Here is a 144179-nt window from a genome sequence, read left to right on the forward strand (position 1 = left end):
AAGAAATAAGCTTGTGTCTGAAGGGAGACACAGACAGAAGAACAAGAGCAGAAAGGAGAGCAAGAAACAGAATAGACTGGCAGCATAGAATCAAGATTTTTCAGTTTAGTAAGTAAATACGTATTTCCCCCACCCACATCTGGAATAATATGAATTCTGGATTCAAAACTGCATTCTTTATTTCCTTAAGACTCCCAGTAAAGTGTCTTTTGCTCAAGGAATGCAGGATCTAGTTAGTGTCAGCTGCATGACTTCCACATGTAGTTGAGCATATTCACTTAAACCTTTTAATTGCAGGCAGTGTCTTCTCTTACTTAAACGCTTTCCATCCACTTTTCCCCTGCACATGCTTTTTTCAAACCTCTTCTTCAATCAGGAAAAAAGAGCAGCTCCAGGGAACTGGACATTCCAGATCAAACATAACTTGACTTCTCGAGCTAAAAGTTGAAGTGGGTTTAGTAAAGTGAAAGTGAAATCTGCTTTTACTTCAGGGTACAGCCCCTTATATTGCAGGTGTGTGAAGGTTTCCTATCAAACTGAATGTCGTCTCCACCCTGCAGACTGGCATACTTAACAGTCTCCAGGACAGGCAACTTTTTGCTTAAATCCACATAATATTTGTCAAGAATCAGAAAAACAAGATTGTGGTAATCAAAATCACTTAAAGTTATTTTCTATTTTATAGTTTTGTTTGTGTGTATATAAATATTTAGTAAACAGAAACCTATCTACTCACATTATAAAACATGAACTACTAGAGATATTCCATTATATCATTTATATTCTAATTACCTTACATTTTGGAAAATATAGTGATGTATACCACAGTGATGGAATTTGTGCTTCTGAGACAAAACTAAAGAAATTAATATCTTCTTTCAACCTGATGGTGGAGCAACGTAGGGAAGACTGATTTTGTTGACTAGGAAAGGATGATGTAACTCTGCTGCAGAATGAGGATTGACATAATTTCTGGTGGATTTTCTGTGTTGAAAAGTGAAAGGAAGATTAGATGAGGAAAAGCATAGATACAATTTGTAAGGCAAATGGGTAAAGCAATAAATTAGCTTTAATAAATGCTATGTTCAGGGAGCAAATATTGTAGGAGTTCAGGCTAGAGATTATACCTAACAATAACACCCAGTGAAGAGTCCAAGTTGGTCAAATATGTCATGGACCATTAAGTTAGGGCAGAAGTGCATCCAGCCATTTTTGCCAAAACCCATCAGATGCTAGATGCAAGGTTTTACAATTGTCTTTGTTGAATTTTACATAGCAAGTATCTCCTGTTCCACTTCTTAAGCCTATTGGGGTCCCCCTAAATGCCAGGCAATCTCTGCCATCACGCTATCTTGCACCTGCCTTCCCATTATCTACCACTACCTCTCTGTCTGCACAACAGTTTTTAGCTCTTCCAGTTCTCTTCCAGCTTAGGTCTGATGGGACTGCTTCTCCATCTTTCAACAACCTAGTTTAAAGCCATCCTTATAAGGGTGGCAAGCCAGTTGGCAAAGATATTATTGGCCCACTTTGTTAGGTGAATCTTCCCTCCACCCAACAGATATCATTCCTCAAAAATCCTGGAGGAACCTGGAAGTGTCTGAAATATTACACTGACATAAACAGCATTTGTTTGTCTATGCTGATCTTTAGCCCACGTCCCTCACAACAGGTCGCTATCCAGAGGGTAGCAAGTGAAGAGCTGTTGCTCTTGGTAAGCAGTTAATTTTTCAGCTGCCTTCTGCTGTTCTGTTCCCTCCTGCTGGAATGTAAATGAACTGCCTGTGATCAACAGATCATGAAAATATCCATTTATATTATGTTTTCATGTCAGATGTCAATCAAATGCAGTTTCTATTTATTAACTATATCTGATAGCATCTTCATGCACTTCTTCCTTCTATACCAGTTATTGTAGAGACCCAGACTACTTGCTTTTTGACCTTTGCATTAAATTACCTTATCCTAGGCACTCCTCTGCCTCTCATTTTCCATCATCTGTAGTACTGCAGCTCAAACCTTTCTTTGTTTCTCTGGCAAATCTATTATTACCATCAGGTCACAGCTTGTTATTCTTCTTCACTTGTCAGAAAACAAGATGCTGCAAACCAGTGACAGTAATGAAAACTTGTTTTGCATCAGTTATGTCCTCCCTTCTTATCACAACAACCCAGGCTTCCCTTACAGCTTCCATGCCCTCTCATTACAATACTTTCAACTCCCTCCCATGTCCTACACAATATCCCAATGTCTCCTCAAGGCTCCCTGCAGCATATCCCATTCCTGACTCTTTACTACCTAACTTCCCTCAGTGAGTCATGTCCCAAATACTCCGAGCTCATAGCTCCCCCGTATCTCTTGCTTGACTAAGATAAGACATACTATGTATTGATAATATGTGCCCTGACCTACAGGGTAATAAGCTGGCCAATACTCATGGACAGCAACTCTTGGAAAAACGGACACACAACACTGTTTCTTCTTTCCCTCATTTGGGAGCGAAATGGATCTTTTTTTTCTCCCAAAACACCCACTTTCGGGAAAGGTGTGGGAATATCATACCTCTGAATCCTCTAACACTCTACAGAATTTGCCTGAAATTGGTGGGTGGATTAAGAGAAGGAAAGGTAGGTGAGAGGCTAACAGGCATTGGCAGCGCAGTTGTGTAAGCAAATACAACCAGAGCTGACCCTGCTTCCTCTTTCTGCAGCGTCACTCAGCTGTCATAATGTGATTTTTTTTTCCTTTGAAGGGACAACTGTACTGCTGAGAGGTTAATCAGAAACTTTCGTTAATAAAGGCAAGGCCACAGAAAATTGATAAAGTGCTGGCTTTAACCCAAACCTAAGCAGTAATGAAAAGCAGTTTCTGCCAGGCACCAGGTCAGTGACCCCTGTGAAACTTGTGCAGTATTTCGGCAGGCAGAAAAATCACAACTTGTGACTTGATCTTTCTAGTCCTCAATCGAATGCTTCCCTCCAACACTGCTTCTGTGACTTGTAGGGACAATTCATGGGAACTGCTACCAGCTCTGGATGAGGTACTTTTGATTTCTCACTTCCTCTCATCCTGGAGGTAGTATATTCAGGCAAGTCGTGTGATCAAAGAATACATCTACAGGCATCTAGCATTTTAATGCCAGGCTAGTGGGTGCTGGTTACAGACAGTTTTAGGTCCATAAAATGCACTGCATTTTCATTTGTTAAGAGCACTATTAAATGCTATCTTAATTTAAACATTGCATTGGACTCCCCAGTCAATTTTATAAACAGAAGTCTTTTTTTCCTGAGGTTTTCTCGCTGAAGATTTCTGCAAAAAACTTAATGAATTGATTTGGAGCAGTTTCAGATCCAAATTGCTTTTTGAATTTGTATTTATAAAAAGACAATTCCAAAAACATTTTCTTCCAGTATTTGATCTATAACTCTCTAGAATCAAAGTATTATGGAAGTACTGTACTTGACAATGGAAACGGGCTAGGAAGATGTGACCACTTATGCATTTAGTCTCCTAATGATAGCTGATATTTAAATGAAATGTGAATAAAAACTGCCAGCAGCCTCATCCTAAAGCTTCTCTTGGATCTCACAGAACTTGGACTTCTGCATCCCATCCAACCTTTGGCCTCTACAGAACTATGCAAATCAAATAAAAATTCTATGTGAATGGCAAACACAGCTCAAAATGGATCAAAATAATGGTAAAAGGAGTAGCCAAATACAGGAACTGGCCTCATTTTTCAGTCTTCTTTCAACCAGCTTCTAACCTCCAGCAGACATGCTGTTTCCTCCAACCATCCTATTTTATTTATTTGCTTTTGCCATCTATGGAGAAACAGACATAAGGTTTTTTTTGTCTCAAACATTGTGACTGTTACAATGGGGAAGGTGTGATCTAAAGATGTAGAGGTGGGGCAGAACTGTTCTGACCCAACTTCCTGCTTCACCTTGACACTTGTGCTCAGGTGAAGCACAAGTGTCCCCACTCACTTCCTGTGGGAGGGCTCCAAGGGCTGGCTGTGCACGCATCAACAAAACAGGGCAAAAGATCTGGTTTACGTAAGAGGCTTGCACCAGGTTATCTATAAAAGAAAACAGGTGAGGAGGCCCTCTCACACTCTTTTTGCTCTCTTTCTCTTTCACTTTCTTTCTCATGATCCCAGCTCCAGACCCTCCAACACAGCAGTATGTAGGATCTGAAGATCTGTGATATTCTTTGTACTCTTCTTTCCCTTTTCTTTCTTTATTTCTCTCCCCCCTTGCTTTGCCTGGGCAAAACACGGCAGGCATATTCTACCTCCCATATTGAACTTTGTTGTGGGTGTAGGGAGCTCGTGGAGTTATGCTGTGACTTCTGGGCCAGCACCTTTGAGTAGTTTGTTTTGCAAGTTGAGAATGTAATGAAGTGTATGGTTTAAAATTAAGGACTTGCTAGTCATCACATTTGTGGAAATTGTAAGATTCAAGGGCCTGTTAGCCAACAACTCAAGGCTCAACAGCGGGCTGGTTGCCAAAGTTAAAAACACAGGAGTTCAGCCTGATGAGAATTTACAACTAGTATCACCCCTCTACTGATGATTCGTGACACCATCCCTACTCTATTTACAAATTAAAGTAGGAATCTTTATGTGCACACATTCCACCTGCTCCCTCAGATCTGGTTTACATGGATAAGCCAATCAGCAAAAGCACCAGGTGGCATTTTGCTTGGCTTCTCCCACCCAAAGCCCTGACAGGATTTGGCTTCATTTGGCTTCCGAGAGGCACCAAGTCTTTATTTAAGCAGGAAAAGACCATCTCCCCTTCCTTCCCTCAGGCATGCAGCCTCTCCCATACACAGCCCTTTTTATCTGTTTCTCCACCAGCTCCAGCCACTCTTATAACCCTGTGTGCATACCTTTACGTCCTTTTATCTTTCTTTGCCAGTCAGTTTTTAAGGTCTATTCGGTAACATCAGGTAAACTCAAAATTTCTATTCTTTATGTAATTTATCACCCTTGAGGCCATTCCCAACACGAGAGCTGTACAGTTGTACTGAGCCATTAGTGCCAGCGGTCAGAGCGCCGGGGCTGCGTAAAGCAGAGCGCATTGAGAGCAAGCTGTCTATCCTCCGCTGCTAAATTACTGTTAATTATCGCTTGGCCGCCCTAAGCTGCAGCCGCTTATTTTGAGGGACGCCAAACCCCGCTGGCTGCAGCGCCCCACGGGGGCGAACGCTGGGGCAGCCACCCCTCGTTAAAATACCGAGTGAAAGCGGCACTCGAACGGAGGCTCTCCGGTTGCGGGCCCCGCCGCCCTCCGTGAGGGGCGGCCCCGCCGCACGCCGCCACAGCGGAGCGCACGCCGGGGCAGCGGAGGGGCAGGGCCGTGCGGCCGCCCCATCGCCGCCGCGGAGCGTGCCGGGAGCTGTAGTTCCACGGCCTCACGGCCCTGCTCCCCCGACGCTTCCCCGAGGGGCGCGGCGGCTCCGCCAGACCCGCTCCGACCCCGCAGCTTCCCGGCGGGCAGCGCCGCTCGCCCAGGCCGGGCATGCGGCCGCTGCTGCGGCGGCTTCTCCCCGCGCTGTGCTCGGCGGCGGCCCGAGCCCTGCTCGCCCGGCGGGCCGTGCCCATGGCGCTGCGGCCGGCGGACGGAGCGGCCGGGGCCGGGGTCGATGCTCGGAGCGCGGCCGGCGCGGCCCCGGAGCCCGGTGAGAGGCGGCGGGGTGGGGGCGGAGGGCAGGCGCCGGCGAGACCCCGCGCCCGCCTCCCCCTGGGCTGCGGGCGGGCGCTGGGGCGTGCGGGGCGCGCTGGGGCGTAGGGAAAAACTTTTCAACTTAATAATTAAGTTATTAATTATGAAGTAGGGTTCTTGTTGATACAGGCAGGCGCTTCCCTGCCTGCCCCGCTCAGTCCCTAGGCTTGCCGACAGTGTATGCGTCCGACCTGACTGAACAGTAAACCTACCTTTCTTTCCCCCAAGTTTACTACTACTCTACCATTTTTTTTCCACAAGAAACTACTACTACTACTATTATTATTATTATTATTATTATTATTATTATTATTATTATTATTATTATTATTATTATTATTATTATTATTATTATTATTATTTCTTTAGCTGTGTTAACTGTAGTGCCAGCACTGGAGGTTCAAAATGCGTCGACATTAAGAATGTCTACTTCTACAGCAGCTCTCAGTTAAGCTGTCTCTAAAGGATTAATTTATTATTACAAATATGACTAGAAAGCAGCAGGTGAAAGCTCAGCAAGAGTCAAGGAGCTCCCACCCTCTTGCATCAGGCAGATAGGGGGGAATGGAATAAGGTCCCTGCTGAGAGAGGTGGAAGAATCTGCTCCTGGCATCCCTTGCCTTCCCAGGTGCCCTTACAGAATAGGTAAGAGGCCCTGGATCTTGAGGGTCAGGCAGACAACAGTGGGGAAGGTTTATCTGGAGGGTCTTCCAGACTAATGGAGTCAACCAGGTGGATCACAAATACACATATTAAGAAAAAAAGAAGGGTAGTTGTAGTGGGTGACTTGCTTCTGAGGGAAACTGAGAGCCCTGTATTGTTCAACCCCTTCCAAAGTCTGATGACTTCCTGTGGTCTAGGTGAGGGATATTACCAAGAGACTCCCTGAGCTAATTCTGCCCACTGGTTGCTACCCACTGCTGGCTGTTCAGGTTGTCAGTGACAAGGTTGATGAGAAAAGTACCAGGGTAATCAAATGGGATTTCAAGGCACTTAACCACTTAGATGCTCATGAGTGTATGGATCTGGATGGGATCTGTCCTAGGGTGATGAGGAACCGGCAGAAGAGCTCATTACATCATTGTCCATTATCCATCTATCATCAGTCATGGCTAACCAGGGAGGTCCCAGGAAATTGGAGGCTGACCAGTATGATGCCCATCTACAAGAAATGCTGGAAGGAGGATCTAGGGAACTACAGGTCTGGCAGCCTGACTGCAGTGCCCAGCAAGGTGACAGAGCAGATCATCTTAAGTGTGATCATACAGCACAGGCAGGACAGCCAAGGGATCAGACTCAGCCAGCACAAGTTTAGGAAAGGCAGATACTTCCTGACCAACCTGATCTCCTTTTATGACGAGGTGGATGAGAATACGGCTGTGGATGTTGTCTACCTGGACTTCAGCAAAGTCTTCAACACCATCTCCCATAGCACACTCCTGGCAAAGCTGTCAGCCCATGGCTTGGACAGGTGCACTCTTCTCTGGGTTAAGAACTGGCTGGGCAGGCAGGCCTAGAGAGAGGTGGTGAATGGTGCCACATCCAGCTGGCAGTTGGTCACTAGTAGTGTCCCCAAGGATCAGTGTTTGGTCCAGTACTGTACAAGATCTTCATTGATAATCTGGATGAGGGGATCAAGTCTTCCTATAGCAAATTCACAGACAAGATCAAGTTGGGTTGGAGTGTTGATCTGCAGGAGGGTAGGAAGGCTCTGCAGAAGGACCTGGACAAGCTGGATCAATGGGCTGATTTCAATGATCCGAGATTCAGCAAGACCAAGTCTGGATCCTGCACTTTGGCCACAACAATCCCCTGCAGCACTACAGGCTGGGGACAGAGTAGCTGGAAAGTGGCCCAGTGGAAAAGGACTGGGGGTACTGGTTCTGACAGTCAACGAAACATGAGCCAGCAGTTTGCCCAGGTGGCTGAGAAGGCAAATGGCATCCTGGCCTGGATCAGTGGTAGTGTGGCCAGCAGGACCAGGGCAGTGATTGTCCCAGTGTTTATGGCACTGATGAAGCATGCCTCAGCTCCTGTGTCCGATTCAGGGCCCCTCTGTTCAGGAAGGACATTGAGTTGCTGGAGCATGTCCAGAGAAGGGCAGTGGTGTTGGTGAAAGGTCTGGAGCACAAGTCTGATGAGGAGCAGCTGAGGGAGCTGGGAGTGTTTAGCCTGGAGTAGAGGCTCAGGGGGATATCTCTCTCTACAGCTACCTGGAAAGAGATTGTAGCCTCCACAGGTGGGGGTTGGTCTCTTCTCCCAGGCAACCAGCAACAGGACAAGAGGACACAGACTTAAGCTGCATCAGGGGAGGTTTATGTTGGAGATTCAGAAGAAATTCTTCATGGAAAGAGTGGTTAGATATTGGAACGGGCTGTCCAGAGAGATGTTGGATTCATGTCTCAGGTTCTGTGTAAGGAAAGACTGGACATGGCACTTATTGCCGTGGCCTTGTTGACAATGTGGTGTTCGGTCATAAGTTGGACTTAATGATCTCTGAGGTCTTTTCCAACCTAATTGATTCTGTTATAAACCTATTAAACACATTAACATAAACATAGTGAACAGGGAACAGTGCCTGAAGATCAAGTCTCACTGTAATCTGTGACACTTATATGTCAAATAATAGAACATTGTTCTGTCTGAAACAATAATCTGAATATGTAGAGAAGGCAGCTGGGATCAGAGCGCAATCAAATGTGTTTTATTGCTCCTTATTTTTGTGGTCTCTCCTTTATGAGGTTGGTGGGTCATGATTTTTTTTTTTCTGCTGGAACAGATGACAAATGTTGGTGAAGATCAGCAGTCACTTTAATACAAATAAAGGAATAATGGATACACCTACTCATATATGAAATTTGGGCAAATGTAATTAAGCATGCAATTAAGAAAAAAACACTTATAACAGCTTGATGGTCAAGGAGTTCCTACAGAAGCTGGTTTTGTACTCTAGGTTTCAGATTATCAACATTATGTCAAGAAGTTTGAAAAATCTTGTTTTCAAGTTGTATTAGTGACTAGAATGCTGATTTCTTTAATTAGTATTTTCAAAAAAGTGAGGGAGTTTTTTTGGTAGAAGCACAACCTGTAGAATTTAGACACAGTGCCTGCTCAGTTCAGTTTATTGAAGGTGCATTGTTAATTTAGCTGTGCCTTTACTATTGTGAACAGACTGCATTTTGCCAAGCAGCACAAGTATGTTGCTTTTTGAGCAGACAGAGCAAAGAAAACCTGTAATCTGCAATATACACCCCTCAAATTTATGTGAGTCCTTGTTCTGTAGCTGGTGCTACCTTCACAAACCCCTTTTGCTCTCAGCTGATGATTCCGCACTGCTGAATTTTGAAGTTTTATGCCGCAGTCTGACCTACTTGTTTGTCAGTTTCATGGACCTCTGTCTTGTCCTTCACTTTGAGATCTCTTTGGATACAGGGTTGTTTTCTGTATGCTCATGGATACCAGAAACAATCTGGTTTGTGTGAGCTTTCATCTAAATGTTAAGTAATAATTTTATTATTGCTTTAGCATCTGTTTGTTATGCATAGTTCTTTAGTGTCTGTGAGGGAACAAGTAACAAATCTAAATACTTTGTTTCCTTTGAATAGCCTGTAGGGGATAAAGTTAGGTGTCAGACTACAACCGCAGAGTGATTTATGCTTCCCTACTTTAGCCGGGAGTGAATTAGCATTTAATCAGGTTGTTCTTTTATTTATCTTCCCTAGCATAAAGTGGTATGTATGAGAAACATTCCACAGGGTGATAATCACCCACACTGGGTCTGTTATATCGATTTTATACATGCATAGCCTTGAGTGCCTTGAGAACATAGCGTACACTTTTGCTGCTGAATTTTCCTCTTAGACCAGATTTGGGCCATCCACACTGGTCCTGAGAAGAGCTTTGAAAGTTGTTGTCTGTAGTAATGAGCTGTCCTGGGATAAACTGCAATTTTAACACATGGCTCCTTCCACTACAGTAATTCCATTGTGGAGTTGTCCCAAAAGAGTCTTACTGGGTGCCTGATTACATGCCCATTTTTGCTGCTAGAGAAGATTTTGCTTATTCTTTTTTTTTTTTTTTTTTTAAAGGTATGACTTAAAATGCCAATATTAGAGTTTACTGGTGCAGAAGCGTGAAGTAGACATAACGAAATGACTCATGCTCAGTTAGTACTCTTGGGAAAAAGACTTTTTCAAAAACTTGTTAGTGGACATTATTCTGTCCTTTCTAACTTAAAATATTCTGTGATTGTGATATTATTCTGAGGTAGAGCATCATGTATACCTTTGTACATGCAGGATGTGTTTTCATTTACATTGACTTTCTTCCTTAGCTTAAATACTAAAAGTCAGTTTTTACAAGGAGAAATTCAGATCATTGCTGTCTAAAACATGCTATACTGAGTGGGAGATGCAGGAATAGAGTGATCATCTCATTCCTGAATGACAGAGTCAGCTGAGAACGCTTTGTTATATGTGGAATGATAGGATTCCCTTCCTGCTTCTTCATGCCTCATTTTCAGTGTGTTTACAGTGGAATTAATTTGCCAATGTTTGTCTGCACTGTATTTCATATGCCATTGCTGTTATCTAAAATGAACTTTATGTGATGTCTGAAGGGTATTAGTTTTTATGCTCAGTTATAACTATTTTTTTGCTGTAATTTCATTTACTTGGAACCAAACAAGACCCTAGGTTATTAAAATATAGAAAACAGAACTCTATTTTTTGCTATTTCACATAAAATGTTACAGTATTTTTACTGATCTGTTGACAAAGAAGAAGAACAGGATCCTTGCAGGGTTATATGTCAATATGTATTTGCTGATAATTAATGAAATGTTTACTTGTTATGCTGCTTATGTATAATGTCTCTTAGCTGTTTATATAAAAAACTAAGACCCAATGTGTTATTTTAAATATATTACAGATGGGCTGGAAAATATACAGCAGAAGAAAATCTTTAAAGAGAATAAGGAAAAAACACAACAGAGTGAAGAGCCATGTGCTGCTGATTCAGTAGATTCTCTAATGGCAGAAATGCCATTTGTGGACACAGATATTGAAGATGAACATGCTAGTAAGTACATTAAACAGAAGAAATGTGAAAGCATAGACACATCATGCACTCAGTTCTTGGTCCTACCTGTTGGCAAGGATACAGGGCCAGTCTCCCTGCGAACAGGTTACAGTCCAGAGCTTCTCTTTTTGCTATTCAGTCCTGCAGTACTTGAGCATATTAAGAGTTCACTCTTTTGTTATCCTGTGGAGCAATGAGTCACAGAATAAAGTGTCAATTCGCATTACTGTATGTGAGCTTCTCGGGTGATGGGTTTTGTGAGCTTTCAATATGTGTATTCCCAGTATTAGGCTAGAAGTACTCTTCTGATTGGACAGTGGATGTCTGCAGCCTGGTCAGCTTGTGGGTGTGTATCAGGCCATGAGGTGGGAGAGAGTCTGTAAAGGCTCAAGGAAATGAGCTGAGAGAAACACAATTATGTGTGAAGAAAGAACTGAGGATGCGCACATTACTTTCACTATATCAGAAGGTGTCTCTGGGAAAGGAGGAGGTAGATAGCAAATCTGGCTGGGATGATATTTTCTTCTGGGCTGGGTTTAGTTCATGTGCTATTGGTTGGTTAGTCTTAGTCTACTGCAACTTTTAGCTTTAATAATCCTTTTATATTTCCAAATACAGAATGCATGGGATTTTTGAAGTTTAATATTGGCCCTTCTGCTCTACAGTCATGTCCATGTTCAAATATGGACAATTTGCAGGCCTGTTGTTCTGCTGCATACGTTGGCTAAGAGAGGCTCAGTGGTTTGGAAGCCATGTGTCTGTCTGTGTTAGCAGCTTATAAACGTGGCTTAGAGGTGTAGGGTGATAGTTCAGGTGTGGTACTTCACTTGTATGGCTGCATTAATTCAAGTCAGACTTGGATTCCAGTCAGACGGTTCAGAGCAGGTGAGTGGGAAGACATGGTCTAGTCAGTTGACTCAAGTCCAGCTCCTGTTGGTGTGATATTAAGAGTGTCTTTGTTTAAATGTCTGTGTGCTGAAAGTGATTTTGTTCTTTTTCTCTTCAGTGCGTGCAACTTCTGAACTAAGTACTAAGAAGAAAAGAAAGCGGACTATTGGAAGAGAAAGTGAAGAAGGCATTGAGAGAAAGAAGAAAAAGAACAAACAGTATCAGCCAAATTATTTCATTTCTCTTCCAATTACTAATCCAAAGGTGATATTCTTTATTATACTAATTTGGTATAACCAGAATTACTTCAAAAGCTGCATGTGTTTATAAGAACAGTGTTTGATATTGTGCAAAAAAAATTTTTTTCAGGTAGTTTTAAAGAAACATTAGCAGTCTATTCATTAAGTAATGCTATGTTATGTAACATTTTTGTGAATAAAATTGCTTTCCTTAAAAAGACTGGAGGAAAAAACTTACATTTTTACTCAGTTTATCAGTCTTATGGATTTCAGTGAAGCTGGCTGAAATTTCCCCTCTGCAGGGTTCAGTATTGCCTATTTTGTTGTTCATGTAGAATAAGGAATAGAGACATTCCTATTTAATTTAATGGGAAAAATTCTAGCAATATTTTTAGATTTCTTTATAGATAAAAATTTATACTTGGATCTGTTACTGTTTTAACTTGGCTAAGTTTCTAGTTTAGCATTTTCCACTAAAATGGTTAATCTTATTTAAAATTCAAACAACTGTTGTTTTAGTGAGATTTTGTTTACATAAATTCAGAAAATGCAAAGAGCTCTTTAAGAAAATGTATTTCCTTGCGGTTACACGAGTTGTCTCATTTAGCCAATAAATGAAAGTGATTTCTTACATGCTGCAGGTTTTCTTTGGTATATCTTTGATATCTTTTGTGTCTGAAACAAAGAAAGTAGGTGCCTTATGTTTTGATATCTTTTGTGTCTGAAACAAAGAAAGTAGGTGCCTTATGTTTAAAAAGTTGAACCCAGCAGTTTAACAGCATTTGCAAACTTAGTTTGTGGGGTTTTTTTAATATCAGAAACTATCTTGGATGAATTTTAACTCATATTAAAACTCATTAACTCATTTTGATGTAAATATATTTGTATTATCAGTTCTCTGAAAAAGTAAAAGAAGATTAAGAAAATACAAAATGAGACTGAAATAGGTTTGAGAATGACACTGCAGTCTTTGATTCTTCAAAACATAATATGTGAAGAAGAGATTTTAAAGGCTGGTTTTATAAGATCCAGGATAACCTGTTACAAATATTTAGGATATCTTTTGTGACATCCTATTTTAAAATATCTTTTCTTCCAGATCTGCTTAATAGGTTCCATGATTTAACAAGTGCAAGAATTATGTAGGGGTTAAATAACCTGGTAATTGAGAATTCCTGCTGAGGATTGTAACTGTGCCTAAGGGTTGGTTAGGAAGATCTTAACTATCCTTGGTTTTTTATATGTCATTATTTAATCGTATCATTTTTATATGTCATTATTTAGTCATATCATTTACAGAGGTAAAGAAACAACTCTTTACATTTAATCTCAGAGCATTTGAGAACCCCAGGACTCTGCTAGAAAGTTTTGTCTGTACTTGCCTTAAGAGGTAGAGTTGTTCTGAAAGTAGAAAATACACTGTGGAATTTTTATAGGCAATATTAGCCAAAATTTAGACATCTGCTTTCTTGATAGCCAGAGTGAATCTGGTAATTGCTGGTAGTATTTCAGTTGGTAATGAGAGACCTTTATTTTTTGAAGGGCTTGTTTTATTCCATTGAAGTATTTTTAGCATAAGTGTTGTTTATTTGTGTTTTATGAAGTAATTTAAGCTTTACCCAGAGGAAATTTTGTAATAAAGGATACCTCTGAAACATTTAATCAGCTGTTCCTCTTGGAAAATTAAAAATTTCCTTGATTTTAACTGTTTTGAATCTTTAGAAATGAAAAGTGTTCTTCCATTAATTTTGAATTTATATTGAACTTTGCATTATTACTTGTGTAAAAATAGTTAAATAGATTATGATCATTGTATCTTTTTCTATTTGTTTGGGGTTTTTTTTTTAAGTTATGACTTACATGATGTGCTATCACTTGGAAGGTTAGCCTTTAAGGGTTCTCCAGTCTTGACTATAGTTACTATTGATCTGTTAAATCTTTAAAGCTTTATATTAACTTACTAGTAGTGTCCTTGTAATAAGCAAAACAGTGTTACTATTACTCCTCAGAATAATGTACTTCAAGTAATGGAGAGGAGATCTTGAAATGAGTAGTTGAGGCCTTTTTTTTAACTTTAAAAAAAAAATAGAGGAAGGAATTGTTAAGAGTGATCTGCCTTAGAAAAGGTTTTGGATTAAGTTAGGACATCTCAAGTAAAAATAAATATTTATGCAGTGGTTCAAAGCCTGTTATATAGCACTGGGAGAGTCCTAGTTTGCGTCATTAGAATAGTACACTCAAGTGTTAATTGCACCTTAGATTTATTGGAGAAAACAGAACAAATATGGAATTGTGATATGCATTGTGATGGCACACCTATTTACCAGCTGTTGTGTTAGATTTTGATTGCATAACTTCAGAGAAAACCTCTGAAAAACAAGTTTCTAAAATTCAGAAAAACTTACTTGAAAACTTATTTTTTTCTTTCCTAATAATGTTGATTCTGTAGAGCATTGTCATTCAGCCAGAGAGAGAGGAGGATGTGCTCAGCCTTCTTTTTATTTTACCTGTATCCAAAGGGCAGGATTTTTCATACTTTCTTGATGGATTCAGCAATAACTTTTCTCTGGAACTGATAACTGGCTGTCTTTGGACTTAATCTTGTTCCAAAGCCATATTAGTTGTTAGCTTTTTAGCTTGGTTTCCTAATAGAATTTATACAGCTATGAGCCTGTCCATTTGGGTTTTTTGGGTTTTCAACCTATTGTCCAGTTTTGGACAAAAAATTTGACATCTCAAAGGTATTAATTTCCTACAGTTTTTGTGTCATTGGTGCTTCCATAAAAGAATGAGCCTTGAAAGAACATGCTTTTGTAGCAGTACTACTGAAGGGAGCTATAGGGGTATGGGGATGTGGGATATTGGCTGCTAAACTAAATGCTGAGTAATATTGATCTCTTTCAGAGCTAGAATGCTTTTACCTGCTGTGAAAACACAGTTCCGCGTCTGTCTTCTGTACTCTGAAGGGCTTGTACATTTATATTTTTTCTTTTGCCAGCTCACAGGTGCAAATTAAATTTAGAAGCAATAGTTGAAAATTGAATAAAATTGTAATTAGTATGACACATTTAATTTTTGACTTTTGTTTCTTTTTTTTTCTTTCGCTTATAAACTTCAATAATTATTCAGTCAATCCATTGTAATTAGCAGGGATCACATTTACCAGTTCTTTGCTTAAATATGGATTAAATTCCTCCTGTATCTGAAACAATGAAACTGTTATTTATCCAGGATAAGATCACTTCTGACATATGAAGGAAGATGATCTTATTGCAACATGATTTTTGATAAAATGTTGGTGGAATTTTCTTCATATGTCCTACAATACTTAAGACACTTGTGGTTTTGTAAATGCCCTATCTCCTTTTCTGGCAAGTAGCTTTTACCTTCCATCCTTCTCCCTACCCTTGCTAGCATCAGTTCATTTGAGTTATGATTTAGTTTTATTTATATGACACTAGTAGATAACTATGGCCCATTAGGTAAAACTTCTGCATGGCAAAACTCATCTGAAGAAATTCAGTCAGAAAAATACTGAACACTCCCATTAGATTGTCTTTTTTTTCCCCAGGAAACTTATATGTTCCTTATGATTAACAGAGCTGCAAAAATATATCAGTGCTTTTTTTATACCTAAGAGCTACTTGTGCTTATTTTATAAAAGTCAAGTCTGTACATTACATTGTGAAGTGTTCACTACTGAATTTCAAATAAATAAACAACAAAAAAAGTGAGATTGGCATTTTCAACATGCTTCTTTTAGATTTTATACACCAAAGATGATTTGTCTATAATGTCTTTGTTCACTGTACTTTAGGAAGTAATTCATTTTGTCAGATGGCCAGGTTTATTTGACTTGATCTAATTTTTTCTAACATACTCAAGAATTGTTGCAGATCTTTGGTGTTTTGTTTTTTAAATTGCTACAATACAACAAGCATAATGTCAAGCACAGTAAACATTTTGGATTCAATTTATAGAACATGTATAACCATATAAATAATTTTAAATTAAAAAATGTATTTCCAATGTTTTTAAAGAGGACGGATGAAGTTAGAACTCTATACCTGTTGCAAGGAAATTTTTCTAAATACATTGGAAGGGAGTATATACATTATATCTGTCTATTGGACAATATAATCAGAATTGCAAATCAGATATCTCTACAAATTATATACTGAATGTTCTGGTTTTGTATGTGCCCAGTCCTGCAAAGATCAGGTTTTCTTCAGTCACTTACCTGCGCATAGCAAGATAGACATTTAGCAGAGTGGGCAGAGCAATCCCTTGAAGAAGCTCTTTGTTGGTATTACTGGCAGTGTAAAATGGATGATCTTAACCTGCTTCAGGAGTTTATGATGCTTATGGAAGGAAACTCCTATTAAGATGTGATGGGGAGTGTCCAGTGATTTATTAATCACTCTATTTGTACCCAGTTTGGCTTCACTCGGGTCACTTAGCACAGCTTTGTCAGCGGATAAAACTTTCTTCTGCTAGAATGGTTTTAACATAAATGTTTGTTTTTAGTTTGAGTGCTTTCTTGTTCACTTGCATGATGGGATACAGTAATTGTTGTAGTGGCTAACTGTTGTTTCTGTGTCTTTCTTCCCAGATTACTGGCAGTATTCAGGCTGTCCAAGATGCAATAATACAAAAGGATCAAAGGTTTTCCAAAGCAATGGTTCGCTCTGGCTCATTGCATGTCACCATGTTAGTGATGCATCTATCCAGTGAAGAAGAAATTAGCACGTAGGTATTTAGTGTAAATTAAGTATATACTAGTATTTTTGATTAATTAAGTATATACTAGTATTAAGTGTTCATAAAGAGACTAGCAGGGTTAATGACACTTTTTTGTGCCATACACAGCCCTAATTTACTAAGGTTATTGAACATTTAATTAATGTTGTTTTTAAAATGCTAGTCTTAATATTAGCCATTTTCATTACTTATATACAAAGTATGTATTTTTCCATTGAGTTTTTCCTACTGTGTGCTGAACTTGCACACATAGATCTCATGTTTGCTTAAGTAATTCTTTTACAATAATGTTTTGGTATAGGGGACAGGGGAATTAAAAAACTGTTGAAGTGCAGATTGATCATAAGAAAATGAAAATCCAAGGTAGCATGTAGGAACCATTCGGTAGTCAAGGGCATGCTTCTAAAATGCAGAAGTATTTTGGTTGAAAGCATTTGACACACCTAAAAATAATGAATGATCAGTATATCTAAATCAGTGGCCTTGTTTTTACGTGCTCATTTTCTTTGAATGCTATATCCTTGAGATCTCTATACTGCTACCTGTCTTCTACTGTGAAGATGCAAATTTGTCAGCAGCAATGGTCTGATCTAAGGGGAGGGAAACAGCCAGGACCTGACAATAAAAAGTCAAGCAAAGAATACTAGATCTGGTAGATTCCCTCCCCTCTCCATGTGCCTGGTTAATGAGTAAACTGTGATAGCACCTGAAAATTGGTGAGAACAACCACCAGCTGTTTATGTGAGATTTTTTTAAAGGGTTTGAAGCAAACTTTCAAAAAAAGGAGCATGGGATAGTACTTCAGAGAACATGTGTCTCTTTGTGAGTATTTTTTAAGAGTCCAAAACTGTATACCAAAACAAATATTCTCCAATTCAGGATATTCTGCAACTCTGTGAGCCCCTTCTCAGCTTTCACTGTCTGAATGCCACCAAAGCACTGACTTACAGAGTTCTTCTCTGCCTCTCCCAGCAGAACTCTACAGTCCAGGCACCCAGAACTGTCCTCTAGTCAGCAGCAGCTTCCTCAGAGATTCACCCCTTTCCTGCCCAGATGCCTCCTATAGGTTTCTAGCTCAGCTATCCTCAGGTATTCTAGATTGCATGTTCTTTTTAATGAGATTAAAAAAAAAAAAATTCATAACTAATGTTTTTTGTTTAATCTTCTGGGAGATCTGCTGGGAGTAAATTGCTGAATTTGCCTTCTTCTTGCTTCACCAATTTTTGATACCAGGTTAATGGAAAGAAATGAAGATCCAGGCTGGCAAACAAACCTGTGTGTAATGTAGGGGGAGAGTAATCTCTCAAACAAAGTGCAGCTAGTCAACTGGGCATCTGAGAGTTCACAGATCCTTAGGTTTGGATCCATTGAGTTACTTAGATATCTACAGTTTTTCAACTGTGTTTGCACAATAGTGCCTCTGTCTATACAGAAATGAAATGTGTTGAATGCTATTTGAAGTCAAATGCGTGATAAGAATGTGCTAAACATAACATTCAATTCAGCACAAAGCCCTTTGTATGGTATTTTAGTACATACAGTTTTCACCCTGAAAATGGAAGATCTGTATTCTAGACTGCTCTTTCTAAGGGAATCCAGACCTGCAATTCCCATGTGAGTTTCCTAAGTGATTGACTGTGGTCTAGCCTTCATGAATACACTATACATCTCTTTTTGTAGGACTGTATGAAATCAAAGAATGTGAAATTTTGAAACTAGAAAGAAAGCAAGCAATCAAGACTCATGACAGCACTCCCTTCAAGCCAGGGAGTTGAACTGTGCATAGTCGTGGGATCAGGTGCTAGAAATCAGGATGCCTGCCTTTGCAGTAAATGCCTAATTATGAGATTATAGTGTCAAGGTTTTCTTGCTCATTTTTTGTCAAAGACTCGGTGAATGTCACCTTTGCATTACAAGTAACAGGAATGGCAGAATTGAGTTTGGCTATTTTTGTGAGATTGCTTTTTCTGGCAAGTCATCAAAATTAAAACTCAGAAATTTCTAAAAAGAAACTTGGTGAATTTTAAGTGCTACAATATTTACATTACAACAATATAGGAAAAAAACAGGCAGTGCTTCTATAATTCTAGCTTGTGTTCACTTAGATTATGCTGTTTAATTATTTTTTTATTTCCTTTTTTGACTTTAGATCAAAGTGCTTGTAAACTTTTTGGGTATCTCTGTGGATTAGTTGCACTGAGTGTAATTACTAGCTGGCATTGTAACTACTATTTCGTATGGAATAACAAGAAAATAGCACTGTTGTGTTTTTAGCTGTTGATTCAGCGGAAATGTTTGTCCTTATGCATTATTCTCACGAAGCAATTGTTAGATGTAATGAAGTGGTGGATAGAATGCAAAAGGTAAGATAGCTAGAGTGAGATGACAGCTATTTTTCTACATATTTTAGTGTTTGCAAGATTATAAATAAAAGGGAAAGTAGAACTAGATCTTCAATGCCACAGTGCTAAACTGAAAGCACACTGCACTGTGTGGATTGACCTTTCATGGAACTCATTGGGTAGACTTGGGCTGGCCAGTGGGTTCTGCAGCAGACTCTGCAACAGTATGGAAATATAAATCTTTGTTCAGCTGAGGAACAGAGTTTTCCATGGACTTTCTGTGGACTAGTTCTCACATGTAAAAAATCCAGAGAAGGATTTTAGATACATTCATGAATCAATACTTAAAAGCCCTCTTCAAGCTTTAACTTAATTTGACTCAGTGTATTTGAAATATCTCTACTTGTTTTGGACCAATTTTTAGGTTCATGTTGGTAAATAAATCTCTGCCTGCTTACATGTGAAGTAATCTGACAGGTAGAACCAGTATTAGATGGTGTTTTTGAAAGATCTTGAAGTACAGCACATAAGGAAGACACAGGAACAGGCTTGTCTAACAGTGATAAGAGGGTAGGTAAGTGACAGAGACTACACTTACAGTAAAATATCTTTTACAAGGAACAAGTAATGCCATTGGTGTTTAAAATTGTTATAAAGGAGCTAAAGTACTTCTAGCTTATAGATTAAAGCCCTCTAAAAAGACTACAGGAGGGTTCTGTCAATGAAGGATATTCTGTCATGTAATCAACCTTCATGTGTTTCTTGACTTGCCCTAGGTACCAGTTAATGCACATTTCACATCAAGAGTCCACCTTGTTAAACACAATGAGAATGTGTAGAGATTCATGGAATTGTACAGGCTTCAATGAAATAATTTTACCTACTGTAGAAATCGGTGGTTGCTTTCATCCAGCTAGGACAGAAAAAGTAAACATACCTCTTTTGAGCATTTTTAACCTATTACTGCCATCTAGCGTTTATAAAGTCTGCATTGACTCAGGGAAAAGATTAAATTCAGGTTAATTGAATAGAATGAAAACTGTGAGATATGAGAAATCTTTTAGAAAACACTCAAATGTTTGTGGTTTTTGTTTAGAATTTAAATCACTTTTAGTGCAGGTCAAAACAATTATTTCATGTAATTGTACATGCACTTGATGTGGCTAATTAAGATGATTATTAAAAGGTTTCTACCCTGTTATTGCAGTTATAGTGTGCACATCTCTTAGCTCTTACAGAAAGTAAATGTAAATTGAGAATATGCTTCTTTTAATAACAGTTCTCCATGAGCTTAATTGTAATTTCCATAAATTTTATCATTATATATGTAATGTCACATCTGTTTATAATTTAACTAACACTGTTGTAACTTTGGCTGAAGAAGAATCTTAGTTCAACTGACATATCAGGACATGAAAAAAATTAATTTAAGAATGGAAAACTAAATGCTTCTAAGTAATAATCTTTTTTTAATGGGATTCACAAAGTAATAGGGACACTGTCATGTTAGTATCTGGATACCTTGAGGACTGAGATAAACTCTTTTGAGGAATTACACTCACTGCTAGCTAAGTCTGCTTTTACTATTTTTTTGGTTTTACAGCACAGTGTATGAACCACTTTACCTTTATAAAAAGGTGGTAGTAATAATAACAACAACTGTATTGATAGGAATTAGTGCAAATTACTGCAGTAGATAATAAATTGGTACTAAAAAAATCTTTGTTACATTTATTGTTATAATGATTAATAGCAATATTAACAGCAGAAATAAATTTGACATTGGTCTTTTCTTTCCTCTCAACAGAGCAGCTGGTGCTCTTTCAGACAGCAAGGTTTTTGTAGATGATCTCCTGAAAGGAAAACGAGTGGATTTGTCTTTTCAAGGAATTGATCACTTCAGAAATCAAGTTGGATTTGTGAATTTGGCAGAAAATGATCATACAGCACTACTTAAGGAAATAGCAGGTACAACTTGTCAATCTAGTTTAAGTGTTTAAAGACTTCTCAACAACCTAAATGAGAATGGAGCACAAAGATAAGTTTGTGCTAATTTAGTCAATATTAATTTACCTTTAACAACTGTAAATGCTACATAATTAATTTCCTAGCCTACTTTGCATATTTCAAAATGATGTTAATGAATTACAGACAGTACTGTTCTCTGATAACTTTTTATTTAGTATATGTGAAAAACAGTGTAAATTTGTAAATGGGATGTAAAGACTTCATGCTACCTTGTTTTGGTCCCATTTTTATCTGCCTATGAGTCTATACTTAAACTATGTTGTTTACAGATATTTAATAAAAATTCTCAAAGAACAGTACTGTCTGTAATTCATTCGTGTCCTTTAAAACTATCCCAGCAATTCCAACTATTCCTTGGAAAGATTCTTTTAAAGAGTTTTTCAGTATTGATGAATTATCTTTTGTGTTCTGAGGAATGTGAGGTCACACCATTTTTTAATAGAGCAATAACCTATTTTGCAGAGTAGCAAGGACTGCTGCTGTCATACTACCTCTTTGCAGTCCACTACAGAGGGAAAAATTGAAAAAGCCTTTATTAATACAGTGTTTTCTCTAGCAATTCATTAATTTCATTTCTGAAGTGCAGCTGGTTTGACCTCTTACAAAGACCTCAGTATAATTTATCAAGGAATCACTGTTTTGCTACTTCAAGATTATGGATGGCTTCTGCTATGTTCTAAGGTGAATTTTGATTTCATGTTGTTATTTTTTGTTGTACATGAATGAAGGAGAAATATTGAAAACATAGTCAATAGAAAATAGATGAAGTTAAATTAGCTCCAAATGGTAGGAAACCATTTAGTTCCATAAATTATATAGAGAAATTGTTTGATACTAATATCTGAATGTGGTCATTGCATGTCTGCTAATACCAGTGTAGATGTAGGCTTGCCAGAGATGGAAGTCTAGGAAAAGCAGAGCTAATGTGAATCTTCTGTTTGTTCTGATTTCCTAGTTACTTCCCAAAAATACACTAAAAGATTTATTTAATCATCATTCAATTATCCAGGAATAGTGCTAAACAGTTCTGGCAGAGGTTTGAGGAGTATTTTAATAGCTCTTTGTCAGTCTTTTTAGAAATTGTGCATCTACAATTACAGGGCATTTTGAAAAACTTTCTTTTTTCTGCTTTGCTGCACCACAGAATATTTGAAGGACTGTTGAGGTTTAGTCCCAGCTGGCAGCTCAGTCCCACAGCCACTTGCTCACTCTTCCCCAGCCATTTGGGGGAGAGAGTCAGAAGAGAAAAAGTGAGAAAACTTGTGGGTTGACATAAAGACTGTTTAATAGGGAAAGTGAATACCATGCACTCAAGCAGAGCAAAACAAGGAATTCATTCACCATTTCCCATGGGCAGGCACATACTCAGCCCCTCAGTGATTCAGCAGGGCTCCATCACTAAGAGTGACTTGGAAAGACAAATGCCATCCTCCTTCATTCTTCTTTCCCCAGCACTATATATGCTGAGGGTGATACCATACAGAATGGAATATCTCAGTTGGGGTCAGCTGTCCCAGCTGTGTCCCCTCCCAGCTCCTTGTGCACCTCCAGCCTGCTTGGTGGAGAGGTGGGCTGAGAAACAGGAAAGGTCTTGGCTCTGTACAAGTGCTGCTCAGTAGTAACCAAGACATCCCTGAACTAACAAACCTCTGTTCAGCATAAATCAAAAAAATAACCCTGTACTAGGTACTATGAAGAAAAGTACCCAGCCAAAACCAGTGCAAATACTAAGTGAATTTGGAAAAAGTAATGAAGTGCTTAATTTTTATTTTGATAACTACATTGTTAGTGGTACTTGAAGCTGATAAAAGTGAATAAGTGAATCCTGGTTTTTACCTATAGGATTTGCAGATGTTGATTTTTTTGATTAATGATGCTTGTTATGGTCTGACCATGAGAGGGAGCTTGTATTTCACAAATAGAAAAATTACTCTTCTGTTTATACATAAAAATATTTCATTTGCTTTGGTCCTCTGTTTTTAAGATGTTGATTTTTTTGTCTTAAATATTTTAATTCAGTTAGGAGTACACTGTAGTACAACAGTCAGGCTGACATGCAGTACAACTGACTTAGTAGTTTTCTTTATATTTATTTGTGTATAAATGGCATTTAGTCTAATCTAATTTGAATTTATTTTCTATCAGTTCACACTAGAGAGTGAGAGAAATGGAAAGCAAGTCATACTGTCCATCTTCTTCTCTAGATGCATTACAGCTTTACTTGAGCATAAACTTACATTGCCACCATACCAAAGCAATCTGACCCCTTGTGCAGCCACATGAAGAATTCAGCTGTCAAAAAATAAACATTTTTACCTTTGCCAGCTAATTTTTAGTTTATTTAGCTTGCCCATGAAGTTTACTGTATAGCTACATAACTGTTGGCAGAAAAGATAGGAGCAGCAGCAGGCATGGGGCTGGAAAGGAACAGTCTGTTCTGACAAGGATGATAGTTTAAAGCTCATCAAGGATGAGCTTCTTTAAAAATCATGAATCCACCCATTTAGCATCCATTTGAGGGTGAATTGCATTGCCCTCCCTTCAGGCAGCCCAGGGAAATAGTTTAATTCAGTTAATTTAGTTCGCTTTAGTTACAGACGGCTGAAGCTATGATAAATGAATTTTGCTATTTGTCAGTTGTTCTTAGGTCATTTCACATGATGAAAAAGTTGGGAACTCAAAGGTATTGTAATTTTCCATTAGAACAACTGACAGTATAAAAATTGCTGTTTAGTTAAGAGGGACTGGAAGCATTCTCTGAAATGATGAAATGATTCTCTGAAATCATACTGAAAACGAGGACAGCAAGTGCTTTTAGATTTTAATCGACATTCTTTTTCATATTGTGCTGCCTAACACTGAATTACAATAGCTCTGATAAATGGCTCACTAAAATGAAGCAACATGCTTACTGTGGTTTAAAAGAAGGTACTATCACTCCCTTCTTTTTGCGGTCCTAACAAACTTATAGGAAGTATTAGAATGGCTTGAAGCCAGTATAAGAGGAAAATTTTATTAGGAAGTTCTACTAATGTTTCTTTTTCAGTTTAGGACTTTAACCTTCACATTGTCACTGTCTTGTAAGGCTTAACTTATGTACTGACATTGCTAGGCCCAGCTGCTCCATGGATCCTACTTTATGAACGAGCTCATCTTACTTATTGTGTATGTGTGTGGTGATGGAGAGAAACAGAACAAACCATGCCTACTCCTGATGAGTGCTTGAAATAACAGTATAGCTTGCTGATACATGGTAGTGGTCTGGTACAGTGACAGCTCACTTTAGAAAAGTCAAACTAATACACAACCAAGGAGCAGTGGGGGAACTGCTGCGAAACTGGCTTGACTCTGGCTTACCCTTTGGCCCATCTCTTAAAAAACCCTAAGAATTTAATAATTTTAGCAGGGCTTAACATGATAGTTCTAAGGGTAAGTTATCTATGCTCAGCTTTTCTTCATTTCCAAGTGTAAAGTAAAAAAAAAATTCAATAAAAAGACAGAATATTGTTTCTAAGTTATAAACCTTTTAATTGAAGAAACATAGTTTTGAGACAAGCAGAAATTAATAGTCCGGAAGTAAACATACATATGTAGCAGGTTTCTGTATGTAATGAAGTCTTCAGAAAGAAGCTGGCCATTTGTATTATAGAATATGGCTCAATAAGCAATTTTACTATGAATTGTTCTGTAGTGATCTAGCTGTTGGATTTTTGAGCTCTTCCCATGTAAAGTGGTTCTGAGTAAGCTTCATATATTACATTTCCATTCTAATTATGGGGAAAGAGTTGTCTAATGGATTCAGCTGCATCCAGTGTAAGAGGCAGATGACATTCAGTAATTTTGACATTATAAAAATGAGGTACAAAATGATATTACAGAGTACTTCAAACTGCATGAAAGGCAATCTAAAAGCTGTCCAAAAATTTGTTCCAGGAAGTCATTGAGCTTGTAAAAATAGCTTTAACATTCCTAGGGTATACTTTGAAGCTGCAAACATCAGTCAGCCTGAGGCTAATAATGGAAAACATAGATTTTGTTTGATTTTTCAGTCTAAGTAGTAATGCCAATGTCTGGAGGAAAGATGGAGGATACTAATTTGTCAAGACGCCTGGGCATTGTCTGTCTATTTTTCTCATTACTGGCCTCTAATTTCTTTGAGTTTAGGTAATCTCCATCATAAACTTTAACTTTTGTGTATTTGCCAGCCAACAAATCCTCTTTTATGCTGTCTCACAAGCCTAGAACTTTCTCTTGCCCACAGCATCCATGTGTCCTTTCCAGTTTCTGTTAAATCCCTTGTTGTAGCCATTTCTTCAAAGAGCTTCATGGATATTAATAGCATTACGTTATCTTGTAACTTCCCTGTACTCTCAGGAAAACATTTCTCTTTATTTCTTTTTTTCCCCTCCACTTAGTCAGATTTCATTCTATTTTTCATTATTTTTGAAGAAGGAAACATTGTATTAATTATGTTCATAAGTTACCTTAACCAGTAAAATGTCACACTTCATGTACATGTTAAATTCTACAAAACTGGGGCTATCTGTATTCCCAGCAAGCCCAGTGTCTTGAGCCTGTGATGTTCAATATGTCTGTGCCATGACAAAGCTGAGTGAGAAGTCTGATGCCCCTGAGAAAATATGTAGATACACACCTACACACACATAAATCTGTTACATTAAAACTGCAGTCTCTCTCTCTTCTTCCCTTTCTCTTCTAACCCAGGTTTTCATTGTTTTTTCTTGATTGGAATTGCCAGGTATGAAAGAGGATTTTGGAAAGATAAATTGAACAGATATGGAACAAATCTATTTTGCACAAAACAAAGATAGGCGGGCTGGTGGTTCTGTTCAGCAGGGTAAAGTTCAGGTCCCCAGCTGTCCCATCCAATTCTCACACAGTCACAGCACTGTGTGATTGGTCTGCCCTGCTGAAATCCCTGGGTTCACAGACCCATGATCAGAGGTACATTGGCAAACCTCTGCTCTGATACTAAGCTCTTCCCAGAGTTAGGAGAGGACACCTGGAGAGGTGCAAATCTTCATCAGCACAGATCCTAATTGCAGAGTGTCAGATAAGACTGCATGGCCTAAGATGTGATGGCAGAAACAAAGTGGAGTTTTCAGAGAGGAAAAAAGGACTGCTGTGCACAAGACTGAGTCAGAACACCACATGGTAATGTAAACCTGGATCTGATAAGATTTATCCTTTGCTGGAACTTCAACGTCAATGGGTCCCCAAATTGTGCTTTTCAGAGAATAGATACAGGAGCCAAAAAGTTCAGTGGGAATTCAGTGTAAATTTAGAAACGTGTCCCACAGACAAAATTTAAAATAATACGAGTAGGTCAGCTGTACTGGTGATGTTTGCTTCCCAATGTGATGCTGTTTCTTCCACGTGTCAGAAAAAGGACTGTTGAACTATCAAGCAAAAAAATAATATATTTAAATGAACATACATAGTTATGTAAACGGCTGATTAAATTTATGTGATAGGATTGATAATTTTTTCCCCTATTTTGATTTTAGTTTGATTGTATGAGTGAGCTAGATGTACACCGAGTGAAAAATTGGAAGTCGTACTTGCAAAGAAATAAGAAGCTTAAGGTTTTGCAGTTTTTTTGTTTTTCAGCAATAGAAATACTCTATTTGCCAGTATTATTTTTACCACAGGTTTTTTCAATTTTATCTAAACCTTTTTTCAAGCAGAATTTTTTCATGTTGAAAGTATTTAATCTAAATAAAACCATGGAACATAATTCAAAAGTTGCACTGACATTTATTTCCAAGACATTAAACATTACATTGGGCAAATGAGTTGAAAAATAGTAAACTAGGTCAGTATTGTCGAGTTGTTTTGGCCTGGACTGTAAACAGATAAAAGTAGGAAAAAGTACATTAAAAGTAAGAAATTAGCTCAGAAGGCAACAGTAAAGTTTTAAAACCCAAGCAAAAATCATCAGCACACGTAGTATGTTCTCTAATGCTGGCATGTAAATCCAGTGTCAAAACTTAGAGCTTTCACTTCCAAATTTCCTTTGGTCTGAGTGGGACACAAATAGAGATTATAGAATTACCACAGAATACTGGGTTTGAATTGAGAATTCTGTTACATACTCAGAATTTTCCTGAAGTTTCCCACACTTCTAGTGAGAGTGCCTCCTGAACAGTGCTAATGTTGAGTTTCTATTTTGATAGCAAAATCAGACAGCATGAACAGCTTTCTAATTGCCATTATTTAACTAACTGCAGATATTTCACATGAAATATTATATCCATTTTCACATGAAGGAATATATACCTCTGAAGAAATAATATGTACCTTTGAAATTAAGTAGAGATCTCCCTACGCTTTAGTACTCATCATTTTGTTTATTTCACGTGAAGGACCCATGACTAAAATTACATTTGAAAGCACATTTTAAGCATTATATTATGTAATATCTTTGTATTTATGCAATTTTCTCCTCCTGTCAGAGACTATGAAAAAGATATTTCAAGAAAAGGGGATCATGACAGGAGAAGAAAGAGCTTTTAAACCACATCTGACCTTCATGAAGTTGTCAAAATCAACAGAGCTGCGTAAGCAGGTGAGCTCACATTTCACATAACTCAGCAGCAATCTAGAAAGTTTAATTTGGAGATGAACAGTGTTGTTTATGCTGTAGCATCATATTTGCCACTTTGTAACCAGCTGATGAGGTAAGACTTTAATGCTTGGTTTTTAAAGAAATAATTAATGTATCTGCTGTATGAACAGTCCTGTACTGTAATTTTTCACTCTTGATATTCTTGGTGCAGTAATATCATGGTCTGTTTTCTGTTGGGAAATTAGGCAAGACCAAAGGATAAAAGTACTTGTTCAGAGTTGCAGAACTCCCATTAGGGGGTAGGTTTTATGCATGCAGTTTGTTTGCTGAGTTTTGTTAATGTTTAGGAGAAAATGAGCAAATAAACAGTAGAATTTCTGTTTGGATTATGCATAGTAGGCAGTTAGTTCCCTACTGGATGTGCTTTGGTGAATTTCAGAATAATGAGGCAAAAATATATTAATAAATGTATATAATATTATTTAGTATATCTTTTATATTTTCTCTTGTAGGCAGTTATTTCCTGTCTGTTTATTTGGGTTTTTTGACAAAATACACAAATACATGAAAATAGGATTTAACAACTGTGATTAAAATATATAGAAACAATACTAGTGTACCTTTTTTAAATTTCATACTAATTTCACTGTAGTACTGCATTATTTAAGACAAGGTATATGTCCATACATGTTTTTACTGTCATTGTGTAGAATGTTTTATGTGATTCTTTGACTAGGAAAATAATTTTCAGAAAAAATATTTTAAATAAGAATTAAAGTACATAAAACTAATCTTTTAAGTTGATTTTTCCTTAATAGTGAGTTAAAGTTAATAATTAAACTTTAAAGTTTAATTAGAAATATCTCTAAAAATGCTGAAGGTATATGTTTTAATTAAGTAGTATTTTGAAATCAGTAGAAAGAAGGAGTGAGATTTGAGATACATCAAGAAAATTTGAGGGTATGTGTACTTGCTCTAAAATAGAAATAAATACTTAGCCACAGCATGCAGGTGGTATATGATAGATATTAAATTTTTTAAAATCTACAGATCTTCTAGAATATCAGCTGTTCAGTGATCTAACTGATTAAAACATCTGAGACAATCAGGGTGGGATTTTTGCTATTCTGTATTTTTACTGGTTTTTTGGCTGGCTGGTTGTTTCATTTACATTTATCTACCTTCCATGAAATATTAGCCAGGAAACATCTTTTCTGTGTTCTGATATTCACTGCTGCTGACAGAACCAGGTCAATGTCATTCCAAATCATCTTCCTGAGCCCTCCATAATGCTGGATAATGCATATGATCTACTGCACAGAAAGATACTATGTATTAAAAATCTGTACATTTTTCTCTGTCAATTCAGTGTGAGGCAGAAACATCAGTATTTAGTTTAATTTTTTTATTTCATTGTGTTCCTGCAGTTAGTTAGATAGTTTCATGCATTTACAGAAAACAGTAAATAAAAATATGTATCATAAAAGGAATAATTATTTGGCAGTACATTTTAATATGATGCCTAATTGCATTTTCAAATCTTACAACAATATGAAAAGCAAGAAAAGGGAAGTGGATGAAGGTTAAATGAGCAAGCTTATAAAAGAGCAAATAGTACTGAAGTGGTTGAGTATAGTTCTAAGCCATAGCTTTATATAACTATATTAATTTACTTTTAAAATGTAAGCTTCCTTATTTGAAACAATATTCTATTAAGTCACCCTCCTCTCAATGACATCTAAATTCCACCAAAGTTATATTTTGGGAAAAAAAAGCTGGTTTTTAAGCCTTAATATAACTGCAGTCATTTTGAAATGTATATATCTGTAGAGATTTTAACTTTTCCAAAGTTAAAAATTATATTTACAAAGCAAAGAGTTTGAGAATTCAGAACTAGTAAAGATCTCAAGAAATCAGGTTTTCACTTTGAAGGCACATCATTATGCTAACAATGGTAAATCTAAAAAACTTGGAAACAGATATTAATAAAGGATAGAAGTGTGAAATAAAGTGGATTAGAAAAGAGCTAGGTGGTTTACTGTACCCCCTTCAGCTCCTCAAATTCAAGGACTTATTTACCTACTGAGAAGTGGGACTAACTCATTCTTCATGCTTAGCTGGACATTTCTCAGATTAGATGTGCCACTGAATGCTTCCCCAAAAACAGGCGGTATAGTGTGCTCCTAGATGTCCTTGTGGAAGGAGACAGAGAGATATACTTTACTTGCTCATGTTCAGCTATTTCTAGTATTATTTGAATGAGAAGAATCCTGGGTTAGTATCATTATCTTCTATGCGAAAAACCTAATGCAGCACAATAAAAGAAGCAACTGGAGTTTTGCATTTGAAAATAATGTTTCTGTTCCTGCTTCCCTCACTCACCTCCTAATTTGCCACCAGTCAGTTACAGGCCCTGTGTTTTCCATTTGTCCAGATTCCTATTTATTTCAGGGTGTGTTGTGAGGCACTTCATAAATGCTGTATGACATTTGAAGGTCCTTTGATACCTAGTACTGCCTGAATGGCAAATGCTGTGAAATGAATTTCATAAGTAGAAGATGACTGACAGCTAAATTGCTCTGATGGATCTGCTTAATTAGTGCAGAGTATATCCCTAGCCTAGACAGTGGTTGACAACAAAAAATGCCAAAATTCTAAATCATTAATCTTTTGTATATTATATTCTTTTGTATGGTGTATCTTTAAGATGCTGTATGTATAGTTAGTAAAAGAGAATATATCATTGAGAAAAATATTTGTATTTGCAACACTTCTGAGTATTGTTCAAGGCCTGATTCACTGTTGCCATTCACTTCAATGGTAACATCACGATACCAGATATTATGCAGACAGCAATTATTATGATTGCACTGAAAATAGCATTAAATGCACAATTCTGTAATTTATTATTGTATTTTTTAATGTAAAGTACATTAAACTTCTGTCGCTTTCCAGTTTCATACAGAAATAGCATAAGGTACTTATTTGGTAATAGTTTTCTTTACCATCAAGGAGGAAATTCCACACTGAATCAAACCCAAAGCAGTGTCTCCAATTTCAGATCTTTTTGATGTACACTGATGTTTATCTTTTTGCTATCTTCAGCCAGATATGCCAGATAACATGTTCAATACTGATAATTATGAAGGGATTTAATTTTTTAAATGTAAGTTTTCTCTCAGTTTATGTGACATTAATATTCTTGGCTTCTTGAAATTACATATAGATGAGAGATGTAGTATGTCTTTTCTTTGCCATAATATAAGTGGTTAAAACAAGTTTTGGCAGACAATAAACTATCTAATGTCTCCTCTGTCTTATTTACATGAGCAATCTCAGGCACTTGCCTGGCTGCAGGAAAGGTTATTGCTTTGATAGTGTTTAAATATGGCTCTTGCATCATTACTTTGTTAATGAATTTTTCTTGCATATGCATACATAAAATACTGTGTTCAGTAAAGATCCTCTACATGACAAGAGAAATGAAGGGGAATCCTCCCTTTGTGGTATTAATCCTCAAATGTTAGTAACTGTAAATAGAATAGAAAATGTAAATTTTTCTCTTAATCTCCTAGATTTGTAATTTTGCCTTTATATCCATGTTGCATAGACACATAGTATGCATGATACAACTGTATCATGCAGAACCTTAAAGAACAGTTCTCAGTAAAACTAAGGTACTTCTTTCCATTTATCAGTCCCCACTGAATCTGACCACCAGCATTCTTTTTATAACTAACTCCTGGGATCTCTGGCATTTGGACAGAAAAGCTGGTATAAGAAAAGCCACAGAGCCATTAAATCCCTCTGCATTGCCACTTAAGCTAGCCTCTATGTCAGTGGTTTGTATTGGGACAACTGTTAATTGTTGCTATAAGAGTCTGAGTCACATATTTATTTGGAATCTTTTATGCTGATCCTAAAATGGCTGAAACCATCACTTGGGCAGAATATGAAACAATAAACATGTTCCTTCAATAGTCTTCTAAGACCAGTAGAAATGTGTTGTGATTTTTCTGCAGTATATTTTTTTAATCTGAGGTTCCAGCAACAGGGACAGAAAATGCACAAACAGAGTGACCCAACAGTTGGAAGAGGTTCTTAAAATTCTTCCTCTTCCTCAATATGATGCACCATATTGCAGGGATATGTAAGTACTTGTTTAAACAAGAAGATGAAGGAAGGACATAACTACAGACAGTTTGTTACAAGCTAAATGTCCTGTGAGGTGTCATGTCATAGTGATCATTCTTTAAAGTACCAGTCTCTCCATGGTAGATATGATGCAGTCTATGTATTTATACATACCCTTTCTACAGGACTGAGGCTGCAGAAGGCAACACCTCTTTAGACATGAACTCTTCCAAGTCCACTTGGGGATCGTCAAGGTCTATGCAAAGAAATTTTTCCACCACAGACTTGCATTTTTCCATCTTATCACATTTTGAAGGATGATCAAGACGTTTGATAGGTTTTCCGTTGCGAATCAGTTCTGATACTTCCACTCCTCTTTCAATAATTTTGGCTGGCATTCCTGCTAATGCAGCAATGTTGGCAGCATGACTAATGGTGGACATGCCCTGTTTGATCTGGTAGAAAAATATCAACTCCTCTCCATCCTGATGGGTCTCCATGGTCAGGTACTCCAGAAGAGGTGTGTCAGGCAGGAGTTCTAGCTGCATTAAACTGTGAAAATTAGTGGAGACAAAGACTTGTGGACACTGTGTTCCCTGTCTGATCCAGTACCTCAGGACAGCAGCCAGAAGGGACAGGCCATCCAGTGTGTTGGTGCCTTTACCAAACTCATCAATAAGTACCAGGGACCTCTCTGTGGCATTGTTTACAGCCTTGGCAACTTGGTTAAGATCAATCATGAACGTGGAGAGCCCTACAGAAACTGATTCCCTACTGTGGATTCTTGTGTAAATCCCATCAATTACTCCAATCTCTGCCTCTGCTGCAGGGACGTAACTGCCAATTAGAGCCGTGAACACTATAAGACCTACTTGCTTTAAATAAACACTCTTTCCAGAAGAGTTGGGCCCTGTGATGATCTTTATTCGTCTGGTAGCCTCGCCGCTGTCCACAGGATTGGCCACGAAAGTCCTTGCACATAGTTCCATGAGTGGATGTCTTCCGTCCTTGATGCGGAAGCCGTGGCGGTGAGTAAAGCGTGGTCTGCAGTAGGCGTTCTCCCGGGCTGTCGCTGCCAAGGCTAGCAGCACATCCAGGTGCGCCGTGTACTCAATCACGCTGTTAAGTACTTCAGACTTCTCCAAGATCCTTGTCTGCAGCTGGTGCATGATGAGTGTTTCCTGGTCTCTGATCTCACAGTGCAAGTCACCTAGCAGGCTGTCTAGCTCCTTGGTCCGGGCACTTCTGTAGTGCAGTTTATCCTCTGACAAGAACATGAAGTCCAAGCCTTCAATTTCAAAGTCAGTCTTATCCACCATATTTGGTAGGCGTGGAATGGAGAGAAGGAACCCAATCAAAGGAATGTAGATTACAGAACAGGAGGGAATATGATTGTCCAAAGTCTCCAGTTCTTTTCGTGCCACTTCTGTAAGGAAGTCTGACAGTCCCATCAGCTTTCGTTTCTTCTCATCAATTGTGGCATCTACATTTGGTCTAACAGTGAAGCGGTTCTCTGAGAGGCTGCCTTCAAAGTCTACCACTTTGCTGATCAGGTTAGCAATGTAGTGCAGATCATCAGTGAAGACACGTGAAATAGTCTGAAAAAGTTCAATAGTGTTGGGCAGAGAACGGCACGTGTCTCTAAGGCACACTGCATTGTACGCTGTCTTATACAGTGCTTGCCAGTCACTAACTTTTGTGTTGGAAAGGGTCATTCTCTTTAAAATAAGAGGCACATTTTTAATATTCTTGAGGCAGTTTTGAAGAGTGAGGACTGTTTCATGGTTCTGAGCTAGCAGGAAGAAGTTGATTACATCCAGCCGTTTGTTCAGCTCTGTCACGTTCCGGGTAGGTCGTGTGAGCCACAACCTCAGCAGTTTTTCTCCCCATTTGCATCTGCAACGGTTTAAAATTCCAAATAAGCTAAATCCTTCTTTTAGTCCACTGGATAGCTTGTACACAGAAGGATGGATATCACTTTTAAATATCTGAAGGACACAGTAAGTGTCTTGGTCCATATTCACAGTATCTGACAGCACAAATTTTTTAAAGGCCAAAATAGGAACTGCTATACTGCTGTCTTCAAGTTCAACTCCAACCCTTCTTCTGTCTAGAAACTTAAGGAGGCCCCCTAAGGCTTGTATCATGAGTGGACTCTCAAAAGGGATGATTGAGGACAAATAGAGAATTTTCTCTGTGGCAGTCATATGAGATGGGATAAATGGAAATTGCCTAGACAGGATCCGTTGCTTGCTGACTTCTAGACCAAAATCTGTGTTGGGAAACAGTACAATTTCTGGTTTTCCTATGTCTTTATCACCAGCAGTAGCTGTTAGGTTGGTCAGGAATTTGGCAATATTCTGGTCCTGTTTTGCACTGGTCACTATGCATTGAGGGTTAAGTTCCCCAATCACTTTTTGCAGTAGCTTGAGGTCTTCGTTATCAGGTATGTCAGGCATGAAGTAGACTGAGCAATCTTCTGTATCATAGTAAGTAATTGCCAGATGCCCTGCACACCACAGAACAGACATATGTGTCTCCGAGCTCTCTTGCTCCTCTTGCTCAGGCCCAAGCGCTGGTGGCAAGGCACAGCTTGCGGCTGATGAGGCACTCATCTGTTGGCAAGAGGTATTTTTATTCACAACTCATCCAAAACGTCTTGAGAAGTAACTTTAATTGACAACAGGAAGTTAACAGAAAGTCACTCTTCCAACCCTGGAGAATCTAAGATGCTACCAGGAATTAACTATAAATGTTCAAGTGACACAGCCAGTAACTACTGCCACTATTGGCTTCCAAGGAAGGAGTAACAGAGCTAACTACCAGCATTAGTTTTACACTTTTTCTTTGTATGCGTTTTTTTGTTTTAAAGTCTATGTAGACCCAAGTACCCATAAATACAGTAACATGCACGGACATGTATATCCATGCACAAAATCATCCTCCCTCAGAGGTTCATGGCACGCATCTGTGGTGACCACGGCTTCTCTCAGCAGCGCAGCCTCATAGCCTGGCCATCATTTCAGAGTCGCAGCCCTATATTTATGCTGCAGCATCACACAGCATCAGTTTCTACAGAAGCACATAAGGGATGGGACATACCAATCCCTGTCAGCACCTCACTTCCAATCCTCTCCCATGTCTTTGCTCCCTTACCTTCCTCAGCACAGACGGGCAGCTCGTCTCAGCTCCTGTGCTACCCTACAGCCCAAAGGCGTTGTGCTGTCCCCTTTCCCGTCCTCTCCGGGCAGGAGCTCCGCGCTCCTTCGGGAGGGCCCGTCAGGGGGCCTGGCCTGGACCCGCCTCTGCAGCCGGGCCGCGCCCACAGCGGCCCTGTTGCGGCCCTGTCCCGGCCCGGTTGCGGCCCTGTCACGGCCCTGTCCCGGCCGGCGGCTCGGCCGCGCCGCGGGGTACGGCCCTCGGGCGCCGGCAGCCCCGCCTGGAGGGAGCGCCCAGTGGTGCACTGGCTTGTGGGCTCTAGCGCACGGAGCCCGGAGCTGCTTGCGTCTCTGCTACCTGCGCTGTCACCACTGGAGCCTTCCTGCCCCTGGTCCCAAGGCTGACTGTGGCAGTGGCTACGGAGACTGGATGGGGTTCCACTGCTGGGATAGCTGGCTGCACTTTCCCAGAGACACGGGCAGAAAAACCAGACTTAGCAGAGATGCCAAAGGCATTCTCCCTGGTGCTCTGGCAGTCCTGCAAGAGCTCCTCGAGCCGTGCCTCTCCCGGCCTGTGTTACTCGGCCGTGTCCTTTACAGGCATCATCCATTACAGTGCTTCCTCGAGAGGCAGATGTCTTCCTCCTCCCCTTCCAGCACCGAATGTTTCAAAGTGTCTTTTCGAGTACTCTTGTTTCTCACCCTCCCCCATTATAGCTTAACTTATTATCAGCATCTGTACTATTCCCATGTGGTAACAACTTTTCTCCTGCATCTCTACTGCTCCAGACCCTTTCAGTTAAGAAATGAGCCATGACCTTCCCATGCTCCTGCATTGCTGCATCCTTTCACATCTCACTGCAAGCTGCACTCCAGAAATTGTTCTAGTTACTAAAAATATCATCGTTTTCCCATGGCTGCTTTTTCAAATATCTTTCAGTAGTGCATCACAAGCATGATTCAATTCCTGAGCATTGAGCATTTGATTCACACCTTAGCAACCTGTCTTTAACAAGCAACATCCCAATCTCTTATAATTGTGGGGTTTTTTTTTAATTGGAGCATGAAGTTGTGATTTTTATCTTTTCTTCATTTCATTCCAGAAGAACTCAAGGCTTCACATTTTCACAAGTGTTCTCCTGGCTGAAAAGGTCTTTTTTTCCTACTAATTGATGTCTAACTATATTTCCTAGAACTGTTTTCAGCCAAAAATCAAGGAATGATGATTTAATGTCAGAATAACTTTAGTGCATAAGGACTAGTTAGCCATAGAATATAAAATGTTAAGTAATTACTGTGAGATTTAGACTGAAATTTCCATTTCTTGAAATGAAAAGCATCCACCACTAGATGTCATAATTTCAGTGAGTAAGGAAATGAAAAGACATTTGACCTTCTCTAAAGTAGACTTTACTTTTCACACTGATGAGCTGTCAAGAAACCACAGGCAAACCAGGACGTTGCAGCCGTTGGGGATGTAAAGCCGAGGGTCCAGGATGTTGGCAGGTTGACTGTGCAAATGCATGGGGGGTCTGCAGGGGGAGAGGTTGGGGAAAAACATAAAAGAGGAGTGGATGGTGCAGGCTGCAAAAGGGGCCAGTCCTGTTTAAAATGAGGCTGGTGGGCTGTCCAGCTGATTGCCAGGGGCAAATGTCTGTATCCTCCCCAAACTGTGTGTGTGGGCATGCAGGTGTTCACTGCCAAACCTCAAGCTGGGCCAGCAGCAAGTGGGAGACCTGTGGGCAATCTGGGCAGGGGTGCTGGGGAAACACAGGGGCCATGACGGTTCTTCAGGAATGCACAAATGGGAACACAGAGAGAAAGTCATCTGCATCCTGCACTGCTGACCTTCTGGCCCTGCCAGGAGCAACCTGCACTTGTGTCTCCTGTGAGCCCCACGTGCAGGTGTTGGTGAAAGCAGTGGCATCCATGTAGCCAGCCATGTCCATGTCCTTTGAGCATGGGTATGTGTCTCTAGGAGGTGAAAGCAGCAGGTAAATCCATCAAAGACTGAGTCTCCCACACTCTGGACCGAAGTCCAGCAGCCAGGTGGTAGGGAGCACACCAGTAGGGGCTGGAGCTGCTAGAGGCTCCTAATATTCCTTAGCATAGAATAATGATATTTAAATAGCAAACAGCATTATTGGGAGGTAGATTGAAGGAGGAAATACTGAATTTCTACAGAGATCATACATTTTTATTGACAATGCAATGGGATGAGAACCCGATAACTCTTAAAATAACTACTAAACTTTTATGTTCCGCTTCATATGCAAAATGACATGCATAATGATTCCAATATTATAAATCCCAGTAAGTTTTTAGATTTACTGAGATAAAAAAGTCTAGTTCTAGTGCAATACAACCATTTTTTCCTGTGGGCTGATTTTAATGACTCTGAAAACTACCCTTGATGACCATTTGAGATTCTTCCTTGTAGCAGCATGCCCAGTGATGACAGCAAGAATAATTTCCAGTTGCACATTCCATGAACACTGTTGCAAACCATCGGAAGTTAAAGCAGTTGTAGCATTGTGTATGTCTATTTGTTTCCTACAGGACTGAAAAGGAAATGGCAGAAAGAAGGACCAATGACACTTTTATTTTAATATTAACTTCTGCAGTAAATAGTGCTTCCCTAAAATGGAAGATTTGGCATGTGATTATTTTTCTGTTCTTTTTGCATCTTGAAGTACTTTTCCATACTAGCTGTACTTATGGTTAAAATGAAAACTATAGGAATTAAATATGAAAATTCAGTCTCCAAGTAGAATGCCTAACTGAATTTTATGTTGTTTTTTAAAGGTGAAAATAATTGACTCTAGTCTGTATGAAGATTTCAAAAACCATTATTTTGGAGATGAGATCCTGCACCGCTTTGATCTTTGCTCCATGTTGAAAAAGAAGCAGCCGAATGGTTACTACTACTGTGAGTCCTCCATTGTTTTTGGTAAGTACATCATAATTTTCTTCTGGTCAGTTGCGTCTCTGAGTTATATGTGCAAAAAGCCATTTTTTCTGGAGTGTGTGTTAGGCAATTCTTGTAAGATCCATGGAGTCTGACAGAAGTCTCTCCCTCAGCCTTGGCTCTGCAGGAACTCTGTGCAGTGGTTCTCACTGACAGCTAAAGTTTATGTTCAATTATCCATCTCCAGATCCCTGTTCCATTTCTCATCCTAAAATGAGTGTTTAAGGTAAGTGAGATGTATCACTCCCCAGAGCTGCTCATCTCTCTGTTGACTTTAAAGACAGGCTGTGTGACTAAGTCAGATTAGACACAGTACTTATAGACGATTAAAGCTAAGTGAAATTTCTCTGGTATGGCAGAGAGGTGACCTTACTTGGACTGCATTCATGTACAGAGAGAATTGCAGTGATACCACTTTGATTTGATAATAAGTCTTCAGAATACCGTTAAACTTTAAACATTGTACTGACACCTTGCTAGATTATTGCAATGCCGGAAGTCAGACTTGTATCATCCTGCTTTGTCTGAACAGAAATACCACTGTTAAAAGTTACTGCTGGTTTCAGGACTACATGTAGGGCTTTGGTGACAATTTGGTTTTTCTCTTGTGGAGACTTCTTTGTGCTGCAGTATTGCTGCTGGAAGTGCTTACCAGTCGTGAGGATTGTTCTGAGGACTTTTAATTAAATACTTAAACGTGCCAGACACCTCACAAATTCTAGTTGTTGTTAATGTTTTGTTTGTGCTTAGGGTCACCTTTTTTTAGCTTAGCTAAATTGTTGCCAAAAAAATCAAAAGCAGTACAGAGGAAAAAAGTATAGGATATGGCAAAACTGGATTGCAGACTGATCTGGATTGCAAAATCTAGATCAGTCAAAATCAAAATGAGATACATTTATACATATTTATTTATCTATAGATTTGTCTTATCATGTTTATTACCTTGTGTAATGTACGTCTCATAGTTATGTTTATCTTTGTGTATGTAACTATATATATAATGTCTTCTGTATGTGTTTGTGCATTAAAATATTATTTATATGCATCCAAATGATTGAGAAAGAGAAATTACAGGATCATTTAACATAGTATAAAATTTTTGATTTGGGTGAAATTGAGGCTCCACTATTTACAAATATTCTTCAGACTATTCTGGAATATGATTAAGGAATTTGGTATATAACTCATTACAAAAAAAGAATCTGCTTAGTAGTATATTTGGTAGATTTTTTTTTCCCAAACATTTGTTTAAATCTGTCTTTTTGAACTTGTCTTGTTACTGACATCTCAGATTGCTAAAATGAGACAGTCTTTCAGCGGCATTTTGAATGTGGGTCCCATTAAATGGTTTACAACAGCAGTCAATCAACCAGTATTCAAAGCAAGAATCAGATGCTTGTTTGGCTTTAACTCAATCCCAGTATGGCCATGCGTAAAGAATTTATGTATCATTTTCACAGTCCAAACAGAACTCTGCTTTGAATTATTTTTACATGAGCACTACATCTGACTTTCTCTAGCAATAGACAGAATGGACGTTCTTCAGTAATATTAGATTAAGAAAGAGCACTGTTATTATCCCCATTTTTCCCAGTTCTATATGGATTTAGATGCATCTTGGTGAAATATGTGCATTTAATTTCTTGGGTTTGCACATGTTAATATATATGTATTTAAAGCCAACAGGTGAAGGAAAACACTATATTGGAATGTAGTTTAAATTACTCATTTTTTAATTTCAAAGAAGAAGAAATTTTATTTTAATGAATTTAGAAAAATTCCTTTTGTTGTGTTTAAAAATGTGATTTGGATGGGGATTTTAGCAATTATAGGTAGCTAGGACATTAAAATAAGGGAGGTAATGTAGTTCTATTAATACATCAAAATAGTGAATTTTGAAAACTTCTTAATACGACAAAACACTATATCCAGGTCTAGTTCTTCCTACATGTACACGTACTTATCTTTTCCTTGAAGTGCACAGAAATTACAGAAATAGAATTTACTTATTACCTAGAGTTTGGTCATGGTTGAGTGTTTTGCATTTAATAAGATGAAAAGACCTGAAAGAGGGTCAGAATTAATGTCAGAAATCCATTCACAATGGAGATTTGCTTACTACCATGTCCTGGCAGCCAGGATGGCCAAGCGTGTCCTGGGGTGCATCAGGCACAGCACTGCAGCTGGGCTAGGGAGGGGATTGTCCCGCTCTGCTCTGCACTGGGGCAGGCTCACTTCGTGTGCTGGGGGCAGTTTTGGGTGCCACAATGTGAGAAAGACATTAAAGTATTAGAGTGTCCAAAGGAGGGCAACAAAGAGGGTGAAGGGCCTTGAGGCACAGCCATGTGAGGAGCAGCTCCGGTCCCTTTGTCTATTCAGCCTGGAGAAGAGGAGACTGAGGGGAGACCACACTGCAGTTACAATTTCCTTATGAGGGGAACCAGAGGGGCAGGTACTGGTCTCTTCTCTCTGGTGACCAGGGACAGGACTTGAGGAAAAGGCAAAATGCTAAGGTCAGGGAGGTTGGGTACCAGGAAAAGGTTCTTCACCCCGAGGGTGGTTGGGCACCTGAATAGGCTCCCAAGGGAAGTGGTCACAGCCTGACAGAGTTCAAGAAGCATTTGGACAGTGCTCTTAGGTGCATTGTGTTACTCTTGGGCTGTTCTATGCAGGGCCAGGAGTTGTACTTGATGGTCCCAATGGGTCCCTTCCAACTCAGTGTATTCTATGATTCTTTGGCTAATAAGGGTCACAACACATATCAGCTGCACATTTATTTAAAAGTGTGTTTAAAAATAGGGGACCCAAAAGAGATTGATATGAATAAAAGGCAGAAGTACAATACTTACTGAACTACATCAGTATACACTGCAGGTAATCAGGCTTGGACAGGGTGTTACAGAGCAGCATCCACTAACTTTAGCACAGCCTACATCTGCACCAGAAGCTTTCTCTATCTGTGTGCTAGCCCCACAGGGTATGTGTTCAGGAATTAAAAATTGATGTGATAGTGATGAATTGATGTGATAGTGATTAAAAATTGATGTGATAGTGTGAATATTGAGGCTTAATCTTCAAAGTAGAGTTCAGTTTGCTGTTTAAAGCAAACAAAACAGCAAAGCAACAAAGTGTCCTTCTTTGGACCACCCACCTCAAGGCATCTGTTTTATGGCACCTCAAATCCCAAAGAAGGTGAGTGGCTTTCAATCCGACAAGTGAATGCTGGAATAAGTTGGGCTTTTCAATATATTGTCCTTCACCTGAATGATTGGTCAGTTTTTGATATTGTGGTAAAGATGTTCACCAGATCCTCTCACTGTCAGAAAGAGCATTATGTAAATCTTATGTCAAATATACCTTTAGCATTAAGTATCTCAAATATTTTCAGGATCCATTAACAAAGATTTTTGTAGACTTGTTTCAAAGAAAATTGGTTTGTAATTTTATAGTGTGAAATGATGCACATTATGAAATACACATTAAAGAAAGTTACCACATGCCAACCTGTTTTCTGTGATGTGTCTTCTGAGTGGCTTGTAAGAAGTTTATACATCAGATTTCCCCCATACTATCTCTGAGGTAGAGGAACTTCAAGAAGTCTGTAGCTGGGTGGAGACCAGCCAGCAGGTTACTGTTACTTTCTGCACAGCCAAAATTCATATTTCTGGAATGTGGACCAACCTGGAGGTTAAAGTACTCTTACAGTCCCCCTTAATCCTTTCAATCTAGCAGTAGCAATATGGAAAATAAAATATCAGACTACAAACATCTGGTTTATCTGCATAAAAGCATAATCATATGGTAAAAGGTAATGCTTCTTTCTGCTCAAGTAATACCTGAAAGAGATGCCTTTTTAAGTAGCAGAACACTAGTGGATCAAGTTGTTTTTCAGTGGATCTATGTACAACTTTGGTATCCAGTCTGACCTTGTCACCAAGGTTATTCTGCAGACTCTCTGAGATGGGAGACACCTGCAGGAATTCGCTCTTCCGATCCTAAATGGAGTGTCTAAGGCAAGATCTAAACAAGGTCTATGATAGCCAAGCTGTGAGCATAATATGGATACACTGCTTGAGCAGTTGTTAATATTTTTTAATTAGACTCATTGCTAATTCCATATATGTGTATATAAAAAGATACAAGTTTTCAACTAAATAGCAAAAATTGCGTTATATTTGCAATCTTTAAATTTCTGAGGAAGATCAATAATGTGCACAGAACATGTTACAAAAAAAATTAATTTTGCTGATTGCTGGTGTTAGGCTATTTAAACCATTTAAGTAACATTTTTGTTCATTTAATAAACCTGATTAGTCATTCATGGTGCAGTTTATGCTTCCACATTACATTGTACAATGCTAGCCAGGCAGCTGCTCAACACCCATGTCTCAAAGATTAAGATACTTCTGATAATAAGTTTCATATGAGCCCTCCAGACTGAAAACGAGTTTGTCAGCAATAGTTTGGGAATACCTACAGGGAAGAAAGAATTACAGAAGAAAGAACAGAAGAAAGACTCATCTGTACCTGAAACAGAAAATAGATATGATAATGTCACTCTATGATCTCTGAATAATACTGAGAAGAAACAGAAGACTGAAAATAAAGGAATTGGAAACCAATTGATAGTTGGATAGATTGTCAACATCCCTCAGTCTGCTCTCGATAAAAATGCACTTACAGTGTCAAGTAAAATATACAGTAGCATTTCACCTTCATCATCAAGGATAAAGACGTTTCAAATAGAGTATGCAGTATGAAGTTTGGGCAGTTTGTCTGAAAGCTTTTTATAGCGTCACTATCTTAAGTGAAAGAAAGATTTCCCTTTGTCTCCTATAGATGCTCTCCTGCTTCTCTGTTTACTGATGGTTTTACCTCAATGTTGTTGATTTTATTTGTATGGTAATTGACCATTTTCTACATTGGGAGCAGCAATGGAAAGCAGGTAAAGGCTGCTTCAATTGTCCAGATTCTACACTCAGCAAGATCACACATATTATGTGTTGCTTTCTTTTCACCTTCCCTCTTAATTGCATGACACTGAATCCCTTTTTGTAAAATAATGATACATTCTTTAGTTGTACCTGTTATTTGCCCGTCTTTCCTCTTTGTAATTTCAAAATACCCTTAGGCTTGTTTCTTTTACTACTTAATTTTCTTTTCTTGATAGTCTATTTGTAGCCTAGCTTCTACTTTCTCCACCCTATTAGGTTTTGAGTAACTGTTTTTGTATTAGTTTTGTAATACCAGTTACGACCTAAAAGCTGTGTGGATACTTACTGTGTCTGGATAAGGAGAAGCTAATTAAGAGGAAGGTAACCAATATGGTTTGAAAATTGAAGCTTTCATTCAGAATAATATTTAATTGTTCTGAGGCAAATTCTAATATTTGAGCTTTAATGTTGGCAAATGTATGGCAGACTCCTCATGAGACAGTGACAGGGAGCTTCAAAGACAGGAACATGATGCTTAGATCAATCATTCATCTCCTAGTACTGAAAACAAGCAAAAAAACTTCTCATAACTTTCTGTAATAATGAGATTTATTTTTTGTATTTGATTATGAGATTTACTTTATTGTACAGGATCGTTTTTGCTATACTCTTTTTAAAAATATCATAATGCAATTCTGTTCAAAAGACTATTTTCCTTTGTTTTTCAACAAAAGAGTATTTGAAGTAGTGATGTGTTTTTATGCCAGAGCTGTTATCAGTAGTTGAAAATAAGTCAAAATAAGTTTTTCCAAAATGGTTTTCAAAAATATGTGCAAACAATGGGATTAGAATGATGAAGTAAATCTAACAGGAGAGCACAAAGTCTTACTTGACGTCAGTAAGATTGTGATTCATAGCTGAAAATGTAGTTGAGTATATGAAAAAGGCAGAATTGATTTTTCACAACAAAACATAGTGTGCTATAAAAAATAATAACATCCAGCAGGTTTTCAGTGTTTTAAGTATTTATGCTTTAAAGATACTTTCCTCAGCAGACTTTGGTGTTCAAACAACAAATTTATTTCTAAATTTAATATATTAAAAATACTTTGAAAATGCATAAAACATTGATTTCAGTATACCTTAATTGCAAAAAAGTAAACAGACCACTTAGGTGGTGCAGAGTAAATGAAATAGGTAATATTTTTTATTGAACGGATCAGTAAATATATAAAATTCTTTCATTGAATGGATCAGTAGAAGATAATTAATTTATATTCTTAAAATATTGCTAGCTAAAAAGGTGCTTTTGTTGATGCAGATTATTTGTATAGTGTTGACATCAAATAAAAGGTATGCTTGATTTACCATAATCAAATTATGCTCTTTCTGCAATTTCTGTGTTTTTTTCAGTAGTTTGAAGTACCTTGAATGAAAGGACAGCCAGTTTTCCACTGTTTAAATGTCACCATTTTTTAGTTGCTTCTGGTTAGTGTAGAACTCTTATCCAGTGTGCAGCATGGTTCCACAGTCTGTAGGCTTCCTACCTAATCCTTATGAGGTATTCTAAAATAAGATATGGTTGCAGATCAGAGGTCTGTACCTCAGGGATTATGACAAATGCTGACATAAAAATTCAGGTGTTGGGGAAAAGGGCTTGTTTTGAGTTATACCACAAGTTGAATTTCTCTTTCATAACAGTACTCAGCAATTTATCAAAACAGATATTTCTAGGATAGAAACAATTGTTTTCTTATTCTGACTGTGCATAAAATATTTTTGAGGCCCCTAGTATTTGTAAACATAGATTCTTTTAGTGAAAATAATTTCAAGATAAATTGTGACAGATTTTAAAGATGCATTGTTAACTTTGCTTGTAGTGTCATTTCTTGTTTCCAACAAAGTCACAATGTACTGTTTCTCATGGATGCAGTAGAAAGATTACATCAACCACAAGCTAAAACATGACATCATTGTTTTAACAGTAGCCTGCCAAGTTACTTGGTTTTAATCTGTTCTTAAACACAGCAGAGAGTGTTGTCACAGTACTTACTGAATACATAGTGTGTGATCTCCTGTTTTTTCATTGTAGATAAGCTATTTAGGATCTGTATTAATATTTGATGACAGCTAAGAGACCTGAACCTCCTCTCTGTTTATAGGACAGTTAGGCAGATATGTTGGGTACAAAAGGTTGAAGATGTCACTCAAATAGTAAAGACCTTTCTGGGAGGGTACAACATGCAATTCACAAACTTGTTGCTCTATTACATACGTGAAGAGTTTTCATTTCTTAGTGAAGTATATCTGAGTCTGCGTGTGGGCCTTTTTGTCAGCCCTCCAGCCAGGGACAGTCCAGCATTGCACATAATCCCCCTGCCCCACATGTACCAGAGGATGTGAGGTTTTTACACTGCCTTTCGTGCTAGTGGCAGTTCCTTACCTGTTCCATTGCAGGACTCACTGTGCTAGCCACCCATGGCATAAGCTACGTGGTATTACTCCCGTGTTTGATGTACCTCACTCACTTGTGCTGTGGAAGTGACAGGGAGAACTTGAGATCACGTGGAGATGACTGGTAAATGCAGCTGTTTTTCTGCTTCTCAAGTGTGGGTGCCACCACTAGGCTGATGCTATAATCTTTAGCTATGTACTAATTTCTGTACCAGCATCAGCAGCTCAGGAGGCCAAAGCTGTGGTACCCAGGCATATATTGAACATGCAAACGTACTCATACTTACCAGACATACTTACAGACATCTGAAGGTAGGCTTCCAATATTTGAACTTTCTAAACATGAGTGCTGTTTATTTTCTGAGACAGTGTGGCTGCCAGAGTGCTGAGCTTGACAGTTTCAGTTGGCAGCACAGATTTCTATTCTCCTGGATTTGGATCAGCTATTGGTACAGCAAGGATGTCCTCCCTAGACTGCATGGTTTTACTTGAGGTAAATAGTTTACTTTCTGAAGTTCCAAGACATTACAGTTGACCCATACTTTTAAAAACCTCTGCTGTTACTTCATGTTTTGCAAAGAGCAGGTTTGACTTACAGAATTCTGAGTAGCCATCCATAGCCTAGGGATTACACCAGAAAGTAATTGCTGACTGAAGACTGTTTGTAAAACCTTTTGGCTTTTAAATCATTTATTTAGAGAAGCAGTGAAAATGTCACAAGTGAATTTTAATACCTAGGCTGCCATAGTTTTTTTTTCTTTTAATGTTTAAGATGTTTTGAATCAGAAACCTTAGATACTGAACTTTATTGTTTTAATCAAGAGAACAAACAAAAGCCTTTTTTACACATATAAATGCTCCTAATTAAATGCTTTTGGAAAGTGGGTCACGCTGAACAGGAACAAAGCAGTCTCTTATTCCAAAATAAGAGTGTTCACATATGGAATTATTCAGGAACAGCTCTTAGTACTTTAAAATTCCCAGGCAATGCTAATCTGTCTTATCTTTCAAATGCAGGCAAGCTCTATAGTTTTCCTTCTCCATTCCTATCATATTGCAGACTCAAAACATACTGGATGTTAAAATTTTTCATCACTTGATTAGGTTGTTACACCATGTCTGGAAGAAGGGCAGATTTGTTAGTGTATCTTTAATATTAGAAATGTTATTTTCACATGAAAGCAACTAAAAGCAATCATTATTTTGCGTGGGATGTACTCTTTCAGATGATTATGTTGAATTCTTTATGAACTTTATTATTGTTAAATTCAGCTTTCTATACATTGTAGTTTCCTTTCCCGAGGTATACAATATCTCAAATACCATATCATCCCCAATCCAGATCATAGTTACACTATTTCCTTTTTCCAGTTGTCTTGCAGATGACTAGGCAGAGCTGCTCTTTTTAATTTTTTTTATTCCCAGAAATATGCAGAATATCTGGTTTAACTTTATTCATAATTCATTACTTGGACTGGTTTGAATGTACATAGTTGTTGTCTCTAGTCTTGGGATAGCTTTTCCTAATTTCTGAGAATACAAAACACATGAAGGTATGCTGTGTCTCCAAATGGAGTTTGAAATATTATAGTAAAACTCTTTCTATATAGGCATAAACCCCTATGCATTTCAGAGCAAACTAAAATCTATAATTTGAAATACAGATGTGTAAACCCTAATGCCCTAGTTATTTGAGAACTATGGCAAATATTTCCCAGATAAAGAGTCATCTGTATTTTTACTTCTTCTTTGTATCATAAGCAGGTGCCTTTTATTGGCTTATCATACCAACCTGAACAATGTTGTTGTGTTAATTCAGGTTCTTATGAGGAACAAGGACTAAAGTTTTAATGATTTAGTTATTTCTTACTGTTCTTTCTGCATGTTCAGTCTTAAACTCTCCACTTACTTTCAGTCCTTTTCTTCACTTCTTTATCAGTTTGGAACTTGAGTAGTACAGGGCCAGTGGTGGTGAGGGTCACCTAATGAGATTCTAAGGAAAAGAAAATTATCTTGGGAGAATATTGGTTTATGCTAGTAGATTTTAAAGGTGAGAATTATAAAGTAGAATGCAATAGCTTAGTATGAATTTTTTTTGATTGTTTGGACTATTTAGCGTTCCTTTGTTTAGAGGAGGGATCTTGTCTAAATGAGTTGTGCTGCGCAAGTATATGGAATTAGTCAGCTGCATATACCTGATAAGCTTCTCTTCTGTACCAGTAGCTATTCTGACTGTTGAATTTTTATTTGAATATTTTTGTCTTTATGGTTTATTTAATATATTGGAAGAATCTGTAAGGGTTTGTGTTTTGTCACGTGTATACATTTTTTCAATGTAAATTTACATTTGTGCAAATTCAATTGTAATGGTCTGCAGTTATATTAATAACTTTGCACTAGTAGGGTAAATACAATAAGAAATCTGTAGATCTTCAGACTCTCTTTTAAGGGCTGTTTCCCCAAACAAATTTTGATCCTCAGTGCTGGTGCACACTCTCTTGCGCTGTGAAATGCAACACGTACTGAATGTATGCTATCTGCTGGCTAAAAAGTGCATTTCATTATGTTGAAAAGTCCTTCTGTTTCATATTAGAGGAGGGGATTGTTACATGTCATTGTGTATAAATGAATTTTAGAAATCAAAAAAAGGTTTTAGATTAATGTCTTTTGTAGGAATTTGGCCCCAGAATGAGATGCCTCCATTTCCAGTTGTGTGGAGTCCAGTATCTCAGAATAGAGTCAAGAAAGGCTGAACTGAATCCTGCATTGAACAAGGCAGGCATCAACACCTCTTTGTCTAACTTTAATTTTTGAGTTAGGCATCTCACCCAACTGGGATCCAAAACTTCTGCTTATGATACATTGGTACTTAAATTGGGTTTCACAATTTGTTTTAAAGAGGAAATACTTTTTACATACATTGTTTGCTGGCAAATGCAACTGGACATTGGGACTTTTTCTTCTCTTAGCTTGAGGAAATTCAAGCCTCCAAAGACTAGCAAAGCCACAAATGGCAGCTTAGCATGGAAGCTTAATGATGCACCAGCCTTCTTCAAGGAGCAGCAGAGAATTCAGAAGAATGAACCCCACCACTGCCCCAAATCAGACTCTGTAATCCTGTGATTATTTCCTGGAGTGTCTAGTCTTATGGAGGTCACAAGTACGATACTAAAATGCTCACTGAACTCTTAATCTTGTGACTGATTTAGAAAAGGGAGTGTCCAGTTTTGGGATCCTAAGCCCAGGCTGTTCAATCTGAGCCAGTTCTGAACATGACTATTTCTGCTACTGGGCAACAGGAGAATATGTAGGGTTTATTCAGTTTCTGGATGCAGATGCTAAATGCTCAGTTTGATGCTTGTCTTTTTTGGTTTTTGTTAGAAACAAATTATCAAATTATAGGATTCATACATACATACGTACATACATACATACATACATACATACGTACATATTGTATTTATGTCCCCGTTTGTGTGTCTGCATGTTTGCATATAGTACACATGCATGCATGTTTACAGTAAGATGATGTAAAACACTGCTTTTAAGCAGCTCTTTTATTGCTGAAATCCTTGCAATCAGTTCAGCCCCAGCAGTGAGTGATGCTCGCACAGCAGAAAAGCATTGAATACATGTGGGTTTGGACAGCCTTTGTCTATGGGGCTTGTAGGGTACCTTGGCATATATCCTAGCTGCTTCCAGTTGCACAGTAGATAGAACATGTACTATTGTTAGTACATGTCTCATTGAAATGTTCCTTTTCTTTGGAGCCAGCTCAGAGAATCTCATACATGAATGTCTATTTAAAGGAGCATCTTTTTGAGTGTTGCATGTTGTTGTCTTTTGTATGTGAGCTTATTTTTCTCTGCTAGCTTTTGAATTCTTATGTAAAAGGTTCCTCAGCACTTAAAAAATTAATGTTTAACATCATAATCAAAATATGTAGAAAAATCCTATTTTGTAAATTAGTATAAAATAGCAATTTTAAAATCAGAATAGAAACTGGCAGTATTACCAGTGATTTCTCCTCTCTCCAAAAATATTTATCATTGCTAAGGATAAAAACAATGTCTCTTTCCCTTCTTAAGGAGTTGTACAGTACACAGAAATTTTATGGAAATAATCAGAATGAGAACAAACAAAAGAAACTGGTTTACTTCATATAATGCCTGCTTACACAAGTAAATTTTGTAAAGAAATACTTTTCAATACATTGAGGTAAAGAGAAAGAATTTGTTATTTCACTTATTTGCTATTGTATCCTCTTGTTCACAGAGCAAATGCAGAATCACATTCCCTTTTTTATGACCTTTATAAATACCACTGTGTCCTTGGAGTATAGAAATATGCGGGAATACCCACTCAGTTAATTACATTTTACTCAGTTAATATAATAAGTATTTCAGTCTCCCAATTCTTAAATTCCTTTTTAAGAATGAAAATGTTTTCTTAAAATGGCACAGTTTTTGCCCAAATAGATAATAGGTGTTCAATATGAAACTAAAATTCCAGAACACACTTCCTTCATATTTATAAATCTTAAATACTGAGATTAGAAGGCAATAAATGTGTTTCTAGATGAAGATACAAGAAGGTCTTTGAGCTGTAGTCCTAACTGGCTTATTTTTGAGAACCTTCAGTAAATCGCTTCTAGCTGTTAGATCACTTTAGACTCCATAGTTTTCTAGACTTTGAGATTATGCACTTTCAGAGTTACAAATCTTATATTACGTAGATATCACTTTTATATCTTTTTATAGAGATGTGATAGAAAATCACAATGCATAATCTTTGCTTCACTTGTTCTTACTTTACCTTTTACTTCTTCCAAATATGCATAACATTCAGATTAATTGTTGTCAGTAATCTTATGTGACCTTCAAAGAAACGTATCAACTTATTTAAAAATGCATATCTTTTAATTTTAAATCTGTAAGCATATTCTGTTAATGTCCAAGTCTCCTGGGTAAGTCCTATAATTACATCTACATTATTTTAGTGAGCTCCAATATTTTATCTCATCTGTAATTAGAGGCCAGTTAAAAACTGGCAGAGCTATTTGTTTAAATCAAAATTAGGATGCAGTTGATCTGTAGCAGAAGAATGGCTGGGTTCTAGATTAAGTGTCTGTTAACTTTGGGACAGGACTTGATTTTTTTGTTACTTAGGGGGTTTAGAGAAGAATGTATGAAAGGAATAACAAGAATCTGTGTATGAGTAACCAAAGTGAGTTCACAGTCATCTGAGAAAGCAAAAGCTGGCTGGCATTCCCAGTTCTCCTCTTTTTTTCCATTTAGAATGAGTTTTCTGCTTTGGTCTCAAGAAAATCTTGGTGCAGAATAGCATAAGAAATTAGTCAGTGTTACTGCCTGTCCTGATCCTTTAGCAGAGTCTATTTGGCACTTCTCTTTGTGATGATAAATCTGGGAGATTCATACATAGGCAGTCATGGCAGTGTAATGCCTTTTAGTTAAAATTACACCAGCAGTTACCCAGCTTTCAACCCGTTGGTGTGTTTGTGATGTGTTGGTAGACCATATGCTAAGGGGTCAACTGGAAGTGATAAATGCGGATTATTCACTACACGAACTACAAAGATATATTAATAATAAATGCATTTTTGTGCCTGTTTTTGAGATGAACATTACAAATTCCATGGTCTTTTCCCCTTTCCTTTCATAGTGTAAATTTAAACAGTGATAAGAAAAATGCAAAAGGAAAGAAACAGCTTTTTAAAATTACAGTCAGTAAATGATTGCTGAACTAAATGTTCACAATATTCAAGAATATGTGAGCTAGATCCTGAAATATTTTCCAATTTCCAATTTTTGTCTTTTTAGGAAGGAGTGAGGGCAAAGTTTTCCTAAAATAAGTATTATTTTAACTGGTATACTCAGAAGAGAGCGTAACTGTTCAGTACATTTGTTGTTTGCAAAAGATTGTTCTTTGTTTATCAGTTTTAGCTGAACATAGATTTGAGCTTCAGCTAGCATGTATTGCTTTAAGTAGCATTGTGCATGTCAGATGAAAGCCATGGTGCTGCATATTAACCATATAAAACAATTCAAGCAAGAGGGTGGCCTGAAGGATCCGTACTTGGTTTCTATTTGAAACTCAAGGTAGTGAGCTCTTTGCTGAGGTGAATGGGTTTAGATAGCCCAAAAAGATGATATTCCTGAGGAATCTCACAGATGTGTGGTGTAAGTGTGGGATGGGAATATTTTGCCTGCTGCCAGTGGCCAAAACACGAGCAGTGGGGGAGAATTAATGGCTTAGCAGACTAAGTTGCTTTCTCATCTCATTGGCATGGAGGAAACTAGAATTCTCTGGGCATTGACTTTGGCCTGACTCCTTGCCTATTTTGTGTGTACATGCCAGTCAATCTCTTAAAACTGAGGATTGGTTAGGACTGAACATAATCACTGGTCAGAGCATTCTTCTTCCTCCTTGCTCCTTTTACAGACTTTTCCACTGTGGCTGATCTTTTTGAAGGACTGTTGGCTGTGGAAGAAAAGGCTGTATTTAAGAATTTATTCAAATCTAGAAATTCATTTTCTGAAAGGTTTTGAGGTAAAATATGTGATTTCAAAGGAAATAATTTATCCTTTTCTTTCAGAATATTTATTTTCTTTATAATCTGACCAAAGAGTGGGTTAAGTTTACTAATGCAAACGGCAGCACATAAACAGATTTAAGTGAACCATATTAAGGTGCAGTCTAGCTGATGACATCAAAACCTTCCTTATTAATTGTGGGTTTTAAATGCAAGTTGTACATGGCTTCCTTTAGTGACTTGATGCTACTTTCCTTTCCCACCCCTATCAGTCATTACAAGCCTTTGATACAGCCTCAAAAACATAGCTGTGGCACACAGTAACCAGTATTGGTCCCTACATTTCTCTTCTTTAATTCTAAGTACTTGTTTGCACAGTACCAAATACCTCATTTTCACTGGTATTCAGGAATAATATGACAAAAGGTTGAAGAATTACATAAAATACAGGGTATTTGTTCTCACTAGAAAGTCAGGGAAAAAACCTTTTAACTTCTGATTTCCAGAATTTCAAATAGTGTAGGGCATCTGTCTATTCAATGTTTAATTTTTCCTCAGACTGTAGAAATACATATTTAAGGAGCTTTCTGTGGTTGTACCATCAAGTACTTTTAAAATAAATGATGACTTTTACAGAAAGGGCCACCTTAAATATTAATTCTGTCTTGACTTGCATTCTTGCCAGAAGTTGTAACACACAGGGGAAAAGGAACTTTGTAATTTCTCAGAAAATTAACAAATGGGCACTGGAGTACCAGATGTAGGAGATCAGGGAAAAGCTGCAATACTGAGGGGTGTTGCAACAGGAGTGAGAAGGGGACTGCAATAAAGACCTCCCTGTGCAACCTTATGTCAGCAAAATTTTGGGCACATTCAGTGAGTTATGCATTTAAGTATTCCAAACCTGAGAAGAATTTCAGTAAAGAATGGTAATGAAGAGCAATGCATCAGCAATAACATACTGATGAGGGTCAGTGGCAGTTGCAGCTTGGATACACAGAACTGTGGTACAGTGTCAGTGCATTTCACTGACTTTCATGACAGTCTTTGATGGGAAAGAATATTAGTAGTCACAATTAATTGTAATTTATTTTTTTCCTTTTGAAAAAAAGTGTACTCTATTTACTTGTTCTTAGTGGAGAACTCATTTCAGGTTTTTTAACAAGAATTGTTCTTCTAGTCTATGCTCACTCAGCATTTCAGAAAGAAAATTTTAACATAATGTGATCAAAAATATATTCTCATTGCAAAAAATATCTCACTGTGCTGTGTGCATAAATGTAAAAGTTTGTCATGTTTGAATGAAGAGCAAAGGAAGGATGTACAAGAGTAGATCCCCAACTTCTTTTTCTTGGTAGCAGGGTTTCCCAGTTCTTCAAAATAATAATTTAGAAACACTACATGTAATCAGGAAAATAAAATATTCAAAACATCATTTGGAGAAAAAACGAAAGTCCTCTTAAAACAAGGCAAACTGCATAGTGGTAGTTTGTTGGAAATGAAGATTTAGCAATGCAGATGTCAGAACATAGTTGCTACTGCCACACTTTACTCTTGTTTCATTTTTATACACATAGGAAAACCACCTATCATTATTTTGCTATAGTAAATAATTTGAAAGTGTAAGGAATCTTTTATATTCTCCTTAAAACTTCTTTGGTGCTCTCACAGTCAGGCTGACTCTCAGTAAACCATCATTGGACAATTAGAGCTGTCTGTAGCTACTGACTGCTCTGTAGAATTGAGAGACAGCATACTAGGAACAGAACTCTTTTCAAGCCTTATTGTCTCAGCTGCTCAGTTTCCTTATTTGTGTGTAAGTACCAAAATTTTCCCTTGACTTTTATTACAGTTTTTTGCACACATGGCATTTAATAATTCGTATTAAGATAAGAGAATCAGGATTTTAAAGGGCGTTTCCCTTATGAACGCTCAGTTCATTCCAATAATGAATTGCCCTTCAGTTTCTGGTCCTCATGTTTGTATATATTCTTTAATCTTTCTTTTCCACAAAAACTGCAGGAACTACCTGAATATTGAATGAAATGAACGCTTAGGAGGTCTCAGAGGATTAGGCTTGTAAACTGAGCCTTGGCAAGACCCTGAAGTGTGAGGAGGACCTTGCCCTGGTTTTTCACATCGCCATTGTCATGGGACTTGTCTTTGTATGTCAAAGGGGATGCATTCTTGTACTGGCAAGCCAGTATGAAAGTCCCTCTCACACACATCCTCTTAGTGAGGCCAAATCACTTCAGGAATAGATAGGCTACCTTGGGATGCATACACTATAGGTGGTCACATCCACTCTGCAAAGAAGGGGGCCATGACATGTTTGTGGTTTGCACCCAGAAGTGCTGTATGGCTTATTCTAAACGTGGCTCTGAATGCATTCCTGAGGGTAACAACTTGTACAGTTTGCAGATTTGGTCTTGAGCCTTACCCTCAGGTTGCACTTAAAATAGAAGGCAGGCTCATTGGTGGCTGGCATCCCAGCCTTTCCTGAAAGGTACAGTGTGTTCCAGAAATGGAACTCACAGGAATAGTGATTTGCAGTGAGTAGGAGCAAGATTCTCGCTCTAGAAGGCAGTGTTGTAAAACACATATTAGTGGGGAGAGTTCCCTGGAGGATTTTAATGTGGTTTGAAAAAGCATAGCTAGAATATGCACTCCTGTTTTATAATGCAAATGCCAACTCATTAGCTCTTTTTTTTGCCTTTTTTTTTTTTTTTTTTGTATAATGCATATTTCTAGGAATATTCTTAAACTATTGAAAGAAAATAAATTGCATTAAATTTAATTTAGGCTCATCATTTAGCTTTTTCTCCAGAAACAGAACTGGAAGTGTTTTCAGAAAGACACAAGTGAAAAATTGTTAAAATTATACAATGCATTACAAACCAAGTATCAGAAAGAAGTGGGAGCATAGTCTGCACTGTCAAACACAGTAGGAAAATGTTTGCATATTGGCAAGTCCAATAGATAATTTATTTATCCATGTTTTATCTTCTAAATGGGGATTGTAATTCTGATTTGGTAGGTGCTCCCAAAACAAAACTTACAGTGATATACTGTCTTCTGCACTCTGTGTGTGTGTGTGTATGTGTGTTTTTATACATAAGCTTGGGAACAGCTTAGGTTCTGAGTGCAGAAATACTTTTAAATTGAAATGCAGATCAGCTTTTCCTCCTCACCCACTTTTTACATAATTTGCACCACAAGCATCATCTAAAAAAAGCTAGGTTCCTTCTGATCAGCTGAACAGTATTCAGGAGCATTAAGAAGGCTGAAATTGCCTCTGCTTAAAATGAATACATCTTAGTTTCTCTTAGTCTTTATCTGCTGTAAGGAGAGAGACTTCCCAAGATTCAAAACCATAATTTCTACTCAGGGAGGCTGATAGTTCTGTTTGCTGTTTTTGTTTTAACCACTTTTTTTGGCTAATCTGAACAGCTATCCTCGATAAAGGATGGTAACTTGCCATTCCTTACCTGGCAAAATTTTATCCCTCCGTTTCAATCTCCAGGTGTCCTTCAGTTTCTCTGCCTCCCAACAAAATATATACCAGTATCTTTTGGGGCCTGTTCATTTTCAAAAATGCTTTGGATGTTTAAGCCTCATGTGGCTAGAGTTATTATAGTTCTATATCCAGTCACATGTGCCTGATACAGCTGAAAGCTTTGCTGCTCTGCTGTAACTTCCATCAAAATTGTACTTTGTATAGCTCACCAAAATAGCAAGAGGTGTCCAAACAGAACAAATGGCAGGCCTTGATCTAGCAAAGCACTGAAAATGTGATCGGATCCACTTTTGTTACTGAATTTCATATTTAAAATATTTAGATGGACCCTCTCCAGCTCTGGAGGTTTCAATGGACTCGATGGTCCCTACCCTCATCCTGGAAGTTAGAATGCATTTAGAATGATGGGACCAGTGTTAAAAAGCCAGGGCCCTCCTTGAATCCTCTGTTTCTTCCTTGTACCCACATTCATGCTTTTGTATTTTGTTAATTTTGGCTTAAAGATGGTTTATTGATGGATGAAAGCGGTCTATCACTGATTGTGACTATTCCGGAATTGCTTAATAGATTATTATCATCCTGGCATCCATGGATTGCCAGGACTACTTAGAAAGTGATCAGTAAGAACTGTGATAATTGCATGTTTTAACAGAGGGATTCTTGGGTTTAAGAGGACTTTGTGCTTCTTAATACTGCTTGGTTAAACATACTTGTGGAAAGATGAGAGCACCAGGAGCTCTGTATCATTTAAGTACTACATAGATGTGATATGTGTGTATAGAAGGAGATTATGCTTACATAAAACTGAAAAATATATGTTAATGTTTGTTTTATTACTTGAACATTTTTGATTGTTTGGGTTTTTTCTCTTTTTAAAGTTTTTTTGGTTGAGAATATTTGGAGGGTTTGCCTAAAATGTTGTCTGTCTTCTTGTTTTGATCCTGACCTGAATGGAAGATACTGCTCACTCTTAGAAATACTTTCTCCATGCTTAGATGACTGTCTTCACTTATGCCCTCTAGTATTCATGTTCAATTCATTTATGTTGTAGAATATGGGTCATGTTCTTTTCTTTTTGCTCTGGGTTAGGCTGACAGCATCTCCTCAAGTGAGGCAACTACACAGCTCAAAGGAATTTCATTGAATGCAGAATGTAAAAATTGTTACAGTTACTTAAAAAACTTCTATACTGTCCTGATTTTTTATTTCTGCTACTGGAAGATAATAATTCCTTAAAAAAGTAGGTGATCTAGTTATTGTTAATAACAGAGTAGTAATGGAAAAGAATAAAAATTACCACCTACCAGCCTTATACACTTAGTTTTTTAATATTACATAGCTTAAAGACAATTCTAATTTTATGAAAAACCATGCTTTGCAAATATGCTAAATATATTACACTTGTTCTTCTGAGATAAGCTGACTTATCTCAGTAAGAAATAAGAAATATTCATAGGATTTTCCTGTCTGAGATTCTTACTTTGGGAAAACAAACATAATTTCTAGAATCAAATAGTAGTTTGAATGTGAAGTAGTAGACATTTTTGTGAAGAACTTCTGCCACTGGTTAAATTTTTTGCTTTATGGAAAGCATGTAATATGAACTAGTGCATTTAAAAAGTGCAAATTAATGGTAGCAGAATTCATACCTTCACCTGTGTGGTAATTGGATTCTTTTCTCACATGTAAGTATTAGTCTTTATAATGGAAACAAGAATAATGAAAAAGTTATCTGAACCTTATATTTTATTTCATCAATGTGATAAGGAGAAACTTGCATGCTTTAGCATCCTTCATATTAATATCAAATGTTAAGAACCATTGCTGTCACAGGCTATCTGTAATGGTGCTCAAGTGTCAGTGACTGCAGGCATCACCAAAGGAGATATTAGGTGCAAGATTAGGGCTTTAAATGGAAAGTAATTGTGAATTTGGTGTCTTCTGATTTATTTTTACTTTCTGAGTGTAGAAAAAATTAATTTCAAAAGCAAATTGACTGCAGTCATGAAAGGCTGGTTTTTCAAGTGCACATGGATGATCTCTCAATGAAACACTGTGGTTTTCCTGGATCTCCTGGACAGGAAATTGTGTTGTGGTTTAACCCCAGCCAGCAACTAAGTACCACACAGCTGCTCACTCACTCCCCATCCACCCCCACCTATGGTGAGATAGGGAGAAGAAGCAGGAAAAAAATTAAAAGCTGTGGGTTGAGATAGCAACAGTTTAGTAACGGAAATAAAGTCATTGTTGAAGATGATGATAATAACAAATAATAATAATAAACAAAAGGACAATGATAAAACCCACTGACAAATGGGTTGTCAGCCTGTCCCCAAGCAGCAATTGGTGCCTCCCCGCCAACTCTCCCTGCTTCAGGTATAGGGCACAACATTCTACAGTCTGCAGTATATCTTTGGCCAGTTTGAGTCAGCTGTCCTAGCTGCACTCCCTCCCAGCTTCTTGTGTACCTGATCGCTGGTAGAGCATAGGAAACTGAAAAGTCCTTAACTTAGAGTGAACACTGCTCAGAAACAACTAAAACATCAATGTGTTACCAGCACTGTTCTTATCCTAAATCCAAAACACAGCACTTTACCAGCTCCAGGGAAGAAAATGGAATTCTATTCCAGGACAGCGTGCAGACTTTCTAGTCTGTAATCCCATAATTTTTCACCTGCATTCCTTCATTATTAGCCAAGTGATAGAAGATTTGTGGGATCAAGTTTTGTTTATGTGTATGTATGTGTGCTATCTGCCCATTACAACATTAACTTTAAAAGTTGTTGGCAAATTTCTGGTAAACCAATCAGATGAAGAAATCTTGAAGTATTAAATAATCTACGTGTTGGCAGAAATACACATCCAGAGAGAAGAGAGATATATTTTATTAATTCCCACAATGAAGCAAAAATTGCAGTATGAGCTTGAGTTTTAAGAGCCACAGGGCATCAGGGAATTTTGTCATTATGAATGGCTGACCATGGGTCAGGCTTCAATACAAGTTTATTGGACACCAGAGAGCTACTTCTCAGCCACATGTCATGTACATTCCCCGTTGTTTAACAGAACAGCTTGTGCTGACAGCTAATTGCAGCAAAAGCTGGGATATTCACATAGATTTACCCGGCAAAGATGCTTTGATAGCCAAAAGCGTAATCACCCCAATAATGTTTGATTCCTTTAAATTAAAGGAACCATGGGACAAAATAAGTAGAAAGCTAAGTGGGTTTGGTTCTGGTGAGTGGAAGAATACTTAAACAAAATGTATGTCTTTTCATTTGTTCTTACTGACTGACATACTTTGGCAGAATAAACTCAGTTTGCCAAAGCTGTACAGGCTGTGCTCATTTACTGTCCTTTCTCACGGTGTATGCCAAACTTTCACTCTTAGGGGTTTTATCATTTATTTACTTTCAAGTTAATAATGACTGTGTTGAGTAGTGTCAGGACTAATACTAATCCTTGTAGGACTGCTTTGATTATTTTTTATCTTTAATCACTAACTGATTGCATCTTGTTAGCATTTTGTTACCTTAGAAAATACAAGGTTTAATACATCCACCAGGTGACCTTCATCACCCACACTTGCAGTACACACCATGTTGAGACAGGAGGACTAGGAACCTGGAGTGAAGGTGGTCGGCTCTATTCCTTCTGAAGTCGGCGGCAAATCCCCGCCACACCCAGAGCCATGATCCCCGTTTATTTCTCAGCATCTCATGCTAGGGCTGCTGTGCCAGCTCCTCCAGCTGCTCGAACAGCTTGCTTCCTTCCTTCTGTAATCTTGTAACTTCTTTTTTCCTTCTGAGGGGAAAGAAGGAGAGCCCATATATTAACTAAAAATACTAATATATGTAGACATAATACGTCCTTAACTATATTTTCTCCCGTTTCTCAGCACTCGGCTGTGGGGCGGAGGGGAGCAGTGGTGGCAGGGGCACTCAGCCCCACCGGCCGGTGCCCTATTTAAGGCGGCCAGACGGCTGCCTGTATTTTCCAGCGCCCATCCCTCCCGTAACGTCAGGACGGGAAAGGGAAGATCTGTCTTTAAGCAAATTGGATGTCAGGAAGACAGGTGCAGGATGGCAGTGATCCCCAGCCCCGCGGGCTGTGGCTGTGGCTGGGGCTGGGATTTGGGCTGGGGCTGGGGCTGGGCGGGGGCTGGCGGTGCCGTGCCGGGGGCGGGGCGGGGCCGCCGCTCGGTCCCCGTCTCCCGGTCGCTTCCAGGGAGGAATAAGCAGTTTCTGCGCGGACCGCCGCCCGACTTGCAGGTTTTGCTTAAGGTGCAAGCAGAGAGGACGAGGGAGAGGCTGAGGCGGCCGGTGCCATGGGCCAGCTCTGCTGCTTTCCCTTCTCCAGAGGGGAGGAGAAGATCAGTAAGTGCGCGGCGCTGGCTGCCGCTGCCGCGGGGAGGGAGCTGCGGGAGCATTCCTGCGGGGTTTTTCCTGCTGGAAAATTAACTGATTGCTTTTTAGAGAAGGGGTTGAGAAAAATGAAGCAATATTTTCACCAAGCAGATGAATATTTCTTTCTAACAGTGATAAGGGATCGGGTCTAATTTTGTTTATGAGCATTCTGTCAGTCCATTTCTGCAAGCAAATGTAGCCGAAGTGAGTATTTTGATTTTGCTTTTTGGCAAGTGCGGTTTAGAGTGAGGAATGAGAAGGTTTGGACGTTGTAAGCATGTGCATGTTGATGGTAAAGCTCATTAGCGACAGGGAGATTTTGTTGATGTCAATGTTGGCAGATGACAAAGGATTTCCATTTGGGTGTTGGTTGGATGTGTAGTTTTAAGATGACCAAGTAAAGGAACAGTCACACTTTATGTATGGATCTGGTAGTGTCTCGTTTTGCTTTCAGTTGAGTAAATACAAGTTGAATCAGAAGGAGCAGTTCTGATCTCTTCATCCTTTGGTGTACTGAGTCAAGCTATCTAATTTGACTGGAATGTTGTTTCTGTTGAATTCTGTGCTGAAAATGATGTTTGTCCTAAATTTGGTTACACAATAAAATATTTACTCTTGACTTCTCAGTGAAATACTTTCAACCTTTCTTCTAGAAGATGCAGCCAAATTTCTGTCACATTGTGTCTGAAATCAGTTTTAACTAAATTCACATAGTTCATTAGCTGTAGGCTAGAAAATCCAATTTTCTAATCTGGTTTCTATTCCATTCTTGTTTCTCAGGAAGCTGTCTAGGCATAAATAAAGTGGGAGTTTATACCATCAATTAAACAATAAATGTGTCTACCATTAGTGCAAGAATCTAGAAAACAGATAGAAGATGAGTTGGCAGTTATTTTAAAATGTTTTTCCTTCCCAGGTCATGGTATGAGGGTAAATGTTACAAATTTTGCACTGGGGAAATGACTAGGAACATTTTATACTTTGAAACTATTTTTTCATCTAGCCAGTACAGAATGTCTGTATATGGAGAGCAAGTAAGTAGCACATCTCACTTCTAATATATGATTTGCTGAAGACAGACAACAAATTCAAATTGAGTTTTTAAAATTGTTCTGTTGACAGAAAGCAAGAGAAAGAGAAAAGCACCATATTCTGCATCCTGCTTCTCTCAGTCCCTCACTTCACTGCCTTTTAACTTTTCTTCTGACATCACCTGTCATACACCAGCTTTCTTTGTATGTGCTCTTGTGAGTGACCAGCACATACACTGAATATAACATTTAGAACAGCATGACCTCAAACTATATGTAATCAAAAAAATCATTCAGGAGATGTCATTATGTATGTGCAAAGTCACAAAGGGTTTTGAAAGATGTCTGCTTTTGGCATGTAGCAACTGAAAGGTGTGGCATAACCCCTTGAGAATGTGGGAAGGAAGAAATGGATAGTTTTAGGATGAGGGGAATCTGAAGCAAGGAGATCTGGCTATGGATGAGGTAAGGAGGTGGTGTCTAAAATGAGGAGAAAAAAGTAGACGTGGCACTATTTTACCAGTGTTCATGGGGGAGTAACATGACTGAGCGATCTTAAAAAGGGAAAGAGAGAGGAAGTATAGGATGAGCATGGTGAATGTGATTGGTTTTTCCCTTCATTCAGCACTGACTGAAGAAAACAGGGAGAAGGGAAATTGCTTTCCTTTCATCTGGCCTCCCTCTCTTCTGCCACATCTGTTTCTCCCTCTGTGTGCTGGGAGGAAGCACTGCTGGGCATCTAGCTTGGACCCAGCCAGAGAGGCAGTTTGAAGCTGGCCACAAAGAACAAGCAGAAGGGAATGTGTCTCACATCCGTTTTTCCTCTTCTTATATTATCATAGTGACCTCTAAACTAATTGTGTTTAGAAATTAACCTAGGCTTTTTATTACTAAGTTATCTTGGTTAGGAAACATGCAGGTGCAAATCACAATCGTGTGGCTATGGTACATGAGAAACAAAAAGAACATTATAAAGGTGCAAGCATGTGCAGTAAACAGCAGCTTACCGTGCTACTTGACTCATTTCTGTTGCAGTGAAAATGAAAATGTATGAACTTCATTATGGTTTTCCTATAAGTTTTGTTTTAGCTGAGGTGCCTCAAGTGAACTCACAGAGTTATTGAATTGCTGAAGGTTTGTTCCTTATGCAGTAAGGAATTTTTTTCATTTCATGTAAAGCATAATTTCAAAAAGTGTTGTAATTGTATTGTCTGGTACTGTTGCATTATACATCTGTGTGTTGAGTGAGGTGAAAGCTCAGTGCTTTTGTGGTGTGCTTTTTAAAATTTGAGTTTGGATCTATTTCACAGCAAGTGTGAATTGAATTTAGCTTCAACTCAATCTACATTGTTAAAAAAAATTAACCTATTTTACCTTAGAAATTAATAGGTGCTTATGACTGAGACACACCAAAGTGCTGACAAGCGGAAGCTGAGTTGCTTTATTAAGTTTTAACAGCCACTTGCTTACATCTTGTATCCACACACAGTTAGGTATTTCACATCTCTTTCTATTGTCTTCAAATTTCAGTATAGCCATGTAAAACACTTAGCCAAGTTTTATGGTTATGCTAAGATCGTAAGAGTGGTTGTCTGGACCAGATTTAGGATCTGTCTTCCTAACACATGCCTAACATATGTTAAAGCCATTAAAAAAAGGCATGTGTGTAAGAAGGTGTTTCCTCAAAACTAAGTTGTAATGCTACAGCAGTTCAAGATTTAAGGACTTTGTGAAGTGGGGTGGCATCCTTGATAATCATGAGTCTTTAATTATTTTTTTCCAGTCTCCTCTTGAATCCATAAAAAATTTTAATGTCTGTACTATCTTCTGGCAAGAGGCTTTATGGCTTAAATATGGTTTCTGTAAAGAATCTTACTAGTCATGCCTACAAATGCAATTTAATTTACTGAATATTATCTTAGTAAACAGTTTTACTGCTACACTTGGTAGAAATCAATTCCCAGATCTGGGTAGATCTAGGGTATTCTGCAATGAAGGAAAGGAAAAAAGTATCTCTTCTTGCCACTGATTGTGGGATAGACACAAGTAAAGCGTGAGTCGAAACTGTTAAAACTTAGACATGTAGGACCTTCACAGCCTGTTCTTTCTGTTGTCTTAGTGAATGGTCATGTAACCACTGTAAGGCTGAGAAAGCTTTCTACAAGGATAGAGACATTCAATTCAGCATGTTAAGTTCCAGTGAAGTTGGTTCGCTATGTTCATGGAGGAACTTTTCAAAGAGTATATATTTCAAATAAAGATAAGTGTTTAGTCTAACAATTAATTCTTTATATTTCTGAGGTCATGAAGGAACTGCCTGCATGATAACCCTGTAGTTAGACCTTGTATTGATTTGCTTATGTCAGTGCTCAATAAGTGCTTTTTCATTTTGGAAATGGTCTCAAATGTTTTTTAACTGCTTTTTGCAATCATCTAATCATAAGTTCATTTCTGGTCTAAAGTTGTTTGTTTTAACTTCACAGCATGACACTTTTTAATCTGACATAAAAGAAAGCACTTTACAAAATAAGCTTTGTTATATGTCATTATAGCTGTATATGTGGTAGCCCATTTGCTGCTTGATGGGAAACCAAGGAACAGAGACCAGAATTTTGGCCAGAAATTGTTTAAAACGGCTGCTAAATATTGAATGCATACAAAATTCCCATATTATACAATTACTGATGTGAAATAAGGCAGGTCATAAAATCAAAATAGAATATTAAACTTATTTACATTCTAAAAAATGTGATTCTCAATTTCAAAGGGCAGAGGATAGCAGTGTGAGCACTTTTGCATGTTTTTATTTAATGAGATTTAACAATTTGTTGTTTGATAGGTATTATAAACAGAACGAGAGCAGCCTTGATGAGAAGGACTTGGGGATGCTGGTGGGTGAGAGGCTGGACATGACCCAGCAATCTGCACTTACAGCCCAGAAATCCAGTTGTATCCTGGGCTGCATCCAAAGCAGTGTGGCCAGCAGGGCCAGGGAAGGGATTCTGTCCCTCTGCTCTGGTGAGACCCCACCTGGAGAGCTGCATCCAGCTCTGCAGTCCCAGCACAGGGAAGGACATGGACCTGCTGGAATGAGTCCAGAGGAGGACTCCAAGATGATGAGAGGGATAGAATACAGGTCCTATGAGGAAAGGCTGAGAGAATGGGGTTTCGGCGTGGAGAAGATATATCTTTTGGTGTGAACTTATTGCAGCCTTCTGGTACCTGAAGGGGCCTGAAAGAAAGATGTAGAGAAACCTTTTACAAGAACATGTAATGCTAGAACTAGAGTGAATGGCTTCATCTGAAAAAGCATAGGTTTAGATCAGTTATTAAGAAGAAATTCTTTATTGTGATGGTGGTGGGGCATTGGCACACGTTGCCCAGAGTAACTGTGGATGCTCCTTCCCTGGAAATGTTCAAGGCCAGTTCAGATGGGGCTTTAAGCAACCTGGTCTAATGAAAGGTGTCCCTGTCCATGGCAGGAACTAGATGATCTTTAAGACCCCTTCCAAGCTAAACCATTCTATGATTTTATTATTATATTTTAATATTCAGAATGCATATTGAACATAGAGTGGGTAAAGAGTTGTGAAAATGAGTAAATAAACACAGGGCCTGGGGCTGTGTAGCTTGTACAGAGGAACCAAGCAAGCTGGCAAGTTCCAACGTAAAGCCAGGCCAGCAATATGCAGTCCAGATCTTTTGGGCCTGACCAAAAGTTACTCAGCTGTATCAAATTAGATATTGGTTTTTGAGGGTAAAGCAAAGTTCAGTGAACAGAATGCAACTACTTTATTGAAGTCTTAAATTGATTTTGAAAATTCTCGAAGTTGCATTTGCAAATCAATGACTTGGTCAAATTTGCAGTTTGGTGCAAGTTATTATGATTTGTTTTGCGTTTACGTAGCTGTAGGACAAAAGTTGCATTGTCTGGCTTTCTGTCATGAGAGACAGGACAGGTTTGCCTACCACAAATAGTAAGTCAATCCCCGTTGTTAAGCAGACCTTGTACATTTGCCAGGTTGTCCAATACTGATTGGTCCCTGCAGGTTGTGTCCTTCTCACTTCTGTTTTGTGAGGTTTTAACTCTTGCTTGCTCGTAGTGATACCTGCTGTGGTACTATAAAGACACTATTCTTTTCCCTTCTTCTTCCCAAAGTGTGAAAACGCACTCATCAGCTGAGGTTGGTGAGTCCTATTTATACTCATTCTCCAGCGCTTATATTCTGTCTTGCCAATCTCCCTGTGTGATGTTGTTTCTTCACTCCTACACATGCATTCACACAAGGTACACACAAAGGGATGCATGATGTGGATTAAACACCAAACAATTTGAAGGAAAGGTGCATTCCTCAAAATGACATTTTGAATAACAACTAGGTGGTGTTTGTCTTTTTCCTTCATAGAACTTCACAGTGCCTGTGATTAGATTGCTAACATTGTTTCCATTCTCTATGGGAAGAAAAGAAAGAAAATATAACAGTTTAAACCAAAATGAAGTATTCAATACTTATGGTGTCAAAGTTGAAAGTAACACAAGTCTTCATCCTCCTGTAACCAACATTAGGTTTGATGACCAAGGCAGTAAACCCAACCAGGGCCTGAAGACTGTCATTAATGCCAGTAGAATCATGAGTATCTTACATGTATGTCCATTCTTGGGTCTGACAGTGGCTGTCAAAAATAATCCCTCAGTAATGCAGCTAGATAGCTGAGAGTACACTTATTATCTTCACACTAGTGAAGATAAAGAAAGATTTTTTTTTTTAATCCAGGAGAGAAAATAAGGTGTTAAATTCACTTTCACTGCAAAGAGGCACCAAGGGGGTGGATGATAGAAGGACAGGCTCTTAAATCAGAGGAATGATATTTAAGAAAGCCATCAGAAGTGGATGACTTTTTGTGGCTTCAAGAATGAAGAATCTAAGTCACCTTGAAGGAAAGAGGATAAAAATACTGGTGACTGTGCAATTGGGAAGTTTTAAAAATTGTGTTGGATGTTTCCATATGTCTTAGGCAATCCTCTTTGAAATGTCTCAACATATTTGGGGTTCTTGGTTGGGTTTTTTTTAATTAATAACTGCATTTAGAAAATAGTCCTACATTATATGAACACATATTGCTGAATTTCCTTCTGCATCTGAGTTATAGTAATTTTAGGTGGCATTTGACTTTAACTGAAAAGTGAAATTTAATTTTTTTCGCCCTTTGTCTTTGATACAAACATATGTAAGCCCAAATTTAAATCCTACCAGCATATATGGACTGTGGAAAGACATTAAGTTATTGAATTTAATTTTTATACCAGTTTTTATTAGGGTATAAGGAATTTTGAAAGATAGAATTGTGGGGTTTTTTTTCAAATAGGCTATGTTTTACTATTTCACAAGTATGCAGCAGACTGTCTTGCTCTATAATCTATCACACTGCAAAAGTTGGGCTCCCTTCCATCTTCCTGACGGGATATTTTGTATAAAATAAATCGCAACTAGAAAATCTGGAGATGGGTCAAGTCAAATGTGATTGCCTTGTGATTAGGTTATGTTACTGATGGTGGGAAAAAGCAGAAGTGTTTATTACATAATTTATTTAGGGATATGACAACTGCTTCTTTTCCTGAAAGGAACCATGAGCAAAGTCAGGGAGTTCTGTGGTTCGTAAGCAAAAAATCTCGAGGTTAATTTGTAGCTGTTCTAAAATACTGAACATTGTAAATTCTGCTAAAAGTCTAATCCTTGTATAATCTACACTTTTGTATGAAATGTGCTCGTATCTAGGGCTGAAAGCCTTATTTGGAGTACTATTGGCCACAGTGATCCATAACTGCACTATGCTGAGAAACTTCAAGGAAAGTCTTAACTAAACCTGTTTGTATTAAAGGACTTGAAGAATAACTCATGAGAAAGTAGGAAGAGGTTTTGTTTCATTTCAGCTGTAGCAAGCAGAAGACCAGGATTAGCTAGATGGGATAGGTGCCAACGCTTCTCTTGATCCCAGTAAGAGATAAAAAATTTAAAAAAAAAGTTGGAGAGTTCAGAAGACTGTGATGAGAGATTTTGAAATGGAGATGGGGTCACTAAAATTGGCTCCATGTTGATGGAGTTGGAACTTTAATGAACATTAATGATCACTTTTCATAAAAAGTGTGTCAGCAGAGAACCAGTCTCCAGTGAATTGTGACTGTGTAGCAAGATGAGAACTGCCTGGGCAACTGCGCAGCCATTCTCATTATAATACACTGCTTCCTGTCTACTACTGATGCCAGTGGGAGAAAATGTCTGGTCAAGATCTTCTTTCAGCTTCCATCTAGGATGTTTTTGTAGGCACTTAGCCATTGTGTGTTGCATCTAGACTGTCCCTTAGCTTAAGTGTACAAGGGCTATCTTACCTTCAGCTTAATTGCCAAACCATCACTCTGCATAGGTGGAAAAAATAAGTACCTTTTTGGCTATCAGGTGTCGCATCATATTGTGCAGAAGTATTTACATAGATTCCTCCTATGTTATTGAAATTATATTTATTTTTTACATTGAGGCCAAGTGCTCTGTTTTCCATTCACATGCTACTATTAGTGTACTGTCAATACATCTGGAACTGTATTAGGTCCCAAGCATATTGGGAGGGAGTATCTTTTATATCAGTTAAATGACTGGCAGAGGAAGATAGACGTAACATAGCTGGTTTTTGCTTTCACCCTCACTATAATCTCAGTCCTCCTTACTCTGATGGGGAAGTTGTGTGATCTTTGGATAAGACTACCAAGGTGAAAACTGCCCACACTTTTTATAACCCTGCCTGTATTTTGTGGGAGGTTGCTACAAGCTGCCATCTTTCATAGTGAGTTCAAGCAAGAAATATGTGATCACATGCAATCCTGGTTAATCTGGCTTCTTATAGATAGATGTTGATAGAAACAAAGGTAAGCAAAACAGTAATGGCTCGATGACCATAAAACCCTATCCTCTTCTAAATTAAAAAGTACTGACAGAAGAAGTTACAGACCCCATGGAATCATTGCTGCCACCATCTGTTTGTGTGCACTGTGTGCTGGTGGTCTGTGCTGTGTAGACTGATCCATAGCAGAGCAGGTTTTTTGTGAGCACTCTTTAAATAAAGGCAAAAACACCCCAGTGAGGTTAAGCGCTTCTCCATCATTAGCTGACTAACCTGGGTAATTTTGTTTTAAATGAATTAAGGAATTCTCACAAACCCTGGAGTAGCTAATGGTAAGGGTCACATAGCCACAGCTTACAGTAGCCACAGTAGCTTCTTCCATTGTGTCACTGGATCTAGTGAAGAATAATACACAAGAGAAATACACAGGCTCATTTTTGCAAAGTGCTGAGCAGCTTTGATACCTTGTGAACATGTGCACACATGGAGGTGCTCCCTACTGCTAGCATGCTATGCTGGAGTGGCAAGGAGCTGAAGTTTCTGATGCATGTGGAAAGAACTAGCAGAGTGAGAAGAAGAGGTGATTGAAGAGCTGATTATGACGTCTTTTCTCAAACAGAGTATACTGCTCCCTTGGTGTAGTGAAAGAGTTTTTGCTGTGTTTAAAGTAATAAGTTCTGCCTCTGTGCAGATTGATCCATTGGTACATGTGGATCAAACATTTAATCATGCAGATGTCAGATGGGTCAGCCTTTCTGCTAAGTGTAGCAGTCTCAGGATAGTGAAATGGTGTCTCTCTTCCTACCCTGGACTCAGATGGAGAAAACAAGGAAGCCCTGCCTGGTTGTACCTGAGTCCTTTTCAGAAACTGCAGCAAAAACAGTTGGAAGGGCAAAGCTCTGAGAGCTGGACTCTGTATCTCCCTTCTGCCACCCCTCCCAGTTGTATTGCCTGGTATGGCTGCTGCTCTGCAGGGTAAAGTCCTGTACTTCTTATTGGTTGGCCAACTTCCAAGGTCCTGTAGCATTTATCATGCTTGTATTTCACAGGAAGGTTATCTTCATATTTGTGTGCTTTCCTATCCTCTTCTGATCTGCAAAGCTATAATTCAGAAATGAGTTTATTGACAGATACATGATTGTTAGTTAATGCCGGTCAGATCATATTAAGAGGCATGAAAGAAAATTTAAAAACTGATGCAAGTTTTTTCTGCTGTGAAGGGCATTGTATGAGCCATCTGTGGATTTTTTAGGTCATCACTGTTTAGTCCTGTTAGTACTGCAGTGGATAACTCTGTTATGGGACTTTTCATTAAGTGAAGATGAGAAACAACATTAAAACTGTTTTGTTTAAAGCTGAAGGCTTCTTTGCTGATATGGGAAGCGAGCCTGTGATCCCAGTGAGTCCATACAAAGGTCACCACTGCTGGAACAAGTCAGCACGCTTGTCAGGCTGACAGAGGCTGCTGCTTGAGGGGATTGTGGTTGCGTTATTAGTTATACTATGGTTATGCAGTTTTCTGAGTGGAAATAAAACACAGTAAGAGGTGATGATGAGTACCATGCAGTTTTGCTGCTATTGTATATATGGTACTGTAAAGGAAAGAAATAATCCTCTGTCAAGCAAAGAGACCTTCCTTAAAATGTTTATTTTACTGCACATTGATGCAATTAATTATTTCAGTGATTTGTTTTCTTGATTTTGCTCTCTATTTTAAAAATTATGGCCAAATAACATTTTAGTACACTTGACTACAAGGTCAGACAGTCTATGTAGAGAAGTCATGCACTGGAAAGTTGCTTATGTGGAGAAGTTTCTAACCATGACATTAGCCAGACATTTTGTTCATTGTTTCTGGAAAGTATTTCATTCAAAAAAACACATTAATAAAACCAGCAGATTCCAAAGAAACAGTAGTATTTTCTTAAACTTCTTACTGAACACACTGATGCTACATCATTTAAATTGATTGACAAAATTTTGGGGAGGTAAAAGGCTTCAATAGATGCAGAATTGAGTCCTGTATTTCTTAGGTTATATAGATATCAGTTAAATTCCATCCACCATAGGTAATTTCCTTGCCTTGTAAGAGGGGGAAAAAGGCACGAAAATATATCTGAACACTCCACTGGCAGTCGGAAAAAAGAAGCTTTATGATGATCTGGAATATGAGCAAATTCTGCTGCAATCACACTCAGCCCTGAGCATTACTGTGGGCCACCAGCTGCAGTGGCAGATTACAGCTGAAAGTTGCATTTGAAATTCCAAACTGTGCTGCTTCTTGGTTCAAAAAGCCAAACAGACCAAAGAGTAGTGAATGCAATTTCTCATGGGGCTAAATCTTTCAAATGCAATTAGTTTGTTTTGTAAATCTCCAGCATAAAGTTAGACAAAAAGCTTGAATAGAAATGGATAACTCTTTTAAAATATACTCTAATGATTAATTGCTTTTAATCTTTTATAAATGGGTAATAACTGACAGTTAACTATTGTCTATCAATTTGCAATATAACAAATAAGAATACATGTTGCTTTTGCCCAGAAAATTTATTTTTGCATAATAAAAATAACTACACAGGTAATTTTCCTGGTAGTGGTAAAATCTCAGAAAAATTTCTGATGTCCAGTAACAGAATTGTTAATTTTAATATTTTTTATATTAATTTAAAATAATTTCAATAATAATACACCATTTGGTACTGCAGTGCTTGAAAGCTGTCTAAAAGGATGCTTCAGTTGGAATATTCAATTAGAAACAAGCTAACAGTGTTTAAGGATTTCTGCTAAACATGTAAGTAAAACCATGAAAGTGAAACATCAACTGGGGCATGAATCAAGCGGTACTGAAAATGTCAAGTGAAACCCTTAGCAGCAGTAAGCAGGAATAGTGCTGATTTATACCAACCAAGGACCTGGCCTGCCAAGTGTCGTGGCTGTGACAGCCCACTGGCAGCCCCTGGAGTCCAGAGCTGCAGAGAGATGGACGAGAGTATCAGCCAGCCCATTTAAAAGCAGACCTTCTATAAATAATATCAGAAAGATTGGTTCAGATGGCAAGCCAGCAAATTGCCAGCTCCATCTGGAATCCTCTTTCTAAGTACGTAGCAAGGGAAGGATCCTGGGTAAAATGCTGTTTGTGCAGCCCTGGGCATTAAAAATCAGACTGGTAGTCTGCTCTCTTGGCTCTTGCAGGAGATTTCCAACACGATTTCTTTAAGAGAGAGTGAGCCTGGAAAGAATTTAAGATCACTTTTAAATTGCATTTACACTAGTTTTTCCAAGCAATGTGTCTGCTGCCATCCCATATTCTTTTTGGGTTTAAAAGGGAAAATAAAGGCCAAAAGACGTACATAAGCGTGTTGTGGGTGAATTGAAGAGTGTAATTTCCCTGATGGTCCTGTATGCAGATGTTCAACTCAAGAAGAGAAAGTGTAATGGGTTTCTCATACTTCTATAAGTATGCAGGTTAAACATTATTGCTCATTAGTGGAAAATATGTTTTGTATCTACCCCATATAGACCTAGATGTGAGATATTCAGTCTTTTAAGCTGTTAAAATGATTTAAAGATTATCCTAGTAACACCATTGCTACATCAAAAGTAAGACCGGGTCCTCAGAGGAGCTCTGTTTGCTTTACTCTAGATATATTTGAATAAGCAAAGGCTACAGCATTATGTTTTTATTGATTTTCAGAGGGTAAATTACAGGTCATTACTATCAGATAATATTAAAGCTGCCCTGTATTCCCAGTGAACAATATCCAAATACCTTATTCTGCATTATGGAAGTACTGTTTCTCTCGTTCATTATTGCATGCTCCTGTCTCAGTTTACTGAGATTTGTGTGTGTACTCTGGCACAGTGCCTCTGTCTATTCACTGTACAAATTGTGCCACTCTTTACACACCAAACAGTAGAAGGAGCTGCATGGTTTTCTGAAGTGCTGAAAGGCTTGCCCTGAAAAGTAAAAAGCATTGGAAGGTCTAAATGTTTAGATTTATGAATTTTGCTTTTCCATTTCCTTACTTCTGCAGGTTAAATCAGAACTACAGCAGTCAGATTTCATTGTAGTAAAAGAGGAAATGGAAATTTTGTTGTTCCCAGAGCTTTACTGGAGTCAGGAACCAAATCCTGTCCTCTGGCATACATGTTACTCTAGCTACTACTGCATTACTCTCTGAAACTGTTCTTAGTTCATACTTCTGTTTTCATTTGTGCTGGGCTGCTTTGGAGTTACGATTCAAAACTTCTGCCAGGAGAAATCCACAAAAGTAACTGTTCCACGAATGCAGAATTTGGCTCAATGTACTTCCCAGCTTTGCTACCTACAGACACAGCCCAGCTCTATGACTGCTCTGGGTGCCTTGGACTCCAGTGCACTGCATGCCAGGGTGTCTGGGGCTGCACCTGGACACTGGGACTGCCTTGCCCATGCCACTACCCTGGCATAGTTCTGGGCCTGGCAAACATGCTGCAAAAACTCCTGGTTAGGAGTTAACACCAACCCAAGTCCTTTCCCAGCAGGCAGTTTGGATACAGCCACAGCATTTCAGAGGCCTACAGAGCTGGATGGAATGGACCTGAGATACTCTGTGCTAATTGGCCTTAGAGCCAACAAGTACTGGCATTTTAGAGCTCACCTGTGTAAACATATGCAGGTGCCTCTGCATGAAACACCAGGTTTCAGAGATGCTTTTCATGGTCCTGTGAGAACAGGTGTTTGTCTAATGTCAACAGTAAACCCAAGCTGAATTTTCCTTCTCTGTTCAAAAGTCATCCACAAGCAAATCCATATTACAGCCAAATAGAAAGTACAACATGCTAAAGATGAAATATCATTCTCTGTTAGTATATATGAACAGCTATCCCTTCAATTTAGAAACTCATTTGCCTCCACCTATTGTCTTGCTATATGACAAGTCCTACTGTAACCTAATCCCTGTGAGCTTAGAGTGGAGCCACTTACAATGTAGAAATTGTAGCATATGGATAAAACACGTATTCTACAGAAATAGAATAGCCACACTTGAGAGTGGGAAAGTGTTTGTTACACAACCAAAATGTGGTAGTTGTCTACTTCTTCCTTAGCTGATATTTTAAATGTACTTTTTTTCCCTTTGTACTGTCTGATTTGTGATGCTTAATGCTAGGTAATGGAAGACTTTGTTAATGGAGAGTGGTATTCCTGGAAGCAGGCAGGCATGTTCTAACCACAATTCCAGAAACCATTTAAAAATGAATTTTTTTTTAAAAATTACAAAATTGGTCTGCATAGCCTCCATTAAAAAATGCCATATAATTAAGAAAGAGAAAATGAGGGGGTTTTTTTTCATTAAAGGTCTCTAGAAACTAGAATATGGACTAATATGGACTAATAATCAGTCTCGATTTTGACATTTCTGTACTGACCTGGAATAATCAGGAAGCTGTACTTTGTCCTCTTTCAAAAAGGGGTGAAAACAGATTTCATCTGTGGAAAGGTTCAGTTCTGGGAAGGAAAAAACAATCCCCAAAATCTACCTCTTATCCCCTCCAGCAAGGTTGTGTGCCACCAGACCTATAACCTTTTAGCAGAAATGGCATGCAAGCAGTTGTAGCTAAATCTGTCCTGGGAAGATCTGAGTAACTTTTGTCCTAGAAGCTCAAGAAGCTCCATGAGGAGCAGGGGAAATAGATGTTTGGAGGAAGTACTGTGTTTCCAAAAGAATATAATGCTCAAAATGTGAAGTAGGAGCCCAGGCTGTGCTTCAGAAAATGCCTGGGAAGTTGCGGAGCTACATCTTGGGTAGCTCTGAGAGCAGGAGCTAGCTAATTTTGAAAAAAAAAAGCTATAAAGCCAGAAGGCAGGAGGAGGAACTGGTTAACATGATTAAGCAACTGTTAGGATAGCATGGGATTACTTCTATTGCATCATGTGAAATAAGAACAAGAGAGAACATTTTGTATATATTTCAGGGAAAGCTTCCTGTTAGTGACAGATGCTGGGCTTTAGAGAGCCTACATTTTGCAATGTTGTGACCAAGATTTGGAGGTTAAGGCAGACAAACAAAGAAGGCAAGGCAAACAACAGGTCCTTGGTCAAGTGAGGGGTTATGCTTTAGATTACATTGGTCTGTTGTTATTTGTGAAATTATTATAAGCAAGGTGGAAAATAAGATAACTTGAAAAGTATCATAGCAAGGCGTACTGATGCCTTGTTCAGCAGCTGATTACTGATGGTTTAATAATGTTTTATGCCAAATCGTTTTGCCATTCCTAAAACTTGAAACTCCTGTTTCCGTAAGCGTTGAGAAGCTGGAGAACTGACTGAAGAGATTGGGATACAGAGAAATTTGAGGTATATGGTTGTATATGCTGTGTAAGTTAGCATGATGTCCCTGCCAATGGCAGAAGGCTTAGAACTAGATCTTTTAAGGTCTCTTCCAGCCCTAATCATTCTATAATTCTGTGGAGCATGAGGGTGGAAATTGTCTTAAAAATGAGCTAGGTGCAGGCTGCCCTTGAGCCTTAAGTAGCTAGAAATACACGGTACCAGTGACCAATTTGGCACTGCCAAACTTGTACAATAGTCAGTACTTGTAGACTTGAAGTTCTGATGTTAGCATACACAGCCAAACTTTTGTCATGTTCTTGTCTGACATTCCTTTTGTCAGGACCCTGCCCGAATGGTTGTCCTAAACTGGTGCAGGGAAAATTCACTTCTTACTAGGTATTCCGTCTGGATCCCCATCCCCAAATCTCAGAATACACCATTAACTTTATCTTTTCTACTGATGGCTTAATCCCTTTGAATATCTGCCAATCTCAGGTGAATTTGATCTGGGCATCTGCTAAGTTTCCTGTGAGTTATAATCCTCAGGCATGGATAATTCAATTCACTCACTAGAGACTCACTATCATTTTGCTAAGAGGCAAATTGTCTTACCCTGTGGTCTAGTTTTGTGATATTCTGTTTCACATCCTAGCAATAATTTTTAAATGATATTTTATTCAATCTTTCATTTTACTACAAAGCAAAAGGATTTAACAAAAACATATGACAGCCATGTTTTCTGTATCACTTACTGTGGCTGAGTACAGTCAGCAAATATACTTTTTTTTCTGTCTTAAAAATCCATTACCATCTAGTATAGCCTAATGCAGTCAAAAAGGTTTTCCTTTCTTTCTCTCTCACATCCTCTTTTGCTTTTCACATACACCTCATTAATACAATGTGAGAGGTTTTCCAGCACAATATGATGAGTTTAGTCTTGCAGTTCTACAAACTGTAACCTGTGATGAGGTGAGTTCTAGGGATTGAACCCCCTTCTAAATACGGAGTTTGCCTTTCTCTGTTAAAATGAAATTTGCTGTAGTGTTTTTGTGATTTGAAGCACAGTTGATCCTCTGATTTAATGACATAAATGTTAATGTATGTTAACCCCCTACCTGTGTGCCCTTACTCATACACTGCTTGTGTGTTCTCTGCTACAATTGATCTGAAACATTTGGAAGAAGGGCCATGTGTAATACAGCCCAGATCTTGGGGGTCACTGCTTGTAATGCTTGCTTCAGCACAAGTGAATAATAAGTCTATTCTAAAAGAAATGCATCATTTTACTTTGAAAGATCTATTTTATTCCCTTTGCATTTTTTTAACCATAACCTTTAAAGAAGATATAAAATTAGAAAATAGTACAGGATTAGACTTTAAATAAAAACATTATATGTGTTACAGTCTGTCCAAGTTTAATCTTCTCCATCAGCAGCAGAATGTGTGGATGCTTGTGGTGCTGCACCCAGGCTGTGAGGACAGGCCAGTTCTCAAAAGCTCTTGGTTACTGCTTCTGGTGCCCCACACAGTAACCTTCAGTGTATAGCTACACCTGCATTCTTGGAGTTGAAACCACATTGCATCATGCTGAGCAACTGTTGTATATGCTTTCCTGTCTCAGGAAACCTCAAAATCATGAATGACATAATCTGCTCTTGAGGAGAACCATTGCCCATCTTTCCTTCTCCTCATCCTTAACAAACGTCTCTTGGCCCCTCTAGCCAGATATAAAAATGGGAGAACTTTTCTGTATGGAAAACACAAAGGCTGAGCAAACTAAAGTACCAGCTTTTCACCACACAGTTGGGTCTGAATAGAATGAAAATAAATGCAAAAACTGGTTATGGCGTGAATATCCACCCTTTATTCTTTTACTCTTGAATTGAGGAAAGGCTGAGAACTGAATACTGCTTTAAAATAAGAGGACAAAGAAAAATATATGAAACTCCAAATAAGAACTGTTTAGCCTGACAGAAATAAAGGCCCAAAAGACCAGCTGGCGTGAATGAGCTGTTTTCTACTGATGTTATGAGACAGATTTGGAATTATTGGGATGCTAAAGAGGAAGGTGTGGAACTCTGTATACTATGTATGTAGAGATAAAATTTGCAAATGGAAAAAGGAATGTAAAGAGATGAGAACTATCAGTTTTAAGGCATGGTAATGAGCAATCCATTATGGTACAGAGTAAATTGGTAAAAATTGAGATGATTCGTTCAGTTTTTGGCATAGCAGACGTATTTTTCTGGATTGATTTCACTGAAGTGTTGCTAGAACAGTCTTTGACTCACTGAGTTTGAGGAAGTAGAAATATGGGGGAAGAAAGGGAGGGGGAGTTATTATTTTCCTAGAATGCAGTGTTAGAGCTGTAGGGATTTACTCTCATCAAAGTGTTGTATTAGGTAGGGAAGTGGGATTTTTAAGGAGTTTTGTGTTGTTTCAGAAAGAAAATGCTTTTATAATGTTTGATATTTAACATCGGAAGGATATGGAAGTAAGGTCCAGTGGTTTAATAACAGTAATTAGGACTCAGTTATTCTTGATTTTAATGGTGAAACAGACTCAAAAATAATATTAATTTTGATTATTAGGTGCTTGTTCAGTAAATGAGGTTATTTGCTCTATTCATAAAGAACATAGGATGGGAAAAAAATTAGTACTCTCATATTCTTTCAATTTTTTCTTGCCCTAGATTATAAAGTCTGTTTTTTCTTGCGAAGGATTGATTGCATTAAATTTAGTTCTATGGCATGGTAATGTTTCAGGATTTTTTTCACCCACAGATTTTGTTCTGCCGTCCTCTAGCAACAGTTTTTAAATTTCTGTGAATTAGATTAAGTGAGCTTTAATCATACCTTCAGCATTCTTAACTCTTTATCTACAGATATTCTGATTTCATGTCTGAGGTCATCAAAACTCCCATGATACGGAGCAATTTATTATGACTAAGCACATGCCTGCATTTGTTGCTTATCTTTTCTTTGGAATATTTTTCTTTAGAAATCAAGAGTAACTTTTTTCAAGGCCATGTGGTGAAAGGACAATGGGTTTAAACTGAAAGAGGGTGATAATTCCAGAGAAGTTGTGGATGCCCAGTCACTGGCAGTGTTCAATGCCAAGTTGGATGGGGCTCTGAGCAACCTGGTCTAGTGAAACCCCCATCGCAGCAGGGGTAGGACTTGATGAGTTTTAAAGTTCCTTCCAAACCAAATCATTCTGTGATTCCATGTTCTTGCAAGTGGGTATTTTAGGGCTTTTAGAGAGCAATAGAAGTTGAGGAACAGCTTGTCCTGAAGAAGATCCCAAACAGTGGTTTTATGGGTTCAAGGCCAGAGCATTTAAAGAGAGTCCTAAACTTCTATGTACTAGTACTCTCCAAGTATCAAAAGTCAGCTTCATGTTTACAAACTTTTGTGGGATAGAGCAGCGAACATTTCTACAGCTACATCTTACAATATCAGTTTAAAAACTGATAGCAAATTCCAGCTCTTCCATTTGAAGTGGAAGTTAGGTGGCCAAAAAAAAGAGAGGGAAGAAGGAACAAAACTAAATACATTATTTAAGGCAAAATCTATGATAGATAAAGGGGATTGAGATAGGAAAGGTTATGATAAGTACTTAATGTTAGGGGGTGTTTTTAAATGAAATTCAAATTGATTTGAGGGTGTCTTGTTAGTTTTCCCAAAGCTGTTAGCAAATTTGGTCAGATTCTGTAGACTTGATCCATGAGAGACAGCAACAATCCTACTCATATGTTTGAAAGCACATATTTTCATAGTTTGCTTATGGAGTGGGTTCAGTTCCTTCAAGAGGAGGATTCTGGAGGAAAAGGATTAGACCCATCTATTTGGACTGCCTTTGCATGCAGTTTTGCTACCAGTTCAAACCTATTTAAGATGCTCATACTGAGAGAGGGGATTCTAACCTTCTTCCATTAGATTCAGAATCTAATTAAGCTTGGTTACAGAGATGTTAAAAGCACCTTGCAGATAACCTTTTTTTTTCATTATAATGATACAGCATTTAAAATTATTAATTGAAATTATTATGGTTTTTTATGGACACTGTTGGACATACTCTTGAATTGCAATTACATCTCTTTTTTTTTCAAGATTTCATCTTCCTTTTGCAGTTCAAACAGTATGCAGCTGTGTTTGACAACTCATGCTTCTGCAACTTAAATAATTAAGTGAAAATGGATGTTGATTAAAATTTGACTTTTCTGTCCATAACTTACAAGTACATTCATAATTGCTTTCCCCAGGGAAAGAGATGTACTGTGTGAGAGACTGTGATAACATGAGTTTGTATGGAGCCTTTTTCTGAGCTCAGGAGGAACAACAACGCAGGTTCAGCTTGTTAAGATTCACTTATTAACACTCGTTTAACAATCTGTCTTAGGCCAAAAAAGATTGCTTTTTTTAGTATACTTGACAGCAGCATGGAAAAGTCACAGCCAAAATAGCATCCCTTTGGAAGCTGTATAGTAAAAAATGAATCCTAAAGATATGACCCTGAAGTTCCCATGACTATGGGAAGGATAAGGAAACAGTAACAAGAAGTGAATCTTTATTAAATGACTTGCCTTGGCACGCTGGTGAGTAAACGTTTGATTTTCATGTCTGACAGGTCCATAAGCAGTGACTTTAAGGTTTTGCCAAAATATTTGGACTGTGACAGTTGAAATCTTTGTAGATACCTTTTTCATTATCAGCTGTGTTTTTGGGCCTATACCTCCCTCAGCTTGGTGACTTAGCAGGGTCTAGGTCTTTGTGCCTTCAAAACCATCCAGCTCTGTCTGTGGTCTCTGGTGACCGAGGTTGATGGGGCAGCAGCCTGTGTGTCACCCGTAGTGTGTTACATTCTCAGTATTATTTCTGGAGGACCACTGAAGGCAAGGCACTGACGTCTCTGTCGTGTTCCAGAGTTCAGCTTTTCCCTGGGAAAACCGGGAAGCCTGATCTCTCTCTCTCTTTCTTAGGCTCTGAAAACAGCAGGAGGCTTCCCCATTGGCACCATCCTAGAGGGCAGAGCAACTCTTCTGCTCTCCTTGATCAGCCTGCTGACCCAAGCTGCTCTTCCTGAGAGCTGCTGGCACTGGGCAGCACTGTGGATGATGAAGGAGAGTGAATAATGTTGCCTGGATGTTTGCTATCACAATCTGCCTCAACCCTTTGGTTCTCCCATTGCCATCTTGCACAGTGAATATTACTGTGGCTATGTAAAACCACTTCTGTAACTTGGCCTGTAAATTAGTTCAATTTAAGCATTAAACTGCATTAAAGGAGCTGGGGAATTTCTCTGTCAACAGGTCTCTTTTAATAGAAAAATAAGCCCAAGATATTTAACAGAACTCCCTGTATGCCAGGACTAGAATAACTTTTTAAATTTTGTTTGTTCTGGAGGCTCTTGCCTGTGGCATCACATCCCTTAGTGCTTGCAGTGGGATGAGTAGGTTTAGCAGATCATATCCTCTTTCTTCATTTAGAGGTGGTCAGAAAATTTATATCAGAGCTTCACAAGGGTTTGTGTGAAACCAAACAAACTTTTGCCATGTTTGCCAAGTCTGCAGCTCAGAGGGACCTGCAGGTATTCCTGTTGTCATTACTGAATCTGGCAAGAGCACCACTTTCCCTGAATAGCTGCAACACCCTTAATTTCCTCTTTAGTAGAAATTCCTACTTCATCAGGTTTGTTCCATGGTGTGCCAAATTAAATTTAAAAAACCTTTCCAGCCAACTAGAAACCACGTATTCAGCATGAAGGACAGATTGGTATTGCTTTGTAAGACAGTCCTGTAATTATAGAGCAGTATATGTAAACCTAAAGAAGTTTGTTAGATGTCCCACATCAGGTGGGAACATCCACCAAGAGAAATGTCATCACCCTCATGTCATAATGAGATTATCATTTCACCTTCCTCCCAGTGCCTTATTTGTGTTGATTTCTTAAGTGACCACTTAAGAGACTTTTCATGCAAGTCCTTCTTAATTAACAAGGAAATGTTCAGAGTTGTGACTTTCCTGTCTCTGCTTACTGTGTTGATTAGATATGGGCACGTGCTCATATTTGTGTTCGTGGAGTTTGTAAAAACTGTGTTAGAAATGATTATTATGATAGCCCAAAAGGTAGATAGAGGCATGTCTGTTACCACAGCCCTCCCCAGGTCCCAGAGCAGAACCTCTGCCACCAAATTTTTCAGCAGGTCTCAGTCATCTAATCAAAATACTAAAGGTCTCTTTTATAATGTTCCCCATGTTATCATTGTTTTGTTGCCAAGAAAGGTTGTTGGAAGGAAGAACAAAGCCCAGCGTGTTGAGGCCACAAGGGAAGGATTGCAGAACATTATCTTGGAGCATAGCTGGTAAAAGGATGTAAAACTGGCTTTTCCTATAAAAGGGATCCCCTGTTGCTTCCTTCAATTAAATCTGTTACAGAAAAATCACAATCCATGGGCTAATCATGTGAACAATAGAGAGATTCAAACTGTCCTGCCTCTCTCCAAATCTGAGATACCTACATGCACTCTAAACAGGCTGTGTCAGAGCCGTGAAAATGCTGTACCAGGACCATGATATCTGATTTGTTCCAATACAGTGTTTCAAAATTCAGCTCACAATCTTGTAATGTGTAGGGGGGCGTAGACTTGGAGAGTAAACCTAGTCCAGTAGAAAGATACAGCAGTGAATTTGAATCCAGATTTGGCTGTGGTTGCAGGCATCTGGTTCATGTCCATAACTGCTAGCAGTAGGATGTAGGATCATAAAGCCTCTTTTGAATAAGTCTGTGGAGCTGATAGTTCCCTTTGTAAAAAATTATGGTCATTTCAGGAGAAGTGGTATGCTTCAGTTTTAGTAATAAAAAAAGCTGCTCAGCATGAATGCATTGAGGTACGTTCACAGAGTATGAATTGGTTTTCATATTTTGAAAATTATAGAAGAGAATTTTGGGATAAACAAAATGAAAGGTTTTTTCATTTTTATTGTGAACAACATTGAGGAGAAGACTGGAATTTTTTTATTCACAGGCACGGAAATAAAGTAGTGTCACAATATTGATGCAAATACAGTGCTATGGTATATCTGTTCCCTTTTCAGAACAGATATTACAAGCACTGCAAGTGTGAATTTTTAAACCTCCCTTTTGAATTTAAAACATTCATATCTGCAATGGTTTCTACAGATATTCCAATAATTCAAATAATGTTAGTGCACTCAAAGAAGCATTTGCCTGCTGCAAAGGAATTGTATTCATCAAAGAAGCAGGCGAGCAGCAGCTGCAGCATGAGAGAAGAGATGTAAACAGGATAGATGTGTGTTACATTATCAAGTAGATATAGATGCTCAACACTTGTTTTTATTACATGACCTGTTTAATTTTATCAACAGTCATGAATAGGAGCGATACAATGGTACCCAGCTACCTGCCAGCCAACCCTGGCATTGCAGACACTCCCACTACTGCTATTTTGGGAGTATGAGAATAGAAACAGAGCATCAGGGAATCATGTAAGTCCATGTGCCTGTTCACCAAGGTGGCTGCGTGGATAAATCCAAGCACAATCTTCATGCAAGGATGTGGATGCATTTGCATTCACATGTCAGTCAGATGTCTTTCCAGTGGGAGTGCAGAGCTCTCTTAGGAGGTGCTACAGTCTTCTCCCCAGACTTTTGATGAGCCTTGAATATCTCAAAATATTAAAAATAAACAAACAAAAACCCACAAACCCATTCTTCTGTAGCTATATAAACTGCACTAATAAAAATACAGTTTTATAAAAATCTGACATTTTTCATGCATGAGAAAGTACTTATAAGTGAGCTACCTGCTTATTCTGAAATAATAAACACAATAGTAGCTGTATGGATTTTATACATATATCTGTAAATGAGAACTGTTCTGCAGAAAGTATTCATGGGAGAAGAGCTCTGGCCTTTTTCAGAGCATAATACATGATGTACTACAACTGAAATTACACTGTGAGTAAATATAATCAGTACTGTTGTGTGGTATCTGGAGGCCTCTGTGACTGATTAGTCATATTCTGCATATTAAGCACTGCGGGGTCAAGTGTGAGAGTGGCTGAGCACCATATTTCCCATTGATTTTTTTTTGAGTTGCATGGATAGATCACTAGCCCTGTGGGAGTAACGATTTCTGTGACCCATGAGCAACTCTGAAAATCAAGAAACTCTGCAACTGGAAACCAGTTTACTTTAAATAATCATTAAGTATTTTTTTTCTAGTGACTAAATAGACCAGGGCAACCAACACATTTTTGAGCATCTTTACTAGAAGCAAAGGAAATCAGTAATCTAAGGGCTTCGTTCAAAGGAGTGTGTGGGATCAATTCAGAAAAGCTGTGAGGAGATGCTGCTCATAAATACCTTGGGTGCCCTCAGAGAGAAGAGTGTGAATTAAGTCCCTCCTTCCTGTAAGTTAGACCCAGGATTTAGAGATAGCAATATGGTAAGCAGTGAGTCAGAGAATGTGGAGTATGTAGCTGTTTGGTTTTGGGAATAGTGCCTCTGCCTCTGTTGCACGGTAGCCTGAAATATTTCTCCTTGGAAATGATAATTCTGTTTTTAATGTTTTCTTATATTTACATTCTTATAATACATTCTTATGATGTATTCTTATATTTGGTTTTAACCAAAACTATCCCCCTAGATATTCTTTTTAATATCTTTAGAATATTTATCTATGCTTTCTCCAAAATGTAAAGAAATGCTTTACCAAGATGTAGTCTGATGATTCTTCAGGGGGAGAGCTCAGTCCTTCCTTGCCCATACTAACAGTGCTGTGGAGGCCCAGAACTGGAAGAGCTACTGTTCCAGTGCAGAATGTTCAGATTAACAGCTAATAGAAGCCCTGCCTCTGAATATGAAGAGTTTTGTTTGCTTCTCTCGCTCCTCCTTGAATCCCCTTATGAATTATGCTTTATCAGTGAAATCACTCCAAGGTTGTGCAGTACACTAGGAAGACTAATAAAAGTCTTTCATAACTGTTATCTAAATGTTCTGGAAAACTTTAATAAATTTACATGTATGAAAAATGACAAATTTAGGTAATTGAACAGTACAAAGCTTTGTGCTGAGAGCATACAATAATATCTCTTTCACCAGATGCATGTGACAAAGCAGCCTCTTATTACTGGTCACAGAATGCAAATGCCTGAAGAGGACATGAAATGTATGACCTTTAAATACAGATGGAGGGAAACAGTTATTTACCTAGTGCAGGGGACTGTGAAATAGCAAATGGCATGACCAATGAGAATTGGACAATAAAATTTGCTTTTCCTACAACAAATTCTTCATGAAAGGAGGATTCTGCAGTAGGGTTTATAGTTTATTAGGAAAATGTGTCATGGAAAAGCACCATTTCAAATTACAGGTAATGATGTATGAGAATCCTCACTATGCATATAGTTGTTTGTTGCATATGTTATTCATATGAAGTTTTAGCAAAACAGGGAAATTTCAGCTTCTTGTTTTTATCAGCAGATATTTAAGAATGGACTGCTAGAACTTGCAATCTTTTGATGTTAGAGCTTTAAGACAGGAGACAGAAGAGAGGCAGGGAGGGACTATATGTTTTTTATTAGTTTTATGCTTTGTTTAGAAAAATACTTGTAACCTGTGTTTTGAGTGTTTTACTAATTTTTCCTGTGAGAAACTCCTGAATTATTAGAAATTAATAAATAGATTTAGATTTATTAAGCAAAACCACAAAACGGTGGCACCTAAATTTAGGAATGCTGCTAAAGTGTAAATATGCCTCACGCTATATATGACCCTAAGATTGGCTCAGTTGGTCAGAGCATAGGGCTGACAATGCCAAGGTTGTGAGTTTGATTCCCTTAAGGGCCATTTACTTAAGAGTTGGATTTGATGGTCCTTATGGGCCCCTTCCAACTCAGAATATTCTGTGATCTTTGCTTTGATCTCAGTGGTGATCATTGGCCAGAAAAAAATGAAATTTGCACACTTACTCTTCCATGCTGAATGAGGGCTTATAACATTAGCCGCTGGCATTTGCTGCAGTTTTATAAGAAACATGAGCAGTGAAATATCTTTGATCTAATGCATGTACACATCTTTATGGAGCACTTTAGTTTGGAGCTTGAGGGGGGGAAAAATTACTTTTTACAATCAGGAAGAGGCTAATAACTTAGAATCCAGCTCAAGTCAGAAGCTTCTGATACAATCACAGCTACTGTCTTTGCATGGCAATGAATTCCTTCTCTTGTCTGTTGTGATGCATAGGTGAAAAGCAAGCAGCAGAGCCAGACGATGCAGAGCTGGTGAGCCTCAGCAAAAGGCTGGTGGAGAACGCAGTGCTGAAGGCTGTGCAGCAGTATTTAGAAGAAACACAAAACAAAAGCAGGCAGACTGATGGGAGCCCTGCAAAAACTGAGGAAGCAGCGAGCGGCAGCAAGAATGAGAGCGACAATGATAACAGCAAGTGAGCGCTGTGCAAAAAGCCTGGGAGCAAACATCCCACCAAGAATAACTACAAAAACATGTTCCGCTCCCTGCTGAAATTTGCAAAGTGGTGCTGGGTGTCAGGCACTCTGCTTTGTGAGTCTCTTATCAAAAGTTTGTTCTGAATTGAAGGACACTGTCTACTGGTTTAATATGTGCTTGCACTGCTGAAAATCTGCTGAATGCTGGGAGGGATGGACGGTGGAAAAAAGACAAGAGTGGTGAAGCCGGCAGCTCCAGTCTTCACTTGCTTTTGATACCAAGAGTCCCTTTCTGGTTTTTGAGGAGAAACTGAACATTTTGCATTTGTCATTTGGATTGTCGTGGATGACTGTGGATGAAGCCTTGCCAAAAGTGGAAGCGATGCCCTGCGCCCGAGGGTTTGGCAGCGCTGCAGGGCTGCTTGCTCCATGTGAGAGCACGTGCTGTTTCCTAGTCAACAGCAGTCAATACCAAGCTAAAAATTACCACTGCAGATACTCATCGCAGATACTATTACACAGTATGTAATAAGGCAGGAGTTTCCCTTAAATGTGATGCTGTACTGTTCTTTACATTTTGGTAGCATTTGTTGATGTAAATTATATTTTTTGATGAAATACCTTTTTATAAAAAATGAGTATGGGTGAAACACTGAGCACTTACTACTGTCCAAACCAGATATGATCTCTTTATCTCTGAACATTAATGATTCTAAATCACATTAGTTGTTATAAAATGTATTATATTGTTGTTTTCCTCTAGGAAAGAGCCATGAAGCAGACTTAGTAAAGGAAGCTTTACGCAGAGAAGCGCAGGCCCTGTTACCCAGGCTGAATCAGATAAAGGAGCTGTTAACGAGTCCTGAGATCCGCACAAAAATTAGCAAAGAACTCTTTGAAGACAGGCACAACTCTAACAGTAAATGGAAAAGTTGTATTGACTTGGAGTCTCCAAATGCATGACTGTAAATTGCCGTTGTGGAAAATCTCACCAGGTTGTTTAAAAACAAAATGTTGTGGCAAGAAATTTTTTAGGTTGGCTTGTTTGGGTTTTTTTAAAGTGAAAATGTGAATGGGTATAAATGTCTCATGAGGAATCATGCTGAAATACTTGTACAGAAGGGTTGTATTTCATAATAATGAAGTATAGCCACTTCTCAACATTGCATTGAAACCTGTTTGAATGTGCAGGTATATGTCATGACTCCAAAGTAGAAAATACTGGTTTCAAATAGATCTGAGCAAACACTGTGCCCTTCCTTTATCATTGTAAATAACTCAGTTTTTTTCTCATATACTCCTACCCTAACAATGATGTACAAGTACTAAAAAACTGGTGGTTTTAAATACTTCAAAATGTATATTTGGGGAAAAAATTCCTCTTTTAATTATCTGCCTTTTGTATATGTACTGGCATTTTGGGTTAGCATTGTATGTTTTTTATTGTTTTTTTAAACAGCACTTGAATACTTGTATAGATGCTGACATTTAGTTCCTGCTGATGTTTACACTAAAGCAAGAATGTTTTAAATTTCAGTATGAAATTCAGGCTCCACTGATCTCAATGGCATACTGTTGTTGGCTTTAATGGAGTCAGGATGCTGCAATTAAGATTTCTTGTGCAAATAATAATATTACTTGGGATAATATTTGCCTTTTTACTTTTGTAGAACGGTGTTTTTGTCTTTTGTTTTTGATGTTCCTCCATCTCTACTTTCTGCTGCCTGAGGTGGAGTGTCAGTTTGCTTCATTGTTCCCTCCACACACCTGCAAGATTCACTGAAGATTTGGATGATGGACAACAATGCAGGAGTAGGTCCAATATTTGCAATTTTTATAAACATTGTCATAAAAGCTATATAATATGTTGTGATTGGTATCAGAATTGTACTGTTAGAACAGCTGTGTGCATGTTCTTCATTTGTCTCAAGCACTGTTCATTTATCTCACATCAGAGCTTTTTTTTCCTCATTTGATATGTAACAGTATATTCTGAAACCCATCTTTTACATGCCATGTTCACAATAAAATATTTTTCCTTTGCACTCTGTACGTTTTCACCTGTTTTCAAATCGACTTGAATAGAATTAAGTGCTTGCAAATAAGAGTTACAGGAGAGAAACAGTGCTCCAGTGAATCACACCATTAAATTAACTACAGGGTGTTGTGCCAACATGCTGCTCTGGCATTTGGCTGCTGAAATCATGCAGATAAACTAGGCCCAAGTCATTATTGTTTTCAAGGAAAAGTCTTATAAATTCTTGGCCAGGTTTAGAAATAAATATTGGTTACAACTTCCTAGAGGTCCACTCTTGAAGTGCAAGTTAAAGGAGTAGTGTCAAAATACTCTAGAATGATAGATTAAAAAAAAAAAAAACTTAATCTGAAATCATTCCTGGAGATCATTGGGAGGGAGCTTTTATAGGCTGTCAAGCAATTTAAATGCTACTTGCACATAAGAACACAAAACCAGACACTCAGCTGTGAAAACAGGAAAACAATTTATTGTATTATATCTGAATCATGGATTGTCATCTCCCATTCCTCTATACAAGTCATTTCCATGATTAAGGGCCTTTTTATATAATTCAGCTTGTAACAGTCATTGTTCTCATGTTTCAAGTAAAACTGTGGAAATTAATCACTGCATTTATGTCCAGGCACTTTGATAGGTGACCTCATTATTTGAGATCCTGCTCATTCAGTTCTCGATGGATGGCATCGAGAATAGCAGCTCTGAAAAATGTTTGGGGGGGTTGAGGTCCTGAGCATAGGCATTATCTGAGATGTACTGGAGTGCGTCTGTCATAAAGGGGAGGTTCTACTGGATCAGGAACTGTGGGATAGGGGACACTCCAGAGCCTCTTAAAAGACTCTGGATATGTGTGTTTAAGCAAACCAAACCCATCTTGAGTTTTGAGAAAGGAAAATCAACAGGGCTTTTGTTTCTGAATCATTCATGTTCTCTTAAAATAGCCTTTACTTCTGGTTTTGACAAGAACAACTGTTAATTTACTCAAAAAATAGGGGGGGAAAACCCTTGCATCAGGATTCATTTTCTTACCCTTCTTCCTTTCTCAAAGTCACTGGCAGTGAAGCCTGGCTGCCAAACTGAAGGATAAATCTCTTGTGTGGAACTGTGAGATGAGCACTGAAGAATGAAGATACATAAAGACTGAACCTAATATAGGCAGGTGTGAAGCTCATAGCTGCACCCACCAGAACAAATATGTTGCCTTCCTCACACTTACAAACCATTTTGAGACAACAATTCTGTTTCTTAAATAAGCTCTTCTGAGGAATGTCTTAAGGTAGTGATGCACAGGTTATTCTAGGAAAGTGTTGGCATTTCAAAGCAGATGGTGCAAGTTTGTCCATGTTTTGTTTTCAGTTCTACCTTCCAGTTTGCTCATACTCAAAGAGTATTTCTACACTGCTGGTTGTAGAGCTATCTGTGACAGATTTAAAAGCAGTAGGTCAGCTTCCAGGACTGATCTAGCTGGAACTGCCCATGACTTACTGAGAAATATCTTGACATCTAGGCTTGGTCCAAGCATAGACCAAAAAAATTGTGGAAGGCATGCATTAGATATCTGAGCAACCCATGCCATAAATTCCCTACACTGTTGGGCTGTGCATGAGAGCTGTTTAAGAGTTGACAGAGTAACTAGAGAGACAGTAAATCCATGTAAGTCCTGACTAACAGACACCAATTCTCTGATGAAGGAAGGGAGACTGTTGTGGAAACCCATGAAACCATGTCTCCAAGCACAGGTGCATGTGGCATAAGGATGCTCAGTCTGGTAGCTGAGGGGTAATGCACCAGCTGAATGTGCATCAAGGCCTTTGTGAGAACAAAGCTAAACGGTGTTTCTGAGCTGACTTAAGGTGACCTAAAGCTGAAGTGGATTGGAGCTTAAGGTCAGATTTGAATGCTGTATCCAGATATACAGGTTTTGGGACCCATGCTGGATAATGCCCTATGTCTATTGATGTCCTACTGAATTGTTTGGTAAAATACTATTTCTTGGCAAGGTTATACAGTCTGTAAGTTAGGATTCAAGAGGCTTCATATTACATATTTATAGAAGTTTCTGATTATAACTATGCACACTTCTGTGTGCTATTTTAGCCTAAAGACCATGTGAGCGTGTCATGGATCAGAGTGTGAGCCATGCTTCATTCTGGTGACAAGAATGATACTGTTTCATTTTTATGTCAGTCTAGACATGACTCACATATTCTTGTTAGAATTCTGACTTTTTAAGTCTTGAGAGATATCCTACGTATTTATGTAGTCAGCAAGCAGGAAAATTAGAAGAGCAGGGCCGCTGCCCTCAGTGGAACTTTTAAGTTGAAATTTAGTAAAAACACACATTTAATTTTTTCCAATTATGTCCAAGAATATGCTTGTGGAATGAAGTGTAAATTGAAACTTTTTCACTGCAGATTAAATACTACCTGTAGAGCTGGCTGCAGCCTAGTGGAAGGCAGTAAGAAATCTGTTTGTCTCAGGTGGAGCCTGGTAGCCAAACACCTGAGACAAACTGTTTTTAGCCTTAGACTTGGTTTTGCACAATCTTTTTCAAAACAATATTTTATCAGTGAACACCCTGGGCCACGGTTCAGCTATTAGTGGTATATTGTCTTGATCTGAAAAAAATGAGGGGCTGAACTGCTACTGTGGCTTTCAGCTGTTTCCATCCCTTTGAAGGAGGGGAGAAATTGTTTTGAAATCCCAAGGAGATTGGTGTCTTTGCAGAGACACCTCTGGTCTCACTCAACAGGCCAGAGGTCGAAGGAGGGCTTACATGACTGTTCACTGAAGTCTTCATCTAGCAGTGACTACTGTCTGATCCAGCCCAAAACCGCTGGACAACAGCAGCTCCCAGAAATGACATGGTGAGTGGGTCAACTGCATGACTAGTGAGCTGCTAGATAAAGTAAGTGGTGTTTTAGATTCATGAAAATTGTGTCAAGTCATGGTCATGTAATAATTTAATTTGTGAAAACCTTTTTGAATTTTGATTCTTCTGTAAGTGTTCACGTAGTGACGGGGTAATCCCTGAGACTGATGAAGGTGCACATGCTTTCAAAGAGCTCTTTAGTGCTGTACCATAATCTTCTATAGAAATGCTGTGCACTTTTTTTTTTTCACTTGAAGTTTTTCCTGGCCTGGTTTCAGAGGCAAGGAGTCACACTATTCTTATGGGAATGGAAAGTGTTTGAACCATGGAAGTAGGAGCACGTTAATGCTGACATGTGTTTTACTCTGCTGTTCCTTTGATCAATAGTTTCTGTATAAGCAACTTCTTAGCATGCACTCATCTTCTCATTTATATGCTCCTCATGTTAAGCCTTTATAATGAGAACATTTGTACTGAATGAAAATCAGTCCCAAGAGACGACTGGGCTGAGGAATAAAACACACTCATAGTGGAGGAATAATTAGAACAGTACAAGGGAAAACAAAAAGTGATATGCCTGCCATTCCTGGCATAGCAAAAAGGGCACTCTGGCATTGATAAGCAAATAATTCTGCAGCAAGAGACTGGAGTTTGACTGCTGGTTTGTGGTCTCTGGTCCCTCTGCTGTTTATGTTCTTTGTTTAGTGACTCTTGGATGAAAAATGCATTAGCAGAGACTGGGATGTGGAACTGCTTCTTCAAGGAACTCTTCTCATTGCTGGAAAATAAAGCCCCTTTTTTCTCGTGGTGATTAAGGATTAAACCAATCCAAAATGCAGAATTATGGTAGTTAAGAGGAGATAATTAAAAAATTACACATGGGGATTTCAGTAGACGCTTATCTGAAATAAAAGCTGGTTCTCTTTCATATAAGAAAGGCAGAGATGATTTGAGGTCAAGATTGACTCTAGAGATTCTAGTGGGAATTTTTAGCAATTTGAATTAAAACTCAGAGAAAACATTGCATTTCCAGAATACATTTTACTTTAATTATTTTTTTCCATTTCTTAGCCATAGCGAGAACTTCAGGCTCTGAAACACTCAGAGGATAAGAAGAAAACATGCTGATATGATTTAACTTTGGTCATAACTCAGAAAAACAAAACATAACAGAAAAACAAAACAAAGAAGAAATACCAGCAACTAATGATAAAATTCAAAGGTAGCTGCCAGTGTGAAAAAAAAAAATAGTAAATCCAAATGTTTAGAAGAATAGAGGATGAAATGAGGCAAAACAATAGGGTTCTCTGCATCTGGTCAGTCAAATAATGAACACTTGTGTTTGTCACTCTGCTGTGCTGTACAGGCAAATGTCCCCTTTCCCAGTCCCATTTTCCAACCAGATACATCCAAGGAAGAGGGCTGAATGAGCATGTGGTCAATCTAGCAGAGTGCTGAAGTGAAGGGTTACAAGAAATATTGCAGGATAGAGGCTAAGTCAAGGTAAAGTCAAGGCAGAGTTCAGGGAGATGATCTCTAGAGGAGCAGGAAGAGCAAAGGAACAAAGTGTGCATTTGAAGCTCCATTTATCACAGTGTAGGTCCTCTGAACCTTCATCACTTTCAGAAGTTACCCCTTGTCACTATGGGAAAACTTACAGAAGAATCAAAATTAATTTGTGAAAATTAATTTTCACAAATTAAACTATTACATGACCATAATTTGGAACAATTTTCATGAAGCTAAAACACCCCTTACTTTATCCAACTTCCGTCAAAGTGGAATAAGTAGTCAAATCCTTAAATGTCCAGAGAGCTACAGGAAATTAATTGCAAATGATCTTAAATTCTGAGGCCAGCAGAGCAGAGTGGGCAACAAACCTCCCTCCTCCAGAAACAAATGGATGACTGAATGTTTGCAAATGGCTTGAGGTGATGGCTGCAACATCAAGCCTTGTTCTGGCTAAGTACAGGAAATTTCAATACAACCATCAGCAAACTTATTTAGGTTAATTAACAAAAAGGATCCACAGCCAAACCAGGCTGACTCATCAAGTAAATATGATAACATGATAAATTAAAACCTTCTTTACCATTGTTCTCTAAAATTAGATGTATCACTGGACTGGGATGGATGCTGTTGTTTGTAGAATGATTGTTAACTAAGGGAATATGTGGAGAATGGCAAAAGCAACATCCTAAATTAACAATTCTGCAGAGGTAAGGAAGGTGTTTCAAAAGTGAAGGTGCAAAAAGGAAAAAACAGAAAAACCTTACTTTTTATTAAGTCCAGATATTCTTAATTTCATCCATCCATCCATCCCAGTAAAACTTCAAGTGCAGGGACAAGTCTCACCTGTATAGTTCCATTGCACTTAAAGTAAGTGTTAATCAAGGAAACATAACTGAAACTGCTTTTAGTGGTAGATGTAGAAAACTTAGAAAAATAGATTCAGTGTTCATTGAGCTAACATTGTCAGTGACCTGCCTGTTACGTATTTATTCTACAATTTTCCATGTAGACATGGTAATACTTTTTCTAGAGATACAGGAAGGGCACCAAAAGACAGAGAACACCCACCTGATTTTTTATCTTAAGATTATAAAAAAGGAAATGAAGTAATGCATTTTTTGAGAGACTGGAAATTCACTTTCTTAGTTGTATACTAGACAGTTTTTGTACTTTCAGTGTATAAGGAAGTACTACTTTGAAAATAACATGGACAAAACACATTATGGAACATCACTGGATTAAGTGATGGATTTAGTTACAGAAAAGATGAGTACGGAGAAGCCACAGATCAATTTGTCTTGTCTTGTTGCCATCCTGTAACCTCAGACTCTTGGAAGACCACTTTTCATCTCTCATAACTGCAGAGATGCTCCTTCATGGTTACTTACTAAATCTCTGGGTTCTTTACTGCTGTAGTGTTTCTGGATCATCCACATGAATTAATAATTTATATACATTCATAATTTACACTGGTGAGTGTGATGGAGTAGCAGAGGCTGGAGGCCATGGGATCAAAGGGAAGGGATCTTATCTGCAGTCAGTGAAGTCATCAGGGTCACGAAGAGAGGCTAAAAGGCTGTGTGTGGGGAGCCTGGCCTCTGGGCAGGGCAGTGTGCTGCACCAAACTGGGGCAGCAAGCCTACACCACCAGCACACAAAACCTGGGCTGGGAAAGTGAACATGATCAGGTCTTGGCTCAAAATGTGTTATGGCCTCTCTTTCAGCTCTGTTTGTTTGGGCATCTTTAACCAGCCATAAAGAGACTCCACAAACTGGACATGCACAACTCTAAAGCATAAAATGACTGTTTATTACCTAACACATTAAAAAATGGGGTTTTACAAACTACTAATCTAAGCTTTAATATGCTTCCCACCCAAAAATCTCTCTGCTGGTTGGGTGGCCATGAGTTAGGAGGAGAGAACTCAGTCTCCAGAGCGCCCTGGACCAAAGTCTCCGTGGTGCTGAGCCACCTGCCACCCCCTCCAGCAGTGCTGGTGCACCAGCTGTGTGAGCCAGCGACTCCTGCATTGCTGACCTCCTGCCACCCCATCTCACGTCCTTCATCCAGCCTCTTCAGAGCTGCACAGGGCAGCTGTCAACATGAGACCTTGTTCCCAGGCTGGGAGAGACACAATGTGCCCAGCAGCCTCACCACATCCACATCTGTCATGTGGGCTGTGCTCCACACCAGCAGACATTTCCATCCAAATACTGCATTAGCTTATGCATGGGTGGATTAATGTTACTATTGGTATTCCAGACTGGTCCTTGCAGGAATTAGATAAGGAGGTTTCAGAGAAGTGTTAGCTAACATTTGTTAATCATTATTCTTGAATGTAATCTCAGAGCCCTTGGCTCTGCCAAAATATTGGAATTTTCCTCACACTGTCTCCTTCCCTCACTCCAGAGAAATCCAAGAGAAGCTTGCTTTAGCCACAGCTGGCCCCAGAGGATTAGTCACAGAGGCACAGGAAGCCTAGGGACAAAATCAAATGGAACCTTGCGGCAATGGACTCTGAACACACAGATAAAATCTTCATATTGCATGTCGTCTTCTCCTTCCTCTGGTTTACTTGGAAGTCATTTGGTGGGGGCTGTGCCACTTGGGAATGCTCAGTTCAGCTGTTTGTGAAATTCACCCTTCACTCACCATGTTTTTTAGATTTGAAGGTTTGTGTGAGACCCGTTTAAAAATAAACACAAGCCCAACATAGACCTAGCACAGTCTGGTGTGAACATGTTGCAGCACCTGTGTTAAACTCTCCTGATATTAAAGAAACTTCATAATCCTTTTAACACTTAGCCTGGAAATCACACAAATATATTAAGAAGCTTTCCAAAGAAATTAGAGTGGATTTAGCCACTGTCTCAAAGTTTTATTAATTGTACAAGCAGACACACCGGGCTATGCACAAAGCACTTGCATGCACTTTGTTCTGCTGCTGCAGAAGTCAATGTCATGTAAGTTACATGACAAGAAGAGTTTTGCCCATTCATGTGAACACCATCAGGCTCTTTATTGGAGAGAAATAGAGGCTCAGAGTGGCAGCACACCCAGGAGCTGAGCAAACCTGGGCTAGGAAACACCAGATCTAGAGAATCTGATTTCAAACCAAAGTAATCGTCATGAGGGTCTTTAATCACCCAGATTTCTCCATTGAAAGGACAGAGAAAGAAGTAGAATCCCAAAACTGAACCAGTAAATATTTATTAGGCTGTTGTTTATAGAGTGGGCTGCTGGCATGATGTCTAAAATAGCCCTGTTTTTAATCAGACTACTTTAGAGTGTGTTTAAAAATGGAAAATACCCTTGCTACCCAAGTGAGGTAAATTTCCTTAGAAGTCTCTGGAAAAATATAACCAGGGTATCGCATTTGCATTAACAGAAATAAAAGTATACTAAGGCCAATACCGAATAGCTTTAGAAACCTTGTTCTGAGCCTCTGGGATAAACACTGTTAAATAATGGCAAAATAAACCTGCAAGCATATTTATAAATTCATTACACAAGTCACAGTGTTGCTTTTTATGGGACCAAAAATCATACGAAAAATTATGCAAGGATATTCAGCCAAGTTTTTTGTGTCACAAAAACATTAGAGAAACTCAACATCTTTTTTCTGTTTTTGACTTTTTCCCTTATGGGCCCCCTCCAGCTCAGAATATTCTGTGGTTCCAGAACCAAATGAGAATAGGAAACCTGTCTCCTGCCTTAACAGGTAGTACACATGGCTGTAGTTTACAGGCATTAACATATCACTTTAAACCAAAAATTTCTCCCCCTGCTTTACTCATGAAACTGTAAGAACTGAGCACAAAGAGCCATGTTCCTGCTTGTAGGAGCAGTGGCTGCTTCAGCTGAGTGTTTCTTTCCCTGGCACATCCTCCCAGTTTCCAGCAATCAACCCTTAAGGGACTTTGTGAGTGGGAAGTTGCATCTGGAGCTGGAAGCTGTGATTACTAGCCTAATTAGCAAAAATGAAAATCATTTCCAAAGAACAGAGAAGAGACCCAAGATGATAATAAAAGACAGTTGAAGTTGTAAGTGAACTAATGAGCAAAAGAAAAACTCAGTCCTAATTCACAACAATTCTTTGAGTGCTATTTGGTATAGTCCCAGCTCTCACAGAAGCAGAGCTGGGCTGCAAAATGTGGAGTGGCTTGGGTTGCTCTTATGCCCTGCTAGGCCATGAATCTGTACCCACAATGTGCACAGGAGATGGCCAGGCTCATACTACACTGTGTTCTTAGCATCCTGTAGCAAGCCTTCCCCAAAGCTCTTTGATACTCAAACTGACAGCTGTCCTTGTATTGCTGTGCCAAATCCGAAATGTTTGGCTGCCAAGGTCAGGGAGATGTTCCCAGAAACGGGTTGGTGGGCAGCTCTGTCTCTCTTTTTTGAGGCAGGACATGGCAAAACCTCATCCCTTGGGACGATTTGCCTCCAGCTGAGGCATCATGGCCTCCAACTGAAGAACAGCCATGTGCCTGTGCCTGGCATAGATGTGGTTCCTTGGGCAAGATCACCTCTTCACAGGCAGGCAGCCTGGGTAATTTACACCATCCCAGGGCAGATGTATTTCAACTAGACCAGAGAGTCAAATGCAATACTTTGGACCAAACAGATGCATGATAGATTGTGATTGCAGAAAGCAAAGAGTTATTTTGAAAGAAAACCTTTTTAGTGTGCTATTAGATCAGGACGAAACATTGCCTGGATAATAATTAGAATTGAAATTACACTTTTTTTTTTTCCACTTTGGGCTTTGGGAGTGAAGTAGCACTGCCAGAGATAGGAGAAAGTCTGGTTCTTTTTAGTGCACCAAAGCTGCTAACTGGAGAGAATGCATCATTCATATTGCTTTTCTGTTATGCTCCTTTCCTAATTATCTTCTATTAAATTATGGTCCTTCTTGAAGACATGCCAGCAGATTGGGTCTGTGTTATTACTCACTGCTTCAACAGCCTGGATCCTTTCAAAATATTGTAAGGTACATTAGAGGAAGCTGGCAGGGCACAAACAGAAGAAGGGTTTAGAATACAGTAGATAATCAACCTGTGGAACCTACTGCAGAAGGATCTTGTTGGTGGAAAATCTTTAAATGACTTGGGGGATGAATGACTGGATGACAGGAAATCCACTGTGGGTTGATACTAAAACCACAGCCACTTTAGGAAAGCCCCAGCTGTAAAGCTCTGTCTTTTAAAGTATGAAATTTTATAAATGCTTTATTTGGCCAGTTTGCAAAATATGTGACCTTTGTTATCCTTACTCCTTGGGCTTTGGAAAATTGCTGTACTATTCATTTGATCACATACAGGAAAACCATTGTTATCAAGCTGAGATTGGATTACCAACAAAAACACAATCATAGGCTTGGTAAATTCACAAGAGCCTACTGAGGGTGATAATATGTGCAGATTGCTCTTTTAAAGCCCAAGGGGATTTTCATGCTTCAACAGTATCCTTCCCACCCCTGGCACAGGGAATTATTCTCATCCCTTGCACTTTAGCTGAATTTAGAACTCCTTACTAACACAGAAAACCCATTGCTATTTCTCTTCTATTTGAGTGTGTTTTCTTCTCATATGGGAACCATTTTATATTTCTGTATTTTTATCCTTGCTGGCCATTTTTACACCTCTCGTGCCCTTCTGGACTGTTGTGACCGAAGACAACGTTATCGTTCCAGAGTCACATGTAGTCTGGCGTGATGATGTTTTCTTTTATATTTTCTATTTCTTTCCTAATAATTCATAACATTCAGTTTAGCTTTTTGATCATTGCCCTGAACTAAGATGAAATTTTCAGAGAAATACTCACACTGATTGCAAGATCTTTCCCCTGGGTAGCAATAGCTCATCGACAGACCATTATTGTGAATGTGTAATTACGGTAGGGTTTGTGTTGATTTGTATTTATCAATATTGAATTTATTCAGCCATTGCATTATTTATTGATATTCCCACAAAGTATATTTACAGGTCTTGGTGGACTTAGCTTTGACTACTATGATCAATTCAATATTATCAGCAAAAAGTCTCCTAAGTCTTCACGTTATTTTCATGATCACTTACAAACATCTCGGAATTCTACATTTCCTATTACTCTACTAATTTTATAACCATAATTGCTTAATTTCTTTAATGCACTTTGAGAAGAGACATTGTTAAAATGATTTGATGATTAGCTCATCCTTCATTGTATGTTTGTTAGTATCTTCAAATAGCTCCAACAGCTTTTGCTCTAAAAGCCATGTTGATTCATTCCATATATGACATATTTATCTATTTTCTGATGTTTTCCCATTAATCTGCTCAGTGTATAAGGCACATTTTTCTGCTTGTAAATCTCAAAATTTCCCCGGTGTTTCATTAAATATTGATGCCACATTTACCAATTTCAAGTCCTTGGTATCTGAACTAATTTTAAGCAGTGGTGTACAGTGTGGTCATTTCTAACCACCCTGGAACTGAGTCATGCAGAAATTACTCATGTTCTGGTAGCCAGACTTCACCATGTCTGTTGTGCTGCATTGCTTCATTTTGGAGGAAGAGCAGTGCAGACTTAGCACCTCATCCACCTGCAGATGAGCAGCACCTTTCATTTGTATCTATTGCTTTCAATTCCACGACTTTTGGATTTGCCATACTACTTATAATGTCATGGCAGGAAGTAGTAAGAACAAACACCTGCTGCCAGTGACCTTAGTGGATTGTAGAGTGCCCTTTCAGCTGGAAGATTTTAGTGGTTCCTGTGCCAAAAAGTACTGTGAAAACTGTGCTAGGTCCTTTATCAATACAAGTGTAACGGATCTGGCATGGATAAGGTATATTCCCAAATGAGAAGCTCAAAGAGTTGAGTTCATGTGCAACTGCCTGCTTCTCAATTCAACAGTCACCAGAAGGAACTTGGACCATACAAAGCCTTGCAACCAAAGAGAAAAAGGGTCCTTCTGCTCTTTCAGATGAACAATTTGGCTAATGAATGCTCCCAAGAATGGGCTCACCTCAGGGGAGAAAACAGGGATCCCAGAGGAGGTAGAATTGCATGGCTCTCTCTTTCATACTTCTGCCAAGGCTCGTGCAGGAGAAATTACAGCACAAACCCATACAGCTGTTCATCGTCAGAAGGTGGTGAGGGGAGAACTTCCAAGCATTACAGCAGTTCTTTGCTGGATTTAGATTTGATCAATTTGAGGGGTAGGAAATAAGGTTCTCAGAGAGAAATGATTTCACAAAAAGAAAAACCCTGCATGCTGAAGGTAATAATATTTTATACAAAAAAAATTTTTTCTGGCCTTCAAAAAGAAAGATGCTTTCAATTTCCTGTAATGCTAAAACCATTTTGCACCATCTGGACTTATGTTCCAGTATTGAAGCAGGAAATTTTTTCATTCCTGTGTAACCTTCATATTTTAGTAGCAGTGATCTCTAAAACTCAGAGTAATGATATTTTATAAAATAGACTAATTATCAAGCATCAAATACCAGATTGATTTTCTCTTCAGAAGTACCATTTCTTTAATGTACAAGTTATTTTGTCCTTCAAGGAGTCTGTTACAGCACTTTCCCTTCTGCTGTTGTTGGAATCAGAACCCTGTTCCACCCATGGCTTGAGCCCAAACCTGCTAAGTGTACTGGCAATGCTGCCTGTGATTTTAGCACTGTGGAAAGCAGACTTGAAAGACTCAAGGTCCCATCAGCCTTCTGAGGGATGTGGCAAGAGTAACAGATGCAAGAATCCAATTTAAGTCTTCGTTTTGAAATGTGGAACTCAGCACTAGGGAAGATCTTTGGAATATACTAATGTAGTTTTATTTTACCTGAAAATTTTCCAAAATGACAAACAGATGTATCCAGGCAAAAAAATTCTTGTATATTTAGACACAGTCCACAGCACAAAACTCATTTACAAGAGTATAAATGCTTGAACTTCTGTTCACAGAATCTGTCATCTTAATATTTAAAGTAAATTCAGAGCAAATGCAACAGTCTCATGCCTGCAGTTATCTCAACTGCCAGGAGTAAGTAATCCTGGCAAATCCACTTAGAGATATCAGCAGGTGTTTAGATACACAACTGAAAAAGCACCTTAACCTTGTCCCTTGGTTAGAACAAAGTTTTCCTTGTGATTATATGGATTTCCTGCTTCCGTTTGGACTGAAACTACTTTGGGAACAATTTAACTCAACTATGCAGCAGTTTCAGTTGTAGCAGCACCTGTGAAACAGAGACCAAAACATGAAAAAGAGAAAAATTAGCAAGTCCTAAAAATCCCATAATATTTGTTTGGCATTAGTTGTTATTTTGAAATTAAAATCTGAAGCAGAAACCTTCCTTTAAGGAGAAGGTGCTCATACCTTTCTTTTCTTGGAAAAGATTTTTCTTCCCTCAGAAAAATGCTGAAAACACCAAGAAACAAACACGCAATCCCTGTAAGTTTTTCCATCTGGGCAGCTTTGTTCCGCTAAAATATTCTTAATCTCCTAAGCGTGATCTGATGCCACTTCTTTGCAGGCTGCCTGAGTCCTCTTCTGACCTTGTAAATTGGGTTTATATGTATACTCATCTGCAGCTGCCCTGCAGTTTGCAATGCCCAAGGCAATCCAATTGTTTGGTACTTTCATTAGTCCCCTATTGATCAGTTCCTCTTCCTCCCTGCTGTGCACAGAAAGGCACATTTCCTGTTGCTATTGCTGTTTAACAAAACCCCCTTAGTGTTTTTTGGCATTTTGATGGCATTTGATGCTAATCTTACCTGATTGTTCTTAAAGCAGCATTTTAATTTAATATTTTATTTAAAGCAAACTCTGAAGAACTTTATCTGGCCCTGGAAGTTCTACTCTGAATGCTCAGTCAATCACTTCTTCTCCCTCCCAGCATCTGTAAAACTGAGTACTGGGCTGACAAGTGGGAGGCTTTCCTCACCAAGCTGAAGGCATTCCTGGCAAACACTGCAGCACGCCCTCTAAGGCTGCTGTCCAGCATGTGCTGGGAAGCACAGCACCCTCACACACTGTGGGTGTCAGCAGGGGACACCCCTAATGACACTGGGGCCTCTGAGCTCTCGCAGAAGAGTCTGCCATTGCCAGGAGACCTCGCCAGAGTCGAGTGAGACAGCAGCCATGGCAAAACCCTGACCTGCCTTGTTCTGGTCAGGGGTGTTACACCAGATCACTATGCTGTATTAATTTAAAACAAGCTTTCTTTCATGCTGTAAAGCCACAGCTCTCCCATCCCATTTCTCCAGCTGGTGCCTTCTGTCCTAGGACATTTGCTGACCCATGGGAAGAGGGATCCTCTGGCTCACACCCTCTGGAGGCAGCTGGGATTGCCATGGGGGGATGCCTCTACCTTGTGTTTGGCTCCCTTCTGTGGTTATCACAGAGGAGGACTTTCTGTTTTCAGTTTTCAAATTAAAAATCTCATTCCCTTCAATATTTTTTATTACATCAATTTTGTTTTGTTTTATTGGGATTTTGAACTTTTGAAACAGCTTGGAGACCTATAAGTCTAGGAGAACGTGTTGTTTAAACACTCACTAGCAAAGAGGAAAAAATAAAAAACTCCTTTCACTTTTTTTTTTTACAGTAAATCCTAACAAATTCATGCCATGTCTTTTAAATGTGTTATTTTTAAATTTTTTAATTCATGCTTGCATTCAAGGGTCTTTAGGTGAGTTACTGGAGCAGTGACCAGCTGTGAGAGGGGCGCTAAACCTTAGGGACAGAGGAGTTTGCTAGTCAAGAAAAGCCACACTAAATTTCCATGTCCGTGTGTTTTCATGTTCCCCAGCCCACACAGAACAGGACTAAAGTCATTGGAAGTGGCAGCATGCCACTTCATCAGTGCTGAATCCTTCTGCCAGAATGACTCAGCCATGTGATGTGTAAGTAAAAATAGGAATAAAGCATGGGCATTGACTTATGGTATGAAAGATCAGATATTGAAAGTTAAATAGTTACATACTTTCCTCTAATCGGAAAAATAATAGGACAGACGTGAAAAAGCTCTGATAGTGAAGTTCTCCATTGCAAAGGCCTTTCTTGATGCTACTGGAGAATGTCAGCTGAATTTCTGGCTCAATCTCCAGCAGGAAATCCTCCTGCCAAAGTCCCATGGTCCAGCATGGAACCCCCAATGTCATGTAACATATCCCTGAGGGTAAAGGTCAATATTGCAAACTGTCAATCTTTTTTTTTGTTTCTGGCTGTTGCCCACCGCTTCCCAGAACTTCACTTTTGTCCATGAAGTTTGTTTCCATGGACTTCTTTTTCCTCAGCCCCACCACCTGCTGTGGGGTTCAGGCAGAGCTGTGAGCACACTCAGGGGCCCCAGGCTCCCTCCTGCCACAGAAAAAACCCTCTCCCTGCTGCCATCAGTGGCAAAGCCTGGGACAAAATGTGTGGCACAAGCTACAGCGTCCTGCTGCATCTCAGACAGTGATGAGGCCTGAGCACTTAGTGGGGAAAAGGAAGAGTAGTTACCAGAGCAAGGTTAGAAACAGTGAAAGCCTCAGGAAAGGGACCCCAGCACCTGCCCCTTTTGGCTCAGCTTTGCCCCAGTGGCACAGGAGAGCATCCTGGGGTGCTTGGGGCAGGTTCTTACCCTGAACCCAGCTCTGATGGACATCTCCCTTCCCTGCCCACACACAGGAGTTTTTACCACCATGTTGGGAGGGCAGCAGGCTTCCCAGTCGGCTTCCTGGAGGGAGGAGACCCTTCCCCCTGGCTGGGACACCCCATTTCGATCCAGACTTGGCCAGAAATGGCTTAATGTGGTGCAAAGCTCTTCCCTGTGGCAGCAAAGTCACTGAGCTCATCTTGGGACAAGTTCTTCATCTTCCTTCAGGGAGGCTGAGTGTCTCATGAGCCCCAGCAATTCCTGAGCTGGCTGAGGGCCCTCCAGCCCTGCCCCATGCTGCAGACTCACCACCTCTCTGCAGAGCCCCTTTATGCCATCTGTCATTTAAAATGACATTCCAGTAGTGCCCGAGAACCCAAGCACTCGGGGGTGTCTGGGGCCCTGGGGCTTGTTCTCAGGCATACCTAAAGGCATTCAGATGATGGCAGCAGAAAGAACAGGGCACAGCCACACAGTCCTCTGCGTTTTAAAACAAATACAATTCTCTCTACTCTAGCTTGCACAAATGAGGAAGTTTTAATTTCATCCCGAGAAAAAACAGCGTGATCCTTGCTGCTTTGAGAGCTCAGGTTTCTGCAGAACAAACCCTTTCCTTCAGCTGCCCTGCCCAGAGCTGCCCTGCTCAGGGCTCCTCGGCTTTCTTTTGTCCTCACTTCACTCTACAAAACAAGTGTTCAAATCCCCTGTGGATGAGGGCTGGCCAAGGCAGCGTGGCTCCTGGGTGGGCATTTACCTGGTGCCAGGCAAGGGTTCAGGGTTTCATGGTTGGTTTGGGAAGGAGCAAACTGAGCAGAAAAAATCCCCACAGCTCATGTGGCATGTGATGAACCCCTGGGCTCTGGGGTGAAGAGCCACTGGACACCCAGGAGGTACAGATTGTGCAAGTTGTGCTTTCCCACTCCCATCCGGTGCACACGGCTGCCTGTCGGAAGTGGGATGACAAAACCAGAGCTAAACAGGCAAAGAACCCAAACCACCACACTTTGAAGAGCCAGAGCTAAAAGGCAGCTTGGAAATGAAGTGTTTTCACACAGGCTGAAACAACAGTGACAGCACAATGCTGCAGTTACTGCATGCAAGCACTGGCTTTGCAGGGGTGCTGAACTGAGGCAGACCAGCTTGCACACACGTAGTGGATGGATAAAAAGGACACTTACAGAAGCCATTCCCAACAAATTGCAGCAGATTTAAAACCTGCTGCAAGAGATCAAAGCCAGCGAGTATTATGTGCTGGAGAGAAGAGCAAAGAATCATAGGCATTGTCTGGGCTTCAGATTCACTGCATTAAATTAAACCCTGGACAATGACAGAAAATGGATCATAACCAAGTGAAAACAAACCCAGAATACTCAGTGCATTCAGCCCTACCTCACTGGCATGCTGGAAGGATCACCCAGACAAAACCAGTTCAGTTTCACACGGACAGCCGGGGTAATGAATCTGTAGGTGACAGGAGTACCAGGATGTCCATGCCCTGCCCTTGGGTGCACAGCCCCTGAAAAAAGGGAAATTGTGTATCTGAAGCAGGCTGCAGATCACCAAAATAGCACCCACAAAGACATCTCAAGGCTTTTACATTTAAGCCACCACCTGGACTAAAGATATGCTGCAAGGCAGCAGATCAGATTTTAGGGAGCAGTGATTTTCCTCTCTCCAGAGAGTGAAGGGGTCTTGCCTGTGCCCAGTAGCGTGGTGTGCCCAGGCTGCTGTCACTGGCTCTGTCTCCCTGCCCCATGCAGTCACACTCATTTTGCACAGCCAGCATGCACTGTGGGTTCCTGCCCTGTTTTCCTACAAAGGCTTCAGCTTTCTCTGGAAAACAAGAGATTTCTTCATTTCTGTAAGCAGCTTGTCCCACTAAGTGCTCTTGGAGGTAAGAATATGATCCTAATTGCTGATTGGATTTCTCTGGATTTGCATTCCAGGAAGGTTTTTTTCCCCTCTGATAGCTTAAGGAAGCTTTTTATATCTTTTATTTTCCACTTGGAAAGATACATTCATGCTGCAATCATGCCACTATTAGTACCACAGTTATCACCTGGTAACTGAAATGAACTGAACAAATGCTATCAGAAGTGATTCTCCATTTTTATTTTTAATTATTACTTTTCCTAGGATTTGTGGCAGGCTGCTCTATATATATTGCATTATTCACAATGATATTATTTTTAAAACTATTGGCACTATATTATCACTGTTCCACAGCATCTGAAACTTCTCTTAATACAGAAACGCCTTCTCAACAAACTCTTTTGGGATGTGGATTATACCTACTGCTTTTAATTTATTCCCTGAATTTTCTTAACTTCCTTAGGAGTTACTAGTGACATCCTAATAGGCTACAGGCAGCTTGAAATATTTCCAAGTATAGAACAAAACATGGAATAAGCATGCAGAATTTTTAAATTATTCACAGAAATAAAACAGTTAATTAGTTGTCAATGGGATTCACCCATCTGCACCCATTTTTTTAGTAAGTCCCTCTGGTTTTTGGTATGAGGTGGAAACATCAACAACAGGCAAATTTTAAGATCACTCATGTTATTGCGTGCCATCCGTGGCATTTGTGTCACTTCAAACAGCACAGCCAGTGCAGGGTAGACCAAGCAGAAGTGATGCTACTGCTATTTATCATCCATTTCCTTTTAAAGCAAAAGATTATTTATAGCTAATGGATATCCCCCACAAGAGCACGCAGGGAGGTGTGTGCTTACAGACACAGACCACTTTGAGGACTTCAGCCTAACTGAACGTGGGGCAGGTCCAGCACAGCACATAAACAAATTTCATCTTACTGCTCATTTGTTCAGTCTCAGAGATGGTTTGTGTCCTACCAGCCTAGAACACGCACATAAGATAAATATTCATCCATTAACACAAACCCTCAGTATACTGCCTCAGTTTTGTTTCAGTCTCTGCTCCAGACTGATGTTGAGGGGGCTTTTGCTTTAATGCAGAGATCTAAACCAGAATGTGTTGTTTCATCATTCATTAATTCAGCTTATTTATTTGATAATAAGAAATTGGATCCAAATGTGAGGACTGATAAAATGAAGAGATCCTACTGGCAGTAAAAGTCCATCAGGCTTTTTACAACTCAATTGATACATTTTGAGGACAAATTTCCTCATAACTTCAAAGGAGAAACAGATCTTTGAACATGCACATATCTGTTACACCAAACCATTGCCTCAGGCATTGGAAGAAAAATATTGCAAGCATGATTAAGTTACAGGGACACTGCGTAAATGTATTCCTTTGGATTTGTTTCCCCCATCTATTTTACATATTAGAAAATCTATGCAAGGCTTGCCCAATGATCACACAACTGAGCAGCACATGCAACTGTCTTAAAGAGCGTATATTCAGGAAGGGAAGCATTTTCAGTTGTTATGAGTAAAACACAATCTAAAGACACAGCAGTCATATTTTTGCAAATATTCACTTACATGTTTCTATCCTGAACGTGAAAGGAAAATGCATTTCGCCAGGAACACCCCCAACTCTTTTTGTGAGCAGCTGACACCAAGGGCAGAGAAAATGTTTGGAACTTCCTCAGAGAAATCCTGCTATTGAAGATCTCCAACCATGTTGTCCATTCTTCCAGGTAAATAGTTTTTGTGCCTCTGAAAAATGTGTAAGGTTCAAAGGCTGGAGAAGAGGCATGCCAGAGTCCCTGTATCCAGCAGGTAGAGCAGAGATGCCTGCTGTCCTGGTAAGTGAAGGGGGGGTGCCAGGAATAGGAACAAAAAGCCAGATCCAGCATCCCCATTAGAAACTAGGAGTGGGGGAAAAAGAGATGCAGAAACCTCTGATGGTTCATTAGTCTACTCCCACAGCATGATTAGACCAGTTGGGTCAGTTTTCTAATGGCTCCATATGATTGAATTAGTCAAGGATGGGTCAGATTATTCCTGCCTTACTGCCATCATTACAGCACCATAAACATATCAATTAAAGGAGTTTGCTCTGACAGAATTCCTGCTGTTACTAATTCAGTGGCTCCTATTGCAAAGAAAACCATCTTGGCGGTAGCCCTAAGGAGGCTGTGGCAGCTGAGTGTGTTGGAATGTCTCAGCTTGGGAGCCAAGGAACATCTCTTTTTCCTGAGAAGAGTACACATGACTGGCTGTGACATAAAGCAAGCAGTGATATGGGGCCAAGACCCCAGGTTTGAGTAGCAAAGCTTTCATCTACCCAAGTAAGATAATTCATTTGTGCTTGCTGTTGAAAGTTTGGGGGCACTGCCCACCACCATGGGCTTGTTACCCCAGTTAAGTCAGTCCCAATACCATGTCACCCTCCCAGCTATGAAATAACTCTTTCTCCCTGGACACTCTGGGAATGTGTTGCAAAGATGCAGTCATACCGCAACCACAGTATGCACTGGGCTTTTGAGATGTAAACACAAAGACCATTGGTCTTCTCACCAAATACTTTGCAGAACAAAAAATTAAATGTTAAGACTGAAAAAGTCTTACCCATACTTCCTCAAAGCAGTAACAAGAACAATGGTGTGGGATAGCATTGCAGTTGAGACATCCATGATACAAAGAGCACCAGCATACAATTTTAGAAAGCTTCAACCCATACAGAGTAACACCATACCTCATCAAAGGGCTTCACATGTCTGCCCATACAGAGCACCACCACATCACCTCAGAAAGCTACAAGCATCTGCACTTTTCTGGTCTTTAGCCCAACCTTTTATCCCCCTCATGCTCATGCATTGCACCTGTGTGCCCTCTGTTCCCTTTGGTGGTTGGTCAGCACACCTGGGCACTCCATGGCTCATTGCTTTCAATGCTGCTCCCCTGCTTTTCACAGCTGTAGCCCATTGGGGAAGAGGCTCGGCTGCAGCCCCACTCCCAGTTAGCACAAACTGAGTGCCTGCAGGACAGCAGTATTAGTACAAAAATAATGTATGAAGAAATCCTTATCTGAGTAATTGCCGGTGAGCTAACAGCTCACTGATCACAGAATCATGGAATTGCTAAGTTTGGAAAGGACCTCTAAAATTATCAAATCCAAGCATTAACCCAGCACTGCCAAGTCGACCACTGAATCATGTCCCCAAGTGCCACATCTAAATGTCTTTTAAATATCTCTGGGGATGGTGACTCAACCACTTCCCTGGTTAGTCTTTCCAATGCCAGACCTCCCTTTCACTGAAGAAATTTTGCCTAATGTCCAGTCTAAACATTCCCTGCACAACCTGGGGCCATTTCCATGTTGTCCTGTCACTTGTTACCAATTAAGGTTTCCAAAAACTGGAGGACATTTCCACATACTACTTTCTGAAGACTTCCAGTTAAAATTCAGATCTGTGCTCTGACCTGGGGATTATGAGATCCTAAAGCTTTCCCGCCAGTCACCCATATTCATATATCAGGAATATTTTGTTATGTAGATTAGTTATGATTTTGCAAAACCAAATGGTGTGTGGGACTCTTAAGTTCTGAATATGCCATTTATTTGCATGAAATACATACCTCTTCCAAAGCACACTGGTTTTCTCACAGACCCTGCAGAATGGGTGGATCTTTCTTTCTAATGCCTGAAGACTGTTAAATTCACAGAGCAATACTCAGATGGCATTTATTAGCATTACAGCCTGATTGCTTAAGCAAAAAATGTGGAAAGAGCCCTTTTATGAGAGGCTGGCTGCTGTAGCCAGGGGGGTCTGGCCCTGCTATCACAGACCGACTCCAGCTGATGCCTTGCCAGTTCATTGATGCAGCACAAGAAAGCACTGCCACACAGCTCTGTCCATCTGGGTTGAGATTGTCACTACTTGTCCATCTTGGCTACAAGGGTGGTCACATTTATCACTCAACAGTGCTCATATCCATCATATTGTCCTTCTTTTCAAAGCTCCCTCTGTGTTTGTTCATTCTCCCTGTGCCCAGAACCAGCCTGCTTTTATATGAGATATTTCTGTGACCTTTGTTCAGTGCACTCTGCCAAGGCGCTGCTGGAACGTGAACCCGAGGTTGTGTTTCCCAGGACAGCCCTGTCTGGCTGTGTCACCCCTGTTCCTCTGCAGGCCTGGGGCTCTCAGCTGCACCAGCCCCTGTGCCACTCCATCACTTCATCCCCCACATGGCCCCTGGTGGCACGAGGGAAGCCCGAGCTGCAGCATTGCTTTTTCTTTAGCACTGGCTGTGGTGGGGACCAGCAGCAGCTGCCCAGCACTCACAGTGCCTTACTGCTGGGTAGGGCAACCTTTGCTGCCCTTTGACAGCAGAAATGCCCAAGAGAGAAGAGCATGTACTAGGCAGGAGTTCAGAACATCCAGGTATGCTGGAAGAGGACACTGACAGCAGGAGTAGCAGGGAAGGAATCACAACTGTGACTGAGACAGAAAAAGGATCTTCTTACTTATGGGAAGAAAGCCATTTCTTCACAAACTGCAGGTCTCCAGGGCACCATAGGAAAATGAACATACAAAAAACCAACCAAACCAAACCAAAAACAAACAACCAAACAATCCCCCAAAAAACCTCAACACCCCCCCCCCCCCCCGCAAAAACCCTAATTCATATACATGAAGGTCTATTCCCTTTCAGAAAAAGGGCAATATCTCTATTCAGGCTTCTCCAGCTTTGTTACCTGGTTCATTTCTACTTGATTCTGAATCAGGATTAGTCATATTCAGCAGATTACTCTTGCCTTTATCATGACCCCAAAAGAAAAATATATGGCTCAAAAGATTTTTTCAGCAAATGAAAAGTATTGAATTAAGCAGATTGAGTCTCTCACCACCTCTCTCTAATCATGGTGCTGCTTCTGCATCTGCTGTGTAGGTTTAGCTGGAAGTGTTTTCTAGAGACAGAAAGACAATTAGACAAGTACCTGTGAAGAATGCTGCTGTTGGTTGTTTTTGGGTTTTTTTGATCTGTATTAGATGGAGAACACGGCCAACAAGCTATGGAAAAAAAATATGGAATTTTAGAATTCTTTAGGTCGGAAAAGTCCTTTAAGATTATCAAGTCCAGCTGTTAACCCAGCACTGCCAAGCCCAACACTGAACCGTGTTCCTATGTGCCACAGCTACACATCTTTTAAATACTTCCAAGACTGGTGACTCAACCCTTCCCTGGCTAGCCTGTCCCAGTGCTTGACAACCATTTTAGTGGTGATATTTCTGTAATACCCAATCCACAGTTCCCCAGCACAGCTTGAGGCCATTTCTTCTGATACCATCACCGGTTTTTTGGGGGGAAAAAAGGCAGACCCCCACCTGGATACAACCTCCTTTCATGTAGTTGTAGAGAGTGATATAGTCTCCCATCAGTCTCCTTATCATTAATCCCAACAACCCCAACTCTCTCAGAAGCTCTTCAGACTTGTGCTCCAGACCCTTCTTCAGAACCAGGGTGAACTTTACTTTTCCCCTGCTGCTAACTGGGAGTGTGACATGGAGCAAAGTGCTACTGGGCTTTCTCTTCTTTCCCATATGGCACTGAAAATATCAAAAAGCATCCACTTACTCCAGACATCCCTCACCACTGAAGTGGGATCAGGTGGTGGGAGCCACTGATTTCTTTTATGTCTTGCTTGCTCTCCTTTGGAAACATAAAATTTCATTTTCACTTGAAGATGCATCTCATTGCTTTCACCAGTGACACCAGACCTTTCTTTCCCTCTTTCCATGTCTCTGCAATTTCACAGCAAACAGCTGAGGAAAAAAATGTCTGAATGGCTCTTGGTTCATGGGCAGGCCCTGCTGTGCTGGAGTGGCAGTGCCACAAAAGGGCTAATTGCAGACAGGACCCCTGCTGAGTTACATATGCTGAACACGGGGCTAATTCCTTGTGCCTTTCCCTCAGACTCCCTTGCTGTAGTGCTTGCCTCGTCTATTCCAGCAGTGCTAACAGAGATTTTTGTGAAGGGACAGATGGGGTGGGGGCAAGGGTCTGACTCTGCCCAAACCTTGTAGTGAAGGTTTCCCTTCTCTGAAGTACTTTCCCTCTGCTTGCTCAGGTCAGGCTGCTTGGCTGGACAACCTGCCTTTTGGCTAAATACCACATTTTAAATACAAGATCCCCAAATCTGCAGATCAAGGGTATCCTGAATTCTCAATAGACCTTCCCACATAGAAAGTAATTTGAATTTCAATCAGGGTATAAAATGTAGTGTATACTCAACAAAGCAACTGAAGGCAGGCTGAGAAAACATAAATGAGCTTCATTTTAGTTGCTTTCAAGTTCCTTCTGTATAATCTTTTCAGTTCTTATTTACTGTAATCAACATCCATCTCACGGCAATTTGTAGGCAATTGTGCTCTACAGTTTGTTCAACATTCAGAGAAAAACTGCATGTCTCTGAAACCTGAGGTAAACTCCACAAATACTTAGAACTCTGGATAGAAGATGAAAAGGCCTCATAACAGGACACATTGTTCTGCTCCAGAAAAAGTTATTGGGAAGATCAAAGCAGTACCAGTGGCTCCAAGCAGTTTTTTTACATCAAGATTATTCCAAAGACAAAAAATTTCAAAACAGATTCAGTCATTCAACCATTGTGAGCTGTGGCAGGCTAAGTCACCTGGATTCAGCACCTCCCATTGGAGAGGTTTTCTACTGAGCCTCTTCCCCTTGCCCTTCTCAGAGCCTCGGGGTGGGTGATGGAGAAACACATTCTGCTGAGTGAGTGCAGGTGTGGTGTGGGCAGAGCAGGTAGCACAGGTGAACTGGTGAATTGGGTCTCCTGATGAACTGAAGCAACACAAGAATTTTGACCAATTTGCTCAGCTGTAAATGCAGTGCAAAGTGCATCTCTTGGCATCACTGTTCCTGTCCACACTGCTTTCGCTTCTCATGCAGCCTCCTTCATGCAAAGCCAGGTTTTATTGTAGGAGAAATAGCAGAGGTGGAAAATGCCTGGTGTTTAATGCTCTGTTATTTCGACTTAGTGATTGCCGTTTCAGTTCTTGAATGAGCTCTTATTGCTGCCAATACCAGGTGAGAAAGGCATTCGTTTGAGCTCTGCCGGGCTGAGATCAATAAACTCCCCCACATCCTTACACTTCTCCCTGATCACAGTTGAATAGCTCATTAGCCTTGTTCCAGCTGTTATCCTGCACAGCGCTTTTTAAACTGATACGGTCCTTCCTTGTAACACTAACGATGTGTTTATGTTGGTGAGGCATCGGGCACAATTATAGGTCCTGCCTCAGTCGTGAGCAATAATGAATGTACCAAAGGTCAGTGTGGCCTCCAGGCTCCGTGGGGCTGTAAGTAGCAAGCTCGGTATGAAAAAGCTATTGCAGTTATACAGGGATAACCTGATCCTCTCAGGTAAATCCAGTGAGATGCTATCCCGGGGAGAAAATGGAGCAGCCAGTGTGAAACTGCAATTTATAGGGACTGAACAGCATGTGCACACCTTAAGCAGTGTCTGCAATTCAAGAAGGGCATTTTCCCTGCGGGTCTTGGCATTACGGAACATTTTCAGGCACCGAACTGGTTTGGTATCTTGAGACAGGCTATGATCTAATTGTTCTCTGCCTCCATGTAAAAAGTACTTACTTTCTATGCATAGTTTTTTTTCCCAGAGCATAGGATAACTTTGAATTTATGATGTGATCAGGGAAAACACTTTTTGTGGTAAGCCTGAAGTGTGACAGATCTAATTTTGAATAAACCATTCTTATCAGATGGATCAGCTATTGCCTCTGCCCTGGGCTGACAACCAGGTCCTTTTGCTTTGCAGCCAATAATGTTTTAAATCTTCTCTAACACCCCGAATGCCTAGATCCTTGCATAAACAAACCCACAAAGCTAGTTTGTGAGAAGTCAAATTCTCCATGGAGGTCTAAACACTCTGCAGCTGAGAGACACATATGAAAGCTGCTTTGGAATAGCTAAACCCATTTAAATCCATTTAAAAGCCTCGCAATTAAATTTGCATGCAGCCAGCTACTGCTCTGTCTCTCCTGAGTCACAGTGGGCTTAGCAGGCTGGAGAAAAGCAGGGCCACTTTTTTACCAGCACAATCCCAGATGGTTTTCTTCCCCACTTTTACCCAGATGAGCTATGGGAAAAAGGCACCGTTGCCAAAGTGCCTTGGTGGAAAGATGATGGGGATAATTCAAAGCAAGCAAAGTACAAACAGACCCAAATAAAGTGATGTGAGCTCAGTTACCTCTCCCTGAAAGGATGAACCACTGAGCAGGGGATGTCAAGGACCAGGTGTGCCTCCCTGGTGAGGCACAGGGGTGGATGGGAGCAGCATGTCCATTGAGGGGTTGCAGGATGCCATAGAGCTGCTGGGTGCCTGGCACTTCAGGCTGATGGAGTGAGAGTGTTTCTGGGGTAGAGTCAGCAAAAACAAATGGAGAAGGCAGCAGATAGTACCAACGAACAGAGTGTTGCTGGTGAGCAAAGCTGCTGGTTTGGGGACAGAAGAGGCTGTATGTTAACTGGACTCCCAAACACCTCCAGCGATCACTGCCTCTCATCAAAAAGCTGCTGATGGCAGAGTGTTAATTGGCAGCTCTTTGTCTTAGGAGACAGAGAGGAAATATTATCTTTGCCATGCAGATTTAGGGTCCCACCTGTCCTTGGGTGCAAATAGTCCTTATTGAAACAGATGGCTGCTGTGGATTGATAAACTGCCAAGGGCTTGTCTGCCTGTGTTAGAAAAAGAACATCTTCCTGCAGCCACGCAGAAATCCTGGGGTTGGTTAAACAGGCATTTCTGTCTGCTTTCAGATATGGGCCAGCGCCATGTGTGACGGCAGCTGTGTGTTCCCAAAACATTTCCGTGCAATTAGGTTGCAAGGAGACAAAAGCAGCCAGCCAGACTGGCTTCTCCCTTACTCTGCTCCAGCCTCAGGGACTTTTCCTGACACCAGCCTCAGCAGAGATATTGCCTGTGAGGCTTTCAACGTTTCCTAACCCAACCTTACTTTCTAACTCCTGGAGCAAGGAAAGCATCCATGTCCCTGTATCTCTCACCCTTTTCCTGCTAGCTTCCACAGGAAGTTGATCAGGAGGTCACTGAGCGTGTTCTTGTGATTTTTTTTTCCCCTAGTTATTATGAACCTATTCTTAGCAGGTTATTCTGGGTTTCATTCAGAAAGGAGAAAGCAAGACAAGACACTGTTTCAGTCTGAAAAAACACAATAAGGAAAGCATGAGTGACAGTTTGCATCCTGAAAACCCTGTGAATTAAAAAAGTTGTTTTTACAAGATCAAAATGTAACAAGGCATCTTTTTGAGAAACAAGACTAACCCCACCTTGACCTATTCTTTATGTGTCAGAAAGAATTTTATGCTTTTATCCAAGGACATCAAAGTGCTCCTGTGCTCCATACTATACTCTGTATTCCTTCAGTCTCCCAAATGCCTTTTGTCCCCCTGCATTGCAAGTCCTGCTGCTCCAAGATGAGCAGCTGAATATGTGCTTTGCTGCTGAACATGTGCTTTGCTAGATGTGAGCCTATATTATTATCATATTGAAAGATATGTGCCTCTCTTTCAGTAATCTAGATCAATGACTATTAATCCTTCAGCTGTTCAGAAATACTGTCAGAACAAGCAGTTTTAGCAGCAGAGAGCAAAGAAGGTGTGTGCTTGCATGCGTTTTTGCTATGTTGCTCCTTCAAATTTTCCAGGCATGAAATCATTACATGTCTAATTAAGTGGCAATTACAAAGGCAACACTCTATATTAGTCCCTTTGGCACAAGGGATCTCTCTAGATGTTTTTGATCTCACCTTTCACAGATTCCACTGAAATCCAGGGTGAATTTCTGAAGTTTTTTTTGCCAAACTTCAAAGGAATCAGAGTCACCTCCAGCGGCGCGATGGCGGGGATGAATTCTCCAGGCTGGGATGAATTCTCCAGGCCAGTGCTGGAGAGGCTGAGTGTTTAACTGGCTGGTAGTAGTGGTAGTGACACAGCCACTGCAGATTCAATTTGTGGAATATATTACAATGGCAGCGTGAAAAAATTACTGTTAGGTTTTGCAAATTGATTCACTAGAGCTTTAAACTAGGATAGGGAGGGGCCAATTTACACTTCAAAACCCAAACGGTGCCCTCGGATATATTTGCCAAGCTCCATCAGAAATTAATAAGGACCGTGAAATCAAAGAAGAGACATTTTAGCTTAACTATTTAGTTGGCTAATCCATTTGACTGTGGCTGTTTTACATCTTCCACAACCCAGTTTTTCAACTGCGTTTCTGAATGTTCAAGCTGAGGCATCTCAAGTAGACAAGGCTGTTTGAAGGCTTGTTCAAAAGAACTCTTCTAAAATAATAGATATCAACAAATTAGATAGTCCTCAAATCTCCACGTTCTTCAAGAAGAGGGTCTATGTGTCCAAAACCTCATTTCTTTCCCAGCTAAGCTACTTCATCCAGTAAAATGGTCAAGTCTACCTACAAACCTTGCCTCTTCAGCATGCCTAAGAGTCATGCCACTCTTTGAAACATTCCTGATTGAAAGTCTCCAGTTTTCTGTGGAGTGAGGTTTTTCCTCTGTGTTTTCCTACCCCCACCTTTTTAAAATCAGTATTTTGACTGAAAACAGCAAAATCTTCATTGTTAATAGACTGGCAAGATTTTTTAACGTAAATACAATTCTAAAATAAGCTTAATATTTTAATTCATCTTCTCATACCACTAAAAAGAGCAGTGGAAAAGGATGAGTGAAGTATTTCTTTTTCATGTAAACCTATTCCATACAAGGAAGTGACTTAGAGCTGGTCTCAGATAATTCAACTCCTTTGTTTTTGTGGCAGGTTGTGCCTAGCTGTGAAACAGACAGAAATTAATTTCCAGTGAAGGATTTTCTAAAGTGTCATAAAGTGACATAAAGTGAGAGTGCAGGAAGGTGTCAGGGCATAAACACAGTGTTACCTTCCTCTACCCCGCCTTGCTCTAAAAACAGGTACGTGCAACACTGCCACAAGCACCGTAGTGGTTTCTCTAATGCTTGGAGGGCCTAACTGAGGCAGAATAAAGAGCAGGATCTCAGTTCCCATTCATTTATTTTTTTTTTAAATCTGACCAAATCTTTTTTAAAGCAACTTTTGGTTTTGCTGTTGTTTTCTTTTAGATATTTTTACTGTGCTGATAATGCACCACTTATTCCTCCCCTTCCCCTTTGCCTTTCTCTGCCTTGGTATTTGGGAGTTTAAGAAGCTGCTGCTGCCACAGATCTTTCAATGCAAAAGATGCAAAATTAGTCTGAGGGCCTTCCACATGGCGTAGGAAAGCAGGAAGAGACAAGCGTGGCATTCAAAGCTACAGCTGGAACGGTATGAATAGTTCTATACTATAACTATAATGCACTTCTACAGCGCTTGAATGCTCGAGCCAGGATGCTTCTGGCTGCCACAGCTTCCCATCAGTGTTTCTGGAAGCTGAGCTGTCCCTGCTGCCTTTTGGCTTCTCGTTCCTTTTACATGCAAGGGCCACACTGTCACTGTTCACCTGTGTCCTCTCACACTGCAGCCCTCTCTGCTTGGACACTGTGATGCTGAGGATCAGAGGAGGATTTTGAGTACAGCTCTAACTGATTTTGCTTTGCATTTTAAAGCTTAAGACAAATGACTGTGATTGCAATTCTGAGGTTAGAATTTTGGAGGGGAGGAGGCATTCTTGGTGCCAGAAGAGAGAAATAAAATAAAACGATTTCAGCTTCTCCACTTCTAAAGAAACTCCAATCATTTGATGTATTCCCGGGCAGGAGAAAAAAAAAACAATAAAGAAAGAGATGAGATTTCTGGATATTAAACTTTTTTCAACCTGAATACTTTAATACCATGAACCAAACAGGAGAGGAAGTGTGGGGGTTTTTTTGTTGTTTTAAGGCAGGGCAGGCATGACTTTCTCTTGTTGACATGAGAAATCACCAGAGAGATGTACTATACTAAAGCTGATGTGCAAATGTCTTAGGTGGAAAAAATATTTCTCTCATATACAAAGATATTTGATAACAGCTTATCTGAGTTTCAGAAGCAGCAGTAGACCCTGTTCTAGGTCTTTGTTAGCCAGGGCCTGTTCCTACATGTCAGTGCCCAAAGTCAGTGTCCAGCAGTGCAGCTTGCCAGCTTAGCCCATACCCATGCAATTGACTCGCAGTGATTTTATTGCTAAACCAATATAAATTTTTAACTCCACAAAGACCCCAAGGCTAAAGGTACATAGATATACTAAAAGAGGAGGAGCAGAAGGAGATGGAAGATTTAAGGTTTATAATACAACCTTTGACACTTAACAACAAAGCACTTCAGGAGTCCCCTGGAGCTTTATGCCACTGGACTGTAGCCAAGCTGTGAACTGTCCTTAGCAGTACAGCAGGAAAACATGACTTTTTTGTTGAAACAAGTGAAAAAGTTTAGGCAGTTCACATCTATTGATTAATTAGACTCAGCAAAGCTTTTGCTTTCTCTCTAAGAAAAGATTTCCAGCAAATTCAAATGCTAGGACCACTCATTTGCTAATGTCTTGCTAAAATACTAATTTGCATTTACTTAATCTAATGTAATAGTACCCTGTCCTGGATCTCAGTGAAGAGCCATGAAATATGTGCACAGATCAATGTGAAGAAAAGCTTATTCTCTCAGTCAATGATACTGTACAGGATACATCTTATTAAAGTGCTGCACTGAGAAGCTGCAGTTTTTATGGTGCTGCTAATTGACCTCTCCTTTCTGGAAGTAGGAGCACTGTCACCTTTCGGGGTTCACATCAGTATTTATTACCACAGAAGCCATAACAATGTCTCCTTACAAATATTTTGAGTACCTTTGACTGCTAGCTACTTATTTTCCTGAGTTACTGGGTTATAAAAAAATTTAAGGTGGAAGGAGTCCCTGGGGCAGCATGACTTAGATCATGTTGTCCAGAGCCTCCTCTAGTCTATTTGTGAATATCTTCAAGGATGAGGAGTCCAAAACACTTCTCATCAGCAGGTTCATTGACATTTGACAGCTGTAGGAAATAAATCTATTGTTGCTGCAAAATATTTGCTTCCTGAATAGAGTGGGAATAGATATGAGGAATCCCACTGAGCTTTAATAATCCCATGGTTCTGAAAAGCCACCTGGATCTGGTGATTAAAATACTGATGAGCTTGGTGAATTAATGCAGTAATGGTACAGCATTGCCTTGCAACATTTAGCTTGACTGCTGTGTCTGGTGCATTTACAGCGGGCTAATCTCCAGATTTACAAATGAAACTGAATTCCCCGGGGCACTGTGTGTGATTTTTCGGTTTTGTAATGAGAGATGTTGAATTGATGACAACCATCAGCTGTACCTATAGGCTGGGGAGGCCACAATGCTTTTATTTATTCTCCAGGTGTGACCAGCTTGCACCCAGCGTGGCCAGCAGGGTCCTTGTTAACCAAAATCACTCAGTGTCTGTTATAAACTCAACAGTGGAAGAAGTTTCATTACATTCAGAACGAGTCCACAGCGCTCTGAAGCCTGTGTTGGTGTATCTGCTGCCACAAAGCTGAGTTCCTGGGGGAGAGCTGGACCTCTTCCAAGAAAGGCTTCAATAACATGGGAAATGGAAGGCAGGATGAGAACTGCAACAATTGAGAGCAGACTGCAGAAGATGGATCATCAGACAGTATAAATTCTGCTGGCACCATGGATGGTAATGACTCATCAGGCCCTTTTCTTCCTCCAGGCCCAGTTTGAGTAGAATATTGATTGCTTTACAGTAAGTTCTTTTTTGCTGCAGCTAGATTCAAACACAAAGCTGCATGATAGCAGAATTGGAAGTAGAATTAGAAGTTTTCTAGGAAAAAAACCCAACATATTTTACTTAGGCTCCAATTCCATACAGTTAGCCCTTAAACTGCTCTGTTTTTAAAGCATAGGCAAGGGCAAAGAAGAGAAAAGAAACCCCCAAAAGTGATCAGAAAAACCACTGAAATTTCTGGTACTTCTGTCTGCATGTGTTGTCACAACAATAAACCAAAACCCCATTATTTAAAAGCTCCAGGGATAGAGCTGTAACTGGAGGAGCAGGACTGCAGAACTGGCATTGTGTCACGCACGTCAGATGGTTGAAAATGCATCAGGCTGAGTGTCTGGCAGCACGTGGCAGCTGTCAAAACCAGGGCAATGTTTGTGTGTCTACAAGCTGTCTTCTCCATTTGCCTTTTTGACTCCTGGAGGGGTGAGCAGAAACTGGAATTCAAAGCAGGGGACTCGAGGCAATGCCTCTGATTCCTCCATTTCCCCACCCTAATGTGCAGGTAGTGCTGTAAGAGCTGAAGCACATGAAGTATTTATTTGTGCATTTCTGGATGTAAAGTGCCACTGAGAACACATCTCTTGACAGCATTCACAGTCAGTGTTCATCCTTTTTTTCTGATGACAGGACTCTGCATAGTGGAAATAGTCCCAAAACATAACTGAGAGCAAAACAGACTCTACTGTGTACTACCTGTACTGCCTGCTGGTCCAGGAATATTCTGTGCACCTGAGAAATGCTACACCATCAGTTTGTTATTTCTGTTTCCTCCCTCCTGAATTTTCAGTGGACTTGGGGCAATTCAGGTCATGCAAACAAGAAGTTATGCTTTGCATCAGGAATTTCTGAACCTCAACTTCCAACAGAACACATGGGTAAGCTAATAAAAAATGGAAATAAAAGGTTTTAGAGAGGTCAATAAGGTGCTTTTATGCAGGAAGTAGTAAAATTTTAACCGTAATTATTTTTTCACCTTGAATTATTAACATATGCCATAAAAATGTTATAAACAGAGAACAAACAGGACATTCTGTTAGAATTTTAGAGTTTGATATTTTCACCTCTTTAATGATACAGCCATTAAGAAAGGGGTATCCATAAAAGCTGTTAAACATAAGGAATGTTACCCTCTTATGGCTACTTTAAAATCCAAAGAGATCAAATCTTGCCTGTTCTTTATGTAATAATGACAAACTTTATCATTTTACCATTATGACCAAGAAATTAAGCTGTCTGCTTAGGAAAGTAGTCAGACAAACTGGAGTGTTACCTGTGTCTTGTACTGAAGCTACTCTTCTGAGATAATGAATGAATATAGCTCTGCCAAAGACAAACATTTTTCTTTTTACAAATTTAACTCCGGTCATAAATACTTCTCAAAAAGAAAAAATGAAACCTTTCCTGGAAAATAGTTTCAAGGCATATTTTCTGAACCTTAACATCAACAGCAGCAGTCTTGCTTTGCCTTGTTAATTTCTAATAGGCTGAGCAACACAGCCATTAGCTTTGCCTTGGTACAAAAGCTGTTTTAAAGAGGTCATTGAGAGGACTTAGTTGTTCTGCAATGTTTCCAGTTTTGCCTGACTCCAGGGAAAAATGTTAATAACTCCAACACTAACCTGGAATAAATAAGGAGGGAACTAGTTCTTGCTCCAGCAGACAAAGGATTCTGATTCCCACAAGTAGAATGGGGAATCTTCCCCTGGCCAGCCCTACCCAGGAGGAATCTACCTTCCCAGGCATGCAGGCTTCTAGCTTCCAGTTAGAAGAAATCCTAACCTGGCCTGAGTAACACACTGAGGAAGGGTAAGAAAGGAAAAGAACAAAGCCCTGACTAATGCTTTCAGCTCCTTTCCTTCTCTAGACTGCAATTTCTATAAATGCCAACAATGACTTTCATTCCTGAGGCTATTGATTTCCCAGCACCCTGCCCTTAAATCCATCCAGGCAGAGAATTACACATGAGAAAAGATGGGCTGTAATTGAAGGCAGCCACTTTCATAACCTCTCAGCTGCTACAGACCAGAGCAAACAGTCTCAGTTGGTTATTGGATTTCAGAGGATATCAGCAGCTATGAGCATTGCAGGTGTGGATATTTGGTGAGGCCATTAGTCCTCTTTCCTCATGGGGTTCAGTCCTAAATTTGTGATCACCTTACAAAAGCATCCCTGAGGTACATCACAGCACTCAAACTGCAAAAAGGTGAGAAAAGCCTTTTGACACAAGTCATCCCAGCCCTCTTCCTGGCTCAGCCTCCTGCAGAGTGAGGTCTCCACTGGGGGGTTTGAAAGCTTTGGTTTGCTTGATTCAAACACCAAATAAAGCCCTAGCCCTCATCTGAATGACAGCCCACAAGCTCAGTCAAAGGTACAGACAATAAAACCCCACAGTTATCACCATTAGCCACAGTCCTGGTGGTGGTCAAACCCTACTAAATGCATGAAAACCTCCTGGGCTTTGTGAGAATTTTTTTATAACCCTCACAGAAATCATAAATTGGCACAAAATCTCTGAGAAAGAAATTAAAAATCTTTGCTCCTGAGGATAGCCAGACACTTCTCACCCACTGGATCCTGAAACCATGGTGAGGGCTGCCTCCTCCAGAGCTGAGTGGGTGAGGGATGGCCCTGGCACAGAGCAGAGCCAAGCACCTTTAGCATTTGCAGAGGGAATACCCATAATTTGATTTCCCACGGAGCCTACACAAAACAATACCCCTAAAAGCCAAGACAAGGGTGAATGATGCTGCAAGTTCTGCCCAGGCTGTCACTGAAGTTCTGTTTGGTCCTAGGGTTAGGGTTGGCAGACAGAATAGCAGAAGGCTGCAAAACGGCGTAAGAAGAAGGCTGGGATTGATGACAGCCAAAGGTTTTGCCCCTTGTAAAGGACAGGGTCTGCTTCCTGAACTTAGGAAGAGGCTCAGACCAATTTCCTCTAAGGTCTGGAGAGGCACATGAGTGTGTTAGCCTGGGCTTTTCACTTGCTTGGTTTTGTGTAAGGTGTCTGCACGTTGTGGTGGAGCTATGACCAGTGGTGGAATTAGGCTTAGAGTAGAACTTGGAAGATATTTCCAGAAGAGAGGTGGGGTCTGCTTCTTCTACAGGGTAAAGGGAATGAGGGAGTGGTCTGGCAAAGTTTAACATCTGAACATTAGTTGTACAAAAATTCAGAAAAGTATACTTTGATATTCTGCACTGACTCCAGTGCTTCAGAATAATTTGAACAGATGTGTGTATCGAGCAGAAAAATAACACATCTGTGTGCTGTGCAGGCTGAACATGACATGGATGTAATTACAACTCTGCACCTGCTGCTTAGGTGGTTGTATCAATCTGATATGAGCAGCATTAGAGCAGTTAACAGAGGTGCCCAAGGCACAGAATTTCTGAAGGTGATGACAGCTCTGCTCTGACCCAAGTGGGTGGGGAGGAGAAGGGGGCCAAATGCAGGACAAACACCCATGGCCTCATGTGGGGAAGGGGGAGACATTGCTTTCCAGAGAGGGTTTTGTGGCACAGGGAGTGTGGGGGCTGCCTAAACTGGGGCTGTCCAAAGCAGGGTGTGCACACATCAAGGCTGCACGATACCAGCCATGAGGGGGCAGAAAGAAAATATTTTTTATGCATTAATTAATTAAAATTTTAAGAAAACACTTTTTTTCATCCTAATTTTATTTCTATTGTTGTGATATTAGTACAGTCCTACATTTATTTATACATAAATGAATAAATACTGGGGGGAGGTGCTCAAAATTCTTTTACTGCTCAAGCAAATTAGTTTTGGTCTCGCTGGTCTAATTTCCCATGAACAAATGCTAGAGGAAGGAGGGCCTAAAATCTTGCTTCTCACTTAATTTCAGCCATGCACTAACACCTTAGATGAGACAAAACCCCATGTTTTTATTTGGGTCCCAGATTGCTGCTCTGGCTACAGTCACCACTTCTTGTCAAATGGCCTCCGTTCTAGTGCATGTGGAAATTTACAAAAGACTTAAAGAGAGGACATAATTTTCTGTCCCCTTTGGTTTCCCCATGTCGCTTCCCTGCTTTTTGGTGCTGCCACAGGTGGGTGCTACTAGCTGGCTGCTCTGCTGTCACTCATATAAACAACCCTGACACCAAACATAAAATGTGATGGCATGGCCAGCATCTGTTATTTTACAACAAACATTACAGGAATAGGTATGTGACCTGCTGCTGACAAACCCATGATACCCATAACTGGCATTGCACGGGGCCACTGTTTCCATGATTTACACCTCCTGAAAGCTCTGCACCAAGTGCTGCAGAGAGCCAAGGGACTTTCTGCCTTTATGACAGACACAGAGGGAAGACAACAAAAAACACATGTGGAAACTAAAAAGACATTTGAGAAAAATTATAGCTAACACTGGAGATTAAAAATTGACAAATGTATCATAGGAGGAGCAGGGCTTTTTTGTGGTGGATGGATTTACACTGACTGCCGCCCCTGGAGCTGCTGGGACCCGTGAGCCATGGCCAGAGCCTTTGCAAATGCACAGAGACAATGCAAAACCAATCAACTTGGCTTTTTATTGACAGATAACCATGGCCATAGGGCTGCATAATGAAGTGCTTCTTGCAGCGTTGTAGCATTTTGTCTTGCCAGCCCTTTCACCATTGTTAGCAATTTCTACATCTTTTCCCACAGGGATGTTGCAGGGATTAAATCAGTTGTCTGTGGTGTGTCAGTCTGAGTCAGTATTTCCCTACAATTGAGAAAAACTATCTACAGTCTTCTCTTTTTTCTTTTCCATGCACGTCAGCCCAATATCTAAGTCTGTGAAATATGTCTTGCTCTGTTTTTGATGCAAGCTCCTTACTTTTCTGCTCTTCAGCAGGAAGAAAATACAAGCACAGCTCCAGCAAGTTCAGTGAAAGTAAGCCAGCTATGACTAGTTCATGAGCTAGCTATGCAATTTTGTACTCCGCATTGCATTCCTCATCTCACAACTGCTGCTGCCATGCAAGCATCTCATTTATAATTTTGTTATTAGATGAATCTCCATGAGGAATCTTTCTCATTCTCCCTTTTCCAGCAGATGAAATGCAAACTGCAGTACCTGATTTATAAATTTTATTCTCTCTATGGAGCCAGAAAGCAGTAGTCACACATATGAATCTCAAGATGATTCCTGTCTAGAAAAATTAAATTAAAGCTTTTCAGTTGAAGATGCTTACAGTACAGAAATAGACTGTTTCTAGTCAGCGGGATTAAAGGAAAGAAAAGCTCAGCAAGAATGAAGTTACATTGCAGAGTTATCTCTATCTAGGCAGCAGACTGTAATTTCCACAAACTAAAGAGAAAATTCTCTTCTCATCACTGCTTTTCAGGTCAAAGACCCATTTTTAAATTCCCTTATCTGCTCTTTCTTTTCCTTAATTCCCTCCCTGTCTTCTCGCTTGTGCTTTATTTGAGAATCAAAGAATAGTAAAGTGTAGAAAAACAGAGTCAATGATTTTATGGCACATTTGGTTGTTTATTTAATAGCATATTTTGGAAGTGCAAACTTAACAGAGAGGGGGAAATGCCCTTTAACAATACTACCAATTGCAAGCAATGCTCTGAAAGGGCGTTATTTTCTCTTGGTCTCTTAAAATCAACACATAAGCTGGTTTTGACTAAACTGGCTGTCCCGTAGACCTCACTAGCTTCTCCTTACTCTTTTTAATTCCTTCCTTGACCCAGCACTTCCTTTGTGCTGTCAGCTGCTGGAAATTAACCTGTCACTGGCAGTTACAAAAGTCAAGTTCAGCTTTGAGGCAGATGAACTGTGGGACCCAGCTCATTGCACGGCCGTGTGAACACTGGTACCAGCTGGAGGGACACCACAACAACATGGGGCCAGTGGCAGGCTGAAAGGTGACTGAGGAAAGGTTAAATCACCTCTTCCAACACTAGTCCACTCTTAAATCAGCTTTCAGAGATGGCAGAGCAGAACCTTGAGCCAAGCAAGGGGAGAGCAGTCCCCAGCTCCCCTGTCGAAGCACAGCTTGTCCTGGGTAGTTTTCTATTGCATGTTGTAACAGGTGTCTGAGCTATCAGTCAATTCTCCTGAATGCAGTAAGAGAAGAAACCACCACTAATGAAACACTGAAACTGTAAAAAATAACTGCCATTCTCATCTCTGATTCAATGCCTCAAGATGAGGAAAATTAAAAATAAGGAGTAAAATCCTGGATCTCTTACCAAAGGAGGTAACAAGGCAGAGTCAAGTTTACACTCCTGAAGTAGTGGTATGAACATGGACAAAGAGGGGGTATGGAACACATGGCTTTTCAAAAATCCACTGAGGTTAACCAAATAATGTAAAAGATGAAATTTTTTTTCCCTGAAGTCACAGGAGGAAGTCCTGGTAAACCAGACTGTCACTGTCTCTCTTCTCTTTGCAGAGCAGCCTTATGACAGGGTATGCTGTCCCCTGGCAGTGAGATACAGCACTCTCCATCACACTGCAGGGGATCCCCAGGACTCCCTGCATTATGTGTTAAAATTATTATTTTGGCTGTTGTTATCATTATTTTTTACCACTACTATTGCTTTTACTGTGATGATGCTGTATTTTTAACATCTCAGTTCTCAATAAGTAATTAAATAGCATCTTTGCCAATTTCTGAATTTCACTATCAATGTTCAAAAGAATAAATACAGGAAAGGTTCAGTTTCTATTTTTCCATGATAAAAAACAATCTTAAGAAATTGTATACATACCTTCAGGAACAGTACCATTGGTAAGGTTATCCAAGCACAGAGAAATGCAGGCAAATGCTCATGCCTTTCCTGCAGTGAGCATGTGATATAACCATATTTTTGATGGAAAAAGTGTTGCAGAATACCTACAGTAGATGTATACTCAAAAACTATTTGCACTCCTTTGTTTTATCAAATGTATATGCATGTGAACAAATGCCAAAATATATAAGATATTTACAGCAATGTATACACATCTCTATGCAGAAGGAAGGAGAAATACACATACATATTTTATGCATATTTTTATGATGCAGATTTTCTAAATTCTTGCTCAGTAGTAAATCTATTTATCCACATGCCTATCCAAATAACTTATTCAATTAAAATAACCATTGGTTTGTCAAGATGGCACATTTTCAACTAAATGAATAGCAGAGTTTTCGGACTCAGCCTCATTAAGCTATAGTACTTTGCAGCAAGGAAAAGCAAAAAAGGAGAAAATGATCCAAGCAGCCTGCAAGGCTGACTGCTTGTGAGTGCCTTTGGCTAGAGCCCAGGGTAACCACCACACAGCCTCCTAACCCAGCTCCAGAGCAGCTGAGCTGGGGGCTGCCTCTCTGCCTGCCTCATTCGGGAAGATGGCAGAGCAGGTCTTTTTCCTTGCACAGCTTTCCATCATGGGATGAAGACATCCTCTAAGTTAATGCCATCCCATTTTTGTCATGACGTGGTTTTGCACATCTCTCTTTACTGTGGGTGGTGTCGGGGCAGCCTGGGAGTTGGGGTGAGCAGCACCCACAGGGACAGGGGAGCCCATGGGGACTCTCACTCTCATGTACCCATATGCCAAGTCTCAGGAGCCACACTCATTTCAAGTCCTTGGGATAGAGAGAGAAGACTGGTTTTGCTGACTCTGGTGTTCTGTTCAACTAGAAGAAATGAAAATAGAAAAGCAAAATATTACTGTAATAGCAAGAGAAGACATAACCATATTTTATACAAACGAATGCTGCTTTGCATTTACCAGAAGTTTTTAAACATGTCAGATATTGTACTTCTGTATATTACCTGAAATTCTGCACAATTTTCACACAGTGCTTGCAATGAAATTTTGACAAGGTTATCTGGGACTTTCTATGCATAATCACTGGTGATTGACTCACAGCTTCTGAGAGTCTCAAAAAAATATATACATGGCAGTTTTTGTAGCTCTTCACTTTAAGCACAGTTACAGACATCTCTGTGTGTTTGTATCAGTATGGTTGAAAACTAATTCAAAAAATACTTTATTCTTATGCTAGATCTTGCCACTATAAAGACATCACACGCTTGTTCTGCCATGAAAAGCAGGACTACATGGCATATTTGTAGGTTAAGCTCTGAGCAAAAAGCCTGTTTGATAGAGCTTTGCTCATAGCTGTTGTAAATTCTGTTTTATCCTTGCTAATTTTGTCTCTGCTTTTGACTAAATAATAAATCCCCATTGAGTATCTGAATTCTTAAATGCTGGCAGAACTTATTGAGTGGAATACCTACCAGTGTTGTCCGTGCTGCCAAAGTGAAAAGCAACTCCTTTCTGTTGTACAGCTCAAATCCAATCAAAGACTCTTCTCCAAAGCCTTTCTGAGGCCAATTACAGGTATTTGTCAAGCTCAAGCTAATGAAATTTAACAAGGCCACATTGTTAATAAGATACAAATTTGGGCAAAGGTCAAAGAGGTCTGGTCCTATCCCTTACTAGCATACATCTCAGGGCAGAAGGAGATGTGTCCTTTGGGCTGTCTGTGGGGAGGCATGATTGCTTTCTAAGCAAGTCTTCTCTTCTCTGCTCTGTGCAATTCACAGAGAGCCTGATGCCAGCCCAGCTGCGAGCAATGGGCAAACCCACGGCCTTTCCCCTTCCACACACAAGTTTTCCTTGGCCAACAGCCTTGATCAGGGAGCCCTGGAGTGTCAGCCTAGGGTCAGGTTTAGTGCCTTTTAACCAGCAGACAAAATGTGGCTTCAGCCTTTTTCTCTGCCCCCCTTCAATTCATCACTGACTTTTAAAGAGCAGCTGGTATTTCCTGGTGGAGAACATGTTGGCATCGGTCAGGGAAGGCAGAACAGGCTCAGAAAGAGAAAGAAGCACAGGAGGCAGGCAGCATAGATGGAAGAGTAAAGGTTAGGATCGTAAGGAGGAAGGTATGAAAGAAGTTAGTGTGATGTTTAACTCTGTAATACTATTGATTGTGTTGATTCAGGAGCACATACTGCTATTAAAGGATTTCTAGTGTTTAGAGGTGTCTCCTGTAGAGCTTTTTTCTTTCTTCCCTCAACAAGCAGTGCGCACATCCTCCTCTCCATGCACAAAAAATTTGTCTTATGCTTGCTAGGCTGACACAAAGCCTTTTGAGCTGCATTTTGCAGTTTTCTCAGGAAGAGTCAGCGGCACCTTCAGTTTTATGTCTGCAGGGGAGTAGCCTGAGAGAAGAAGCAGCAGGAGGACAGGTACCCACAAATCTGCTGTAAGCTATCTGCTGCCCCACTTTGTAGGCTGATGAGGGTTTGAAACAAGGCTTGATTGTACTGTGGCTCTGGGGTGTCACACAAACAACAGAGTGGCAAAGGCTTTGCACCAAGAGGGAGAATTTGGGCTGCACCCCAAGTACATCCCAAAGGTTCCAGCAGCCTGCAGGTGCCTCTGCTAGTGGGGCTGAGTTGGTTGCTCCAGAGACTTGGAGAAACTGTCCTACCCACCAGGGCCCTGTGAACTTCCTGTGTTTCAGGTGCAAGAGACAATTTTTGCAATGTTCCTAATTCCTATTCATTTGTGTACATTTATAGGAAAAAATACATTCAAGAAAATAGGTCACACAAAACTACCCTGCCACTCTTCAGGGCTCTGCTGGTTTTTTGCTCAGGACCTGGCAATAAGAGCTACCTTATCAGCAGGGGTACTACACTGTGCAAAAATGGACATTTTATGTCTTAGCCTGAGCCTGAGTTGATACCTTTCTGCACTGGGCTCATCCTGAACCAACCTCTCTGGGACTGCATTTCTGGAGCAGTGACTGGGCAGCTGGGGTGCACATGACTTTCCTTCACAGAGCCCTGCAAGATGGAGTTACAAAGGGCAGGAGTGTAGGTGCCACCATGAATTCAGAAGCAGCAATACCTGCACTGTCCAGTTTTTTTCCATCTTTGTCTTTGGCTTCAGATGACAGTTTTGAATTCCCATGAATGGCTCAAGCTGGGAGATCAGGTGGAGCAGACCCACTCAAAACTACAATTTCCCCATTTCATATATGGAAAATACATGAGGTAACATAGAGCTCCAAAGCCAGGCTTTTGGGTGGCTGTGAACAGCCTGAGCACCAAAGTCACACCTGTGTACTCAAGTAAAGCCAGTCTGTCACTGCGCCCACGGCGGTCCCAGCACCCTCAATTCTATTTACTGAGTGCTTGTCTGAAAAGGAAATGGAATAAATCTGTCAGTGACAGTCTTAAATGACCTCTCACTGTGTTCTGAGTGAGTGCTGGGTGCTGTTTCCTGGTGAAGGAGGTTGTGCAAACTGACACTTAGCCTCTCTTGCAGGAGTCTAGCTGTGGAGCACCCAGAGGGCCAACTCCTCACCAACTGGCCCCACAGCCCCAGCAGCCAGGGTGCTTCCTTCCTCCTCTGCAGATTGCTTTCCAGGAGAAATATTCAGGATAAATGAAATGCATTAGGGGGAATTGCTTGCTTACTGTGCCCCTTTGACCCTGAGAAGTGTGACTGCAGGTCCTGTAGTTACACCTCAGTGCTAAATGGGGCAGCTCAGAGACTGGTGTCATTGAAGCCCTTGTTCACCTGGGCTCACTGCCTGGGGGCTGAGAATCACATTGCTTGCAGATTTGGCTGACAGCGCTGCAGCACAAGCATTTCATGCCTGGCTCAAACCCCCTTTACACCCTGGATTCTCAACACATTGTTCTTTCCCTTGTATCACCTACTCTCTAGTGCTGGCACTGCCTTAGTTTTTATGAGTCAAATGGTCAGGGATTCAGAGACAGTGAAGCCAGAAAGGCTACCACAGGTATCTGCCTTGATCTTCTATAATAGACAGACCACAGGATTGCTCTGATTCAGTCTTTGCTACACTCGGGCTTTTAGAAAAATCTATTATGAGCCAAATGCATCACGAACTGGCAAATAGAACAGCATATGTGTGTGTGTGTGTGTGTGTGTGAGCACTGACCAGCTGGTATCTGTGTCAGACACCATGACACACAATCACAGCTGCCCTCCTCTGGTACTCAGGACACGACTCAGCACAGCCCTCTGCCCATTGCTGGGTGTCAGGACACTTATGGACCTGTCGTACCTTTGAGACTTCTACTTTCCCACTGCCTCACCCCAGTAACACTGGTTGTAACTGGACAAACACGTTAAAGATGTTTTAAATATGCCTGAGTGGAACTGAAAGATGCATAGACTTTGCTATCCCTAGGAAAGCATGTGAAAAATACACTGTATTTGGCCAGCTTGATTTTCCTTCTTTTGTATTTGTTTTTCAGTGTGAAGACTAACTATCATATCTCCCTTTCCCACATTTTGAAAAGCAAACAGCTCCCTGGCAAACATATATCTGAGTAAACTAAACAGGTTCAATCTCTTTTTTATTTGTAATTTCTGTAGTCCCTTCCTGAATGTTCTCCAGTTTCATCAACATCTTCCTTGAATTTGTGGGGCATCAGATGAGAAAAAATTTTAAGCAGCAGCCTTCCTGTGGGTATGACACAAACCTCTCTGTTCCTTTTGCTTTGTACTGCTATAATCAGACTATAGGAAAGAGGAGAGCAAGTGGCTTTGCCATCATCATTCTGAAGCTCATGTTCAGCAGGTGATGTGCCAGGACCTCCAGCCTCCACTACAGCCCTCCCCAGAGCTCAGCTTGCAGTCTTTGTAGAGAAATACTTCCATTATAGGCCACACTCAAATATATATTGTATACTTGTATCTTATTTATTGACAGCTTCATATTGCTCTGTATCAGGGACCTGTTTTCTTCATAATTGATCAGTGCACCTTTTATTTCTTTTAACATTTACAGATGACTGCATTTCTCCAGGCTGTTACCAAAGAGTTTTAAAAGGCGTAATGTTAAAAATTTGTCTCTGTGGGGACCACTAGAAATGGAACCATGAAAACAAAAGTCCCCATTACATTTTGAGACCTACCAGCAAATTTTTAATACACTCTGCCTCTTAATCAAAATGCCATGCTGTGGCACATGATACACCCTGCAGAGTCTGTTACAGCAACCTCAGTTGGATTTTGCAATCAATCTCACAGTATTATCAACAGATAACAAATTACTTTTTCGTAATTGCACTTTGTTCAGCATTAAATATGCCACTTAAAAAAAAATTTATTAGTTGACTCTTGGATCAGTTATAAAGTATTTTACCTGGATTCATTTCAGGCTATTGAACTTACAATTGATGGACTCTTTTGATTGTCCAGGGAAGATTGGCAAGACATGGCCAATAAATATAAGATATAGCCAACATATATATAATATAGCTGATTACCTGGGATTTTTTTTTCCACAGGTGCAGCAATAGATGTTTATCCAAGATGTAATGTGACCTTGGCTGGACTGGTGTGTGGAGACACCTGCCTTTTTGTCATCTGGAAGGTTGCTGTGTTTGGTCCACTGCACAGGTCCTTTTCTTTCCCTGGGCTGAAAACTTTAGAAACCAAATATTTTGATCTCCAAGGTCAGACAAGATTTCTCCAGAGGGAAAGGAATGGAGAGAACCTCAGGCCTGATACCAGGAGAGCAGGAGGAGAGTATGCAGGGAGGTTGTGGTGCTGCAGAGAGAATGGCTGGGGGCCCCACACTGGCAGCATCACTTTTGGGGTGCCTGTGCAGGACCCAAATTCCTCCCATCATGCTCATTGCTGCTGCTTCCCTGAGCTCCTGTTCTCTGTGCTTCCAACATTTTTGTGGGAATGTAAAAGTCCTGTGTGTATCTCTACACTCTGCTCCTTTTTGTCCAATTTAGTTCCTCATTAACCAGTACTGGAAAGGAGAGAAATCACAGCTTGTTGTCCTTCTGTTTCTTACTCTGGTTCAAGAAAAAAGACCTTAACTCTACCAAAGAGTTCAAGTTCTGCTGAGATTTCCTGAAAAAACAAACTTTCTCCATATGAAGGTCATGGATAGCGGCTGCTGCCTGCCTGAGATTCGTCTGCAAAAACAACAACGTGGCTCTTCTATTTTTACCTTTGGTTTCCTCAAAAGGGGTTTGACATACAACACAATTGCAGAAGGGAGGGGGCTGTTAGCTAGAGCCTGAAGCCAAGCACAGTAGTTTAGGTGAAGCTGTGAGCCTGTATTTATTTTCATTAACAGAGTGTGGAGTAGAGCTGAAGCTGGTACGTGTGTCTTCAATGGACCTGTCCCTGGCACATCCCTTGTGGCTCTGATGCTGAAATGAGGGACGTGCTATACAAACAGATAGGGGTGTGATTATTCTTTCTGATGAATAAAAAAAATAGAGAATAGAGTTGGTCCTTTATATAGAAAGAATCAAATAAAGTAGCTGAGATAACAAATGTGCCCTTTAGCCCTTCACAGGCATGTGGAAAGTAAACCCAGCTCTTTCATTAAAATGATTTGTCAGTAGAACTGGTTTTGTTGGGTCCTTGTAGTCACGCCTAAGACCTTGTCCCAGTTTCTTCCTTTTCCCATCTACCTGCTCCTTTAGTAGCTGCCTGAATAGTTGTACAACAAAGACAGGGATGAAAATCAGATGCATTTTTTTCTAAATAAAGCAGCAATTTAAAATCCCCTACGTGAATAAATAATCCATATGTTGCCTGAATCTTTTATGACATGAATTCCAAAAACCAACTTAAAAAGCTTTCTCTGTTGTTTTGGAACTGGGTCAGAAAACTCGCTCAGGGAATTTTTAATGAGCTAGGCAGCCTCCCAGCTCTGGGTTACTGGTTCAGGCATGAATCAGGTTAGTAGGCAGCAGAATTTGTCACTGCAGCTGAAGAAGCCAGACACACTCCTCACCCTAGACACCCACGTTGCCATGGGCAATGGTGGCATGATGAGCACAAAAGCACAGGGAAAAATGGGAAAAGGGTCTAGAATACGAGAGCTGCTGAATCTCCTTTCATTCAACACCTGACCTTTAACCCATGCCTCAGGTTAGACATTGCCCTCCTATGTCCTTAGTTTCATCCAGCACTTTCTCCCCTACCTCCAGCTGTAAAGGGACCATTAACCTCAGCTGGCTCACAGATAATGAAATAACTGCTTTTGTCAAGGGAGACCTTAATACACATAGATGGGTATCAGTTAACAAAAGCTGAAAATATAATTTTTTCTGGAGCTGTGAATCTGCATTGATGACAAAATTACCTGGCTTGATATTGTCTTGACCAGCACAGATAGCCTATTTTTGACCCTTTATCATTGCTCTGTAGATCTTCTGTAGACTAACTGGGCCCAAGTTTTTCAGTGTTTTTCTCAATAATTTTACTATGATTGATTCTTTCATGATTTTTTCTTCCTTTCTTTACCACGCTTACTCTGTCCTTTTAATTTGCCAGCTTTTCCTTCCTAATTTTCCTAATTCTCAAAGGAAGACAGTGCTACTAGGGTCACATCTCTTTCACCAATTCTGACTATAGCAACGCTTGCTTTCATTCCAGGCTCTCCCTTCAAACTGCTCAAACACCTCTGCTTCCTTCCCAGCTTTCAGACATTGAATGCAACCAGTCCCACTGGTTATCATTCCACAATTCACAATTCACCCCCAATGTTTTCTGATGAATATCTCAGATTTCTCATCTTAATGTTCGCAGGCTGGATCCCACAGCCTTCATGTCCCGCATGGATGCAGTCAAGGGACCATGGAAAGGACATGGAGATATGAGGAGCTACCCAAGAAGCACAGCTCTTTAGCAGCTTCCTAGTACCCTGGCTTCCCTGGCTGGCTTCCCATCTCAATTCCATCCTCCTTTTTTTCTGGAAAGTGGGGTTCTGGCAAAGGCTGCAGTATGCTGGAATCTCTTGCAATATGGAGCCTGTGGACTGGGCAGTATTTGAGTCACACCATTGGGATATGCTTTTTCCTCTTTCTCCTATATTCCAGGCATGTGTCCTGGTAAAAGCAGAAGAGGAGCACAGGTACTGCATGGGGCTCTGTCATCAAACAAGTGGCCTGCATGGGCTGTGAGTCCTCCTTAAATGTTTCCTCCAGCCCTGGCCCTGCTCTGGCAATTGTGAAAGCAAAGGCTCAGACAGGAACACCTATTTTATCCAGTTACACCTTTTTATTTGAAGGATTGATAAGTATGTAAAATACATCTTTCACAAATTAGGGGAAAACAATTAAGAATTAAGCTGTGGACGCAAAATGACATTTCTTTTGTATGTTCCACAAAATGATACAAACATTATTGAATCGCTGATGCTGCTTCACCAGGGTGACTCACAGAAGAGCCTTAAGGAAAAAAGATGAAGCAGAAAGAAGGGAATCGTGGAAATGCATTTGATCAGATCTGTACTTTTTGGTATTTTTAGACATATCTGCAAATACATACAAAGCAGCTTTTAGTGCTGTACCTCATGCTATCAGACCAAGACACTAATTTTACAGAATCCTAAAAAAATCAATAGTAAAGCTTTCAGACTGTGCTAGACAGGATGGCTATCTGCTCACAAATCTCATTTTCCAGTTGTCCAGCTGGTGGGAATGAGAAGATCACCAAACAAAACAATTTCTGTCAGGTTTAAATACTTCCCTTAGCTTTATTTGTGGAGCTAAGAGAATGGACCAGTTAGGATAGTGGGAAAGTAAAGAACTTCTTTTTTCCAGGATGGTAAAAAAGGTAAGGTGTCTTTCAGACATGACAGCCAAAGGGGTTGCTGCCTTTGGGAGCTGACCCCCTCTTTAGAAATCACACTCTTCATGCACATTTCACTGGAAACTGTGATTATGCCCTAAATATCCCAACACAGCATTTTTCCTATGCTGAAAGAAGGCTGTGAGTTACACTGGAAATTTTTTTTAAAAGAAATCTACTAATAAGAAATAGAATAGAAATAAGAACAGACAATAACTGGTAGTTTATTTTACTTCTTTCTTCTGTCACATGGTATTTACTGAAAAGAATATTTTCTGAACACTGTAAATAATGCCAAAATATGCACTCCTAATGCAGTGACCTGTTTGTATTAAGAAATACGAGTGTTAGTTAGGGTGAAATAGGAAGAGTAAATGTCTTCTCTCTGCCAGCCAAATCAGTCAGGCATTTAGGATCTTTTGGTGTACCTGAAAAGAGAAAAGCCAAGGTTAGAGTAGGCTGAATTACTCAGAAAATGCCATTTCTGGAAGGAGGAAGGAAGGAAGGGAGGAAGCCCTGAGGAGACAAGCCCTAAGGACACTTAAACATAAAGGTGGAGGAAGGCTGTGAAACCTTGACTCCACTTACTTTAGGGAACTGGTTACACTAAATAAGCTATACACCCAGAAGAACAAAATGTTATTTGGACAGGGTCTGGGTATAAACAGATTATTTCTGAAGCTCAACAAAGAACATATTTGACTGATCTCTCCCTGTGAGGGCCCTTTGGCACCAAACTCAGTGTTATTAAAACTTAGGGGGAAATAACTTATAATAGCTTATTTAGAGATGCAGAAGATGGTTAGTAACAATCAAAAGGCTGTTTGAAGAGACTTGGAAATAATACAAGACCGAAGGAAACTGGCAAGGTCACTGAACCACAGATCTCAGCAATTGCATCAGGTGACCCTTTTCTTAAGTGCTTTGTTTTAAGCCTGATTAGGTTCAGGACCAATACAAGTATTGGTCATTCTCTATCAGGCAATTTAAATAAGGGACAACCATTTACACAGATTACATATATTTGATTTCTATCTCTGTCACAGTTTGACATGTATTTGGCATGCATTTTGAAGTATGTGTCATCAACATTATGATGTGTTGATGACACATGCTGAAATGCTGTGAGGGAAAGAAACTTCCCGGGGAGTAATTATCCACAAACAGTCTTTTGGCAATTTCTCAGGGATATGTGATGCAATAGAGGACATTGGATTAGTCTTGTATCAATTTTTTAGTTCACATCCGCTTTTCTAACAGAGAGAAATATATTTCTAGGAAGTAAAGATTAGTATCTCAGGTAAATATTTAAAGATAAGAAAGTTGCTTTCCTCCGGTCCGGGTCTTTGGATATGTCTCACAATAGCTCTGTAATACTTAGTTACACAAATGAGCAACTGATGAAACACCATGACTCAGAGGTGGACATATCTCACTGCATTTTGTGCTGCCTGACTTGCTTTTACTTTGAGGGGTTTTTATTCAGCTTTCTGCAAACTCCAAATTTCTGTTCCCAGAAAGGACCCTGCAATCTGATAAGCACAAGCGATTTGTTCCAGCGCTGATCAGGCTAAATGCATGCATGTTTTGTTGTTTATGTTTCAACAATGGAGGCTTTGTGGCGGGGCATGGCTCCCTGCCACCCAGGAAAGAAAGGACAGAGCGAGCCCAGCGCGGGTGCAGCCGTGTGGGTGAATGCCGCGTCGGGCGGCACTTTCCGGGCACTCCCGGAACATGTGCCAGGCATCCATACCTGCTGCACCTCTGAATCCATGAATGTGACCTACTGCTGCTCTGCAGGGCAAGTCGTGGGCTTTCAAAGAATGGGAGTGGGATAGGAGGAAACTGCATCGACTTCCTCAAAGCAAAATTTTTGTTTAAGGAATTACGGATGACGTTTGGGAAGTTGAATTGTCTGACGCTGCCATTGTCACCACTGCTTCCAGTTGCTCTGCAGTCCCTCAGAGGAGGACAGCAGGCTTCAAAACAGGAAGGCAGCTAAGGGACTATATCTACAGCCAAAGCTGGAGGAGATTAGTCCTGAAAACACTTCTGTGACCATTCTTCACAGATAATTTTTAGCAAGTGTTTGCAGGAGAAAAAGACTTTCCTTCTTGGAGGAGAAGGATGGCTTCAGCCATGTAAACTCAGGGTGTTTTTTTCTTTCTTTCTTTTTTTGTTTGGTGGAGATTTTCTGAGGGGAGACAAAGAAAAAGATAACTGATCCCAAAGTTTCTTTGTAACATTTTGAGACTGAAACATAAAAATATCAAATGTCAAAACTTTTAGACTGAAACACCGAAAAAGCAATCACACCAAGATGCAGCCCATTAAGTCTGTTCTTCGCCTCTCTATTTGCTGTCCATTTTCTCACTTGCCTCAACCCAGGTGTATTCTTGCCCTTCTCCAAGGTGTATAATTATATAAGGATCTTGCTGGGCCTTGGGGTGCAGGTTCTGCTGCTACTGTGCAGTACCTACCTCAAAGTATTCAAGTACCATCTTTAACAGCAATTTGAGTTTTATCCCTCGCTACTGTGCAGGAATTCAGAGCAGCACTTCTCAGCTTGGATGCTTAGAGTCTTTGACCTAGATTCAAGGTAATAGTTATAGATAGCTGGTTCCTATCTGTGTATTCTTGTGACAACACCATCCTCCAGATTTAGTAACCCCTTTCATGGCTGTATCATGTTGGTATCTGATAGCCACAAGTAGCGAAGGCACCAAGGTCTTGGTTAATGATAACATGTAGTGAAGATGTATTGTCAGCTTTAAATGTCTGTAGCTGAATAGTAGGAGGGACATTTAGGTACTAAGGAATAACTGTTCTGTCAATGCTTTGGGGGTGAGATATCTTAAAATAGACACAAGTAGCTTAAAATACCATATGGTATCTTACAGTGTTATGCTCTACTGTATTAAGATTCCTCCACCTGACAATGAGCATTTTTCTCTTCTTACTTTATTTCTGTTTCCTCTTCCAATCTGATGATTTCACAATTTCCCTTTCTTTTTTCCCCTTTGTATTTCCTCTATCCTTGTGTACCTGTGGTAGAAGACCATGAGGAGGTGCCCTTCCAAAATCTCCTTACCAGAACCAAGAGCAACAGCAAAGCTAAAAATTAACAAGCAGCAGATGCAGAGATGAAGGCAGATGGAGAATGAATGTAGCAGGAAGCAAATCCAAAAGATCTCTTCAGAGATCGTTAACATACAGAAAACTATTGAGCTTTCACAGAAAACCCCAAAAATAAACAACAGCAACAAAACAAAGAAACCCCCAAACATACAAAAAACCCACCCCCAAATAAAAAACAAACAAACAAAAACCAAAAAAACCCCAAAAAACCAAATACACATTAAAAAAACCCCAACAACAACAACAAAAAACACACAACATCCAAAAAACCCAAAATAAAAAGAAAACCCATGAATAAAAAAAATATGTGTGCCAAGGAAATACGGACTCTGTATTAGCTATGCAAAGACTGTATGATCCATTGAGATTTCCAGTATTTCACTTAAAATATGGCATTAATTAGCAGTTGTACTCATTAGAAAATGCAAGAAGAACTTGTGTCTAAACCCCCATGGTGCTAATCATCAACAATTCATAGTGAACTCCCCTCTTTTCTGATGCAGAATTGTACACTGAAGATCAAATCAAACACTGGTTGAGAATGTGAAACATGAGTAACTCCAACATGTACTAAAGAGCTTCTCTTGCCTCACAACCCATCATCTTTGCTACAACGAGGCAGAAATTTAAAATTGTACCATGACATACATTGCATCACCTGGGGATGCCAGGGGTGTTGCAATCTAGCACAAATGATGAGCAGGGGACTCCTTTGGCTTTGAAGTCTGTCACTGGTGTCACACCTTTACTCTGGCTCCAATCCTGCTGGTTTATGAATTTGTTATGAGAGATCAGACTTAAAGACATCTTTGCATGAAAACCTGCATGGATCTAATCTGAGTGAGAAGTGTAAAACTGATTATCACTTCACAGTCTTTGAAGATAGGTGGGCTCTATTGTTTTGCTTTTTTTGTCCCTTTATGACCATTATGAATGTGTCATAGATTTGAAAACACAGTCAGACTGGATCTGACTGAGTAAAAAATCATTTTGACATAAACGGGAATTTTTTTTCCCCTTGAATCAATGCCACAGGATTGGCCTGACATCTGGATCTGTGGGATTTCAGATAGCACACTTATCTATCCTGCCTTCTTGACACCTATTTATACCATTTTCTCTTTCTGAAGGATCAGCAGTTTAACTTAGTAGGACATGGGACTGGATTTTGCAAGATGAGTATAAGCCAAATGGTATAAAAAAAAAACCAACCCAAGCCAAACCACAAATAAAATAACCTGAATTCAAAAGCAGTCTCTATATCATCCAAACCAGTCACAAGTACAAAGCTTCTTTGGGATATTCTGAAACAGTGTATCTTTCTGTGGAAAAGTTATACATCCTTCTTCACCAAAGCCTATCATTCCTAGGCTTCAAATTGTGGACTCAGAGAGCTGCAAAGTTTTCTTACTCTGAATTCAAAGGGAATAGAACATTACACAGATTTCAGCTTCTGCTCTGACAGTGCCTTAAGAAACATTTTTAGGATTAAATATGACATAAGAAAACAATCCCTGTACCTGTCAGTGTGACACCATCCATGAGTGACATGCTGCTGACTTCTTTCCCAGAGGGAAGCAAATAGCCTATTTATTTAGAGATCTGTTGTGTGACTCAGTCAATAACTCCTCTGCCTTGTTCCCTTGACTATTCATTAGTTCTAATTAGAAATAAAAGCCCGGAAGATCAAACTGGCTCTGCTCAGTTAGCTTATTGATTACAAAATTTGAGAATAATCAATAAAGACATAAATTCCTTTCATTTCTAGAGACCTAAGGCACTTATTGCTCCTAAGGGCTGCTCCTAAGGGTTCCAGACTCAGAGAACTCTATTCCAATATGCTAAATATCCTCTACTTCCTGTTACTGGGATTAATTAAAGGTTGGAGTAGCCCAAGTGATGGTAAAATCAGTGTGCCATGTGTGGCAAGGACAGCAAAGCAGCACCTGACAGCATCTCCTGACTCACTGTGTGAGGACTTATCCGGGTGAGGGATGGGATCACCTCCTGGTCCCTGCACACAGGCTGGCCGAGGGAGCAGCAGGGTCACATCTGTGTCCTCTCTGGGGCACTGGGATGTTTTGGGCAACTCATTCGAGGATTCAGATTTGTCAGTGGCTGACATTTGAGTGGTGCTGGCAGAACATTCCCCACTTTTGCCTCCTAGCCAAACTACTGGTCTCAGTTCAGTGAAAGTTTGACATAAATAAAAGAAGCAATCCAGGATCCTGACCCACACTGACAGTGTTTAGTCTAAGTGTGAGAGAATGGGTTTCCTTCTGTATATATCCAGGGAATTCAGAGAAAGCATGGCTGGATTATTGAAGGCCCTGTTAAAGACTATGTGAAAGACAAGTGTGAAAAATACACAGCATGGGTATGTCAATCTCTTAATTCAAACAAAATGTTCAGCCAGATTCATGTAATATTGACAAGTCAGGAATTTAGGTGGGAAGAGGAAGTGCATCTGTGAGTATGTCCCTTGTAAATAATTTATCCAGCTAAAAATAACATTAATGATGATGTTGTTTTGTCTTGAAAGCCTGACTATCGGGAGATGATTTAAACTTCAAGTAGTCTGGAAATAGCATATTCAGAACCAGGAGTGATGGAAGAAGAGTTCCATATGTGAAGCCCTATGTATTACTGGATTAGAGTTTGCTTAAATCAGAGAAATGAAATTTTACACATTTTAAGTAAGCTGTCTTGGCTTTTGATGTTAGCCACCTAAAACATTAGAAAGGACATAAGCCACATGGTCCATGGGGGTGACTATAATAACAAATGTCTATTGGTATTGTAACATCTGCCTTTGGTGGCTGAAAACATATTTTTAAATAGTGTTTAATTAAAAACATGAAGCCCTTCTACTCTCAGTGTAGACACTGCCCTTGACAGGAAATTATACCTTTTCAGACAGCAGGTCTTCTGTGCAAGAAGCACATATATATTCTGGTGAGTAACTATAACAGCAAGTAGGACAAAAAAAGCTTTAAGCTAGAAATAAATTGTCAGGACAACAAATTAGTCTGCTTTGGGTTTGAGGCCTTGAACAGAGAGCAATGCAGTTTTTTTTTTTTACCAGGACCACTTTAGCTGGAATATGGAGTCTAAAACCAATGAGCCTTCTTCTTTCATCAGAGGTATAAATTCCTCCCCAGTGATAAAATTTTACCAATCTTGACAGAGCAAGCAATATTGAAATAAGGTACTCTAGTTTGATGCCCCTTTGTTAAAAAACGAAACCTCGCAGTGTTTTCCATATTGACTACTCCTTCACTGTAAGAAATCAGAAAAGAAAGGACTAAACTACATCTGTTTATATGAACATGATTTTAATAACCTTATTACTAAATCTGTGCAAAATCTGAAGTGCCTGCAGAAGTTCATATGATTTCAAACAATCTTGTCCTAAGTTTGTCAGATAGCTTTCAATGATGTCATGAAAGCCTGTGTGGGAAAACCACATTTGCCCTTTTTTATTCTTCTGCAAAATACATTCACTCTCAAAGCATGATGTCCTCTGTTAGCAGGAGGTTTCAGCGGAAAAATATGCTGCTGCTACTTCTGCCCTCTTTCCTCTGGCACAGACACGACTTGGGCTACGTGCACCTGTATTCCCTGTTTGGCAGCTTTGCCAAATGCGCTTGCTGACCCACTGCTGCATGACCCCCTGGTGCAGCCCTCAGCAAATGTATATATTCTGCACCCAGCTGGCAGAATATATACATTGAGGAAATTGTTGTTTCAAATGGCCGGTCTTCTGAGACGGTTTATGGTGTCTGATTTTTGAACATTTACATGAAAAGACAAGGGAAGGGAAGAAAAACAAAAACATTTCAATGTCAAGGCTTTTTGATAACACAGATAACACGAGGCCTTGCTGAGTGCTAAGCTCAGGATCAAGAAAATTATTGGTTGCTTGAGTTTTCCTGCTAGAAGGACCAGAACCTTGCAGTGCACAGGGAGCCCTCCCCCAGCTGCTGGCTTGGCAGGAGAGGGAACAACAACACAGGAGCATACATACACTTCTCAAAAGGCTCTTCATTAAAAAAAAAAATAAAAGAGATTGCATATTTCATCCACATGACACCAACACATTCATATGTGTCATATTATATGACACATGCTTGGAATATTTACATGACTGATGAGCATAATTATAAACCAGGCTTTGACAGGAAAATATATTTCAAGGGTTAGATTTTTTTGACATAAGAGTTCTTCTGTGCTAGAGATAATTAGTGCTGCTTGCTTTCCCCTTGTTCACAGTAGAATTTTTTCCCATATACAGAAATTAGTCAGAGCTTGTAAAAATCCTGTTCAGTTAAACTTAACTAGTAAAGAATGGTAGACCACATGTCAAATAGGAGGCGAAGAGAAAATCAAAATAAAAGCTGATTCTTTTAAATAATCACTTGAAAATCTATTCTGCATTTTGTTCTCAGTATGAAATAGTACATAATGAATATTGATTTTGATGACTACTTTTACTATTTTTGCTAGACTAGGAGCTGTATTAAAGGTTTATCTCTGAATAGGGATGAGCAAACCAGCTTGGTAAAAAATGTGTTTGCTGCTCCAAGCATTCTCTGAATCCCTATTCATTTAGAGCATGAACCCTGACTGCATCCAGCCTGAGAGTCTGAACTTCAGCATCCATGGGATCTTCTGGTTTTGTCCTCATATAAACTAGATCCACACTTCTTCTTGCCTTTCCACTAGGAGTGTGCTATGCTACAAGAAAGCTAGACCCACTGTCTGTCATCTTCAGGGAGTGATAAGTCTGTAAATAAGTTTTTAGAGACTGAGATGGGATAGTTCCAGTTTCAACCGCAGTAGTGATGGAGGCATCCCTCCTTCAGCATAATTTTTCTCTATTGCAGTGTTGTGCAGTGCCTCAAAGACAGAAGAGTTCAAATATCTCATCCCATCATTACTTTTCCAATGCAATCACTCCCAAATTATTGCAGTACATTTGCTGGCTTGTTTCTTTCTGTGCAGACTGGAGGGGCCTGCTTTGGGTTGTTCTGCAAACCCCAAAGAGACTGTGACAGAAGACAGGTGTGTGTCAGGAACATTTCTGCAGGTCCAGATGGGAGTAGGTGCTGCTAGCAGAGACTGTGGCAGAGATCAGCAGCAAGATGGGAAATCCAGTGGGAAGGAAAAAAATATGTTCCTTCTTAGTAATTTTAAATAAAGTTGACTTTATGTATATTTAACTTTTATGAGCATGAGCACCAGTTTATTTTGCCTGCAACACCATTAAAACACGTAGTTAGCGCTTATTAAACCATCTGTCTCTCTTTATGGTGGCACATCATCATAGGGCATGGAGCAGTACCCTTTACTCTCCCAAAGTAATTTATATTAATCTGTATTATACTGACAGGAAGATGTTTGGAAATATATTTGGGTGTTTTTTTAAAATCAGACTTGATTCTCCATACTTTATAAACTTTGCTTGCAATTTGAACATGAGGAATGCCTTCCTTATAACATGGTAAGGCCATTTTTATTTTTTTTAAATGAACAGCCGGCAGTATTTGCTCACAGCTGAAGTGTCTCGTTAGCATTTTATATATTTACAGCTATTTTCAATTTCTATGATTGGATCTTCTTCCAGCTACATCCTATGCAATGTCTTCTTGAAGGAAAAACCAAGGACTACTATTGAAGTTGGCATCAGCCCAGACTGATCTTTCTCCTTTCCCTGATGCACAACAGCTCCAACTTCATGAAATTCACCGGTGGATCTCATTACATCTATGAGTAGGACAACCAAGTAAATGAAGCCAGGCCCAACCTGCAAACAAGCAAAGTAATTCAGGTTCACTCTTCTCCATGTAGGGCTCATCCCCAGCCCAAATGCAAGTCTCCAAGCTCTTCCTGCCCCAGAGGGGAGCAAATGAACACATCACCCATGTACACGTTTCTCTGAGCATCTCCTGACTCTTCAAAGCAGACTGAAATAAAATCCTGCCTTAGGTCAAGAACAACCACAGTAATTTTTAATCTTTCAGGATTTCTTCTGCTTTTAAAGCAAACTGTAATATAACAGGGAATTGTGCTACCACGGGACAATTGGGCTGGAAGGGACTGCAGGAGGTCTTTGGCCCGTGCTCTGTGTGCAACCTGCACCCCTGCATGACTGTCCTCATGGTGAAAACTGTTTCCATTGGAAATGGACATATGTCCATTTTCTCTCAAGCTTCTTAAACCTCAACACTCAGATTACCTCCAGCTTGAGCAGAAGATGCATGCTCCTGTATGCCTTCAGCATTTCTGCCAAATCCAAATCAAGGACGTGGCAGGAACACCTATTGTTATTTTTTCTATCATACGAACCAGCACAGGTAAGGAATAAGGGTGATCAGGTTGGGTGCCTCAGCACCTGCACACTCACCCTTTGGACTCTTTGGAGTCCACCAGCGCAGATGTAAGTCCTGAAAAGCCAGAGAGCCGAGAAAATTCTGTGTTGGTGCCTGACTGGGAGAGATATTTCAGAACAATGCTGCACCCAAATGAAAAACCAGTAGGTCCAGTTCTGGAGAGATACCAAGTCCATTCACCAGGCACATATTTTTCTTTCCTGGGGACTGACAGTAAAATGTTGGTAGACACAAGCCTCATATATTGTCAACTTGTCTTTGTCAGGTGAGAAAATAAATGAAGTAAACAGAATAAAAACTGACTTGGCCCAGGCACAGGGGTTAACAGTCTTGGCAAACATACAACAAGCAGTGGTGGCATTAAAGATAGAAGAACTGTAGACCTAAATCACTTCTGAAGTGAGACACCTAATTCATCAGCAATGTGAGCCATAACTCCAGGTGATGGGAAAAGCACCATCTACTGAATGACAAAGGCAGTTATTGCTTTTCTAACTCTTTCATGGGATCATTGGAAAGGACCACTAAGACCACTGAGATCAATCATTGACCTAGCACCGCCAAGCCCACCAATAAACCATGTCCCCAAATGCCACATCCATTCTTCTTTTAAATACCACCAGGGATGGCGACTCAACCTTCCTGGATAGCCTTTTCCAATGCCTGACAATGCTCTCAAGACATCTTTCCTTATATCCAATCCAAGCCTCCCCCGGTGCAGTTTGACACCATTTCCTCTTGTCCTGTCACTTGTCACCTGGGAGAGGAGACTGACCCACAGCACATCACACCTTTCTTTCAGGCAGTTGTAGAGAATGATGAGCTCTCCCCTGAGGCTCCTTTCTCCAAGCTAAACAACCTCAGCTGCCTCAGTGACTCCTCATCAGACTTGTCCTCCAGAATTTTTACCAGCCCCATTGTCCTTCTCTGGACTTGCTCCAGCACCTGTCTTGTACTGAGGGGCAGCAAACTGGACACTTTCAGTAGAGGTTGCTCGTTTACAAACAAACCTGCAGGTACTGGAGACTGTATGGGGAAGTTACTTAATCTGTATTAACAATTGGCTGAATTATATTAGGAAGAAGAAAGGATTACAGCCCTCTCAAATCTTTAAGACATTCCTAGAACTCTGACATTCTCAGTAGCCATAATGTCTGACTCCTGTCTTCCTTTTGCTGTCTTCTACCAAAATCACAGAATATTCTGTGTTGGAAGGGACCCAGAAGGATTATCAAGTCCAACTCTTGAGTGAGTGGCCTATACAGGGGTGCAATTACCTGGTGTAATTAGCACCATGCTCTAACCAATTGAGCTAATCTCTAGCTAAGCTAATTCATTAAACTTTTAAAATATTTTAAAATAAGAAAAGGCCAAAAGGGGATTTAATTAAAGATTAATCAATAATACTATTAATGTAATGGATTGTGAGTCAGCCAAGAAATCACTCATCTGGGTTGACCTTTCCTACTACTGTAGTAGTGTGCTCTTCCACCTATCATCAGTCCCTTGCTCTCCACTTAAATATGCTCTTGGAATAAAATAAGCCTCAGATTTATATTTCTAGACTTTTTTTGGTCATGAGTTTAAGTTATTTCATAGTTTGGCTTTTTAAAGCACTTGCTAAATATGCTTGTAATATGAAGCTACAGTAATCCACCATCCTCCCACACTGCAGTCTGTTCTAGCCTACACCACATAAAGACTCCTTTGCTGTCATGGGGTGGGAACTGTGCACTGAAGTACCTAAAATAGAT

General features: G+C 39.8%; 2 protein-coding genes across 4 annotated transcripts; one reads left to right on the plus strand and one right to left on the minus strand.

The window, feature by feature from the left end:
* The first annotated feature begins 5442 nt into the window (after positions 1-5442).
* Positions 5443-86538, plus strand: AKAP7 (A-kinase anchoring protein 7). Of its 3 annotated transcripts, XR_014615984.1 has the most exons (9): positions 5443-5688; positions 10662-10811; positions 11818-11963; positions 16551-16687; positions 20849-21009; positions 27546-27658; positions 37756-37900; positions 84289-85009; positions 85252-85389. XR_014615984.1 is itself a non-coding variant. In XM_084201514.1 (8 exons), exons 1-8 carry the CDS (start codon positions 5529-5531, stop codon positions 85449-85451), a joined length of 1212 nt encoding a protein of 403 aa, XP_084057640.1. In that variant the 5' UTR covers positions 5443-5528; the 3' UTR covers positions 85452-86538. The 3 variants fall into 3 exon arrangements, 2 of the variants coding, with proteins under 2 accessions (XP_084057640.1, XP_084057639.1); XM_084201514.1 differs by lacking the exon at positions 84289-85009 and having other exon boundaries at positions 85252-86538; XM_084201513.1 differs by having other exon boundaries at positions 84289-85389.
* On the minus strand, positions 31972-34407 carry MSH5 (mutS homolog 5; the record flags this gene model as incomplete). Its single annotated transcript, XM_084201512.1, has 1 exon — positions 31972-34407. One exon carries the CDS (start codon positions 34405-34407, stop codon positions 31972-31974), a length of 2436 nt encoding a protein of 811 aa, XP_084057638.1.
* Positions 86539-144179: the final 57641 nt, after the last annotated feature.

The sequence above is a fragment of the Fringilla coelebs genome (assembly GCF_963513975.1).
Source record: "Fringilla coelebs genome assembly, chromosome: 3".
Taxonomy (NCBI): domain Eukaryota; kingdom Metazoa; phylum Chordata; class Aves; order Passeriformes; family Fringillidae; genus Fringilla; species Fringilla coelebs.

What these genes read in the sequence shown, in the direction of transcription:
- AKAP7 (XM_084201513.1), top strand. Translation starts at nt 5,529, where the DNA reads ATGCGGCCGCTGCTGCGGCGGCTTCTCCCCGCGCTGTGCTCGGCGGCG. An exon ending in CGGCGCGGCCCCGGAGCCCG is followed by an intron (nt 5,689 to 10,661) that starts GTGAGAGGCGGC and finishes AATATATTACAG; the next exon opens with ATGGGCTGGAAAATATACAG. An exon ending in TGAGTCCTCCATTGTTTTTG is followed by an intron (nt 37,901 to 84,288) that starts GTAAGTACATCA and finishes TGTGATGCATAG; the next exon opens with GTGAAAAGCAAGCAGCAGAG.